Raw genomic sequence first — 144,179 nt, 5'->3', positions numbered from 1 at the left:
GCTCAGGTGAAGAGAGGCCTTTTGGGTCACACCGCATGCTCGTCTCCTTATATTTATGTGGAAATAGGATATCATGTGACACAGGTAACTTACAATGCTAATTGCTTTAAAAAATAGTATGTGGCATATTCCCCTGACTTGCCTCAGCTCTCTTTATGTGGCATTACTTTCCTTCACGCTATACATGTACTCCTGATCAGATTGATACTGCGTCATAGGCTTCATTGTTTAAGACTTTAGGGTGTTTATACACTAGAAGTTATTTTGCAGTTATATCCAGTGCTATTTTTCATCAGGAACCAGCAGGTACTCAGTTCCTGAACCTCTAATTAAATATCACATAATCAGGAACTGAAAATGTACTTTCTATAAGGTAAGTTTTATTTTAAAGTCACCCGTGTCTATGTTTCTAAATACAATAAATACTCTCTCTCTTTATTTAATTGATCTACCCCCAGACCTAGAGTTCCAGAAAACTAGTACTTAGGTTATATCTAGTGGCGGTTTTTACCTATGGGCTGCACCCCCCCCCCCCCACCCAGGAAAAATCTGCCACTGTCTCTGCTAAAGTGAAGCCAGACTGCACTGGCTTCACTGTGACTGGCAGTGACTTCCTAGTCTGACCTGCCAGGCACTCAAGGCATTCCATCGGGAGGGGTTCCCTCCCTCCGGGATGCCTCTCTCTGCATGCACTGGCCCTGTGCAGGGGACAGGGCTGCGCGTCTGCTCGGACTTCTGGGTATGGCAGCGGTGGCTGGGGGCGGCGACGGCAGCGCCAGTAGAGAGGGGGGGGGGGCGCATTGCGGCAGCCCCCCTCCTTTATAATGGTAAGAGCCACCACTGGTTATATCCATGTAAAATATTTGGCTATATCAGCAATGGCTGCATGATCAGTGGGGGGTGGGGGGCTGCTGACTCTTTAATGATGTTGTTCAGAGTGTAGGCAGTATATGGTGTTGCCACAAGCAACATAGTGTGTACCCAGCTTTACACTTATTATTCAAAACATTTCGGAACTTCTTAATCAACCAATTGATCAAAGAATTCTCATAATGCTCAAATTATTTAGTATTAAAGGTTGCAGTTATTTCAGATAATTCATTTGATTATGAGGCCTCGTTCATGCAGGGATTATTTTAAATGATTTAAATCAGGGGTAATATGTTAATTGTTTCTGGGCCCACACAAGGATGGGTGGTCACCAGTGGCGGCACTTTCGTCTGTGGAAAAGGGGGGCTGCATGGTTCCAATTCCTGCTATGGCCCTCACGTGCTTGCGTTGGTTTCCTCTGAGTACTCAGATTTCCTCTCCCGGCTACTGTATTATTTCCCATAATCCATTCTGGTCTCACTGGCCAGGCTAGACCTGACAGCCACATTCTGAGAGTATACATTTATATAACAAAGACACAATCTAGTATAATCCATTTTAAAATAAATGTATTAGATTTTAAAAGTTTCAAAGTATAATTAAACTTTTTTACTCTGCATTATAAATTAGAAAATGAGTGACCAAGACTGGGTGGCGGCTCTTTGAAGCTTGTCCTATAGAAGGACCAAGCTGATGATAGCCTTCTGACTCACAAAGAGTCATCCTTCAGCACTCAGGAGAGGAAAAAAACCCTGTGGAGGAAACCTCTAGGGACCCGTGGCTGACAAACTACCTGTCCCTCTGGGCATTAGGAGGCTATGCAGAGTTGCAATAACAAACTTAATGAAATACTGTATGAACATTGCAGATTGAAATATACGCTATACCCTAATAACTAACAGTGGCTGATGTCATTACTATCTCTCCTGTCCACGGTTCCTGATATTACCCAATTCACATTCGTCACAAAGCTGCACAACTTTTGGAAGAGGATGCTCATTCCCTTTTGAGAAGCACCCAATATTCCTGAATGGCGACGATGTCGCCATAGCTGCGATTTTCTGATAGAACCTCCAATGGTAGTACACAAGTTCAAGGTCTTTTTTTTTTTAGGTAGTCAAGCTCCAAGTCAGCAGGCACATCCAAGTGAGGCACCATGTTTGTGACAAGATACTTACCTCCTGCAGGGATCTCTCCCTAAGAAGGCTAGGTATATATGAGGAAACATCAGGTTGCAGAAGACATATCTGGAGGATGGTAATGACAGCAATGGTTATAGAGGCAACAATGGTGAGAGAGGCAACAACAGCAAAGCATTGGTATACAGAAAGCAGTAACTCTTATGACCTCACAGCACAACCTCATACATGTTCTACAGTCCTTAAAGGAGAAGCGCTCAAAATAATCTCTAGTGATTTGTGATGTTCTATTTCTTTATAACACCACTGCTTCCTATTATAAACCTATCATGTAATAGACATCTGTCCCCTTAACATTTCCATATTTGCCAATTGCATCCAGTACGCTTCTATCACCACTTTATCATTTCGTTACTCTGCTTTTTTTGTCTACATTTTTTCAAGACTGCTAGTAGGGTAGAAAATAAGCAAAAATATTGAAGTAATACCAAAAACCAGGTTCTCCTTCTAGCGCTACATTAGTATAGTACTGATGGAGACTTGCTGCTAATGGATTTCCCTTGCAGAGAGAGAGAGAGAGAGAGAGAGGGAGAGAGACACACACACACATATATACACACACGCAGTCTCTGTGCCCAGTATTGAATATCGGTCATGCTGAAGATAAAATAGGGACCTCCTCGTGCCCATTATACAGTGGAGGTGACATGTAAGTGTAGAAAAGTGGGCTATTTGCTATTCTGTGGCCACGATATGTAATCTCATAAATAAAATATTGTATGTACACCCCATAGAGTGAATTGGTCTCCAGTACATCAAGGCTTGAAGGCTCGACTTCCAACTCTGTAGGAACTTGGAAGTCTGATGTTGATGTTGATGTTCCTGTCTGTTAATGGACATGTAATGTAGTCTAAATAGCAACATAACAACTATCATGGCAAATGCCTCTAGAGCAGTCACCCATCACTAAAGAGTCTCTACCAGGAAATTACACCCACCCAAGTGTTAACCCTCTAAGAATGTCATGGTTCCAGGAAATAAAAGGCACCTGCTAAAACCAGCAGCCTATCCCTGCTGTGACCCTTGCACTATCAGAGAGGTCCCATTGAATAGCCGATAATTCAGCGCCATGATCCACCTCTAACTAGACAGTAGACCTCTGTGGAGAAGGGCGCTGCTCAATGCCACCCCTTCCTTCCTCCGCTGCTGCTGGACCCCACTGGAACCTGCTGGTCCCCACTGCCGGTCCAGATCCCCATCGCGGTCACGTGCTCAGCGCATGCACAGCAGTTTCTTTGGTACTGCACATGCACTGGCCCCAGCCTCTATGGACTGCTTCAGCAGCAGTCCATAGATGCATATTTACGGCGCCGGGTCCAGAGCATTGCACATGCGCATGGGCATCTTCAGTAATGCCCATGCGCAGAACCCATTTTTATGGGTTGCCGCAGCAGCCCATGGAGGCATCCCAGAGGGAGGGAACACCTCCCACTGTGACTCCCTTGTGTGACTGGCAGGTCGGATTTTTTATATTAAGTGAAAACTGCAGTATAATGTTTACATTTATCTATTAACCTTTAAGAACTAAAATATAAGCATTCTAACAGAACTTTGCCACAACCAATGATTTTAAAGTAAAATGCTAATTTGTGTAAAGTACTTTTGAGATCCCCCTACACACTTTCTGAAAACTGTCCTTATTCAGTGTTGTATGCAAACCCTACTTTTGCCTAATTTTAAAAACTAGTTTCAGGGAGATTATAGTTGGTAGTAGAATTTTGCACAGCTCCCCATTGAGGGGGCGTGTCATGCTCACCCAAAGAGCATGTCATGCTCACCCAAAGAGCGTGTCTAGTTCCATATATGGAGATATTGTGAAAAGAGGTTGTGAATGTGACCCCTAGCATCGTGGGTGTGTACTGATATATCTGAGGGGAATCTTTTAAAATGATTTATATCCAAAAGTAGATGAACCCCAAAGCAGTAAGTAAGAGCTACTATACTTGCTAAAGTGCTGGGAAATGGCGCTGATGATTCAATGTAAATGTATCTCTCTCATTCCCTTTTCCCCAAAAAATTTAACAGTGTTATGTGGGCTGGGTGAAATGAGGGAGATTGGTAGACTAATGAGGGAGAGAGGGAGATTGGTGCTATTTCAGGGAGTCTCCTGCAGAATGCAGGAGGGTAGGCAGCTTTGTGCAAACCCAATGTTTTGTGCACAACTTGAATGGCTGCATGCATCCTCGTATACAACATCAGATCAGAGTAGTATGCAGGAGTTGTCTATTTTTACAATACACTTCCTGCAGCATAAGATTATTTATGCACACCAGCTGCAACAACCTCCCAATTAGGAACAATGTACAGTACATGAATGTAACATTAGATTAGATTAAAATCAAACTGATTTTGTAGTGTAAATGATTGCCGCTTTAAAAAAAACCTGGAGATTTCTTACCAAATCTCTCACTTTCTGAATCTCTCATCCTATTAAATTCCCCCCAAGATATCTATTGAATGCTCAATGATCGATCAGATATTAAAAATACTTGTGATGATGACAAAAGACCACTAGGTGGCAGACCTAGATAACAATATCCAAAAGCGATTCATCTATTTTAAGAAAATCAAATTAGCTGGAGTTATAAATGATAAAATTGTTTGACAAACTTTCTGTTCAATTAGAGTATAGTAGATCTATGTTGAATCAGAGCAAATTAAATCTAAGAGCACAAAATGAAGTGATATGTTAGAGTTGTGCTCAAGAAAGGAGTACTTAGCAACATTTAGAAATGCTCTCTGAGAACAACAATAACTAAAACAAGGGCCAATTTCTACAGCAATAAGCACCTTAGAATATGCCTGATGCAGGGACTGTCCCAATATATATATAGATATATATATATATATATATATATATCTATATATAGATATATGGTGGATGGGTCCCCGGCGATCCCTAAGAGTGGCACTCTGCAGGCTATGGATGATATCCACTTTTTATAAAGTTATGAAGAAATCATACAGGGCTGTCAGGTCGACGTTTCAAAGCCGTGTCGGCTTTTTCATCAGGATGTATAATTCACAAACAGTGCATTAGGTGCTGTAAGAAAAGAACCAGAGCATAGCACTCTCCTACCTTATATCTAGTAGCTTGATTCAAAACAAACGTGTGTCAGGTCCCGTCACCGGTGCCCGCAGCGTGCACTTCCGGGACACTCGTTCACGCCCCCTGCGTCACAGGGCCATTGCTAGGGGAACCTAGACGTTCACTGCTGGGTCCGTCACCGGTGCCCGCAGAGTGTGTCTCCGGAACTCCCGCTCACGCCCCCTGCATCACTGGGCCGTTACTAGGTGAACCTGGACGCTCACTGCTGGGCTGACACGGCTCAGTTCTCTGGTGCACAAGATGACCAACAGATACAACCTGTTGGAAAATAGTGAGAATTTGTGAAATGGGGGTCGAACGTGTCGCCATCGCTGGCCAATGTGTATATGTTTGAGCAGGAGAACAATTTCTTTTTTACAGATACACACATTACCAATAAAATCATCTTGTACAAACGGTACATAGATGATCTCCCGATGCTCTGGAGGGGAACAGCTGAGGAACTGTCTATTATCATTGACAACATCAACAAAGCGGACGGTCCTATTAAACTAATATACAGCATAGACCCAAGTACCATCAACTATTTGGATGTTACTCTGACTGTGAAGAACAACAAGATACACATTACAGTGTATCACAAACAAACGGACAGAAACACCCTGCTCCAACATAGCAGCAACCGGCCCTTAAAAGAGGCTTACCGAAGTCGCAAATGATACGAATCGCCAAAATAACAAGCAACAGGTCCTCCCTTAATGCTGAACTGGACAACTTAATCAGCAAGTTTATGGAACGTGGTTACGACCCCCAAGAACTGAACAAACAAAAAGAATCATTTCTAAGAATACCTCGGGAGACCCTGTTAAGGTCTAACACCAAACAGGAGAACAACAACAAAATTCCATTCGTCACCACTTACTCCCCAGTGAGCCAAGTACTACCTCGGGCATTGCATGCTGTGTGGCCACTGGTCACTATGGATAAACAATTACCCTGCTTCAAACAGAAGACAATTATGCCAAGTTATCGACGGGGTAGAAACTTAAAAGATATGCTAATGAGGACTAATTTAACCCCTGATACAATCTTCAACATACAGAGAAAGAAGCCAGGTTGCTATAGGTGCCCGTCCTGTACTACATGTAAAACAATGACCCAGGGCAGCGAGTTCTTCAACCCCCATACCAACACAAAGTATAAAATCAAGCATGTACTGTCGTGTAAATCACAGTACATCATTTACACCATTACTTGTCCGTGTGGGAAACTTTATGTAGGTCAAACTATAAGGACCTTCCGTGAACGCATGGCCTTACATAGGTCAGCGACCAATGCATGTCTCAAAGGAGAGAAAATAGAACAACCGGTGGCCAAACACTGTAAAGCATTTGGACACACCATCAATGACCTGAAAAGCAAAATTATAGATCATGTCCCCCCCCCCTCAGCCGAGGTGGAGATCGTCAAAAACTGTTAACCCAAAGGGAATCACAATGGATTTTCACACTCAACACGCTAGCACCCTTCGGGTTGAATGGAAAAATAGCGTGGAACGCATTCATTTGAAAAATATGGACCACTGTTATAACATCCCAACAAGACTGCCAGCTTTCATGCCTTATTGTTATAATGTTATGTATACATTAGAGTACATAAGATGCTGTGATTCCTCCAAGAGATTCCCCAGATAATAGTCATCAAAATATAAAAGCAACAAAATGGGTATCCAACCTTATATCGGGATCATTTTATGTCCTTAACCCAGCACTTTACAAATTTTTCTAGCAGCTTTTCCACAGTTTTGCTGTATTTTCACAAATTCTCACTATTTTCCAACAGGTTGTATTTGTTGGTCATCTTGTGCACCAGAGAACTGAGCCGTGTCAGCCCAGCAGTGAGCGTCCAGGTTCACCTAGCAACGGCCCCTTGATGCAGGGGGGCGTGAGCGGGAGTTCCGGAGACACACTCTGCGGGCACCGGTGACGAACCCAGCAGTAAGCGTCTAGGTTCTGGAAGACATTACCATTTCTGCTGGTTAACCTGAAAAGAGAGGGACTCCCCACCACTTTGGTTAACCAGCAATTGGCTGAAAGTGCTAGTTAAAAAATAAAAGCATATCTATAATATCTATATCTATAATAAAAAAAAACGAAAACATTTAGACTTCTGTTTTATTCAGGAGTCTACAGACTGTCTGAGACATCTAAATCTTTCAGTTGGAAGGGACATTTGTCACTTTTCCCAAACACTGCAGTGATTTCAACTATATTGGCTGGTTGGAGGTGATTAATATCCCACAAATTGGTCACAATCCTTTTTTGACAATTGAGTGTGTTTATACTAAGAGCCGATTATTATTTTTTTACAATACATGGCCCAATTATAGTTCCAACTTTCAATTTACTTGTCAAGTTGCAATGATAATTGTGTAATGTGCAGCCAGCTTAAGGGCTGTGTGAGGAGGTCTGAAAATGTTTAAGAGAATGTAATGCACTTTAATACAGTGAATTGCATTAGAACATGTGTCTTTATCAGTCATCAGGGCTCCACACTGTATCTCAGTGTCCACTGATCTGTTGTGGAATTGTAGTATTTATGGATATAAGCATAGGTGGATTTAGGACTGTGGCCGCCCCCCCCCCCCCCCCATATAATTATATATTTTTTTGTCTTTTTGCCTCCCAACATATAATAGAATATGCCTCCTCAGAGTATAGAGTATAATATACCTCCCCTCCCTGTAGTTTAGAATATAATCAGCCTTCCCCATCTTTAGGGAGAATTGGCACCCCACATTGCCCCACTCCAGCTGCAATTCTCTCTGCATCTGAAGCTTCCGTTCCGCCTCCAACTGTTACGATCCGGGGAGTAACTGAGGTAACTGAACGTCTCCCAGACTGTATGGTGGTGCTGCCTCTAACCTCACTCTATTGGACCTCCCTGATAGGTAGTCGTCGACTGCGGGATGCTAGGCTGCGCCTGTAGCCGCCACGGCTAAAAAGGGCGAGTTAGGCCCGCCCAAGTTCGGGTGCAGCCAGTTGTTAGGTGGTGACAAGCCCACGACGACTGCCAAGGATAGGTGAAAGAGGACAACTAATAACCCCGACTAAAGAGGATAATGCAGAAGTACAAGTCCCTGACGTGACACAAGTATGGAAAATAATAATGAAAATACTGCGACTCCGCCGCAACCAAAACAACAGTCAAGCGACCTGTCGCAACCAAACACCAGGCGACCTAGGCGCACACAGACAAGTTGTTCCTAGCACAACTTAAAGGGGAAGAACCCCACATAAATAAACTGGAGGAATAATGCCCAATCTCCTCTTGGGCAACTGACATGCACAACAGTGCAACCTAACCGTAGCCTAAGACTACTCACGACACCAGGCATAGGATGGAAGGTAGTGGTTCCCAGATGCTTGGGAGTCAGCAGGCTCACGCAGGAAAGGTAGCAGCAGCACGTCCCAGGAAGAATCCTGCATACGGCACAGGATGACTGGACCCAGACTGCAGCAGGAAAAGAGACTTGACAGAACAAGACAATCCAGACCAGGAAATTGCAAACCAGGAAACAGGAAGCTATCACCAGCTCTGCATTGCTGGGGAGAATGCCTTAAGAAGGACTCAGGTGATTAGCACACCTGTGACATCTCCAGCCAACCTGACAGCAGGAATAATGAGCTCATTATCAATCATCCTTGTGAATAAATCAAGACTCCAGAAGATTTGAGCTGCAATTGCACAGACTGACGACCGGAGGCCACCAAAGAGTCAAATGCCAAACACAAACTAAACAGAACACAAAACAGAACACAAAACAGAACTGAACCATACTAATGGTTCCTAACAACAACAGGTGCCTCATCTAAGCACCTTCCTCATGTGCATAGGCGAATCTAGAATTATGGTAATGAGGGGTGCCAGATCTAGACATAATAGCAGGGGGACCTTTGCGCGGCATAGCCGTGCGGCAAAAAGGGTGTGTGGCCTCATGGGAAGGAGGCGTGGCATCACAAAAAGGGGTGTGGTATTACACTTTAGACCATACACAGTAATGCCCATTACACATTTTAGCAAACTCCGTAATACCCATTACACATAAAGCCACACGCTGTAATGCCAATTACACATAAGGCCACACACCATAATGCCGATTACACATTGTGTCACACATCACGATGCCCATTACATACTATATAACAAACTGTAATGCCCATTACATATTTGCCACATAAGTGCTGATTACCTACGTGCTCATTGCTAGGGGGTTCTTGCTTGATGGCACCATAGTACCCATTACACATGATGCTGCACACCATAGTACCCATTACACATGATGCCGCACACCATAGTACCCATTACACATGATGCCGCACACCATAGTACCCATTACACATGATGCCGCGCACCATAGTACCCATTACACATGATGCTGCACACATAATGTCCCTTACACATGATGCTGCACACATAATGCCACTTACACATGATGCTGCACACATAATGCCCCTTACACATGATTCTGCACACCGTAATGCCCCTTACACATTAAGCCACACATTATACACAGTGGCGGTATGCCCGCCACACAGTGGCGGTATGCCCCCGCATACCGCCACTTGTAGCGTCCCTTAAGCAATGCCCCCAAAAGTGCCACTTACTGTAAATTTTTATATGAGCCTTCACTGCTGCTGCAGGGAGAGATAGAGAGCTGTGCAGCTGCTTCTATGGGGAGAGAAGCAGAGTGCATCGCAGAGCACGCTCCCACTCTCCTCCTTGTGTCCCCTCTAGCCGAGTGGACATTTGAAATATTGTGCGTGCTGTTGTTGTGCATGACGTCGGGGGAGCATGCCGGGCGCCGGCACCACATGATTAAAGGGGGGGGGGGGGGGCGGGCTGAGGTGAAACCGGGGAGAAGAATTGGAGCGGAAGCTGCAGGGGTGACAGTCATTGACAGCTGGGCAGAGAGCAGGGGGCTGCCCGGCTGTATTCAGAACACTGCAGGTCACGGCTGTTTTAAAAAATACCCCTTTCACAACAGAAAATGCAGGGATTTACCCGTGAATATGGTCCCAGGATCTGCATTTTCTAGTGTGAGAGGGAGAGACAACCACTCCCCTCTCCCTACCCCCCTTTAACCAACCAACTATATCTTCAGAACCAACTGACCCATTTACATGAGACCAGTATCATATTGAAGAACTTTTGAGATGGCTTCGAATGATTTTTGTCCCGTGAAACTGGGCTGTTTGGTTCCAGAGAAATCTGCCCTCAAAGAACATAAACAGTCATGAAATTACATTTAAGAAATGAAAAAAAAAAAGGTTTAACCTCAATATCCCTGGAACCAATTAACCCATATGGATCCAGCCTGGTATCAGATTGAAGGCCCAGCGATTTGGGTTCCACTGAGATCAACCTCGAGCTTCAGTGATGCCGAAGGGGGAACTGGCAGCCGTTGAACTGGGTGGGGGTCGGAATTAGCGGGTCCCATGTTATCCTATAGGGAAAACGTTCCAGCTTTGTTTGGCAGTATCTCCGGTTCCCAGGGGGCTAGAGACATGGGCCTGGGCTCGTTGGAAAGCCCCATCCCTCAGCTACAAAATGGACGAATGGGTGGTCCGGTGCACCCCCGGACCACCCCCTAGATTCGCCTATGCATGTGCCTCGTGGGAAATCCGGCACTGGATAGAAGGACATAATGGGAACATTATATAGGGGAAATAGAAGGAAAATGAAGAGAGGTGTATTTCTCCTGGTAAATTACTTTAGTGTAAGGATTTATCAATAAATAAATTCATTCAATAAATAAATAAATGCTGGCTTTTATTTTATGCTCGCTGCAATAAAGTAAAAAATATGCTTTATTCTATAATAACGGTGTGGCCTCAACGGGTATCACCATTCAACATACTGGGAGTTAATAAAAAACATTACTATTAGGTAAGATATTTATAACACATTAGCCACTTACAGTTTCATACTGTAGATAGAGATGTCTTTGTAGAGATCATCTGCTATCATTTCAGCCTTTACATATTGGAAAATATCACTATGGTCTTTAAATAAGCCTACACCCTAATAACCACTGCCAGTTGTTTCCTGCTACTTTGTCAAAGTGTGGCTGTCAAGCAGAAAACAAATTCACTCAAAAGTATAGCAAGGTGCAGGGCCACCACTAGGAATTGCGGGGCCCGGCACTGACCTTCACCACCCCCAGTACCATAATGCCCCCCCCCCCTCAGTACCATTACTGTCCCAGGCCCCTCCAGAGGCCGGGGCCCGGGACAGCTGTACCCACAGCACCCCCCTCTGTTGGCGGCCCTGGCAAGGTGTTGTCTTCATGTCAGTATTCACATTAAGCATGAATGTTAATCACTATTAATTTTAAAAACATGAAATACTAATAACAGTTAATTTTTTAAACTTAGCATGGTATTGATTTTACTTAAGAAAAATGGTAATAGTAAGCTGATGTTAAAGATACACAGATAAATCCTTACAGCCAGACAGGCATTCATTCACGTGATCTTCAGCACCTCTTGTTTCAGACATTTCACATGTCTATCACCGCCCCTAGTCTGAATCATTTCATAATTTAAGATTAAAAATACAACTTTATTTCCTATGATCAATGAGTTCTGACTTTTGATCATTTTTATTTTGCTGAATACATGATAGATCTTCTGTTCTCTACTTTTCCATCCCATCCACAGCAGTTTTTTGGGTTCTCTCACCATCAAATTCAAGTTTTGAACTTAATTAAGCTTTATATTTATTAATTTATTAACAGTTTCTTATATAGCGCAGCATATTCCAATGTGCTTTACAATAGGAGACAGTGATACAACAAACTGGGTATTTGCAGACAGTCAAAGGTATGACAGCTCACAAGCTTACAACCTATATAAACATGGGGAAAGAGGAAAGGAGGAAAACCTGAACACAAGCACCTGAGTTACGTGCCCTGGACTCGTCCCATAGTAGTGTTAGGGACCTGCCTGATAGAGGTCACCTGGATGCAGTGGGCAGGCCCAAAATAATGGGCAGCATTATGCTATGAACCTCTTAAATGCAATAAAGCAATATTTTTAATAGGTTCAGCATCTGTATTTAGACTATGCACCTGCACTCTCTTCCAGCTTGCTGCATTACATGTATCAGCAGGTAGCACCTCACATTATGTTCAGGGTGTGCAATCTAGGGCCCCTCTCTCTATGTGTTATATGATAAGTAAATGCAACCTTTTCCCAAAACTTCTTTCACTCTAGAAGACTGCAAAATATTATGTAATTGTAATTAGATGCACCAGATAAGGCTATTATGTACACTGATCATCAATAGAAACCTAGCTCTGACAGTCAATTATGTCCATATTATGAGAGAGTAAGAATCTCCTGATAGGTGATAGGTGATCACTAGCTAGTGGTTATAATATAGATTAATGCTCATTGAGAACACAGGTATTTTATGGAGTGTAGATATTATATTCTGTAAATGATACACTGAAGAGTTAATAGGAAAATAAGGAAAAAAAGAAAGAAGAAAAAGGAAAAAATAAAGAGTGAAAACAGTTACCCCTGCAGACTGTATGACCTTGCTGCTTGAAATATATCAATGCCGGTTGTAGTTTTATCAAGTGAGCGAGTTGCCTCAGGTTAGTCGCAAACGATGGGGTGAATGAAAATAGGGGGTGAAATGTAATAGGATGAGAGAATCAGAAAGTGAGAGACTTGGTAGAAATTTACAGTTTTTTTTAAAGCGGCAATCATTTACACTGCAACAACACACTGGTTTTGCAGTGTAAATGATTGCCGCTTTAAAAGAAACTGGAGATTTCTTACAAAATCTCTCACTTTCTAAATCTCTCATCCTATTTCATTTCACCCAATGGGTGACATTTATTAGAGATCGATATTAGTTTTTTGGCGATTTTTATCGCAAAAACGGCCGTTTTCGCATTTTTTTCCCAAATCGACAACTTAATGAGAGGCGATTTGCGGCATAAATCGCACTTTTTGCCGCTAATTCGCACTTTCTGAAGTGGCGATTTCCAACATCGCATCCAGATGTTTTCCCATTGAAAAAGATACAAATCGCTGATTTAATGGCTAGCGAGTTTGGAAATCGCCAGCGGTACTTATGTAGTATCTGGGCTGCCGATTTTTTGATTGTATGCCTTAAGTTAAGGCATACAATCAGATGCGATGCGATGCGATATCGCATCGCATCGCATCGCATGCGACCATCGGATGCGATGACCCGATTTTTCCATAGGAATCAATGTTAAAATGGACTGAGTCCATTTTAACATGGAATTCAATGGGAAAAAGGGGTCCTTTTCATACCCCTACTATCCAAGTGGGCATGGAGTTGGATATAAACCTGTGGCGAGCGCAGCGAGCCACCGAGCCCGAAGCGTGGCGAGCGAAGCGAGCCCCGCGAGGGGACGGTATTCTGTGTCCCCTCGCGGGGCTCGCTACGCTCGCCACGCTTCGGGCTCGGTGGCTCGCTACGCTCGCCACAGGTTTATATCCAACTCCATGCCCACTTGGATAGTAGGGGTATGAAAAGGACCCCTTTTTCCCATTGAATTCCATGTTAAAATGGACTCAGTCCATTTTAACATTGATTCCTATGGAAAAATCGGGTCATCGCATCGCATCGCATCGCATCCGATGGTCGCATGCGATGCGATGCGATGTACCCGATTTAGAAATCGGCAGCTCAGATACTACATAAGTACCTCGCCAGCAAAATGCGATTTTTTCCTAAAAAAAAAATAGACCAAGTAGAGGGTGGCAATTTCAGAAAAATCGCCAGCGTTTGAACGTGGAAATGGTTAAATCTGTCACAGGTGACCCACATAGCAATTACTAAGTCCCCTACATATACCCCAACATGATTATGGACACCTGTGAGGGTGTTTGAGATGGAGATTTTGCAGAGTGGACTGGAGCTGCTAGTGTGTGAGCTGGGGCATTTGGAGGATATGCGCAGGAGGGATGATGCTGCCCACCATATCCAGGTACCCCGACCACTCCGTGCTTCTCGTCGGTACCGTGCTAGGGTGTACCTGGACTCCCTCTCAGATCAACAGGTGGTGGACATGTTTAGGTTGAACTGACAGAACCTGTGAGGTGAGAGATGATTTGGACCCTTGTGGGGGGGGGGCAACTATGCAGTGTCTGGGCTGCAGAAATTAATGTGTGCCCTCCACTTGTTTGCCACAGGCTCCACTCAGTCTGTGAGCTCATGGGCCTTGGGGGTGTCACAAGCCACTTTCTCAAATCGTTTTTCTCAGGTGTTAAATGCATTAAAGAAGCTGTGGTGGACATATATCACATTCCCACGTTGTGAGTCCGAGTGGCAGGACCTGAAGGTGGCATTCTATCGGCTCTCAGCATTTCCAAATGTGCTGGGAGCCATAGACTGCACCCACATTGGGATTCGGGCCCTGCACGTGAGGGAGCATGTCTATGTGAATCGCAGGGGCAGACATTCCCTCAATGTGCAGGTGGTCTGCGATGCCAACCTCAGAATTCTCAGTGTGGTTGCAGGCTATCCCGGGAACTGCCATGATGCCTATATCCTGCGGCACTCAGCTCTCTGGGACCATTTCCACAACCACACAATGCCAGAGGGCTGGCTACTTGGTAAGTCACTTAGCACTGTTTACATGATGTTGGCTAACCTATGTCTTGCCCTTTAAGATCCATGTGTGTAACCTTATATTAAACAGTCATTTTTGTTTTAATTGTTTATACCAGCCCTAACAATATAGTGTGACCTGCTGCTATTATGTGCAAATTACCCACATGATATGTGACCACACAAATCCCTTTACATGTTAGGTGACTCAGGATATGGGTGTCATTCGTGGCTCATGACACCTCTGCGGAACCCACAAAGCCCTGCACAGCACCGCTACAATGCTGCACATATTGCTACCCGCAATGTAGTGGAACGCACCTTTGGGGTGCTGAAAAGCCGATTTCGGTGTTTGGACAGGTCAGCAGGTACACTGCTATACCACCCTGCCAAAGTGGTTTTGGTTGTCTAGGCTTGCTGCATGATGCATAACATAGCTTTGGTTCAACCGAATTATGTAGATGTGGCCAATGCAGCAGTCGTGCAGGAAGCTCAAACTACAGATGTTGTAGTGCGAAGTACGCGGAGGGGGGATGTGGTTCGTACACAGATGATACTTCAGCATTTCACAGGTAATTGTGGTGTGTAAAATGGATAGGAAAGGGCAACCTTTACCACACATACATTGTTTACCTTAAATATTTTCTTTACCCTGTACATTGGCCAGAAGCAGACCAGCAATAATGCCCAACACCTGGAAGCTGCCACAACCCAGCATAGTTTATGGCAACATGATGACACCTGTGACACTGTAATGTAAGTAGTTATTACTTGGTGGAAATTATTGTAAATGCTAATTAACATAGGGGTAATGGATGGAGCTGACATGGATCATTGATCTGACGTGGTTGGAATTCATCAAAACAACTGGCGGCTAGCTACAGTATGCACTGGCCAATGCTGATCCCCCTCAAATGTCATTATTTACTACAATTAATATGACAATTATGCACACACAACCAAAGGACCCATCTGTGCTAAAATGACACAATTTCAAAAGACCTCAAAGTACTGTCTGTGTAAACATGTGGAAATAATGTCAACAAGGTTGCTGGCTGCAAATAATTTTTACTTGTGGAAAAATTTAGGCTTTGCCCATTGCATAGAAACATTACAGAATAACAAACACAGCATGACTGTAGAAGGATAGAACAGCACATGTTAAATGTAAATGCACACAACATTACTCATTTTTTCATTGAGCATGGGTATTAGCACCCTTAACACTAGTGCCACATCCACCCCTAGTACGGATACTACGATGTGGGGGAGTAGTGGGGGACCCACTCATGGGTGTGTAGGGACATCAACGCAGTTGTTTGCCCATTAATAGCTTGGGTCTGTTCTACCATATTAGCATTTAGTGATCGGAAATTAGTAGTTTGGCCCTGAATGGCTTGTCCAATCTCGGCTAAGCGTGTGTCTAATGTGGAGACAAGATGAATTTGTGTCCCTACATTAGCACGCACACTTTGGGAAATTCGTCTCATTTGTTGACCTATGTTACGCACATACCCCTTAATGGTTTAAATTTGGGTGGTCTGCATCTCCATAAAAGAGATTTGTTTCCCTTTAAAGATATGGATGGATTGAGCCAACTCCTCCGCATTAGTGGGGGTGTTGGTGGCTGGAATGATTGGGGGCTGCTGGCTATGTGACTGCGTATAGGGGGCCACATTGACTGGGTGTGCTTTGTGTTGTGCAGGATCCAACGATGACACCGGTTCCAGGATAATTTCACTCATGTCCTCCATTGCTTGAATGGGATCAGTGGGTTCTGGCATCGGTTGTGAAGGTCCTACAAATGAGCTAACAGTGGTAAGTATGCTATGCAGAATGCTGTTTGGTGGGTCATGGTAACTTATTTGGAATGTTGATGTTCCGGTCATGCATTGTGCACGCAGGGGGTGGTTTTTAACTTATTTCCCTGAGCAAATATTGCTGTTTTGGTTTCTGAGTCCTTTGTATGGTGTTCATGCATCCAAACAATCATCATGTGTGGTAAGGTAATTTTTTAAGGTAAACATTGTTAACTCTATCATCGGCCACTGCAATGTAATGTGATGTGACATCACATGATAGGCATAGCAGTCATATGCATGTGTTAGGCACTTTACATGGCTGACTACATATTATTTTTCCTTTGGAATTTGATTCGTGTGGAGCTGGCTGTGTTTTGTTACAGGCTACTGTGTTGGCGGCAGGCATGTGTGAAATGTGCAATATCTTTGTGTAACAGTATGATATTTTACCTGCAGTCTGGACATTGGGAACAATCGGATGCGGGTGATGGCGCACAACAGCTGGCTGGGACTCCATAGATGCTGCTGTTTGAAAGAGGAAGACATTTTGCAGTGTTAACATTGGCACCTAACTGGCACTATTAAAAAATGTGGATAATACATTGAAACCAAGCCATAGTTCTCTTGTGATATTTTGAATATTTGGACATATTTGAACTTAAGAGCTCATTTAAGTATTTGGACAGTGCAGGATCTTTGCCCTCCATTTGGTACACACAGGAAAGAGCATCTGGTTACACATGTAAAAGTGTCTGTAAATTGTTTGTTCAACTACCCTGAGGATTGATGTGGATTAACAATCATCTACACTGCAGGCCCACAGTGATAAGGACAGCACACATTAATTGGTTGTGTGGAACTACAAAACCCAGCAAAATGCCCACTCCATTAATTAGCAACCCTAGCTAGAAACATGTGGTTTTGCTGGGATATGTAGTTCCACAGACACAAATCAATTGGGCACATAAACCATTTCCCCATAATTGCATGCGCACATGACATAGCAAAATGTGTAGTTGACATGTGTGGACACTTACCAGTTGGCGGCGGAGTGGGGGGCCTTTCTGTGTTGGCAATGTGAATGCCGGGAAGCACCTCCGGTGGGATGATTCTGCGAAGCAGCCTCTCATAGGCCTTAAAGCGGACTTCCTGCCTAGGTCCACCTCCAGTGCGACAGGCCTCTTTCTTCTCCAGGGCAAGCTTGGCTTTGCTTTGAGGAGGCGCTTGATGTCATTATATCGCTTCTTGACGTTGCGCACACTCCTCTTGTGTGTGCTGACTGCATAGACCACGGAGGTTATATTGTTCCATATCCCCTTCTTCCTTGCCACACTTGTGTGGTGATGGTGAGGACCAAGCAGGCGGTCATACAGGGGCAAGAGTGCACGCACCAGGGCCATATTCTCCTCGTATGAGAACCTGCCTTTCCTCCCACTAGCTGTACGAGCTACATCATCCTTCTCCTCCACATTTTCCGGGCCGCCCTCTTCCTCCTCCTCCTGTCCTGCTTCTTCCCCCAGCACCTCCAAGTCTGCTTCATCTTCCTCCTGCAGAGGCCATATATCCTTGAAAAAGCTGCCCCTAGAGGCAGTGAAACGCGTTGGAAGCTGCTCCCTCTCACAGCCCCTCACTGCCATCGTTATTTTATATGCATCAGGATCCAACCAGCCGTCTCCAATCCCTATTGTTGGAATATCAATTGTCCGGGACATTGTCACCCTGCTTTTCCACATTCATCGTGATTCCTACCCAGGAGGAAATTTCATCTACCTCCCCCCTTCAAACGGAGAAAAACAGCTTGCTACAGCAGTCCTACATGGATACAAATCTCCCAAGGGATGCACAGTGGTAAATATACCCTCATCTTGTGTGTATTATTGAATCCAGTGGAAAAAACTTCCAACATCCCCAGTCCAAAAGGACTTTATTGTTCCATTCGGGACTATACCCAGACGGCACAAATAGGAGCGGATCCTATTTCATCTTTTTTCCAATTACATTGGCATTCATTGAGGGCCTACGAGAGGTTTTATCCCCCCATATTTATGGTACCATTTTATTGTTCTTATGTGTATATGAATTATGTTTATTATATATGTAATTAAATGTTTTTTACTTTGATTATTTCTCATTGGTAAGCGCTACTTCATTTCTCCTTTGCTTCTCTTCTTTTTTAGGGACCCACTCAGTCCCTTTAAGTAGCAGCTTTTTTTGACACCCACCCCATATACAGCGCCCTCGGACGACCCTACGGGCAGTCCTTTTTGTTTCCTCCTGCAGAGGCCAGTCCACCTCAGAATAATCTCCCTCCTGCAGCTCCTCCTCTGTGTGCCTGGCACTCTGTTCCTCCTGTGAGGGATTCAGTATTGAATCCCGGCGATCGGGATCCCGGCGTTCAGAATCCCGACGCCGGAATCCCGACAAGGGGGGGACGTGGATCGCCCCCCCTTGCGGGCTCGCCACGCAGCGGGCCCGGTGCCTCGCTAAGCTCGGCACACTAATTTATTCTCCCTCCAGGGGTGTCGTGGACACCCCAGGAGGGAGAATGTGTCGGGATTTTGGCGGTCGGGATTTCGGCGGTCGGGATTCCGGCGTCGGGATTCTGAACGCCGGGATCCCGACCGCCGGGATTTTAACTGCATCCCCCTGTGAGGACACATGGCTTGTGCCTGCTTCCTCCTCCTCCTCCACATCCACCTGCTCAGCTTCCACCATGTGGCCTCTCCCTGGCGCAGCTCTTCCTGGGAGCATGCTGCTGTCGCTGTCCTGCCTCTGACAGTACTGCCTCTCACTCCCCTACCTCTCCCAGTGGTTGGGGTATTTGGGCCCAAGCTGGCTGTCCCTCTGCCTCCTCTGCACCTTAGCACTCCTCCTCTCCTGTCCATATCAAATGCCTTACTCCCTTTCAAAGGGTAAAATGGCGCCTGCGCCCCTTTATATAGGGGGTGTGATGTGTATTGCAAGGGACTAAGGTGGGCCAATGGGTTTGCATGTTGTATGGGCTGATCAGGTGTATTGTTGTAAATCGCATTCCGGTTGGCCGCAAATATGCACATGACCTAACCCAGAAATCGCACTTTTATGGCATATTACTGCGGCTCAATTCGCACCATATCACCGTTTATCGCCATATATCGCACTTTTCGGGCGGCATTACGCCAGCCATTAAATATGCGATTTCTGACAAAAAAATGCGATTTGAAAAAACAGCGATATAGTGCGATTTGTGAAAAAAATCGCATTTTCGCAAAAACGGTAAACCCACTAAATCTCGCCCACAGTGTCTACTTTCCGTGTCACTATAGGGAATGGGCAGCGTATTTGCATAGGCAGAGTGAAACGCCTAAAGGTTACAGATGAAAGAGCACCTAATGGTGCTGTATATAAAAGATGGGATGGTGTCCTTAGTCCGCAGAGTACTATGCTGTTGTCTCCTATTTGCTATGAAGTATTGATAGGAGATGAGCAGTACCTGTCGCGAAGGTACCGTGAATGAGTAAAATACAGTGGGGCAGGTTTGTATATAGTCCTATGTGTACCGTTAGTTATGGAAAAATAAAGCCTTTGTAAAATGCCCGAAAAAAAGGAAGGTAGTACAGAGGGATACTGGTGAGAATACTGCATTACATATGAGCGGATGAAGATAATCCTCGATTCAGCTACTGCATTATATAAGATACCACAGTGGTGCTGCTTCTTATATTGCGCTGTTCGTTCCTAGGTACCAAACCGTTGCTGCCACATCATTGATGCATCTGCGGCCCAGGGGCTGGCAACTTTTAGCCTTGGAGGGCAAGTCCAGAGCACTGGCCCATAATTGTGACATCAGCTCCGGCCCCGATCCAACTGTTTCTATTGCAGCAGCAGAGTAAGGGCCTTATTCTGGTTTGGGCGGCCAAACGTACGTACGTTCTGCATCACCATATGTTTCCCGTACGCGGACGGTGAGTGGAAGTCCACCCACAAAATAACCGCATACGGACGTTCACAAAGACCGGCAAAGGGGAGTGGCATACAATTGAGCTTACGCCACCGTACACGGACGGATCTCCTCAGACACCGATAACTGGCGTACAACAGAGCGTACGCCAACGTATACGGACGGGTCTCCTCCGCTGTCACACCGACATCTTACGGCTATCTGAGCGTTAAGCCACCGTGCACGGACGGGTCTCGCCTGTTTTCAATGGAAAACCCAGCCTTTGTCACCGATCGTGAGATTGAGCGTACGTCTGTGCACGCTGACATACCCTTCACGTATATGGCCCTGCTAATCTAGCCTTTCAACTATGATTAAGACAATTAAATGAATTATTCTAATTGTTATTCAATTATTGTTTTCTATTACCTCAATTGTCTACCTTAATGAACACCCTAATAAAAATACATTTTAACCCTCCTTACATGTATATTTATTATGTTCTAATGTTGCATTTTAATCACTATCTATGTGTCCCCACATTGCTGTTACTTTTAAATAAAGTCATGGTGTTGTTTGTGTGTATGTACTAAATTATGTCCATAATTAGTTTGATCCGAATTTTTAATATGTATACCTACCCTGATGTTATGTGTGATGTTTTAATCTAACAACATTAAACATTCATGCTTTTTCACTATGTGTTATTTAACTTAAAAACACACACATTCACACATCAATTTGTTACCGCTCACCTCAAATTACAAATATAAGTTACCTTACACATCTGTATGTACCTGCCCTTACAAACCTTATAACATATTTATGATTAAAAACACAGGTAACTTCTAACTGTACATAAACTTTTATTTGTGACAAAATTTTTGAAGGGGGGGTAAAAAAAATTAAAGAAGGGCCTCCAGTCTGGAAAAAAGAATATTTAAATAAAAGAGGGTTAGGAAAATTTCCCTCGGGTGGGTGAGTGGCTGGGGGTGGGAGAGTGGCTTGGGGTGGGTGAGTGGCTGGGGGTGGAAGAGTGGCTGCTGGAAGTGGAGGGGGAGATGGTGTGGGTACCAGCAGGCCCCAAGGTGGTCTCCTCCAAATCCTCCTCCTGCAGCTGGGCCTCCTGCAGCTGGGCCTCTTGCAGCTGGGCCTCTTGCAGTTGGGCATCCTGCAGCTGGGCATCCTCTCTGGCCCTCATGCGTGCCCTTGCGCGTGCTGAAATGTTCATGTTGATGGTATAGATATTGAAGGTTGCGTTTCATGAAAAGGAGTGAAAGAAAAAATTACATTAGTCATGGTCATATAAATATAAATGATACATTTACATTTTGTTTTAAAATTTTTCATGATAATTATAAGATCTGCTACACACAAAATCAGACCTTATCCATATACACCCCTACACACACCCCTATACACCCACATACACCCACACACACCCCTATACACCCACATACACCCCTATACACCCACATACACCCACATACACCCCTATACACCCCTATACACCCACGTACACCCCTATACACCCACATACACCCCTATACACCCACATACACCCCTATACACCCCTATACACCCACATACACCCACATACTCATGCACATTTTAAAAGTAATTCCTGAAACCATTGCAAAAAACGCATACATATTTGTGAATAAATATATACTTACATCGACTAATATGCCACCGAAGTGTGCATAGAAGCACTGACTGCCGGCGGCGCAGGTCCGACCAACGCCTCTCCACCTGCCCCAGGCTTCTCTGGATGTGGGTCCTGGCGTAAATTAAGCGCCGGGCAGCGTTATACGCCCGGCGCTTCTCCATATTGGAGACATAAGGGCCCCTGGCCCCCAGGCGACGGTCCATTACATAGACCAAGGCCAGCAGTTCCTCCCTTGAAAATGGGGCAGCCCGTGTCAAAGACATATTGGCAATGTCGCAGTTATTAATTGTAGGTACATATATAACTTTTGGTGGTTGCTGATTGGTCTAAAACCTAGTTTTTTTATTGTTAACTTTATTAATCCATCTTACATTAACAATATGTATGCGAATGAAAACTTTCGCGGACCGTTCCGATATGCACACCAGAACATACATTATGCATTCAATGTAGGTAGACACGTTCTGTATATACAGTGTGCGAAAAATTATACACGCAACCATGTACTAATACATACGCTTATAACAACGCACATACAACATGTTGGTGTATGGAAAATTAATACACATAACAAATGTTAGCATTGTAACGTTGGTATGTTTTAAAATTTGGCTAAGAAAGCATACACGTACTCCAACAGAGACCACCTGAAAACACTGATCATTGGAATGACATGTGCACACATTTAACCATGTAGCACACAATGGTCAACAACCTGTGTATGTTCATATACAGGTGAATGCTCAGGTGCATTGAGACCTGCACAATTTACGCGGTAATTATCGGCGGGAATTATCGGCGGAAATTAGCTACTACATTGCAGTCAAAAATATACGCCCCTTGTTCAAGGCGGGAGTTTAGCATATAAATATCCAGTCAGATGCAGCCCATATTTGCTGCAAACATGTCAAGCTCAGATGATTCCGCAGCTGAGGACGCCCTACAGAGAGCAAGAGCTGAATCCCTGCTTGAAAGTTTGAGACAGAGGGAACAGGAGCAGAGAAGGAGGGCCCAAGAGCAAGGGGGCCCCTCACTAACAGGCACTGTTACAACTGCACCAGCTCAACAAGGGCCAATCAACCAGTCAGAACAAGAGGTTGCATCTCTGCAAACATGTGTGACCCAGCAGCTGCATGGTGAGAGAACTGGGGCCACCAAAAAACTACCTGCAACATCTAAGCCGAGTACTGAGCAGGATACCACCACCAAAAAGAGAAACCCTGCATTTCAAGAGGCAGAATTGAGAGTTTTAGTGCCCCGAGCACGAGAATGGATAGAATTAGCTCCCAGGAAGCCGGTTCCCAGTGCAAGGCTAAAGATTTGGGAGAAGATCACAGCGGAAGTGAACCAGGTGTCAAGAGTGGAAAGGGATGTGGTGTCAGTGAAGAAAAGGCAAGTGTGTTTCTCCCCCTGATAATGAAATATGTGTGTACATATGTTACATGTACGTTTTGTGAATAATAGAAAGGTGTGTTTGTAGATAGTGCTACACTTCAATGACACATGTGAACACAACCATGTCTAATAACCAACATTTATATATGAAACATGCACCATTGGTGTGATGTGAGGTTATTGGCACAGTTCTGCTCATGTGAAGTATGTGATGGGACAACAGCAAGTGTGTTTTAGAAAAAGAGTTGTAGTAACATGTTCCATATGATGCTAATGAAACAAGGATGTCCAAACTGTGCACATGTAGCTGTTGAGAAACTACACATCCCAGCATGCCCTCCCATAGTTTCATTATTCCATAATATCAACACTGGCAAGCTATGGTGGGATGTGTAGTTTCACAACAGCTGGAGGATCACACTTTGGCCATGGCTGCTGTCATTTCAGCATAGTGAGATATGTATGTGCATTTAGCAGCCTAATGAGTGATATGAGACACTGTAATGCCTCATAATGGTTACATAAATGTGTGTGTGGCAAACGTAGGCAGAAAATAAAACATATCACCCACAGTAGGAAATGTAACGTAGTAATGATGTTCAGTAGCACAGTGGTGCACATATCTCATGATGTTTTTTTTTTTATTTTGTAGGTGGACAGACTTCAAAACTATACTGAAGAGGAAGATGACTGACCGGTACAAACACAGCATGTCCACCGGGAGGGGGCCTATGCCAACCAGTTTGGAATATACCCCCCTGGAGCTGGAGACGTTGGATGTGGTTGATGTGGCCGAGGTCAGGGGGGTATCCAATATGTATAGTGAGCTCCCGGTGGAGGTCTTTGCTGCTGCTTTTGACGGTAATTTACAGTAATGCATTGTTTGTGGTAAGAGATATTGTTTGTGTATGTGATGGTGACATTGTTTAAAATTTTTCTCCTAGACCCAGCAGATACTCCTGAGGAACCGGCAGCATCTTCCCCTTCAGAGCCACAAGTGGAGCAAGTGCACCAGCCTCCACCAACACGAGCCCCCCAGCCACAGGCCACATGGGATGCCAGGTGGGTCGAGATGCTGGATAGGATCGAGCAGCAAGGGGTGGCAGCAGCAGCAGTTTGGGGAGTTCCTGGCGGATTGGAAGGACACAAACAGGCAGCAGTTTGAGGCCTTCAACTGCCAGAATGACATTCTGGCTGCTGGCATGCAAAGCATTGCACAACAACTCAGCCGCCACAATGACATTCTGGCGGAGCTGGTCACCACCGCCAGGTCCCAAAGGGACGACACCCCATCTGCTGCCCCACCCCAAGCTGCTCCACAACCTTCCACATCTGCTGACCTTCCTGTGTCCACTGGCCAAAGACGGCGCAAGGCTTCTGTCCCCAAGGCCCCTGTCCCCAGGGCCCCATCCAAGAAGGGGAAAAAAGGGCCAAAATAATGACACCTGAGTCACTTCCTCTGTGTTTGCACCCCAAATGTTTTCATTTGCACTGGGGATCCACTTTCTGAGTTCTAAATCTATCCATTCTCGTGCCAAGGGCAGTAATCTGTTTAATTTGACCTCTTGAAATGCAGGGTTTATTTTTGCTGGTGTGTATCGTGCTTAGTATTCTCCCTGGGTGTTGCAGGTCGTATTCCGGTGACCACATTTATTTCACCATTGCAGTTGCTGGGAAACACATGTTTGTAGATATACAACTTCTTGTTCTGTTAGATTGTTATTTTTGTAATTATATTATTTATGTTATTATTTATATCATTCAATTTTTTAAAAAGCTGTGATGCTTAACAGCAAATAAATTCTTATTCACAATTAAAAACCACGTGTTGTATGTGTAATTTCTTGTGTCAACCAAATAATACATTTATGTGTACTTACTGACCTTGGTCTTTTGGTGCATTTAGTGAAGTGTTGTTCAAGCTTGCCATGTATAACCCTCTCCATGGCCATGCACATGTTCATATCCACCATTTACCTGTTAATTTGTTTGTGTCAGCACATGTGCAGAGCAACTTGATAGGAGAAAGCAGTTTCTGTGTAGGTGAGTTAATTCCTACATTAGTATTTAAAAGCAGGGCCAGAACAATGATTTCATCATGGAGTGGGTGAGGTAGGCAAACAAGGGGCCAAAGTGACATTTGTGTAGGAATGCATATGTGTCCTACACAAAAAAAAAGTCAGGTCTTGGCATAGGTATGTTAAAGATGTGTGAGTCGACCAAGCATGATAAAATTGTTTGTGTGCAAACATGATAAAATATTTGTTAAAATATGAGCTATCTGTGTCATATGCAGATGTTAGGATCCTTTGTTAGAGAGATGTGATTGCAATAATGTTATTGGTGGCATCTTACATCCAGAGTGTGCTACATCCAATTCATAGCAGATATAAAAGTGGTTAAGTTATGTATTTTGGCTACAATACAAAGATTGTGTGCAAACTAGTGGCCATGGCCTTAGGACATTGCTGAAACATCATTGTAGTTTTTAGATGTGGTTTATGTATTTTTAGCATAACCCAAAAACTATGTTTGTATAAGAGTGAAAAGGTTGACACATGTCGACTTGTGCAGATTGAGTGTCCTGCTGTTTAAAGTATATTAAAACACTTACTGAATGTGTGTAAATGGTTATAAACTAACTACCTTGACATATGTAAACAGGTCTTAAAATTAATCTTAGCTAAAATGAAACCAACCTTTACATGTAGAGAAGTGTAGAAATATATGCTTCCAATGTGTTTGAGGGCTGTGTGTGGCTTGCAGGTAGTGAAATAATGGTTTGGACTTAATAGGCTGCAGCATTGTTTAATACATTCAGGTGTCTGAGTTTGAGTAGTAATTAGCGTTAATTAGCAGACCCAGGCGTCCGCTCTCATACGGTATCTGTAGGGGTGGTCTGGAGCTATCGTTGCCGTCCGCCTGTTTTATGTCCGAAATGCACGGTGCTTTCGCCGATCGAGCGGTTGTAGCACCGTACATTTTTGTGCACACCCCCGTGTACGCCCATGTTTACGCCCAGTTTCCCTCATTATTTCGGCCGCTCCCCTCAACACGCCCCTATGCTGCCCACAATGACCGTACTCTTGCGGACAGGTTTTTTCGCATGGAAAGACCTGTCCGTGAGCGTTGTGAAGTTGCCGCGCCTGCGCATTGCGGAAGGTACGCATGCGCAGAACAAAAAAAACCAGATCCGCCGGCGTACGTTCATAATGTACGAACCAGAATAACCCCCTAAGTCCTGAGCTACACACAGACTGCACACAGTAGGAAACTCATTCGGTAGTAAGTAATTGCAAATGGATTTGCAGATAACAGGTCACAGGTTTGTCGCACACTTTATCGCACATTTTACTCTGGCAGTAAACTGTAATGCCCAATACACTTTATGCCACACTCATGATGCCCATTACACATGCCACACACTGTGATGACCATTAAATGTTATGCCACACAACACAATGCCCATTACACCACACACTGTGATCCCCATTACACATTATGCACACATGTTGCCCAGTACATGTTAAGACAGACACCGTGATGACCATTACATGTTATGCCAGGGCTTAACAAATGTTTTGTTAATGTAGGAGTCAGGATAAAAGTGTAGGAGCCAGGCAAACTAAAAATAGGGACAATGCGCAGCGAAAATTTACACCGCAATACCTGTTACACGTCACACACCTCTTACACATTATGCCTTGTGCCATAATGTCCATTACATGTCATGCCACACACCGTAATGCCCATTACACATTATGCCACACACAGTAATACCCATTACATGTTATACCAAACACCATAATAACCATTACCTGTTATACCAAACAATGTAATGCCCATTACACATAATACCAAACAATGGGCCTTATTTTGGTTCACTCTTTCTGACAAATTTCTTCTTAGATGGACAAAACCATGTGCACTGCAGGTGAGGCAGATGTAACTTGTGCAGAGAGAATTAGATTTAGGTGGGGTTTTACTTCAAAGTGAGATCTATATTGCAGTGTAAAAATAAAGCAGCCAGTATTTACCCTGCACAGAAACAAAATAACTCACCCAAATCTAATTCTCTCTGCACATTTTACATCTGTCCCCCTGCAGTGCACATGGTTTTGTCCATCTAAGAAGGATTTTGTCAGAAAGAGTGAACTAAAATAAGGCCCAATGTAATGCCCATTACACATTATGCCGCACTGTAATGCCCATTGCATATAATACCACACACCATAATGCCTATTACATTTTGTGCCACATAACATAACTTACTTGCATGCTCATTGCTATGTTTCTTGTTTGATGCCAGGGGTTGCATGCTAGAATGCCTAGGGTTGAATGTTCAATGCCAGGGGTTGCATCATGGAACGCCACCAAGTCTCCTCTCCCCGTTGCTGAGCTACCTGCTCCTGGGGCCGCTTGGGTGAAAGTAAGGGCACCGAATGTCTTCTTTGACTCTGACTGTCCCCTTTCACTGAGCTGCTGCAATGCTCTGCCTCCTGGAGTCCTGAGTTGGGGCCTCAGCCTGGCCAGTCGCTGGGGCCTGCACACTGCTGGCCAGTTCACACGGTGGAGAGGGGGGTAGGTGGGACTGTCACTGCCTCCTGGAGTCCTGGGTCAGTCGCTGCGGCCTGGGCATTACCAGCCAGGGCACAAGGTGGGGGTGTGGGACTTAACTGTGCCAGTGGCACCACTAGTCTCTGTCACCCTCCACCTCCTGCCAGCAGGCGCCATGTCAGAGTGAATAATAAATGGGAAATAGGCCAGGCAGCGGGCGAGTGAAAGCAAAAGCTGGCAGGCACAGAATTCCGACACATTGTATAGACTGGACCACCAGGGCTCTTTTTAGTATTTAAGGTGGCCCGCGGCACCAATTAATAAAGCGGCCCTGGGCGCATGGCATCCTGCCCCATCCCTGCCCAGCCTTCCACTGCTGCGGCCTGGTGATTGGTAGTTGTGTTTCTCTTCTCTATTGGCTGGAGACAGTCATGTGACTGGGTATCATGTAACCGAGGATTGCATAAGGCAGGATGTAAGATTCCTTCTTCTATACTAATGGCGACCACGAAGGGACTTGGAAGAGTCCAGTATCTCATTGATTAAAATATTTATAAAGTGTAGCAAATGCTGTAAGCTGGCTACCAAATCCCCAGAATCACAGTGTGGGATATATCTATGAAGCGTTATTGCTCATCCTGTATTATGCATGACTTGGATAACTATGTTAGAGCAAATAGAATTGTTAATCCATGTTTCTATCTCATTCGAATCACTAATGGTTGTACTTAAAACCTGAATATATTATAGAAGGCTCTGCAAGGTGGGACAATTGGCTTATATTCCTAAAGAATAGAATGCATATGATTAAATGAGCCAGGATCATTTATCGCTTGGAAGTCATTTACATTTTGCCTGGATATATTTCATGGACTGTAGACATCTAGCCCCTTAAAACTATTTGCAGTTGTACACTGTGAGGTTATCAGACTCACAGTAAGACTGTAATTGTGATATTTTATTATGTATAGTGCTTAATGTACTTTTTAGTCCGTCTGTACCCTATTGTTCTCCGTATATGTCTTGATTCCCCATATCTGTGTGTATTTCCAGAACCATAGTATTAGACTGCTATCAGATGCTGTTACCCATATATGGTCTGACAGGAAATACCCAGGAAAGAAAAGTGTATAATTTCACCAAAAGGCTATGTCCACAGGGGGTGATCCAATTACCCTGCTATTTACAGGAGGGTTATAATATTCACAGGGGGTGATCAGCACATAACGCAATCAGCCTGTATTTGTTCCTTTTATTGACACTCCTTTGTGCCTTTCTGGACTCTAGTAGACACTGTGGAACCGGACACAGCAGGGGATGCAGCAGCAGATGGACAGCTGTAGATTACCTGGGGGGATATACCTGACTCTTGAATCCACCAATCCGGACCCACTGATGGTTCAAGCACCGTGGGAATTTAGGTTTTAAAATGACTTGTACACATGCCAGCTCCTTGTGTTAGTCGCAATCCTGGCTAAGAGGTCATACTCTGCCACGGGATCTTGTGGAACACATCGTCTGCCCGGGGTGGGCATCCTACTAGGCTCTGGTGTGGTGCGTCCGGTGCTGTGTGGACTTATACAGGTTTCTGCTATCACTGCTGTGTGGAAAAAGTGATAGTTTTGTGATTTGGAACTGTGATGCTAAAAGGACTTGGACTGCTACCAGGATACCGTTTATATGCTACATTTTGCCTCGTGTTCCTGTTTTTATCTACTTGTGTGTGCTGTGGAAAAATAAACCGTATTTTGGTTTCATCTGCTCTGTGTCTGAGTGATTGAGGAACCCCGTAACCTCACATACACTATATATAATTTGTCATATATTATTAGGTGCCATAATAGATATACATTATATAACATTCCAGATTCTTAGTATTAGGGACCCACCAGAAATGAGGCCACCGTGAAGCTGGTTGGTGGGCAAATATTTCTTGGCCAATTAATATACCAAGAGCCTCTATTATTGATTTAATAATATGGAGTGTGCATCTGCACCACATGTCTTTCTTTGCAGAACTACAAGTCCCAGCATGATAGCACCTCATGTAAATCGGGTGTGCATCCTAAGATCCCTCCCCCCCCCCCCATAAGCTAACATTGTGTACACCTGTACACCTGAAGGTTGGGACTCCTTCAACTTAGAGTAGCACCCCGCCCACCTGATCTGAACATTAGTTCACCAGTTAGGTCCCTGGTAGCCACAGACTGCAAACTGAGGGCACAATGAAGGTAAGACCTAAAAATTTACACTAATTGCTAGTCTTGGAGATGGATTTGGGGCGCGGCTCCCCTTGGGTTGGTGTAACCGAGTTGCTTTCGGGGTGGCACACCCTAACATTTATTTAGCACTATTTATTTTCACTAATATTATACTTCCTAGCACTACACTTTTTAACCTCTAGCTCCTGCTTCTTTCTTATTAACACACATTTATAGCTTAGTTTTTCACTTGTGTGCTGCCCTGGGGTGACTGGCTTATGCTGGCCTTTTTGGGGTTCCGCGCCCCAGATTCTTAGTATTAGGGACCCACCAGAAATGAGGCCACCGTGAAGCTGGTTGGTGGGCAAATATTTCTTGGCCAATTAATATACCAAGAGCCTCTATTATTGATTTAATAATATGGAGTGTGCATCTGCACCACATGTCTTTCTTTATATAACATTCCACTCTTCAGTATTGCACTTGCAATTATTCAATATCTATTTTAACTAAATACAATTGGCCTGATTCAGACCTGATTGCTGCTTGGCAAGCAATCAGGTAGACTCTGCCCCGCTATAGAGAAATCACGACGTGAATGGATTTGTATGGCTAGAAAAGAATTCACAATTCACAGCGGAGTGAAAATTACCAAATACTGTCGCAAGCCACTCACCATCGAATGATTTTTCTATTGGTCACCAGTCATCACAAGATAGGAGTAGCCAGGGACTTTCTTGTCAGCGGCGATAAATACAGGCATACAGTATCTGGACTGGAGCTGTCATCACACACCCTCCCCTAAAATGGTTGGGCGCGCCTGTATTTTCCTATGCACACCTAGCATTTTTCTTGGCACTCCCACTAAATTGCCGGTTACCACCCCAAACACCTACTTCCTGTCAATCACCTTGCGAATGTCAAGTAAAAGAAAAAAGTAGCAGGATTCCTTTGCTAGGAGGCATCGCGCATACACATTTTGGCCCATATGCATGAACGGTTCATTGATAATTTGCTGCTCTGTAAATTTTCTATGCAGCACTCAAGTCTGAATTTAGCCCAATATTCATCAGGAGCAGCACCAATGGCCTTCCGGCAAATGACATCATCACAGTGAAAACTGCACTGCACCATTGGACTGGACTGATAGAGCAGAGCAGGTCACTCCCAGACTGATAAAGACAGCACAGCACCACTGAACTGGGCACAGCGGAGCAGGTCATCCTCAGACCGATATGTGCCAGAGCACTGCTGCACCACTGGAATGGACTGATACAGCAGAGCCAGCCACCCCCACTGTGTTCCCAGGTGTGACCGAAGAGGATCAGCAGAGGGAGATAGGTAATGAAAACTTGGATACTTGATATAATGATAACCTGGAGATGAGACCTGATACACGGAGGGCAGAGATGAAAAGGAACTGGATTTCGGACTATTTACCGATGGCACAGAATGGAGTCGGACTATTTGCAAATGGCAGATTTGGGAACCAATGGTACACGTTAGCCACAGGCAGCAGCGGCTTCCTCATTACAGGCTGACAGGGAACACCGGTGCTCCTGTCAGCCTGCATCGCGTCTCTGGTGCCGGTTGCTCAGCAACCAGAGATGCTGAACCTCTTTCTGCCTCCGGTGGAGATCGCACCTCCGGTGCCTCACCGGCAGCATTGCCACTTCCTCCAGTGAGTTGCTAAGGCAATGGGGAACGCTGAGCTGGCGTGCCATGCATCAGTTGGGCACTTAAGCCAGGGGGCTGCAGTTCCCTCTGCTTCTGGGAACACCTTACTGCCATTTCTGAACCCCTGCCACATGCCAAGTTCCCCACTCCGGTAAACCGTAAGTGCTCCCCTTGGAGCCCAGGTTTATTGTTTGCTTATTTGGCTATTTTCAGTTTGTGGTAGCACTTAGCATTTTAGGAGTTACTGCAGATTCTGCACCAGTTGATGGCAGGCGCCCTTTGGGCCTGCCATAATGGTTAGTCTGGGAACCAATGGTACTGGCTGGTATCGAACTGGTTATTGATGGTCTATCTGGGAACCAATGGTACAGGCTGGTATTGAACTGATTATGGATGTTTGGTCTGGGAACCAATGGTACTAGCTGGAATTGGACTGGTTACCTATGGTCAGTACTCTGTCCCACAAAGTTCACCAGTATGCCGGTAAGTGGCATACGTGAGCAGCACGATTACCGTGATACCAAACAGGATTTATGCCCTGCAAAAAAACTGTAAGAGCCTTACTGGAAGGTGTGAGAGTATAATGGGTTGCAACTATATGTCTCAGACTAGAGAGAATGAAAAATATTTGGAACGCAAATCTCATTCCAACAACATTTACAACCAAACCAATATGCACAGACTATCCAGGCCTCAGCCATCAGCTTCTAGACAGTCAACCAAAATGGATGTTCTGATGGCAAACCTTGACTTACCTGAATTAAATGTGGTATTGACACCCCCCATTTCAAACATCAGTGAAATATTGAACCAACTGGGACTTCAACACTCAGATAAAGAAGTAGAAGTTATTCCTCTCTTGGTGCCAGCTACTGTATAAGATGTGAACCACACCTTCAATGCACATGGAATCCTGATTTTTCTGTGAGTTATTATAGTCTAGGTCTTCTGTTATTTCAATGTGAGTTCTGTAGTTCTTTACACTTTAATGCAGAAAGGTTGACACCAAGACAAAGTCTGAAGAAGAGGACTAAATTTCTTAGACAACATCAGGAACAGCGAGATGTCATTTAGTTGCAATTTAAGCTTTCATACCTACAGAATGTAGCCTAATCAAATAAAATTGACATATGTTGCTTTATTCCTTTAAAAAAAAAGTTGATCGTGTTCCCACTAGTTTTAGATTATTTTCTGAGGTACGGAATTTTGATTTTTTTTTATTGTTTTTCGAACCAAAACTGTCACCAGATTAATTGTTCGAAAAATCCATTATAGCCACATGGCCCTTACATGTTATATTAAGTATTATTGCCTTTGTTTAAAATTGTGATATTGCAATAGCTTTAACATCTGCAGTGTGGTCTGTGAGGTGAGCTGGCTTTTGTCACTGGAGGTAACAGGGTAATAATGGGAAGCAGTCAGTAAGTGACAGTTCAACCCTACATCTGACTTCCAACCAAGCACATAAGAAGAAAACACAATTGTAGCAATACATCCCTTTCACCTATAATGCTTCTGAAATCTAAGCTTGCCAGGTCAGAGAAGACATGAAGACACGCATTTAAAATTCAGTGTTGTGAAATTGTCACTACTAAATAATAATAAAAATAGCTGAACCTGATGAGTAAAATGCGAAGAATGGCATTAATATCAAGGAAAATACATCATAGTGGCCAAATAAACTTTTAGATTTAACTAGTGAATTTCTGGCTATATTCACTGAATTATTATACATCAGAATGAGCATTGTTATCTTTTTGGACATGACCAGCTGTTCACTGGTACCTCACATGCAGAAAATGTCATATAGCCTAGATTTTGTAAACTACTGTTTAATGTTTTTTCTCCAGCCAGATGGCTGCTATACTGTTACCGTGTGACCCTGCCATAGCGGTTACAGGCTGCATCCATCAACTTGTCCAGGAAACAGGAAGTTCCCAGAGGAAGACTCACAATTTGACTTGCATTTAAGAGGAGAAGTTAATAGCAGTACTTTTGAGCATGGAAGTTTGTACCCATACCTCCCAACATCGGGAACAGCAGATTCTGGACTTCTCAGAAAAAAAGGGTATAGCTGCTATAAAAGCGTATGGCTTTGCAGCAATGCCGCAATCTCAAGTCGTGCCTTCATTTGCCATTACTAGGGCATGGCCAGCATTCTTAGAGATGCTGGCATGTCCCCAGTCCCTGCACTTCTGTGAACAGACACTGTGCACATGCACACAGTGTCTATTTACTGCTGCTCTGCTGAGCAGAGCAGTGAGTGACAAGGTTTCCACAACTGCCTCTCCCCACTAATAGACACTGCTACCCACAGGTGGGGCATTAAAACAGTTCAGAACAATGGGACTGTCCTGAGAATATTGGTAAAGTTCTGAGGTATGCAGTTCCAGAGGAATCCATACTCACCAGACAAATGTTTTTTTTTTTCCCAGCACACCAAGGGGCATTAACAATAAGATTAGGTAATTAACAGAACTTAGGTAAGGTGTGTAGCCACGCATCGATTTTATTTTCGTTTTGATTTGCTTTTGGTTTCCCCAATTCCACCCCCTTTCGATTTTGCATTTGCTTTCCATCCGATTTCACATTCGATCTGCACTTTAGCATTCAATATCGAATTCGATGTGCATTCAAGGCACAGTGTACACATTCGATTTACTGGATCGAATTTGATATTTTCTTGCCTGCACAATCTATTTTTCTTTTCGATATAGAGAAAACAGGAGTGCGCATCGAATCAAATCGAAAGCATCTCAAAAACCATTTGATTCGATATTGCAACCTGTCGATATTGATACCTGTCAAAAGCGAAGCGTGTTTACACCCCTTTACATATATTTGCTAATATATGGTAAGCCTTCAGGCCACTTAACAACATATCTGATATTGGGAGGTCCATACACTGCATTATAACAGTGCCCACTCTGGGCCATATAATTGTCTACTATCTATCTATAGATAGATAGATAGATAGATAGATAGATAGATAGATAGATAGATAGATAGATAGATAGATAGATAGATAGATAGCATAACTCCTAGTAAGATGACTCTCAATACAGGTTGAGTTTCCCTTATCCAAAATGCTCGGGACCAGGACATTTTTGGATAACGGATTAATCCGTATTTCGGAATATTTTTATATTTCAATGATATATTTTGAAGTATCTTGCATTTGTTTTACATTTTATTTGTGCATAAAACAAGGTTTCAAAACATGAAGCAAAGTTTGTGTACTATCTCAGATACTAAATTTGAATGCCAAGCAATAATTTTCTTGTACATATATAGGACCTTATTCTAGTTCACTCCTTCTTAGATGGACAAAACCATGTGCACTGCAGGGGGCAGATGTAAAATGTGCAGAGAGAATTAGATTTGGGTGGGGTTTTACTTCAAAGTGAGATCTAAATTGCAGTGTAAAAATAAAGCAGTCAGTATTTACCCTGCACAGAAACAAAATAACTCACCCAAATCTAATTCTCTCTGCACATTTTACATCTGCCCCCCCCCCCTTCAGTGCACATGGTTGTCCATCTAAGAAGGATTTTGTCAGAAAGAGTGAACTAGAATAAGGCCCATAGTGCCAGTTACATATCATGTCCCCTGTAGTGCTGTTACAAATGTACCCAGTAAGTTTTTAGCATAAAAAAATATTTTTTTTCACTTTCTGGAATGTATGGTTTTCGGTATAATTCGGATAAGGGATATTCGGATACGGGATACTCAACCTGTATACATATTGCACTTAAGCATGTAATAAAGGTAGTCCTGATGTACTCTCTCAGGACTCAAATAAACCTTAAAATGCATGAAATGGCCTTCAATACTGATTAAAAAATAAAAAAATAAGTATCTTTACTAAAATACAGTATGTTTAATATGTATAGCAAATATAATCACCAAGAGCCTTAATCATAGCTACCAACCAACATTAATTAATTGTTACACAATAGAGATTACCAGACATTCTCAGGTTTAAAAAGCATACAAATGAGATTGTAAGTGCTGTAACCAATTCTGATAATGTACAGTATCCCTGAAAATGAAAGCTGCAAAGGTTACTGGCCTGTTTCTTTACACTTAGATCTAATATTGTGGCATTGATCATTCATTTTAAACCCTGTTTAATGTATGCATAATTCTTATTGCTTCTGATAAACATTTTTAGCTTATTTTATGCGTATGTTTTTTGGGGGGTATTTTATGATGATAAGCATTGAGTGTATGTGTGTGTGTATCTTCTTCTTGAATAGATTCAAACTTGGCAAAAACATTATCAAATTGAAGTTTAAATTATTCAATATTTATAGAGTCATGATAATAGCTGAATTCCATTATTTTAGCATAATAAAGTGGCTTTATGCAAGGCCTATATTTGCAGTTAATTAATATTGATTTAGTCTACAATTTTTATTTACTATTAAATATTTAAGGCATATGTCATCCAGATGAGCATCAGTGTTCCATTTATAATTTTTGCTGGCGTAGAGCTCAGCCAATTATGATGAGCATTATCATCATTATCATTAACCATTATGCAACATGGAAGTATGTCATATAGGTAATGTGCTAAACCCTTCATGGAGAAGGTATTCAGTCATTAAGTCAACACTATTAAGTTTGACACACATTAGGTCGACATAGGTTTTTCACATTTTGTTATGTAAATGGGCCACAGCATGCAGACACCAGGGAACCAGGATGCGTTTCCTGCTGCAGCGCCCACTGTTGGGGCCACATGAGGGCAATTAAAAAAAAAACCACTAAAATCCCCCTCTTTAAAAAATATATGTACCCGGGCCCGGGGGACCCCACATGTGGTCCACACCATGGCACTCCTTGTTAGCTATATGAGGTAATTAACAAATATAATTCCACAGATGACAGTTTCAGGCCCTCTTGAACTCTCTCCTCAAAGTTCTTTTTTACTTTCCCTTATGGGAAAAGCTTTACCATGTATTTCTTCTCTCCTCCCCAAGCCTCTCACTGTGGCCACCTCCATGGGAAAGCTGCAGCTCAAATGTCCCTCCCTGGTGTCTGCTCAGCAAAGGGCACATGTGTGGTGAGGGGGAGATCGCAGTCAGAGGAACGGCAAAGACACCTCCAACCTCCGTTTATCTGGGAAACCGTTGCAAGCTATCTTAGGGGTCAGGTGGTTGGATTGGCAGTGGATCCTCTGGTGGCTGCCTTAAAAGCAAAACAACAGACAAACAAAGCCAATGCCAACTCCTCACCATGGTCCTAGGCAACCACAGGTAGGCGGCAGTTTAAAAAAATGCCATCAAACCTGCATTGTTCCCTGATCCCCAACTTAGCCCCCCTAATGGCCACCTGAAGAAGCAAAAATAAACCCAAATAAAGGAATATTAGCCTGGCCTCTAAATGTAGGCACTGGTGTTGTCATTTGATTAGATGTCGTGGTGCCCCCTGTTGACTGCCTGGAGAAAAGAAACAAAGCAGACAAAATAAAAACATTTTTTTTTATAAAATAAACATCATGGCTGCCAAGTGAAGGCTACCGCTTGCCTGAAGAAAAAAGGAAAAAACATCAATCCTACAAAACAGGGAAAAAAGAAACAACCCCACAAAATTACCTGGGTTGTCGGATGCTGTCAGAACGGCATGTCACAATTCCTGCCATGGTGCCACCCATTGTCTGCTTGAAGGAGAAAAACCCCGGTACTTATGTAGTATCTGGGCTGCCGATTTTTTGATTGTATGCCTTAACTTAAGGCATACAATCAGTGTGATGCGATGCGATATCGCATCGCATCGCATGCGACCATATCGCATGCGATGCGATGACCCGATTTTTCCATAGGATTCAATGTTAAAATGGACTGAGTCCATTTTAACATGGAATTCAATGGGAAAAAGGGGTCCTTTTCATACCCCTACTATGCAAGTGGAGTTGGATATAAACCTGTGGCGAGCGTAGCGAGCCACCGAGCCCGAAGCGTGGCGAGCGAACCGAGCCCCGCGAGGGGAAGGTATTCTGTGTCCCCTCGCGGGGCTCGCTACGCTCGCCTCGCTTAGGGCTCGGTGGCTCTCTACGCTCGCCACAGGTTTATATCCAACTCCATGCCCACTTGGATAGTAGGGGTATGAAAAGGACCCCTTTTCCCATTGAATTCCATGTTAAAATGGACTCAGTCCATTTTAACATTGAATCCTATGAAAAAATCGGGTCCTTCGCATCGCATCGCATGCGATATGGTCGTATGCGATGCGATGGACCCGATTTCAAAATCGGCAGCCCAGATACTACATAAGTACCAAAACCCCTGTTGGGCGCATGATGGAACAATAAAAAACCCAGCAAACCCCCTCCCCCCCCCCAAAAAAAGAAAAATAGCAAAGAAAATAAAAGTACCTGTGCAGCTGCACACCCTGCGCTGTGTTTGCCCCGTTGGTCAACTGCAGAAATAAAAATGAACACACACAAAAAAAAAAAAGCATCCCCAGCATCGACTAAAAGTACCCAAGCCACTGGACGCTGGTGGAGGGGCATACCAAAATATTCCCTGTGGTGCCCCCTGTCAGATTCTTGAATGAAAAACAAAACAACAAAAATAAATCAACCTCCACCCACAAAAAGAAGAAAAGTATCCGTCCCTTCCCTACATCGCCTGCGGTCAGTCAACTGATAAATAAAATATCACAGAAATTAAACCCCAGCAAACCACCCGCCACCCCTCCCCCCCCCCCACACACACACTGTCCATAAAAGTATCAGGGTCACTAATTGCCCTCTGCTGTTGCACCAATTGATGTCTGCCTACAGAGTAAAAAATAAAAACCTGGCACCCCCAAAAAAGTATGCCTCCTAAATGGTGATCCAAGATTTCTGCTGTGATGCGCCCTGTTGGCCGCTTGAAGGGAGAAAAACCCCACAAATGGGTGATTGGTAAACAAGTTGGGGAGAGAGCTGCCACAGGGGACAGGCAGACTGGTGTGAATAACACTCTCGGGACAGCCACTGTGGTGGTGGAGGGTTTGGATTTGATCTTGCTCCCGCTCTCCCTGCAGAGGAGGGCAAGATCCACACCACAATATCCCGACCATTAATTTTGGGTAACCGGGTACCCCTTCCACCACCCTTCTACATGACTATTAAGCCTGTGGAGGTAGTGGGTCCTACCAGGGAGAGAACCGATTTGAGAGATGTATGGCACCAGTCAAACTCCTCATCTGCGACTGTCCCTGCAGTGGGTCACGTGAAGGGCTGGGTTCTTGAAGTCAGAGCTAAGTGCCGCTTGTGGCTCTCCCCCCTGCATCAGCGGGTAGTGGTTTTTCCCCGGCGGCTCCCCGTGTTCCTGCTTCCCACTTATTCTACACCTCTCATGTCTCTTCACCATTGCAGACTAGAGTTAAGCTCACAAGCTGCATGTAGTATGTCCTGTTAAAAAGAAAATAATTCCTAGAGAGCACAAAGTGTAGAAGTTGTAGCAACAGTGATTTCTTGAAGCAGAAATGACTGCAGAGATTATCTGTAAAGGAGGATGCCATGACTTGTAGGCACTTCTCATGAGAGAAGGAGGTGTAAAGGGATGTCATGTCCATAGTATACTACAGTACAGTGTCCTCCAGAAGATTGTCAAATTCCTTAGTTTTCTGAATGAATGTTGTCGTATACTTCAGGTATATCAAACATAAGTAAGTTTTATTTATATATTGCACTTTCTCCAACAGGACTCAAGGCGCTTTACTGACATTAAAATTACATACTGTAATACAAAGGGTTATCAGTACAAGAAACAAGTAACAATGGCAGTACAGACAGGGTTGCCGACCCTCCCGGAATTACTGTGAGGATCACGAAAATCGGGTCCTCCTCCCGGCCCCCCGGAAAGGTGGGCAACCCTCCCGGATTCCGGGGGACCCCCACGCCACCCCCCCCCCCCCCCCCCCCGATTGCGGCGTCTTCCCCCATAACTTTGGATTGAAATGCCTCAATCCGCGGGTCTCAGAGGGGGCGGAGCTAAAATTACGTCATTTTAGCCCTGCCCCCTCCACGGAGATCTGAGAATTGGGTTTTTTTTGCATCCTGGGGGCGGGGTTTAATGATGTAAAGCTCAAGCCCCGCCCCCCGAACTGCAGCTGGAAGAAGCACGGAGAGGATACAGAAAAGTCGGCAAGCCTGAGTACAGATATACATCACATGTACAGATATGCATTAGATGCATTCTAATAAGGGACACGGACATGGGGAACATATTTACCGGGATGTGCAGTACCCAGGCAGCCATTCAGCGGCGCCACATGGTGATTGCACAGCCAGGTAGGTAGCCAGTAACAGTACTGATTATATATATATATATATATATATATATATATATATATATATATATATATATATATATACTAGATGTACTCTAATGAGGGACACGGACATGGGGAACATATAATTACTGAGCTGTGCAGTACCCAGGCAGCCATTCAGTGGCGCCACATGGTGATTGCACCAGCCAGCACCGTACATATAGAACACATTATAACAGTACAGGGTACACAGAACTAGACATAACACAATTAAAGCACAATTCTTAGTACACAATACAGCTGAGATATAAGGAAGTGAATGAGAATAGATGCATGTATAGATTGTAGGTAAGAAAGCTGTAGTTGAAAAATGCAAGAAGAGTGCTGTGAGAACAGGAGGGAAGAGGACCCTTGTCTAAGGAGCTTGCAATCTAGAAGGAGTGGGAGACAGACAGGTGACATGAGGTGCATGATAAGGAGACCTGAAGGCAAGAAGTGAGCATGGCAGCGATAGTCAGGACATGAGGCAGCAGGTATAGAGAATGGACAAAGCAGTCCTCTCCCCCCTCCACCCTTGAACCCTAACAGCCCTGCGCTGTGGTCCATGCCACAACACCCCCTGCTAGGGGGCAGAGAGCATGCAGAGTGAATAGGTATAGCACAGGGTTGAGGAACCATGACTGTGGTACCACAGTATAGTTCAGAAAGATAGTATGAAAATAGAGAAAAGAAAAATAAATGCAGAGTTAAGGCCCATACACACTGGGTGACTTTGAGCTGAAAGCCGATCAAAACAGCCTGTTTGAGCGGCTTTCAGCTCAAAGCCGCCCAGTGTGCATGCCCCGGTGATGAGCGGTCAGCGCTGCTGCGTGCTCCCGCATCATCGCCGGGAAAACTGCTCATTTGCTGGTAATACCAGCAGATGAGCTGCTTTGCATACCTCTGCGCTATGCAAAGCCGTCCTCCCCCCTCCGTCGGCGCGGGGCAGGGGGAAAGCCCCCTCCGTGTGTATGCACAGAGCGGCTTTCCCCGCAGAGATGATTGACATCATCGCTGTCCATACACACTGGGCATAGTCGCCCAGTGTGTATGGACCTTAAGGGTAAGTAGTGTGAGAAGCAGGTGTAGAGGGACATATACAATGCACAGAGAACTGATGTGGAATCTAGCACACTGAAATGGTTACAGAGAAAATGTGAGTAGGGATATTACGGTGTGAGGCCGGTGGTGTTGCTGGATCAGGTGACTCACTGAAGAATGGTCTGTGTCGTACAGTATGTGGTTGGAGGAGTGTGTCCAGCAGTTCTGCAACCGGTTGGCATAATGAACCTCTAGCTGACAATTGCCTGCCATGTGGATTGCTGAGACATTTTTCAATTTTGGATATGGTATAGAGGCAAGCTGCGAGGGGGAATTTGGGAGACAGGACTTGATAAGTCTTTGAGCCAATGCTCAAATAATCGGGATGCGGTCATCTATTAGAATGAACTTAGGTCTACAGTCATTAGGTCGACCCCACTAGGTCGACTGGCAGGAAGGTCGACCTGACTTAAGGTCGACATGGGCCAAGGTCGACATGACTTAAGGTCGAATTTGCATAAAGGTCGACATGAGGAAGGTCGACTGGTCATAAGGTCGACATGGGTTTTTCACTGTTTTTTGAGCCGACATGTGCCGACAGGCGGTATTTCATGCCCTACCATCCACTAGGGCGTGGTGGGAGAATAAAATAGTGTGCCGAGCGCAGCGAGGCACCGTGCCCGAAGCATTGCGAGTGAAGTGAGCGATGCGAGGGTCCGATTCTCATTGCCAACTGTGTCCATGTCGACTGTGTCGACATTCGGACCAAAAAAACAGTGAAAAACCCATGTCGACCTTATGACCAGTCGACCTTCCTCATGTCGACCTTTATGCAAATTCGACCTTAAGTCATGTCGACCTTGGCCCATGTCGACCTTAAGTCAGGTCGACCTTCCTGCCAGTCGACCTAGTGGGGTCGACCTAATGACTGTAGACCTAAATGCAGTCTGACGAATGATCCCATTCCCAAATAATCAATAAATAGTTCTGGGTAGGCAGCATTGACACTGCTTAGAAAACTTAACTTTAGTTTATTTTTAGTTGCATGTAATACAACACTAGAGGGAGCTAACATAACATGCATTAACAAGGGCTACGGAAAAGAGGCCCAAAAAAACCATGAATTGAATTAATAAGAAACGTTTGCTGCATTTTCCAGTCTTTGAATAAGACATTTTAAATGCTTTTGTTAATAAGGATGTCATTTGCTTACTGCAAACTATCAAATGCATTAACTAGTAACTGCATATAATCCACTTTTTTCATATCACTTTCCATTGTATGCAAATACTGCATGTCATTATTCTGTAAAAGGTCTGGACAACCTGTGACTCTCAAAGTACAGCACACACAGCAAGCATTCTTGGACTTGTAGATTCATCACCCCTGGAGAGTAACAAGTAGCCCAGAACTGAACTCTATAGTACTCTTATTCATATGTTAAAAGCACAGCTGCAGAGTTGTGTGTGTGAATGCCGTACCGATGTTGTTGATAAATGTCAAATCTATTTAATGCCTTAAGCACAAGACACCAAACAAGACTGTACATGCTGCATATAATATTAGCATTAAGTATTTTCCCTTACATAGACAGTATTATATTCTGCTGTTTTAACATATAAAAGAACAATAAAAAAAAAATGCTGATATCTCATTATCTACATTTAAAACCAAATCTAAATACTCAAACAATTAAAAATATGCTGGTGTTACATTGGGAGTGCATTTATGGAGATACCTATATTTTTTTGTATGTTATTCCTGTTCTCCCTATTTTTTTTATTTTTTATAATGTCTAGCTATAGAACAAATTAGCAATTTCTGATAGAATCCGACATTAAATAGTAGCATAATTCCAATGGAAACTGATGGACATCCAACCAAAAACCTGACCAACACGTTATGAGGTTGTAGTTATGTGACTGTTTGAGGAAAAGAGAAGTTTGTTGTCTGTAGAATGTTCTGATGTTACAGAATGTGAAAGGTGTAAGTTGTCTTGTATCTTTTAAAAGTTTGTCCTATAAACTCACCATTGAGTATCCTTATGCTTAAACCATTAACACTTAACTTAACCTAAAATAAAGACACGGTCACAAGTGCTGGCATTTCAAATAATGAATGTCAAATTTATTATTGACAACTGACTATAAACTATAAAATGGTGGCGGCACCAAAGAACGGTCAGAGGAAATAAAAGGGGGGTAGGATCACCATAGCATTCACACACCGCTGGTAATCAACTCTCCTTGCACAACCACCCGGGCCGGTGGTGACAGGCATCTTCCATGCAAGAAGTCTGGCTCATGACAATAGATGGCGGGAGAGCGCGACCACTATCTAACATGCTATTCCATCTACATAAATGACCGTCCTTTACCGCCGCCCAAGGAGAGCAGGGAAAGTTCCTCAAAGAGGCAGATAACCCACTTCTCTAGTCCCTCCTAGCCTATCTACTCCTCCCACTGCAGCCCATTGGCTGTAACCATCACCATACTTTCAATAGCCCAATCGCTGTTGACAACTCGACAATCTACCCTACCCCACAAGCTCGTTGCTTAGGGTTCAGCCTCGACTTTGAACTGTCCTTTCTTCCCCACATTCAATCGGTCTCCAAATCATGTTTCATGCATCTAAAAAACATATCCAAAATACGACCGTATCTTACACAAAACACTACTAAATCTCTTATCCATGCACTCATTATATCCCACATTGATTATTGCAATAGTCTCCTAACTGGTCTTCCCAAGAACAGACTCTCACCACTGCAATCCATTTTAAATGCTGCTGCTAGGCAGATCTTCCATGCAAGATGCTTATCTTCTGCTGATCCGCTCTGCCAGTCCCTCCATTGGTTGCCTGTATCTTACCGTATTCAATATAAAACACTTCTACTCACAAATAAAGCTATAAACCATACTGCACCAGCTTATATCTCTTTACTTATCACAAAATATCTCCCATCTCGACCACTCCGCTCTGCACAAGATCTGTGTCTCTCTTCTGCACAGATCACTAGCTCCCATTCACTATTACAGGACTTTCATGGGGCTGCTCCCACCCTATGAAATGCCCTTTCACACACAATAAGACTCTCCACTAGCCTCCAAACTTTCAAGCGTTCCCTGAAAACTCACCTCTTCAGGCAAGCCTATCATATTTAAGTTCTACCCGCATAACCCTCTGAGGCACTTTTGTATTATATAGCTTCCCTTATGGACTTGCAACTTGGTGGGACTGCTATGCTATTACTGGTGCCTGTCCTTGTGTTTCCCTCCTATATCCCTATAGATTGTAAACTTGCAGCAGGGCTCTCCTACCTCCAAGTCTGTCTGTTGTTACCCAGTTTGTTTTATCACTGTCTACCATTGTAAAGCGCAATGGAATCTGCTGCGCTATATAAGAAACTGTAAATAAATAAATAATAAATAATAGCCCCTACACAAACTGTTAACCAAAAGTGCAGCATAAGCACCCATCAGTGGTTTATGTCACCTCTGCCTTATTCAGCCATCGTTTTTTCTTTATATACAGTGTGTTGTTGCTTACTCCAAGTTAAGTGAGTTGAGGAGAGTAAGTTATGGGCCACAGCAATGCAGGCTGTGAATGTTGGGCTATTCATGAAGACTGGAACATGGCAGGTAGCACTTTTCAACCATCAAGAATACAGCATACTATTTTGTATGATCTCCATGAAGCACCTGCTGGTAAGGGGCACCCCCTTCAAATCGAATATCATTATTGTCAATATGTTGGTTGGGAATTCCAGCTGAGCTCATAGAAGGTGTAAATGTACAGTATTGTATGAGCATAAACATTAGTTTGTCAATCCAATTACTGGTCAATATATATCATGGATGCAATATAGCAACTGCCACACTTTAAAGCAGCAATTTGCTCACAAACCCAGGAAAATGGACAAAAATATTCATGGCGGGTTGTATTAAAATCTCTCCGCATATGTACTAACAAATGCGACTTCCATCGCAATACGGTGACGGAGGTCCCCCGTGATACCGAAGGGTGCGGGGAGTCCCTGTCACCTCCCTGGGCTTCAGCTGCTTGCGTCTGTCCCCCGCGCCTCCTCCTCCCCCTGCAGCCGGAAGGACCTCCGGCTGTGACTTGTTGATAGGGGGAGGTGAAGTTTCATGGAGGACGGGACGTTGGCGTCTGCAGTCTGCGGCGGGTGACGATAGAAGCCCATAGGCTTCTATAAGGTATCTTGCCCTTACCCTGCCCTTGCCCTTACCCTGCCCGGCGAAGACGCATTGGCCGGGTCTTAGTACTTTTGAAAAAGTTTTACCACATTTTTCCCTTAGTACCTCCCGCTCTCAGTCAGATGTTTAGATAAAAAGATTCAACTACAGTACCTTGTCTGAGCAACAGTTTTTGCCCGTTTCCAGAATTTGGGTGAAAATTACTGAATTACAAATTACATTTGCTCCCACCCAGTACCAGATTTGTATTCCCTCACAGCAATTAATTAGTGACTGTTTGCTCAGTGAGGATTTATTCATAGTGAGCATTTGTGGGAGATAACTGGTCAAACAATCATGTGTCACACATATTTTCTGCCTGTGTCCCAGACAGAGGCGGCAAATTCATTCAGTTCTAAAGCATTGTGTCTTATTAGTAAGCAGTGGTTCTATACAAATGCCCACAGATATGGCATTATTTTCGAAGATTAATTATGTATGTGATTTAAGTCACAACTGCATGTAAGTCCACCTCTGAATCAAGCCCCAATAGCAGAACCAATGTGGTTTTACATGTGTCTACATAATATGCATAACTATATGTACATAGGATTAATAGTGCTAAGTTCTAACTATGCAATTGATATTGTGGCAGAGTCAGCATTCCCCCACATGGAAGTAATGTGGAGGATCCAGACCAGGTTTGGTAGCAGTAGCAGAATCCGAGGTCTAATCAGCAGAACCTGGGATTTCCAAATATAATGGTTTCCAGGGCAGAGTTGCCTTGCTCTCAATGGTAGAATATTTACGAGAGTGATAGGCCGGGGGTGTTATAGCATAGGGACCAGTAGAGCCTGTATGCTACGGCCTGTAATACTGACTGCATATGAATTTAACCTGCTATGCTGTAACCTGCTGTTGAGAATAAACAACAAAGTCAGCATCTGAGACCAATTGTTTGTGATCCTTGTAACAATTGGTGGAGAGTGCGATCATCAATCTCACTACCTCTCATAGGACACAGTGTACAGCACGAGCCGTGGTTGAGATAGCAGTGTTTAAACTGCAAGTTTTTCCTCTTTGCTGGTTATGCATTGTGCTTGCAGTCTTAAAGGCCAATCGCATTATAAGCAGACTGTCTACTATTGTATGTTAAATGGCCAGCAAAGCAGGTGGTTACCGGCTTGTCTGTTTGATAAGCCTGGCACATTATATTAAACCACCTAGCTTTGCCCTTAAAGAGGAAGTGCAGGGCAATATGGAGGAAATACTGCGAAAATTTTCTGAACTGGCAGCAGAATATGGCTGAAAGACAGCAAGCTTAAAAGCACTAAAAATGATAATTCATAATTCATAATGGACAGTAGTGACTTCATTCTAAAGCACAACTACTTTTGGTACAATTACATAGTCTTCAATCAAGAACAAGGTACAGTGATGGGTATGTCGTTTGCTGCAAGCTACGCAAACCTGTTTGTGGCTTGGTGGGAGGACAACAAGATCTGGTCTCACAATAAATACCTTGAAAAAGATCATATGCTGGAAAAGATATATCAACGACCTGTTTTTCATCTGGGGTGGAACACAAGAAGACCTCATTCATTTAACACCTACATGAACAACAACTCGCTCAACTTAGAATTCAGTACAGACTTCAGTAAAGAAATGGTCACTTTCTTAGATTTGGACATATATAGGTCGCCTCCTGACGAAGTCCTTGGTGACGAAACGCGTTGGGGTGTGGCTACCTGACGTACTGAGTCTGGTCCCAGTCCGTGTTCATCTCGTGGAGTGAGACGCTGTGCTGACATCTTGCTGCTTTCCCTGGTACTTCGCTGAAGTCGGACGGCTCTATGCGGTGAAGGTGCTCCATGATTTATGCTGATATATTCTTTCTATGATGTATGTGAGCTTTTATACATTTTTAGTAAAAGATTAATACATTATTGCTTATTATTGGTGGCTCCTTATTTCGTTTCTTCATGTTCCTATTTTGGGGTTTGGGCAAGCCCTTATTGGAGTCGAGCTGCACCTGAAAACATCATTGTGATCTGGGACAGATGATTCACATATAGGACTTTGCGCAGTGTTAAAACCTGTGTGTATATATATATATATATATATATATATATATATATATATATATATATATATATAAAAGAAAAAGAACAATGCGCTGTAATAATAAGTCCAGAAAAACCTTGCAGTGTCCAACAAATCGTCCAATCCTTCAATTAGGATAGTCTGTAAAGGCACTTAGGATATTGGTCCCAGCTGCTCCGTCTCTCATGGGGCAAATGAACCTGTATCCAGCAGGTAAGAGATTTCTAGAGAAATAAAGACGGGCGCTTCATAGTGCATAAATGTCGTTTTTTTTGAAAATTTATTCAGACATATAAAAACATGAAACATAGGAATGGGTAAACGTACCAACGGTGGCGGTTCTTAATCACCGCGGTCAAACAGCTTATGAGTGGTGCATGCAAGCACCCACAGACTGGAGCCGGTTACCTCCGTTCCCGGACATACAGCAAAACAGCAAGTGGTGGTGTTCTCCTGCGCTAGGCCACGCCTAGCGCAGGAGAACACCACCACTTGCTGTTTTGCTGTATGTCCGGGAACGGAGGTAACCGGCTCCAGTCTGTGGGTGCTTGCATGCACCACTCATAAGCTGTTTGACCGCGGTGATTAAGAACCGCCACCGTTGGTACGTTTACCCATTCCTATGTTTCATGTTTTTATATGTCTGAATAAATTTTCAAAAAAAAACGACATTTATGCACTATGAAGCGCCCGTCTTTATTTCTCTAGATATATATATATTTATATATATATATATATATATTTATAGGCGTATGGATCAGCCCGGCAGTCTGTCCTAAACTGTGCAGCTGCCTCGGTGCCCTCTCAGGAAACTGTATACTCATAATCAAAAACAAACAGAAGCACTCAGGAGGACTTGTGACAAAGTTTTTAGTGGCAAAGGAAAAACTCCAACGTTTCGGGGTTCACTTACCCCTTTATCAAGGTGCAACAGGTTGCACCTTGATAAAGGGGTTAGTGAACCCTGAAACATTGGAATTTTTCCTTTACCACTAAAAATAAATTGTCACAAGTCCCCCTGAGTGCTTCTGTTTGTTTTTGATTACGAGTATATCTAATGTTTATATATATATATATATATATATATATATATATATATATATATATATATATATATATATATATATATATATATATATTAGGGCGGAGTGAAAAAACTGAAATTGAGAAATTCAAAATCGGCTAGTGTGGAAAAGTTGTGACTTGACTTGAATAAGAAACGTGCAAAAGCATTTTGATCTGAGTCAACATCTTCTGTTCTGGCAAGAGGCCTGAAGTTTTACTTTTTTGGTGAAAATGACGAAAACTATGAAGATGCTCCGATCTAGTTAAAATTATGTCAGGATGTCTTAGAGTGGTTCATTAATATACTTTAGCATAGTAAAAGAGAGTACGAGATTGTCCTAGTGCAAAGTGAAAGACTTTGGTGGGAGAAAAAATCCCTAATAATTGACCCATTTTCATGGTCACAATTGTGAATATTGTGTGTTTTCTAATGAAAGTGTTTATAATAGAAGAAGCACAAATACTCTAAATGGAATTTCGGTGACACTGTGTGAAATATAACACTGCATAATGGCCCTTAATCAGACCTGATCGCAGTACAAATTTGTTCTCAAAATGGGCAAAACAAATGCTGCATTGCAGGTGGGGCAGATGTAACGTGCTGAGAGAGTTAAATTTGGGTGGGGTGTGTTGAAACTGAAATCTAAATTACAGTGTAAAAATAATGCAGCCGGAATTTACCTTGCACAGAAACAAAATAACTCACACAAATCTAAAGGTGGCCATACATCTACAGATCGATTGTCAGATTGGGCCGGTTGAAACAAACAGCTGGTAATATCTGAATGACAGTTTTTCAGCATTTCAAAGCAAATGGTCAACTGTCATTTGCTCTCATCTTTTACCAGGATTTTGTTCCAACCAGACAGATCGGACAATAAATCTGTAGATGTATGGCCACCTTAAATTTCTCTGCACATGTTACATCTGCCCCACCTGCAGTCCAGCATTTTTTTTGCCCATTTTGAGAACAAATTTGTACTGCGATCAGGTCTGATTAAGGGTCACTATGCAGTGTTATATTTCACACAGTGGGGGTTATTCTAGTCCATTCTTTCTGACAAAATCCTTCTTAGATGGACAAAACCATGTGCACTGCGGGTGGGGCAGATGTAACTTGTGCAGAGAGAATTAGATTTGGGTGGGGTTTTTCTTCAAAGTGAGATCTATATTGAAGTGTAAAATCATGCAGTCAGTATTTTCCCTGCACAGAAACAAAATAACTCACCCAAATCTAATTCTCTCTGCACATGTTACATCTGCCCCCCTGCAGTGCACATGGTTTTGTCCATCTAAGAAGGATTTTGTCAGAAAGAATGAACTAGAATAAACCCCAGTGTCACTGAAATACATGAAATTGGATTTATGCTGCTCTCTTTGCAGTGCATATACAAAGATAGACAATACTGTGTATATAAATAAGAAATAACTGTTGCAGTCTGTTATTGAAAAACAGAAACTGTTACAACAAGTTTTACAAGTAACAGTGTAAACTGTCTAATGTATCATTTTACATATCACTTCTGTTTATTGACAATGTATAATTTTACATATCACTTCTGTTTATTGACAGAAAAACAGTGTTGCATCCCCTATACTGGGAACATGATTGGGCTGCATTACAGCATATAATTGTGCCAAAGATAAGCCAATATATTAACTGTTAAATACATTGAAGTGTATTATGATGTAATAAATTGTAAGCTTGCAGCAGGGCCCTCCAAGTCTGTCTGTCATTACCCAGTTTGTTTTATCATTGTCTACTATTGTAAAGCGCAACGGAATCTGCTGCGCTATATAAGAAACTGTAAATAAATAAATAAACAAATACATCTAATGTTTAGGGGAAAAAAAACAAGAACATTGATTCAAAAAATAACAGGTTAATCATTCTATGAGTGGTGTCCAGTAGTACATATATGCCAATCACTGTGCTCATTTCTAGGCAGCAGGGCCGTCTTAACAGCAGTGTGGGCACCTGGGCAAAGCAATGCACTGGGGCCCTTACCCATTCTCCCCTCCTAGGGGTGGGGGGTGCTATCAGCAGCAGCTTTGATGTCCCACGGGTGGCAGGGGGTGCTCTATCTTCCATTCAACATGTAGGACCTGGAGCAGTAACTTCTGCTAATTACTCCTTTACTGCACAGGTGGTGGGAGGGAGAACACTAATGTGTGGAAGGGGGCACTGAGCTGTATAAAGGGTCCGTTGTAAATGACTTCCAGGGAGGTAGGGGGTGTTTTATACACAGGGGACGGTTGGATAATGGAGTGGGCTTAATATTCGTCATTTTCCGGTGGAAGGGCAGCTTGTTTGACTGCAGATATCGCCATTATCTGGAAATAGATTTCTTAGCCTAGTATAAAAACCTAGAGTCCCAACTTTCAGGAGGTGCTGGGAACTTGGGTATCAGAGATCAGGAGCCAGAGCAATCCATTGACAAAACTACACCAGACGTTTGGAGCTGGAGCAGGGACCGGCTGCTTGAAGGCTGATATCTCTGGTTCTGGGCATGATAGAGACAAGCTGCTAGTGTCAGAGAGAACCGGAGAAATATGACTGGAAATTGTAATTAACAGGTCGGATGTCTACTGCTGCTTTGAAGTTGGATATCTGCAGTTCCCCAGGGCCGATTTTCAAAATTCTGGTATCCCTGGAAAAAGGGGATCCTCAGCTATCAACATAGAGCCCTTATACGCCTGGGTCCCATGGGCAAGTGCCCATTAAGCCCATACAAAAAGACGGCCCTGCTAGGCAGGATTGATCAGCAATACTTATTACAGCATAATGCACTTTAATGTATTTAACTGTTAATATATTGGCTTATCTTTGGCATAATTATATGCTGTAATGCAGCTGCAGGTGGGGCAGATGTAACATGTGCAGAGGGAGTTAATGTGGCCATACATCTACAGATTTATTTTCCGATCTGTCTGTTTGGAACAAAATACTGGTAATGGATGCTTTGAAATGCTGATACTTTGCTTTGAAATGCTGGAAAACTGCCAAAAACTGTCATTCAGATATTACCAGGTATTTGTTCCAACCAGCCAGATCTGACAATCGATCTGTAGATGTATGGCCACCTTTAGATTTGTGTTGAGTTATTTTGTTTCTGTGCAGGGTAAGTACCTGCTGCATTATTTTTACACTGCAATTTAGATGTCAGTTTCAACACACCCCACCCAAATTTAACTCTCTCCGCACGTTACATCTGCCCCACCTGCAATGCAGCATTTGTTTTGCCCATTTTTAAAACAAATTTGTACTGCGATCAGGTCTGATTAAGGGCCATTATGCAGTGTTATATTTCACACAGTGTCACTGAAATTCCATTTAGAGTATTTGTGCTTCTTCTATTATAAACACGTTCAGGAGAAAACACACAATATTCACAACTGTGACCATGAAAATGGGTCAATTATTAGGGATTTTTTCTCCCGCCAGTCAGTCACTTTGCACTAGGACAAGCTCGTACTGTTTTTTACTATGCTAAAGTATATTAATGAACCACTCTAAGACATCCTGACATAATTATAACTAGATTGGAGCATCTTCATAGGTTTCGTTATTTTCACCTAAAAAGTGAAACTTTAGGCCTCTTGCCAGAACAGAAGATGTTGACTCAGATCAAAATGCTTTTGCACGTTTCTTATTCAGGTCAAGTCACAACTTTCCCACACTAGCCGATTTTGAATTTCTCAATTTCAGTTTTTTCACTCCGCCCTAATATATATATATATATATATATATATAATATATATATATATATATATATATATATATATATATATATATATATATATATATATATATATATATATATATATAAAGGATGGTAGGTCCTGCACTCCAAATGACAAGTATAGCTGGCTCCGGTGCCTTCACATGGGGGATAATACAACAAACAGGGGTGCGGCACTCGGATAATGACCACAAGTCAGGTACGTATATGACAACGTTTCAGTTTTATTTCAAAACTGTTTTCAAGTCAAGACTTGAAAACAGTTTTGAAATAAAACTGAAACTTTGTCATATACGTACCTGACTTGTGGTCATTATCCGAGTGCCGCACCCACGTTTGTTGTGTATATATATATATATATATATATATATATATATATATATGCGTTTGTAGATCCGGCACTCCTGCTTCCTGGTGCAGGTGGACTGGGTGCCTTTGCTCGATTTGAATAAGGTTGGTGGTGTGTCCTCCACAGAGTAATGCACCGCACGGCACTCCAGTAAGTGAAAAAAGGCAAATTTATTGTGCAACAGTTTCGGACCCTAACGCTCCTTCATCAGGCTTACAGCAGAATCAAAGAATAAATGACAAGGTGCCTACCTTATAGTGCAGGTGTATGAAAGACCTCCCCCTCTGCGGCTAAGATCCTGTTTGGTGCTGGGACAGACGAGACCACAAACCGCGCTATGCACGGAGCCTCACTTCCGGTTTCCCAGGCTGCTCCCTGCTACGTGTACTATTCACGTTCCCCGTTGCCATGCAAACGGGGACGCGCTGTAACCACGTTGCCTGGGTTACCAATACACAGGATCATACGGCCGGGGCTGGATATAAACAGTGCTTAGTGGTGCTGCGTGATAACAAGAATGTGACGACATACATACACTATTAAAAACACAACCAGCAGCATTTCATATTACAGCAAATATATGTCTGAATAGTATTATAAAGCTGCTGAGAAAAAATTTCTTAAACTGCGGTATTGCCAGGTCCATAAGATGGTCGTGTCGGCACTTTCACGTGTCGACCATCAGTCAATTGTTGCTCAAATAAATGGAGAAAAAATAGCATATAGTCATTTATAAACAGAGAACAAGAATACTATGTCCGGGTTTTTTTTAATTATGTGAGAGTGTTCCACATAATTCGTTCATTTAATCCATGGGGAGATGTTGTATTAAGGCGGAAGATCCACCTTGCCTCTAATCTTAAGAGGGCTTTCTGTCTGTCACCACCACGGGGCATAGGGGGGACATGATCAATGATCTGGTATTTTAAGGCTGACAGGGGGTGTCCCATTTGCTTGAAGTGGGCAGCCACAGGTTGTTCCATGGGCTTATTCTCCAGGGCGGCCTTGATGGCCGACCTGTGTTGGGCCATCCTTTCTTTGAATTCCCTAGTTGACATCCCCACATAGTGGAGTCCACATGGACAGATGATGATATATACTGTATATCTTGTGCTACATGTTAGCACATGTCTGATAGGGTATGTTGTATTATTATGTGGATGTTTAAAGGAGGTACCTTGAATCAAATATAGGCAGGTTGTGCATTTAATGCACCGATAGCAACCCTTGGCTTTGGTTCTACTTGTAGCCACTTGAACTTCATCAAAGCCGGTGATGTCTGTGTGCACTAAGATGTCACGTAGGTTGCGTCCTCTCTTATAACATGTCATGGGACGGATGTTAGTAAAGCAAGGTAGACTCTTGTCCGTTGCTAGGATGGGCCACAAGGCCCTACTTGCAATTGGGATGACACTACTGTTAATGTCATACGTAGTTGTCCAAGGGAACACCTCTCTTGTTGCTTTTTCCACTGTAGGTTTCAGTAGACTGTCTCTTCTGATTTGCATAACTCTGTGTTTAGTTGCTGTTAGCTCTTTCAACTGGTATCCTCTCTGGTGGAATTTTTCTAATACTGTATCCAGAGCTTCAGACAGTCTGCTGGGATCGCTGCATATTCTTGCTGCTCTCAGCATTTGAGAATATGCCAATCCTTTTTTAAGTGGGGGAGGGTGATGGCTGCTGGCTAAAAGCAGGGTGTTACGATCGGTGTTCTTATAATGGATCATGGTGTTAATGGTGCCCTCTTTTAGTGATACCGCCACATCCAGAAAATTGATCTCTTCCCTATGCCACGTATATGTCAATTTGATAGGTCCTGGCAGATTATTGATTCCTGTTAGTAATTTGTCCAGTTCTTCAGGTGTTCCTCGCCACACCATAAACAGGTCATCTATAAATCGACACAATAGCATTATGTTGGCTGTCGACATCGTATTTTTGAAGAAAAGTTGTTCCTGTTGTACCATATATGTGTTGGCGTATGATGGTGCCACCGCCGATCCCATGGCACAGCCCTCCAGTTGGAGGAAGATCTGTCCATCGAATCTGAAGAAGTTCTTGGTTAATACCAGCTCCAATAGACGGAGAAATAGATCTTTATTAAACTTGAATTCTTCTCCAAGGGACTCTAGGAAGAGTTGCATGGCCATTAGGCCTTGGTCATGGGGGATTGAAGTATACAATGACGTGACGTCCATGGTACACATAATGGCAGTTAGGGGTAATGTTGGTAAATTCTTCAATCGATTTAAAAAGTCTGTGGTATCCTTTAGATGAGTCTCATGTTGTATTACAAATGGTTGTATCAATTGGTCCAATAGTTGGGAGATGGGCTGGAACAAGCTGCCCCGGGCCGAAATTATTGGGCGGCCAGGTGGTAGGGTGGCATGCTTATGTATCTTTGGGACACTATACAAAATTGGCATAATCGGATGAGTGACTGTCAGAGCGTCCATTAATTTTTTGTCAACTATGTTATTTTTGACTGCATCATTCAACACGGACATGAGCTCCTTCTTGTATAAGTCTGTGGGGTCTCTGTGCAATTTTTTGTATACTTTTGTATCAGCCAGTTGGCGATTAAGTTCTGCCTTGTAGGCGCTGAGATCCTGTATGACGATCTCTTTGGTTCAAATTCGGGTGGAATGGGGACTCTGTTGCTATAAATCGGTCCATAGAGGCATTCATGAGTCTTGTGTAGGTTTTGATTGATGGGTTCTGAGAGATAGGGTCGAATGTGGAATGGCTGTGAGTTTTTTTGAAGCTGGCTACAGGTGAATTATCCTGTTGAGTGATGGTATTTTGAAAATGTTCTCTTAGCCGTAGTTAACGGCTCATTTTGTGCATGTCCATTTGCCAAGAGAAGGGGTCGTGACGGTTGGTGGGCACAAAAGAGAGCCCTTTGTCCAATATTTTTTCTTCTTCTGTTGTCAGTATTCGACTGGACAAATTGAAAACAGCTTTAGTTAACGGCCTCTTGCTTTTGAAGAGCCTTTCGGCTTGGCCGCCGCGGCGGGCTCTTTTATGCCGCGACCTCTCCTGGTGGTAACCCCTAAAGGGGGACGTTTACTGGACACGCTTTCATCCGATTCATTTGGTAGGAAATCACTGTCAGATTGGGATGTGTTAACACCCCTTGGCTGATCTGGCTTCCTAGTACGCCAGCTTCTTCGATTGAATGATCTGGTATTCCTGGGTTGGGGCTCATTCCCAGTAAGCCAGCGATACACCTGGTTTGACTCATAGTCATTTTCCACTACTGCGAGTTTGGTTTTCTTAAACCTTACCAGCTCCTTGCGGTAGGTCTCGCATTGCTGCTTGATTTTATTGGACCATATTTCGAATTCACTGGATGACAGGATCTCTCGATGCTCGGTTTGTATATTTTCAATCTTTTCTTTGGTTTTCTGGACCTCCTTGCCCGCCTCCTCCACCACAAGCAGCATCAAGTCCAGGCTGCACTTGTTGAGCACGGCCACCCAACGCCTGCAAAACTCTGGACTTGACCTGCCTATGGTGGGGACATTGCGGACTCTGAAGCCTCTTGGAATAAACTTCTTACGGTAATAGTCCGACAGTGTCTGGCCGTGGAGGTGATAATCGATCTCCCGGCGCTTTAACTTTACCAATGTGTGGTATAGATCTTCCAATTCCACCGCTGATTGTGGTTCTTCACCAAATAGAATGCGGGATGCCTCATCAGCTGAAAGGCTGAGGGTTTCACCCACTGGTGTGATGACGATACCGCTTGTTCCAGGCTGCGAGTTAGACGGCTCCATTGGTGTAAATGGGCAGTTTGGAATGCGCTGCTGCTGGATGCGGGTAGGATTCCTTGCTGAAATAGGGCTGGGTGCCTTGATCCTTAGTCCTCTTGGAAACAAGAAAACAGCTACATGGGTTTGTAGATCCGGCACTCCTGCTTCCTGGTGCAGGTGGACTGGGTGCCTTTGCTCGATTTGAATAAGGTTGGTGGTGTGTCCTCCACAGAGTAATGCACCGCACGGCACTCCAGTAAGTGAAAAAAGGCAAATTTATTGTGCAACAGTTTCGGAGCCTAACGCTCCTTCATCAGGCTTACAGCAGAATCAAAGAATAAATGACAAGGTGCCTACCTTATAGTGCAGGTGTATGAAAGACCTCCCCCTCTGCGGCTAAGATCCTGTTTGGTGCTGGGACAGACGAGACCACAAACCGCGCTATGCACGGAGCCTCACTTTCGGTTTCCCAGGCTGCTCCCTGCTACGTGTACTATTCACGTTCCCCGTTGCCATGCAAACGGGGACGAGCTGTAACCACGTTGCCTGGGTTACCAATACACAGGATCATACGGCCGGGGCTGGATATAAACAGTGCTTAGTGGTGCTGCGTGATAACAAGAATGTGACGACATACATACACTATTAAAAACACAACCAGCAGCATTTCATATTACAGCAAATATATGTCTGAATAGTATTATAAAGCTGCTGAGAAAATTTTTTTCACCTACTGGAGTGCCGTGCGGTGCATTACTCTGTGGAGGACACACCACCAACCTTATTCAAATCGAGCAAAGGCACCCAGTCCACCTGCACCAGGAAGCAGGAGTGCCGGATCTACAAACGCATGTAGCTGTTTTCTTGTTTCCAAGAGGACTAAGGATCAAGGCACCCAGCCCTATTTCAGCAAGGAATCCTACCCGCATCCAGCAGCAGCGCATTCCAAACTGCCCATTTACACCAATGGAGCCGTCTAACTCGCAGCCTGGAACAAGCGGTATCGTCATCACACCAGTGGGTGAAACCCTCAGCCTTTCAGCTGATGAGGCATCCCGCATTCTATTTGGTGAAGAACCACAATCAGCGGTGGAATTGGAAGATCTATACCACACATTGGTAAAGTTAAAGCGCCGGGAGATCGATTATCACCTCCACGGCCAGACACTGTCGGACTATTACCGTAAGAAGTTTATTCCAAGAGGCTTCAGAGTCCGCAATGTCCCCACCATAGGCAGGTCAAGTCCAGAGTTTTGCAGGCGTTGGGTGGCCGTGCTCAACAAGTGCAGCCTGGACTTGATGCTGCTTGTGGTGGAGGAGGCGGGCAAGGAGGTCCAGAAAACCAAAGAAAAGATTGAAAATATACAAACCGAGCATCGAGAGATCCTGTCATCCAGTGAATTCGAAATATGGTCCAATAAAATCAAGCAGCAATGCGAGACCTACCGCAAGGAGCTGGTAAGGTTTAAGAAAACCAAACTCGCAGTAGTGGAAAATGAATATGAGTCAAACCAGGTGTATCGCTGGCTTACTGGGAATGAGCCCCAACCCAGGAATACCAGATCATTCAATCGAAGAAGCTGGCGTACTAGGAAGCCAGATCAGCCAAGGGGTGTTAACACATCCCAATCTGACAGTGATTTCCTACCAAATGAATCGGATGAAAGCGTGTCCAGTAAACGTCCCCCTTTAGGGGTTACCACCAGGAGAGGTCGCGGCATAAAAGAGCCCGCCGCGGCGGCCAAGCCGAAAGGCTCTTCAAAAGCAAGAGGCCGTTAACTAAAGCTGTTTTCAATTTGTCCAGTCGAATACTGACAACAGAAGAAGAAAAAATATTGGATAAAGGGCTCTCTTTTGTGCCCACCAACCGTCACGACCCCTTCTCTTGGCAAATGGACATGCACAAAATGAGCCGCAAACTACGGCTAAGAGAACATTTTCAAAATACCATCCCTCAACAGGATAATTCACCTGTAGCCAGCTTCAAAAAAACTCACAGCCATTCCACATTCGACCCTATCTCTCAGAACCCATCAATCAAAACCTACACAAGACTCATGAATGCCTCTATGAACCGATTTATAGCAACAGAGTCCCCATTCCACCCGAATTTGAACCAAAGAGAAACAAAAGCATTAAAAATCTTACAGGAGGACAAAAGCATAATTATCCGCCCAGCTGACAAAGGCGGGGCGATCGTCATACAGGATCTCAGCGCCTACAAGGCAGAACTTAATCGCCAACTGGCTGATACAAAAGTATACAAAAAATTGCACAGAGACCCCACAGACTTATACAAGAAGGAGCTCATGTCCGTGTTGAATGATGCAGTCAAAAATAACATAATTGACAAAAAATGTATGGACGCTCTGACAGTCACTCATCCGATTATGCCAATTTTGTATAGTGTCCCAAAGATACATAAGCATGCCACCCTACCACCTGGCCGCCCAATAATTTCGGCCCGGGGCAGCTTGTTCCAGCCCATCTCCCAACTATTGGACCAATTGATACAACCATTTGTAATACAACATGAGACTCATCTAAAGGATACCACAGACTTTTTAAATCGATTGAAGAATTTACCAACATTACCCCTAACTGCCATTATGTGTACCATGGACGTCACATCATTGTATACTTCAATCCCCCATGACCAAGGCCTAATGGCCATGCAACTCTTCCTAGAGTCCCTTGGAGCAGAATTCAAGTTTAATAAAGATCTATTTCTCCGTCTATTGGAGCTGGTATTAACCAAGAACTTCTTCAGATTCGATGGACAGATCTTCCTCCAACTGGAGGGCTGTGCCATGGGATCGGCGGTGGCACCATCATACGCCAACACATATATGGTACAACAGGAACAACTTTTCTTCAAAAATACGATGTCGACAGCCAACATAATGCTATTGTGTCGATTTATAGATGACCTGTTCATGGTGTGGCGAGGAACACCTGAAGAACTGGACAAATTACTAACAGGAATCAATAATCTGCCAGGACCTATCAAATTGACATATACATGGCATAGGGAAGAGATCAATTTTCTGGATGTGGCGGTATCACTAAAAGAGGGCACCATTAACACCATGATCCATTATAAGAACACCGATCGTAACACCCTGCTTTTAGCCAGCAGCCATCACCCTCCCCCACTTAAAAAAGGATTGGCATATTCTCAAATGCTGAGAGCAGCAAGAATATGCAGCGATCCCAGCAGACTGTCTGAAGCTCTGGATACAGTATTAGAAAAATTCCACCAGAGAGGATACCAGTTGAAAGAGCTAACAGCAACTAAACACAGAGTTATGCAAATCAGAAGAGACAGTCTACTGAAACCTACAGTGGAAAAAGCAACAAGAGAGGTGTTCCCTTGGACAACTACGTATGACATTAACAGTAGTGTCATCCCAATTGCAAGTAGGGCCTTGTGGCCCATCCTAGCAAAGGACAAGAGTCTACCTTGCTTTACTAACATCCGTCCCATGACATGTTATAAGAGAGGACGCAACCTACGTGACATCTTAGTGCACACAGACATCACCGGCTTTGATGAAGTTCAAGTGGCTACAAGTAGAACCAAAGCCAAGGGTTGCTATCGGTGCATTAAATGCACAACCTGCCTATATTTGATTCAAGGTACCTCCTTTAAACATCCACATAATAATACAACATACCCTATCAGACATGTGCTAACATGTAGCACAAGATATACAGTATATATCATCATCTGTCCATGTGGACTCCACTATGTGGGGATGTCAACTAGGGAATTCAAAGAAAGGATGGCCCAACACAGGTCGGCCATCAAGGCCGCCCTGGAGAATAAGCCCATGGAACAACCTGTGGCTGCCCACTTCAAGCAAATGGGACACCCCCTGTCAGCCTTAAAATACCAGATCATTGATCATGTCCCCCCTATGCCCCGTGGTGGTGACAGACAGAAAGCCCTCTTAAGATTAGAGGCAAGGTGGATCTTCCGCATTAATACAACATCCCCCCATGGATTAAATGAACGAATTATGTGGAACACTCTCACATAATTAAAAAAAACCCGGACATAGTATTCTTGTTCTCTGTTTATAAATGACTATATGCTATTTTTTCTCCATTTATTTGAGCAACAATTGACTGATGGTCGACACGTGAAAGTGCCGACACGACCATCTTATGGACCTGGCAATACCGCAGTTTAAGAAATTTTTTCTCAGCAGCTTTATAATACTATTCAGACATATATTTGCTGTAATATGAAATGCTGCTGGTTGTGTTTTTAATAGTGTATGTATGTCGTCACATTCTTGTTATCACGCAGCACCACTAAGCACTGTTTATATCCAGCCCCGGCCGTATGATCCTGTGTATTGGTAACCCAGGCAACGTGGTTACAGCGCGTCCCCGTTTGCATGGCAACGGGGAACGTGAATAGTACACGTAGCAGGGAGCAGCCTGGGAAACCGGAAGTGAGGCTCCGTGCATAGCGCGGTTTGTGCTCTCGTCTGTCCCAGCACCAAACAGGATCTTAGCCGCAGAGGGGGAGGTCTTTCATACACCTGCACTATAAGGTAGGCACCTTGTCATTTATTCTTTGATTCTGCTGTAAGCCTGATGAAGGAGCGTTAGGCTCCGAAACTGTTGCACAATAAATTTGCCTTTTTTCACTTACTGGAGTGCCGTGCGGTGCATTACTCTGTGGAGGATATATATATATATATATATATATATATATATATATATATATATATATATATATATATATATATATATAGCAACAAGTCCGTTTTTTTAGGCCAGAGAGGGCACTCACCACCACAGCAGGTAAAATTGCTTTTTATTTAGAGGATGTAGACAGGCATGGTCAACGTTTCAACCCCAGAGGGCCGTTTTCAAGACAGCTACAGAGATTCAGTGTGTTACCACCACAGGTCATGCCTGACCTGTGGTGGTAACACACTGAATCTCTGTAGCTGTCTTGAAAACGGCCCTCTGGGGTTGAAACGTTGACCATGCCTGTCTACATCCTCTAAATAAAAAGCAATTTTACCTGCTGTGGTGGTGACAGGCATGGTCAACGTTTCAACCCCAGAGGGCCGTTTTCAAGACAGCTACAGAGATTCAGTGTGTTACCACCACAGGTCATGCCTGACCTGTGGTGGTAACACACTGAATCTCTGTAGCTGTCTTGAAAACGGCCCTCTGGGGTTGAAACGTTGACCATGCCTGTCTACATCCTCTAAATAAAAAGCAATTTTACCTGCTGTGGTGGTGAGTGCCCTTTTACCTGCTGTGGTGGTGAGTGCCCTCTCTGGCCTAAAAAAACGGACTTGTTGCTATATATATATATATATATATATCACACAACAAACGTGGGTGCGGCACTCGGACTCGGATACCCTCAAATTGCAACACTATGGCCCACCTATGGTAGCCTACAAGAAAGGACCCAATTTAAAAGAACTCCTTATGCGACCCACCACAAGCCCACAGGTTGACGCTAATATAACTTGGCTCCACTCAAAACGACCAGGCTGCTTTCGGTGTGCTGGCTGCACCACCTGCAACAGCCTTACCCCAGGCTCCACCTTCCCACACCCCCATACAGGCAGACCTACGAAAATAAGATACCGCCTGCACTGCCAAATGGATCACGTCGTTTACCTCCTATACTGCCCATGTGGCCTTGCCTATGTCGGCATGACGACACGTAAATTTCGAGGGAGGATGGCGAATCACCGCAACTCGATCAGAGCTGCCCTAGAAACCAAAAAAGCTGAACTTCCGGTACCCCGCCACTTCCTAGCTGCGGGACACCAAAACTCCAGCCTACGTTGCCGCATCATTGACTGGGTACCCCCACCCCCACGGGGAGGTGACCGAGGACTAGCACTGAGGAAACTGGAAAGCCGGTGGATCTACCGACTAGACACCCTTGCCCCCAAAGGACTCAATGAGAATAATCCCCTGTCTATTTTTTTTAAATGAACTTTTAAGACTTTATTGCTACCTATGCACTGTTCAGGTTCGAGCAATGCTGAAGTTGTATTATTGCTGATCAATGTGTATTCTCTCTGTGACCTTACAACATTGTATATATATATATATATATATATATATATATATATATATATATAATTCTTGACACCTCACCTTGGGCCTTATTCTGATCTGAGCTCAGTACAAATTTGTTCTTAAAATGGGCAAAACCATGTGCACTGCAGGTGGAGCAGATGTAACCTGTGCAAAGAGAATTAAATTTGGGTGGGGTGTGCTGAAACTGAAATCTAAATTGCAGTGTAAAAATAATGCAGCCAGTATTTACCCTGCACAGAAACAAAATAACTCACACAAACCTAACTCTCTCTATACATGTTACATCTGCCCCACCTGCAGTGCACATGGTTTTGCCCATTTTAAGAACAAATTTGGGTACTTATGTAGTATCTGGGCTGCCGATTTCTAAATCGGGTACATCGCATCGCATCGCATGCGACCATCGGATGCGATGCGATGACCCAATTTTTCCATAGGAATCAATGTTAAAATGGACTGAGTCCATTTTAACATGGAATTCAATGGGAAAAAGGGGTCCTTTTCATACCCCTACTATCCAAGTGGGCATGGAGTTGTATATAAACCTGTGGCGAGCGTAGCGAGCCACCGAGCCCGAAGCGTGGCGAGCATAGCGAGCCCCGCGAGGGGACACAGAATACCATTCGCTCGCCACGCTTCGGGCTCGGTGGCTCGCTACGCTCGCCACAGGTTTATATCCAACTCCATGCCCACTTGGATAGTAGGGGTATGAAAAGGACCCCTTTTTCCCATTGAATTCCATGTTAAAATGGACTCAGTCCATTTTAACATTGATTCCTATGGAAAAATCGGGTCATCGCATCCGATGGTCGCATGCGATGCGATATCGCATCTGATTGTTTGCCTTAACTTAAGGCATACAATCAAAAAATCAGCAGCCCAGATACTACATAAGTACCCAAATTTGTACTGAGCTCAGATCAGAATAAGGCCCCTTATGTGATTCTCAAAATCTGCCCGTTTTTGTGTTCTGTGTTTAGTCCTTATGTACCTCCTTTTCTTCATTTTCTTTTATCCTTGTTTTTCTATATACTCCCTTCCTTGTATCTATCGGTGCCACATATGTCTCGACGTCACTTACCTCGAGAGATCACTACAGGCCTGCTCTGGTGTCCCAATGGACACATCCCTTATAGCACTTACCCACCACTCCCCCACTGGTCCCTCTTGGTCTCCTTTACCCTCATACACCGCCCATCTTTGCTCCAATCCACTCCCCACCATCCATCCAAACCCTCTATACTATATATGTTCGGTGTTAGTTTTCCTGTAACACCACCACCACAGCGCACTCCTTGCACAACTCGGGTAATACCCGAGACCCCACACCCCACGGTGGACACATAGGATTCCCGGAGTCCACTGCCTCTTTAACACACCTCACAGTGCGTAGTGAATAACCACGCCTGGGGCTCTATTAATTCACCCCAACCACTGCCCGCAATGCACTTTCCCCATGCATCTCCCTTACCCTGGTTTATACGGTTAACCTGATCCGGCTTTATACCTCGTTTTTTCAAACGTATGCACGGTCAGATAACTACTGTTCTGTTGACGCTATCTGGCTCCAGCCCAGCTATCCCTTGTTACCATGACTACACCGTGCTTCAAACCACTTGTAACCATAGTTACGCACGGCCCCGGCGAAATCCCGGAAGCTGTGCGCTCCAGAGCTGCGTTCCAGCGCCGGCTTCCGGCCGACGCACTTCCGGTTTCACCGGAAGTACCATAGCGCTACTCAGTCCTGAGTCTGTGGCGCCTCCCAGCTCATAGCCCCTTTCATTTGGTATAGCCGGACGGGCGGGCAGTCAGATCAGCTGGCTGACCCTGTCCATACCCAGGCTGTTCCTGCGCCGCTGACTATGTGATGTTCACTTGAAAAACGTAACTATGCTTTGGTTCTCATACTTGTACATGTCTTTTTATTCAGCATAACATGTACCCACTGTATGTATCTTTTGTATATTGTAGGCTCCTTGATAAAGGTCCATGTTGAGACCGAAACGTCGGGGCTTGTATACCTTTGATTTCTTTATGCTGTGTTGACCCAGCTGGAATTAAAAACTTATCTTTTTTTAAAAATCACAAGGCTGATCTGTGATTACGGAGAGTGCTCTGCTTCCATACCTCCGGGTGTGGATACTTTTTGAATGAATGAATATATATATATATATATATGCAGCCATATTCACGACTTGTTTCATACATACATCAAAATACTGCCTCCATACACACACACAGTACATATATACAGCTATACATGGCCTCTATCAAAGAATGATGCCATGTATGCCCCCGGCAGCCACTATGAGTTCCACACCCAGGCCTCACAGATCAAACACCATCTTACCGTTGGGTGGGGGAGGAAGTGTTACTGCTCCCTGCTGCTGACTCGTCATGTGGCTGGCCGGGATGCTAGCAGGGAGGCACATCTCCCTGTTTCTTCTGCCTGATCTACACAGCGCCGCTGAGGTTAGTAAGGGGCGGAGAGGACGGCTTGTGTGATGAGAAGGGTGTGGGCGGCCCCTGCTCATGCCTTAAAGTGCGGCGCTAGACTAGTCCTCATTAACACCCCCTCCCCGCCTCCCGAAAAAACGGGGACGCGCGTCGGCATTACTTCATTTAAATGTTAATTAAACTGAAGGGGCGCCCTCCAGTGGCCGGCGCCCTAGGCAGCTGCCTAAGGCTGCCTAGTGGTAGCACCGGCCCTGGTTCTCCTACTTAATCAATATTGTCTAACATAGATTGCTTAGCATTGACTGTGCAGGCAAGGCCATTTTGACTAGATCATAGACTATCATTACTTTGACAATGGCTTAGTCAAAATCTTCAGTGCATCTAGTCAAGATTTTTGATTGCATCTTTTTCCAAATACAATATGACCTAATGATTTCATGTGTTTATTTTTTTAATTCCAATTTAAACTGAAAGACATTTCCTACAAAACTTCTGTTTGTTTCCTATCTGAAGTGGGTTGCACAATCTCAAGACATGGTAACTACTAAACGTTCTATTGAAAAAACAACAACAAAAAAAACAAGTGTTTCTCGAATTGGATTAAAATTATTGGTGCTACAGTTAAAAAATTGTATTCATTGTTTTCCAATTCACTTGTATCTGCAAGAAACCATATTTCTTGCAGATGTGCTAAAATATATAATAACCTCTTGGCCCATCTAGTCTGCACCAATTTATTTTACCTTTTGGGTAACTTCAACCCCTTTTAAACCTTATGTCTATCCCAAGCATTATTTTTAGCAGTTTCTTATACATTGCAGCACGTTCCATTGTGCTTTACAATTGGAATTAGGGATAAAACAAACTGGGTAGTTACAGACTGTCAAAATGGTCGGAAGGCCATGCTTGCAAGCTTACAATATACGGTCTTCACCTCTACCACCTTTGGCAGGAAGCTACTCATCCACCCTTTCTGTGAAGTAATGTTTCCCCAAATTTCCCCTGAACCTACCTCCTCCAGTTTCAGTGCATGTCCTCATGTTCTAGTACTTTTATTACTTTGAAGAATGTTTCCCTCGTACTTCATAAAAACTTATGCAGTTTTAGCTGCTCTTTGTACAGTCTCAGAACCAGCTTTATTGGCCAGGTGTAGTTGTTTTCAGTTAGCAATGTAAAAGCCAGAAAGGTAACAAGTAAACAAAAAGGGGGGATGGGGGGCACGTGCAGTTATAAAGATATACACCATATGGGACAGAGTGCTGGTCCTTTGCAATCTTTGCCCACTTTTAGCTGTAGTGGTGTACAGGTCCTGGTAGGAACAAAAATCTTGCAATGTCTGAAAGCAAAGGGCAGTCAAACATTTGATCCCACAACACTGGAAAATGGATAAAAATGATTGTTTGGATACATTTGTTAAATCAAATGTATCTAAATTTCTCTGAATGAGCATTTGTCAGAAAACAGGTTGATTGTTCTTTGCTTCAATAGGATAACATATTTTTGATACTATCAGACAGATTGGATAGATTAATCTTTAAGTGTGTACCCAGCTGACGAGAGTATATTATACTTGCTTAACATGTGGTTTAAAAAAAGGACAATATATTTTGTTTATTTATATACAATGAAAAACAAATCCACAAACCAGGACTAGTTAGAATATATATTTTTTTAATTTTTATAAATAACTTATCTGTTACAAAGACTATTTACCCAGCTAAATCACAAAACCATGAACTCAAGATATCCAAATTAAGTTTTATTAATAAAACAAAGTAAAAATTGATTTGTCAATCTTCACAGAAAACTGCAGATAAAGCTGAAAAATGGTCTTTTTAACAAAAAGTATTGCTTGTAAGTGCTTTGGTTCTGCTGTCTAGACCCATTACAGTCCTGGAAGGCCTAAAACATCACAAGCCTCTGCAACACGGGTTACCTAGAAATGTATTCTGCAACATGAGGAAGAGCCTTAAAAGTAAAGTTTATCACATTTTAGTTTACTGGTACAAAACCATAAAAAGAATGAATTTAAGATGTTGAATAAATACAGTGGATGACTGTAGTTATTTATCGGCTATTTTAATATAAAAAGTTTGATAGGAAATGTAGCCATTGATTCGAACTTTTCTTATCTCTATTTTTAAATAAAGCAGCAAATAAGGCACATATCTGAAATGCCAAGCAGATACTGGTATTTTAACAACGGTGAGAATTAGTTGTGAAATGCGTGATATTCCGCAAGCTTTATCCTGAAAAGTAATACAATAAATAGCCTGTGTCTTTTCTCATCAATAATTAATCATTTTCCTGGGGATGAACTAATCAGAATGACACAGCTGTATGGTAGATTGGGAACTTTTTCCTTTTTATAAATGCCAGCGATCCTCTCAAAGAGGAACATTACAGATTTCAGACCATTATAACATGGACCCATGTACATCTGACAAGTAGGGCCCTGTCCTATAAAACTTAATATAGACAGAGCAAAAGAGTCAATAATGAGATTACAGTACTTGCACATTTTACAAAGTGCACCTTTAAAAAAAATTAAATTCAAATTTCCATACTAAAAGCTGCATAACTACAGAACGCCGCCATGGGGGATTATTGCCTTCAAATAATTCATTTGGTCTAAGATGTGTAATTATTAAAAGCACTATGGCTTCACTACAAATGACTTAACACAATTGGCATATACTGCTTACAAAAGAAAAAAAACATAACATTAATGTTAGGTACAGGAGATAAAAAAAAAAAAAAAATGAATTTAGGAGAGTCACCCACTGTAAAATTCAATGTGTACAGAAAACGATTGGTATACTCTTTTAAAAAAGACATTGTGCCTTTTCACAGGACATCAGCATATACAAGAGAAAGAAGTTTTTGGGAGAGATAACTACAATATGAAAACTATGCACAATGCTTTATTCCCTCCCGCCACCCACTTAAGGCACCATTGTTTTGAGAAAAGCTTTAAAAAGGACATTGATCGTGCCAAAATTTTAAAAGAAAGGAAATAAAGAGCTAACAATAAACCCTATTACACTATACATACAGAAGTAGAGAAAATTAATAAAGGCAAAAACAATAAAAAAAAAAAAATCAAGCAGGCTTTAGAGCTATGTACAAAATAATAAAAAAAAAAAAAAAAGCTGCGGGTAATTTCACTGTATCGTACAGACAATGCATGCAGTTTTTAAAATTTTCTTGGTTAAACTTGATTGTACTGATGCTGGTTTCACAAGCCAAGGGAGGTTCTCGAGAGGCACTTAAACCATCGAACTGCAAAGTCCTTCCTCTGTTCACAGGTCACAGCAAGCTGCAGTTCCTCTCCATTTACAGTTTTGTTGGATTGTCTCATGGAGAAATAAAAAGCTGACCAAACTCTCATACTTCTCTTCTCCACTGAAAATATTCAAAACACTCCAGTAACTTTTGCAGAGATCAGCAAGAGCCCAGAACACTGGGAACAGTGAGAATTCTTCTTATAAAGGTTAATACTGTACATGGTACAGGTGGCAGTCGGGAACCAGGTGTCTCAGTTTTATACTGATCAGAGAATTTAAGAGAGGCAAAAGCCCAACTGCACACAATACAACACTGAGGTATTATTCTGTGGGATGGTGTTCACCATGAGTAAACAACCAGAAGCCACACTTTCAGACTTAATTACTCCTATCATTTAGAATTGTTGCGTTGAATCTTTTTTTTCCTCAATTTCCAATGACACAAAAGGTATAAAGATCTATTGGCTCAGTAATGCCTGGGCATGTCACACTGTTCACAACGGTTTAAGGCAGGGTGGTTTAGAAAAGTACATGCAGTGCAATTCCACTGAGACCCCTCATCTTCCTCATTGCCTGGAACATTCTTTGGTGTTTTGACAGTGGACCTTTGTTCTGTAAAGGAATAAAACATTGAAAGTTGAGAAAACAATGACAGGTTGTGGCTATTGATTTGAGTATCACAAAGCGAAAGGATGGAGCATAAACTTATTTCCAGTGTGGTGATATACAGTGTGTGTCGTCAGGCCCTGTAACCACTTTTGTGTTTAAGATTAGATTGCTAGCCACTATAACGCGATCGCAGGTAGTTATGGCACTAAATCGCCTGAAAAGAACACATCACGCATAAGAACTCCCACTGTTTTTTACCTTTCCTATTACAAAATTACGAAAACTGGTGCCCTGCGTTACCCAGCGAAAAATGCAGGTGTAAATAGAAAAATAAGCCTGTACCCAAAACTGTGATAACAATATAGAAGTATATTAGAAGGCATAAAAGAAAGATGTAAAATAAATGGATACATGTTTATCTCTGGGTCAATTAAAAGTAGAGCTGTGTGGCTTCAGTTTTACTCTGATTTACTCGGTTCTCAACTAGGGATCGTATTAGCAATCGGCTGTCACATGTTTTGAATAGCCAATACAATCCAGATTTGAGTAAAACTGAACCCGCACATCACATCTAAAAGGCATTTTTAAAAGCCTTGCAAAAATGACCGATTACTCCCACCTGCAAGCCTAAAAACCACTTGTTCCACACTATGGGCCTTATTCTAGTTCACTCTGACAAATTCCTTCTTAGATGGACAAAACCATGTGTACTGCAGGGGGGCAGCTGTAAAATGTGCAGAGAGAATTAGGTTTGGGTGAGTTATTTTGTTTCTGTGCACGGTAAATACTGACTGCTTTATTTTTACACTGCAATATAGATCTCACTTTGAAGTAAAATCCCACCCAAATCTAATTCTCTCTGCACAAGTAACATCTACCCCACCTGCAGTGCACATGGTTTTGTCCATCTGAGAAGGAATTTGCCTCTAAGAATGAACTAGAATAAGGCCCTTTGTGTCCCATTCCTATTGCTTTGCACACCAAACAGATAATAACATTTTAAAAAAAAAAGTACCAATTGATTCATTCAGTTGGGTGTCCATTGGGTTCTGAACCAAGTCCAAACATTATAACACAAAAATAAAAGGGTTTCCCCTAACTTTTTGCCTTCTGGCAGATTCAGACCTGCTCATTCGGGTCTGAATTCAGCCTCTTGTTTGATGGTGGGGGTGTGCAAACACCGGGAGCGAGCAGCTTCGGAGAGTTTTACACTCGCTGAGCCATTCGCTCAAGGAGGGGCGGGGCAGGGGAAGCCCAGCGTTTTATGGGTGTTCCCCTTCACATGCAGGCGGCTCATACCACAACGTCAGAGCTCGCCCCCTTTACGACAATCTGGGGCTGGAATAAAAGTCAGACTGACTTATGACCGAAAGGGGAGAGAAATCATTCGATGGTTTTCGTGACCATCAAAATGATTTGTCTCCCATTCGGCTGCATGCAAGAGGAACACATCCCTTCAGGGTGGCAACGTTAGGCCGGCATTTCCCGTTTGCTAGACAGCGAACATATGCAGCCTAGCAAATAGGTCTGAATCAGGCGCAATGTGTAATAAACCTAAAGCAGAATTACCGCAAGCAAGCAACTGGATAGCGGTGATATGGCGGGCCTAGAAATAAAGGCCGAACTTGTGTGTGTGTGTGTGTTGTTGGGGGTGGTTGTGGGGGAAAAGAGATGCCCTCGCTGTTAATAGGATACCCCCCTTGATATATGCTCAAATACATTTTTACGTATAGATACACTTTTTTATATGTGTCTATTGTTATTTTAGCAGTCAGTTTTTAATTAAGCTTTTGTAGACGCAAATATATTGGCTCAGCTTGCTGGCCATCTCACATGATGTTCTATATTCAGTGGTGGCCATACCTACAATCTTTCTGCCTTGTGATCACTCATGCGGCAGGCGGAAGCAGTGACCACATGTGGCACAATAGACTGACAAAATGAAGGGGGGAAAAAAAAAAAGGAGCAAGACAAAAAAAAAATTGCCTTTTTTATCTACAAAATCAATTTGAAGACTAATAGTCATGGGTGTATAAAATGTCTTTCTAAAAATAAAACTACAGTAACAGGGAAAAGGAGGAAAAAAAATATTTTGGCTCCACATATAGTTGTGTGTGCCAGAAGTCTTCCATAAGGCATTAAATGGAAAACAGTATATCAAGTATCTGGGTTTGGACTGTGCTCTGTTTTAGGACTTTGGAAACTGCAGGGAGCTAAAAACTAATGTGTGAACATTTCCTGGTGAGTGGGGCCGGGTACAGATAGAGGAAAAGTTAACTTACACAGTGACACCTGAAAATTCAACTCCTATAAGTAATGCTCAATAAACATACTGAAATCAATATTGGCAACATTACTGGAAAGCTTAAAAATATTTATTTTGATTGACAGACTAACTTCAACAACTTATATGTTGCTAATGGAATGCAATATAGGCCTGTAGTAAATTGTGGTGGTTACCACAATTCCCCTCTTTTAGCCTGACCCTTATTGCAGCCTAACAGATGCCCCCCCCCCCCCCTGCAGCCTGACCCTAACCTTCCCCACTAGTGCCTAACCCTAGCCACTGTACCCCGCCGCATAAACCTACCCCCCCCCCCCTGCAGCCTGACCCTAACCACCTTTCCCATGGCCTAACCCCAATTCTCCCCACCAATGCCTAAATTTAACCCACATTGAACAGGATGCTGGCTGTATTCTAGCATTGGTATCCTGTTTCTGGCATCAACTTATGACAGCATTTGGTATACAGCGCCGGGATCCTGCCTGCATCCTGTATATTCTATAGAATGACATTTTACACACAGGCATAAAGAAGAGGAGAATAAATGGTGGGAAATATGTGGAGGAAAACCTTGTGTTTGTTCACAACTATGGGTTGTGAAAAAAACAAGAGCAATAGTTTCTTTATAGCGTAACCTGATCTATATTAATTCTCACCGCTAATTACCCTGACTCCTGAAGTGGTTTTGTTCCATCATATTGTGATTAAGAGACAATAAGCGCGAAACTGAGCCGCATGGATCCTGGAGTGCAGAGAAGGGACATTTGACGTGACTGCAGTGAAAGTGTATGTAACTGTAATCTGTAAATCGGTAAATGAGCTGCTAACATTTCTGGGTAGCTTAGGAGAGATGATAATGTGGAACTGGTTATGTATTTTATGCCGTTACCTACACTTATTGTGTCCACTAGAGAAATCCCAAACCTTTATTCACGTGTGCTAGTTTACAGCATATACAGACAAAAGGAAAAAGCACTGTGCAAACATTTGTACTAAATCTAAGAAGGAATAAGATGTGTTCCTGGTTCTGACCAGATAATTGTGGTCTTAAAATAGGGTTTCTTTATTTACCATTCAGCCTCCGAGGCCATCTAGAGAAATATTAAAGCATTATACATATATAAAATAAATTATACACAACTGTGCTGAACTTACCAACAGATGCTGTACCTTTAGGCTTTGGCGGAACAGGGCCAAGAAATCCAATGTTATCATAAAAATTATGTATAGCACTGGGATCAAAGTGTGGCCCTAAAAAGAAAACAGATAAAAACCAATAATCAAACATATATATAGATCACTGCAATATAATTACGAACTTGAGGAAAAATTCTAATAATGTATCATTATTTAAGCTTTACAAGAAAACACTGTGGCTATCATTCTGCTTTTAAAAGTAACATGTTCATATAACAATACAAAATTGGAATAAAGAATTGCAACCTAAATGAAGCTCTATATATGAACAGAGTGTCAATACACCCATGTTACTGCCAGCATTACTGGCAGGGGCTGATAATACTGCAGCACAAACAACTGTAATGTCGTGGTATATTCAAACTAATAACATGGTGGATTTCCAACTATTCTACTGGCATTTGTGTCTTTAATTTCCAGTTTAATATTCTAACATAAAATATTAAGTGAACTAAAGTTAAAACTGCATAGGAGTTTGTTACTGGGAAAAACAAAACAACCCTAATATCTGGAGACCTAAATTGCATTTTCTACACGATTAAGATACAGGGACTTAAATGAAATGTAACCACAGTAACTCGCATGGTATATCCTAATAGAATTGGTTTGGTTTCCTCTTCCTTCAATCCCATATTTGGACAAGGTGTAGTATACTGTATAATAAAGTGAATTTATACACACATGATCATGGCATATGGGGGGGGGGGGGGGGGGGAGAAGAGAGTCCCTTAACCCTTTGAGTGTCGCGTTAAAATCAGTCAAATTAGGTGTGAAAATGGCCAGACATTTTTATTCATCATAAATTACCTGTAATGTTTACCTTATATAGAAAATATCATCTTTAACAATTTGTATTTGCATTTATATAACAAATGTCAGAGACGCTGGTATTTTTAGCAGATATTTTGCAAACCTCTCACAGAGCTGTTGGCACTCAAAGGGTTTAGGTTGAGTTTTGTGATGGGAATTTAATGCCATCATCATGCATATGGTAGTGTCAGTTACCTTTATTGATATATAACTATATAGGGGGCATAAATATTGGCACATACCAATTCAATGAGGCTGCGGATCATCGAAACTGGCCACAAATTAGACAATGTAACGTTTGTTTTTGTCAATGCAGATTTGACTTTTTTCTTTAAGTCGATTCTGCGTTGGTGAAAACAGATGCTAAATTGTTGAATTCTCTGACGTTTTCTCCGATCCGTGGACTGACCGTCTGACAGATAAAGTTTGATTTATTATCTGCGAAAAGTGACGATATTTCTAACTTTAGGATAGCCCCATAATTGGCTTGCTGTATTGATAAAAAAAAAAAATGAAGCCTGGCAGCATTATGAATTAGTTTACATTAAACTCAGTGTGGCCCTCCCCTAACCCAGATGGAACCGCTCACTGATTGGATGGGAACTTGAGAGAGTTTGTATCTCTACAGTGCTTGCCTCCAGTCTGGGGTGGGACTGGGTCATGAGAGCGTGTCTTCGTGGAGGGGGAGCCCTAAAACTATTTCTTCTGGTGAGAGATGGCCGAGAATATTTATCACAGTACCCTCTGCTGCCTGGCACCAGTGTAATCTTGTGCAAGTCAGATCATCTCCGGGGGCTTGAGGTCAGTTAGACAGTGTGTGGAAATGACGGGCGGTCAGGATAAAAGCCCTGTGCAGAACTTAACACTACCTAGCGTTCACTGTCCAACAAGATTAGAATAAAACGTGCTCCCTGATCAGAGTAGCATCAGGAAAAAAAAAAAAAAACACAGTGAGGACTGGTACTACAGCACCTCTTATGGCTGAAGATTGTCTTATAAGCGGTTATTTGGAAGGACACCTAAACGGACATGCTAGATCAGTGGTTCTCAAAAACGTGAACTTTTGGGGGTACTTAAGGACAGAGGTTGAGAACCACTGTGCTAGACTATGGACAAGGGTCTTATGCTTTTGACAGCACTATAAGAGGGTATCCTAATTCTTTGTTTTCTTTGCGGCCACACACTAAGGAGAAGATATGCAGAGACTAATGAAGTGTATGAAATGATAGGTAAGCAATGCAATATGGTAGACTTTCGATGTGTAACGACTGTTGGCATTCGCAGCCGCTATGCGAGCATTAGCAAAATGGTTGCACTGGTGAATTATTTGAGGTTGGCAGATGTTAAAGTGTACGCAGTGACCAGCAGACAAAAAACGGCCCGAGCATAAAAGTCATGGTCGGAAATGGCTATTGGATGGATTGGACAGTGGGCAGACTTGTTCAGTGCCACAAACCAAGAACCATGCATCAAATGACAGGAACTCAGGAACACAGGAATTGGACAGCAAATGATTTTAAAATCAGTCACTGTCTGACAAATGTCTGAACGTTTCAATTACAGCATGCAGATGGAAGGTATGAGGATATGGAGACAACACAAAAGCATGGATCCTTCTGAAAATGTTACAACACTACAGACTGGCAGAGGTAGCATTAGGTACAAGACAGTCATCACATTTAGGCTTCTATGGCCACTGCATGTAATAATATCACTATAGCAAATGCTAGCCACTTAGACAAACATACGAGTAATGGGGAAGTATTGTTACAAGAGCAGACAGAAAACAGGGGGCATATTATTCTTTATCTGGCACCACAAGGGATCCACTGCCCCCAATTACAGAGTACATAAATCATGGGGAATCTTTGGCCCCCAGCTGTTGTTGAACTACACATCCCAGCATGCCCTGCAAGTGTTTTAGCATGGCCTAATAGAAAAAATGTAGCTGGGCATGCTGGAGGGCCGAAGGTTCCTCATCCCTGACATAAATGAATAAGAAAAACAGACTTGGAGTTGAATACAACAGAGGACACTTACAGGGTACATAAATGTAGCTGCATCAGCAGAGGACACTGAAATAAGTATCAGCATAGCAGAAAACCATAGGCTTTGGTGCCATCAAAGATGGTTTAAGAGAAGGAAAAGCACATTGGGGAAGAGGGCCCTGCTCCTGAGGGGTGTGGATCATTAGGTCTACAGCATGTTGGTCGACAGTCAATTTTTCACAATTTTTTGACCCGAATGACGACACAGTTGACATGGACACTGAAACATAGCACCGTGTCCCCTCGCATGGCTCGCCACTATTTTATTCTCCCACCACAACCTAGTGGATGGTAGAGCGTGAAATATCGCCTGTCACCAGATGACGGCTCAAAAAAAAAAACCAGTGAAAAACCCCATGTCGACCTTTTGACCGTTGACCTTGCCCATGTCGACCTAATGACCTGTAGACCTAGACCCATGTCGACCTTTCAGCATGTCGATCTAGTGGTGTCGACCTAATGACAATGGTTCTCTGATTTAGTAGTATTTGAAAAACCCTTCCATTATATGCCACTATATGTGCAGGGAAATAAAATCTCTACTGCCAGTGGCACAACTTGGAAGTTTTGCACCCCCCTGTGCTCCGGGGACAAACAATAGAGGTCCAGTAGGGCTATTAGCATCTGTGTCTTCCAAGACAGTGGCCATTTTTGGTGGGCTGTTTTTTAGCAGATTCCATGCTGTCTAGATACTCTGCAACCCACGGCACTGGCTCCCACCATCAGTACTGAAGGAAACCAGTACTTGGGTTACAGTGGTGTTTTTACCTTCAATTACACTACTTCAGGGTAAGTCCCATTTTTGATGATCAAATAGTTGAATTTGCCTGAAATTGTAAGCTGCTAGTGAAAAAGACCAATGTGTTAGTTTTTAGTGCCGAGTTTTAAATAGGACTGTTGAGTATGTTAATATGGAGTATTTAATATAGGCGATATGAGGCTGCTCACACCATTGTCTTAATATAACAGTTACTTTGTTTTTGTGCTTGTGTTTAAAGGTTATGAATTCTGCACAACAGAATTACAGACAATAACCATATTCTCAAGAGCCCTAGACATTGTTTTAGAACATATTTCTCTTAACCCAGATGCCACTAACTCACCTCTTGCCTGAAAAAGATCTATTTCTTTGGTGAGACAGTCTATGTCAATCTGCAGCTGTCTGTTACAACTCCTTAACTGTTGCATTTCTTCCAGCTTTAAAGGAGACAAATTCAAAATGTTACACAGCAATAGTGATAGGGATAGGGCATGTTGGTAGGTTTTATGTGCCACCCATAAGGGTACTCATCTGCAGAAACTGGATCAGACTTTAAAGGATATATTACATTAAGCTCAGAAGCAGACAGTTATCTGCAGACAGTAGATTCAGCTTGCAGTCTATGTAGGTGTAAGCAGAATCGGTCTACCGTAAAAAGTGGATACATTCACAATGCCAGTTGCCAACAGCAGTTAACAGCTCCTTCATTTAATGCAACGTGTACTCTGCCTTTGTGCACTAAAGATCATAAAGCAAAAGATTTAATTTTGTCAATAAGTGAAAAAAAAATCAGTTGTAAAGTGTTTTGTGTATGTCTTTCTATAGAAATAACAAACCAACACAACACATACCTCTTCTACCACTTTCCCACTGCCTAAACGGTTTAAAAACCGGTATTTTGAAACTGTATTTAAAATGGGTCTGATCCTTCACATTGCAGTAGATTACCGTTTTAAATACCGTTTAAATACCATTCACATCAGTCAACCAGTTTAATCCCCTGAACACGTTGCAAGGCAGCCAGCCAGCCTATCACAGCTCTGTTGTCTGTTGTTTTTACTAAATACCGTTTCAAAGCCATTCTCACTGCATAAAAAACGGCTCTGAAACGTGTAGGACTCTGCTTTTTAAATGTTTTGAAATACCGGTTACCTTTAACCGGTAAATCAACTCTGGGGCTTTCCCACTGCAGCCTTAAAATAATAATAATAAAAAAAAAATGGCAATATACCATTTAACAAGTGCGGTGTGAAAGGGGTATTACATAGGTTTCCTTCACAGTGCACTTCGTGCAATAACCACTGGCTTATGTAAAAACATTTTTAACTTTTGTTAAATATTACAAATTAACTTGGATTTTAAAACAAGGAAATGAAAACTTACTGATGGAATTTGGGAAACTGAATTAGACCTATTTAGACGTCTACGAGTGAGATTATTTTCCATTTCATTGACCTCTGTTTTAAGTTTGTTCAGCTTTTTCTTTTGCACTTCAAGTTCCCGATGAAGTCGCTCCATTCTCGCTTTCTGATGTACCAGTAAAGCTGCAAAATACAGAGCATTAAATGTAGGTATAGAAAAGGAAATTTCATAAAATTTGCTATCAAAACAAACCTTTTTTTTTTTGCTATACATAAACATGCATTTGCTAAAGTGTGAGCTGTTGCCAGGCAAACTACAATGTCAGCTGAATATGCTTCAAGAACAAATATCAAATACCAATATGAACTATTATTAAATGGATTAGGGAAAGTTAAGATTTGGAAAACCAGTTCACGGTTCATTTATATGGACCGTGATTCCCTGTTTTCTTATTACAGCCTAGGTTAAATGTAAGTAGTGATTATTAGTCCAAAAATGAAAAAATAATCATGTTGACCTTTTCACGTGTCGACAATTGCTATGTCAACCTACCGCATGTCAAACTTTTGTCAAAGGCGACCTATCATTCAGATACATATTTTATCAGATTTTTATCAGGATTTTTTGCTGATGATCACTATTGCTATCTTTTAGAACTGTAACTTTTACAGTGCTCTGTGTTACAATGAAACAAATCATAAGCAACTGTGCTGCCTCTACAGGGTATCACTTTGTCAATGCCATAAAAAGAAAAAAAGTGTATTCCTTATTGATTATCCACTAATTTTACAAATAATGGTACCACTCTCAGCAAATGCTCATTCCAACAAATAAGTAAATGAGTAGATGAAGTTAGTTTTAATACCGTAAAGATGGGTACATATTACACAATGTGTCTTAATCATGGGGGGAGGTAGCAACTGTGCTAAAATATGCAACAGCAGCAAAAGGAGTCTCGGGTTACATTTCCTACCCCCCCCACCCCCCCCACCCCTTTTTCCAATTATTAACACAATTCCCAACTACACTAGGATGTAAGGTCTCCCAAGTAGTATCATTTAGCCCTGGGGTAGCCAACTCCAGTCCTCGAGAGCTACCAACAGTGCATGTTTTGCAGGTCTCCTCACAGAATCACAAGTGAAGTAATTAGCTCCACCTGTGGATCTTTTATAACATGTTAGTGAGTAATGAGTGCACCTGTGCAGCTGCTAGGTTGTCTGGAAAATGTAAACTGTTGGTAACTCTGGAGGACTGGAGTTATCTACCACTGGTCTAGCCTCTAGGTTTACACCCAACCCCCACCGGGTGCTATAACTCCCAATCAGGGCTTCTGAACATATTACACCCTTTAGTACTACGAATAATAACCGGGATTCACTTTGTTAACCGCATGATTTAATCTTTTCTCTTATACTGCCTATTTGAAAATTTTATATGGTCTTGTTTGTCCTTTATTATAATTTTGCCTGTATGGCACCATACAAGTAGTACCACAATTATGTTGTCTGTCTGAAAGATGGGTGTTGCAATGGCCATCCAGTCATATATAGGTTATTACAGAAATACAAACTGGCAAATGCTCAATCAGTTTAGTTCTATCACTCAGATACACAGGGGCTGGCTGGCAACTTTTAGCCTGGGTACAGAGCACTGGCCCATAAGTAACAGTGCATAGTTAAATTTAGGTTTTGCGGTTTAAAAATATGTATTAATAAAAAAAAATAAAAAAAACACAACAACAAGGTACTTGTTTCCTAGCACGGCGCCACCTATTTTAATCTTATGGCATCAGGTCTATGAAATCGGTGCGATGTGACTTGATTACACCCGATTTCCCATTGTACAGCCACCCTGATGGCTGATTACTAAGTTAAATGCCCCACCATTCCCGATTTTTAATTGTACACCCACCCTGATGGGCAATTACTATGTGAAATGCCCCCCCATTGATAACGCTACCCCAGTATCAACACCAACCCGAAGCGTGGCGGTACGCGTCCTCTGACCTTTTTATACCCCCACTAGCCACGCTGGCGTGGAGTTGATTTTATATAGAGCCCAAAGCGTGGCGAGCGCAGTGAGCCCCGCGAGGGGACGCGGATTACTTCACATGTATTCCGCGTGCGCTCGCCACACTATCTAAAAATAACTCCACTCCGACGTGGATAGTGGGGTATGAAAAGGTCGGAGGACGCGTACCGCTTGCCACGCTTCGGGTTGGTGTTGATAGTGGGGTGGCGTTAACAATGGGGGCCATTTCACATAATAATTACACATCAGGATGGGTGTACAATAAAAAAAAAAAAAAAAAAATCGGGTGTGTGGGTGCATTTAACATTGTTATCAGCCATCAGGGTGTCTGTACAATGTTTAATCGGGTGTAATTGCATTGCGGCGCATCGTATGCCATTGTAATGGCATACAATGCAACGCGGTTTTAAAATTGTATGTGAAGCTCTAAAAACCCGAATATCGGGTCTGATCGGGTCCCATCGCATACCTTAACTAATGGTATGCAATGGGACCCGACGGGCGCCGTGCTAGGAAACAAGTACCAAAAACAATAATAGGATAACACAGGCTGCTCCCCTGTATAATAAAAGGACCCCCACAGGCTGCTTCTCCTGTATAATAATAGGACCCCCACCGGCTGCTTCTCCTGTATAAAAAAATTACACCACAGGCTGCTCCCCTTCTATAATTGGACACAACAGGCTGCTCCCCCTGTCTTCTAACAATAACAGGACCCCACAGGCTTCTCTCCATGTATAATAACAGGACCCAACAGGCTGCTCCCCCTGTATAATAATAATCCTAACGGGACCCCCACAGGCTGCTCCCCCTGTATAATAATAATAAACCTAACGGGACCCCCACAGGCTGCTCCCCCTGTATAATAACGGGACCCCCATAGGCTGCTCCACCTGTATAATAATAACTGGACCCCCAACAGGCTGCTCCCCTGTATAATAATAACAGGACCCCCACAGGCTGCTCCCCTTGTATAATAAAAATACATCACAGGCTGCTCCCCCTTTATAATAACAGGACACAACAGGCTGCTCCTTCTGTATAATATTAATAATCATAACGGGACCCCGACAGGCTGCTCCCCTGTATAATAATAACGGGACCCCCATAGGCTGCTCCACCTGTATAATAATAACAGGACCCCCACAGGCTGCTCCCCCTGTATAATAAAAATACATCACAGGCTGCTCCCCCTTTATAATAACAGGACACAACAGGCTGCTCCCCCTGTATAATATTAATAATAAGGGGACCCCCACAGGCTGCTCCCCCTGTATAATATTAATAATAAGGGGACCCCCACAGGCTGCTCCTCCAGTATAATAATAACAACAACAGGACCCCCACAGGCTGCTCCCCCTGTATAATAATAATGGGACCCCACAGGCTGCTCCCCCTGTATAATAATAATAATGGGACCCCCACAGGCTGCTCCCCCCCCCTAATAATATTAACTGGACCCGCACAGGCTGCTCCCCCTTGTATAATAATGAACCCCACAGGCTGCTCAGCCTGTACAGTCCCTTACATTGATGCCAGACAAGTGAGGCAGCAGCAGGCTGCAGCATGAGGAAGTAGGTGGAACAAACAGAGAATCTATAGTGGCCTCCTGCACTAGACATGTCCTCAGTGCAGGAGGCCGGCGGCCATGTTTATGGAGACCAGTCGGAAACTGGTCAGCCTGGCTGCAGCAGCAGCCTCAGAACAATGGCGGCCTGCACAGAAAATGAATTGAGAGGCCCGGGGGCACATGGCACACTGCCCAGCCCGCCTCTGCAGATACATGAAAGCTAGGGATAATATTGAGAAATACTAGTTAATTATAGAACCCATATTGGGGTTCATATGGGCGTAGGGTGCAGTGCCCCTGGATTGGTGTGGCTGGATGGTTTGCAGGTGGCACACTACTACACATTCATTTAACACTTTTCCCTTACTAATGTTATCACTAGAACTATTCCTATAATATGTTAATTAAATTCATCACTTCTGTATCACTTTTGTACATAGCTCTGGCATTCTAACGCTTTCTTTTTTTCACTGGTGTGCTGCTCCGAGTTTTCTGGTATGATGCATATAAATATATTTAGTGCACTTGTTGTTTCCATGTGACCTATGATAAAGGTAAATAATGCTGTGTGCGTTACATAGGTCAGCGTGAGCTCCACCCTCCTATATTCAAGTGACCGTGTATGAAATTAAATATTTTCTTCTCTCTCAATATGCCTCATTCTACATTTGTACACTGCAACCAGTGCCTATAATTAGTAACATACAAGTTATATGCTTCCTATAATCTATGCTAGTTACTACATTTGTGCAGAAACGCCTTTGTTTGGTGCTGTAACTGGAGTCTGGTCGAAATCCAAGGAGAGAAATATTAACTCTTTGTGCATGGGATGCAGCCACTAGGCTGACTTTCATAATGTCGACTGCTGTAAAAGAGGACAACCAAATCATCCTTGTATTAACAGTTACCTGCAGTTTCAAATCCAAAAATGTACATACCCAGAAATTGATATGTTGATACGTGAAAAACACATACTCGCAGAATGTCCACAATGGGGATAGGCTGCAGGGCAGGGGTGTCAGTGATGGAAATAGGCAGCCTACTTAAGGTTAGCCCAAGTGTACTCCCAAGAATACAGCTCCTGTCACATGACTGATGGAACTGAGTCACATGCCCCCTTGGGCAGCTAAAGCCATTGGGAGCAGATAAGTCACCACAGGAAACAATATATTGGCATTGCGTTATTTCATGGAGGAGGGATGAGTGAAGGAAGGCTCCAGAGATCCATTCCTCATATTTAATAGGCATGACCCCAAGCTAGCAGCAGAACATAATTAGCATTACAGTTATGTGACAAACACAGGCTAGCAATGTAACGCTATTGGGCGAACTCTATATCGTCACATGACTGCAGCACTGGGTAGGCTGTGCCGAATGCTCACTCTGTCAGGGTGCTATCTATTTACTGCCATAAAAGTGCTGAGTGGCATCCATGCAGTGTGCCTATGACATTTATCTGGTGGACAATCAGGACACTATAAGCTGTTTTTTATGACAGTACAATGCAGCCCACTGCACCTTCCTGCTTTATGGCCAGGTTTCTTATATCCACATGAAATGAAATAAGCCACTATGTATATTTTTCAGTAAGTCATTTGATTCTTTGCATTGTTTTGAAAATAACCTATTACTTCTGTGAGTAAATGTTAATGCACCCCCAAGTTTACTTGTATTTTTAACTTAACAACCAAAATGGATTTTGGCGCTGCAGGTTTTGTGAAACCACATATCCCAGCATATCCTCCCAACCCTCAGCTGGTAGAGCATGCTGGGACTTTTAGTTTCAAAACAGCTGGAAAGCCGCTATATGTGGCAAAAGCCTATCTATTTCGGGTGCCTAAAACAACTGTGTTGCTCTGTCGGATGCCCATTAATTATGGCGGTTATTTAGAACAACGGAATTCCATCCTAGGTTTTGAAATGCTTCAAAAGCATTGGCCAATGGCTTTCATAGCCAGTGAGTGATTGAAGTACAGTATAGAGAAAAGCTTTCAACATGCTCAGTTTGTGAAAGGTGTACTGTATTTAATAAATACCGCAGTTCCTAGTATAGTCTAGATCACAGGTCCTCAGGACCCCACACAGTGCATGTTTCACAGGTCTCCACACAGAATCACAAATTAAATAATTAGCTCCACCTGTGGATCTTTTAAAATGTTTCAGTCGGTATTAAATGCACTTGTGCACCTACCGGGTGACCAGAAAAACGTGAACTGTGTGGGGTCCCGAGGACTGAGTTTGAGAACCCCTGGTCTAGATGAATGAAAGCTAGCATCTGAATGGTTGCTAAATAGCTTTAGAAAGGGGTCTACCCTTATTTTACCCACAGCAGTCAAATTTCTAAAACAGTATACAGATTCACAGATTGACAAGTATTTCTTTCATTGCAACTTGAAATGTCGGTAGAGTATCTTAAAAGGAAGAATAATACTAGTTGTTTAAATTAAATATAGTACTAAAAAAGTGCTTTGGTGGATAACCCATTCTGAAATCTTCTGTATCAACAGAGCAATTTAATAATCATCGCAGATCTAGCCTTATGGGCACTGAACTTTAATGCACAAACTATGGCGGTTATTCTGATTCACTCAGAAAGGCACAATCACTCTCTAATGGACAAAAGCATATGCACTAAAGGTGGGGCTGATGTAACATGTGCAGAGAGTTAGATTTGGATGGGGGTGTACTTCAAACTGATATCTATATTGCAGTGTAAAAATAAAGCAGCCAGTATTTACCCTGCACAGAAACAATAAAACACCCAAATCTAACTCTCTCTGCACATGTTACATCAGCCCCTCCTGCAGTGCATATGGTTCTGCCCATTAGAGAGTGATTGTGCCTAAGTGAATCAGAATAACCCCCTATATGAAACGGAAGAGTCTAGCTTCACAGGTGCACATTCTGTGAAAACTAGGGTTTAAGAACCAGTGATAGCCTCATTATCTTAAATGTCTTTTTGGTTAACAAAGAACTCTATGTAATGCAAAGGGTAGATTCAATAGTGGGATAAATGTGACCCAACTGGACAGATAAAAGCTGGTTAACCTGAAACACAACAGAAAATGAAAAGGCAAATTTCATACAGAAGTTGCTTTAGGCAAATTGGCCAATAAAACTCACTTTGTGAGTGCCGTCATTCTGAAGATCTTTTGTACATTATTCTACAGAAAAAAAAAAATAAACAAAATAAAAGTATGTTACCTTGTGTATATGCTGCATCATCTGAACCAATGCTCAATTTCCTGGAGTCATTCAATCTATCGTGTGCTAAAATAGGGTCCGTTAAACCAATACCTTCCGACTCTGCAAATGGAAGGAGATTTGTAGGCTCAAAGGTGGGGGAAACAACCCCAGGTGAAACCGAAGGCGGTTTGTTTGGGGACACTGTTATTTTAAATGTGTATTTTGTATTTGGCTGAGTCACAACAACACGAGGAGAAGTTGCGTTGTTTCCAAGTGTTCTGCTTTTGGGTGGATGATGATGAATGAAAGCAGGTCCCATGCTTACTTGCCCAGAGACATTTCTGGCTGTGGCTGCAGCACCAGAATTAGCAGAAATGAAGAGAGTAGGCTGATTCCGAAGAACCTGGTCATCACCACCAGGACCTGAAATGTAGACCTTAGGTTGGTTGCGGCTGATCATCTCATCTGTGTTTGGTGGGCCTGCAAAGTAAACAGTGGGTTGGCTCCTTGTATGATGGTTTAAAGAAGATGGGTTAGTGGAACTTCTTGAATTTGTGGAACGCAACATTGAATTACTTCTTTGTGGTGGTTCAAGTTTAATTTCAATTTGGTTTTTCCGGGGACCAGTTGAAATATTCTGAATGTTGTACAGGGTGGAGGGCTGGGTGTTACCACCTGATGAATGAAGCACTGGTGCTTGAGGCGTAGTGGGTGAACTAATGGGCATGTACACATGAGAGGTCTGGTGACCCTGCTGGTTCGATTGGGCTGAGGTATGTGACTGAGTATATGAAGAAGGCAGAGTTGTCCAGGGATTGGGCTGTGATGGCTGATAGACCTGTGTCGGAATCTGAGACATCCATCCAGGCTGTTGGGGTGTTTGCCGTGGTGTGCCACTTTGAGAAGTAATATAAGGTCTAATATAGATAGAATTTCCATGTGGACTATTAAGTACAGGCGGTGGTCCACCATGTATGTGCAAAGATGTAGGGGTATTACGATTAGACTGGATATTTGGACCCAAGGTAACCATGATCGGATTGAACCTGGGTGTTTGTAAGCCTGAAGAGCTTTTGCTGCCTAAATGAAGTCCAAACTGATGGCCTGGGTTTGAAGCATGTATTGTATTTGCAATTCCAAAGACATTAAAATTGGAAGGTACACTAGCAGGTGCAGTCTGCGGCTCTTGTTGATACAGTTCATTGGACTGCCCACCCTGAAGGTGCCCATCACTTATGCTGTGAGTTAAAGTCCTACTGCTTCCATTCATTCTACTTCCGTCCCTGCCATCATGGTATTGCGACTGCAAATCCAAATTAAGGGACGTCATGTGATTTCTTAAACCAATGGCAGATTCCTCCGAAAGAGACAAGTCACCTTCACCATACAGGTATTTTGTACTTTCTTGGGATAGGACTGCACAGCAAGCATCCAGATTGTTGTTATTCTAAAAAACAGAATTCAGGATATAGGAATGTAACATGTATTCTTTCACTGACAACTTTAAGCCTTAAAAATACTTAAGGAAGAACAGTAATGAGTGACAGGAAACTAACTGCACAAAATTGGTACACATTACATTGGGATAGATATAGATAAACATACAAGTATACAGACACACCCCTGTACACATACATGACACATTTTAATTGATTGAAAGCACTAACCTGTTGCATGCACCGTGAAACAACAACTTCAGGCACCTCAGGGAATTTCTGCCGCAGGTCATTTAAAACCTGAAAATCCACTTGCGAGCTTCCTTGGGCCATTCGTATATTGCCTGTGCAGAACTGTTCTTAATAGGACAGTTCTAGGCCTTGGTGGAACCCGACCTCATTTTGTCTTTGCTAGCATTTTCTGTAAAATAGAAAAATAAAAAAATAAATCAAATAATAAAAAAATAAATACTGTACTGTAATGCTGTGTACACACAGTACAATTTGACATTTCATTTGGACTATATAGTCAAAATGGAATAGGGATTGCATAGACATCGTATGGAAATAGAACATGGTTTTAAGCTTTCTATCCCGATTCGATGCACGCCTCCGTTCAGCTAAAATTGAAAAAGCCAAATAGACAATGCAGCAATAACTATATAGCATAATTGCCTACCTGACCCTCTCCACAAGGGAGAATATGCTCTGTTCCTGGGCTTCCCAGGTAATGTATGATTGCCATGACCAGTGGTGAGCTAGGTAATTGGTAAGAAAGGTGTTTCACCACAGGTGATGGCAATCATACATTACCAGGGAAGCCCAGGAACAGAGCATTTTCTCCCTCATGTAGAGTGTCAGGAAGGCAAGTATGCTATGTAGTACAAATCAAATGTAGATTGCATGAATTGTATGTAAATACATGTTGAGTATCCCTTATCAAAATTATTCCAAAAACCATAGTCTCCAAAACATACTTTTATTTTTTTTTGCTAAAAAGCTACTGGCTACATCGGTAACTGGAACTACTGGGGAAATATCACTGCCACTAAATATGTGCAAGAAAATTATTGCTTGGCATTCCAATTCAATGCCTGAGATTGTACACAAACTTTGTTTCATTTTTTTTTAAAACCTTGTTTCATGCACAAATAAAATAAATGTGTGTATTTCATGTGTTTTGCGTTTATGTTGTATAAGCACATCAGATACCTCATTCACATATAAAAATATTCCAAAATACAGAATAATCAGTTATCCAAAATTCTTCTGGTACCAATCATTTTGGATAAGGGATACTCAACCTGTAGTATATTTAAAAACAGGTTTAAGTGAATACTGTATAATACTGTTTCACCAGATGTCGTGTCCAGCTCTGAACTGTATTTCAATACTGCAGTAGTCTTTGTGTGAGCAACTCTTAAGTAACTCATAAAAAAATATGGGTGAGGGAATCACATCAATGTTTCTTTAAATAGTTAAGATGCCAAAAATGAAAAGGGGCATAACCAACTTACTGAGGTCAGTATAAATTCCATAGCAGTTTATTTGAACAGGCAATGGCAGAAATTTACTTCATCTGGCCAGAGAAATTCATTGATGTGATCGTCATAGGTGAGAGATGAAAAATATGACTAACGTGTTATATTGTTTTGTGACGAAGGCAATAACTTTCAGAGGGGAAGTGGGAGGAGTGCTGAAAAGGGAAGTAGGAACCCTCACGGAATGTTTGGGGGGACACCCTCTGGAAGTACTGTACAAAATTTGAAAAATTCATATCTACCTTTTGCATGCTCACCTTTATTGTGTCGCCTTTTACCTGTTGATCAATAGTGGTCAAGCGACTGTCAACCAAACAATCCACATCCAATTTCAAACATTTTTGTTGCCAGTTAGGAAAAAGTTGCCCATACAAAGACTACTGCAGTAATAAAACTTAGTTCAGAGCTTGATGCCACTCCTTCTGGAATAATATTATACATTGTTCACTTTAACCGTTTTTTCAAAATATCTACATATATGACGTTTCTGAGAAATACCCAACCGGACGTTATTTCAGCACAAAGAAGACAATGCAGCCAGCTACGTGTTTGATCCATGATCTGTACACTGTGAGTTGGGAATGTTAGGAAAGTGTCAAAGAGGTGAAGTACGGCTTGTACTTCACCTCTTTGACACTTTCCTACACCTATGCACTAGCATAGAACATAATTTAAACTAGTACCTGCCAAGGTGAACTGTTGTAACATCTGGTTTTATTATTGCTCATTTCACAAGTTTTGAAATCACCTATAAACTGATACTCCCACGCCTCAAGATCCGGAACCAAGGGGTGGAATATCATTGTTTGCATTATTGTATTTTATTGCACTATTGTAGTTCTGTCAAAATGATTTATTACTTCTGTGCCCTGTGTACTGGTCCCATCTACCACTCTTTTCCTAAATAAACATTTGTGGTGATTCAATACATGATACAAATGCAAAATAAACACAAACAAGTAGTTATTAAACACAAAAATACGACAAAACTTCTCAAATCAACATATTAGAAGCATTTAAAATTGTGCTTAGAAGTGATATTAGGTGCATATTCTGCCTGGATACTATCTTCTAAAACCTACAGGTCTTGAAAAAAAAGTAACGGATACTGGAAATACTAAGCATAACTGTAATTTTTGTGGTATTTATTCAACAAAGGGCTGGAAAAATTACTTAGAAAATCTGGTCCATGTGGACATGACAGCATGTCATATTGGTAGTCATACAATCAAGTTGCAAACCTTCAGTTTCACTGCATTCTAAAGGGGTTATATTGGATTGTAATCTGGTGACCAATGGAGTACATGGAACTTACTGTCATGACTGTGGAACCAGCTTATGTTATTCTGCTGGAAGTAATATTAGAAAATGGGAATCCAGAGGTCATGAGATGGTGAACATGGTCAGATAGTATATGGTGTTTAAACAATGGTCATTTGGTATTAAGTGACCCAAGGTGTGCAAAGAATACATTCCTCACAATATTACAGTCATTTTCACATTACTCTAATTATTCTCCTCTGATTTCTCTCAAGTTGTATTTTTTCCCTGCAGTCACAGAAACACTCAAACAACTATCTGGCACTAACAATCAATTCACTGTCATATTTTGTTTAGTTAAAAGACAAAAAAAAAAAAAAAAAAAAATCACTTACAGAAGGACAAACAAACTTCATTATTGGGTCTCGCACCCAACACAAAATATATCACTGGATATAGAATCTAGCTAAATACAGTACTAATTGCAATTATCACTTACTTGTCATCTCTGCCTTCCTTAACTATGTAGGCCTAGCTATCACACTTACTATAAAATCATTAAATTCACACTGAAAATATGCTATTTAAAGTAAAAGAACCCATACATTCAAGTTTTGCAACTACTACCAGCTCACTTCATCTTTCTCATGGCTTCACCGGTAGCCACAAGGGAACCTTTTTATGGTGGATTTAGCCAACATCATCTCTATTTTCTGGGACAAAGCTTATAAAGATCTCAGCTACCCAGCTACTAATACTAGCAGAAATAATCAGGGAGATCATGGTCATATTTGGAGAAGTATTTCTGATCTGTGTAAAGCACAAAAAAAAACATAAGACAACAGTCCCAGACAAGCTCATTACTTTTAATCTGATTAAAGTGCATATTTTTTCACTATGTAGTGATACCAGGGTTAGAAAAAGCATAAAAAACAAACAAAAATAAAAAAAACAGCTTTTTTGGTTTCAGCCATTTTTTTTTTGCATTAACATTTTAATGAAAAAAAAAAATCCTGTTTGTCCTAATACTGTGAAGCATTGCTATGTATTAGAAACCTTGATCAAATGGGTTGTAATACTTTTAAGCAATCCAAAATACCTGGAATTATTCCACATTCTTGTTGCTTGCGATATTCATCTAAGTAAGATGCAGTTAATCACACACCCTACAAAGCTATAGGGAGGTGAATCAGATCTGCTAAATCTGCCTTTGATTAATGTGCTGGTGGTGTTTTAAGCTGGGTACACACCTATACAATCATTAGCCAGCTCTCCCGATATCAGGTGAACGCCAGTTGGATTGTATAGGTGTGTATGCAGAGCTGATGCAGGAGCGTAAACCGATAAATGGCTTATAACACTCCTGCATTGGTCGGGACCTGGAGGTTGCATTTTATGTGCTGCACATTCTACCCTTCTGATCACCACAGAAAGAGCTGCTAACCCCATCCTGATGAATACATCACAGAGAGAGAACTAGAAAGAAAAGAGATAGAAATATATATATATATATATATATATATATATATATATATATATATATATATATATATATATATATATATATATATATATATATACTTTGCTGCTCTAGCCAAGCAAAAAAAAAGGGGGGGTCAGCCCAATACAATATACAACAAAAAGGAAAAGTGGTTGATTGCATTAGGGTTCGGTAGGATTTAGTTAGGTAAATTGATTGGTCAGGTGTGTACAGAAAAAAGTTTTAATCATAAGACATTCTGAATTACATGAAAAACATATACCTTGAAAAAGCTGCTGAGGGCAGCGAAACGTGTAGGTGCACTACAAGTGACCTCAGATCCTTCTTACACCAGTTGCATTTACTACTCTCCAACAAAGTGGCCTGAGTACCAGTTTTCCTAAACACCTGGATTACAATTACTCCATCCAATTGTGGATCCACACAACTCACTCTGGAAAGTTCCACCTACTGGCATCCTACTGGCATCCTGGAAAATATATGGGTGACTATTGATCTGAACGTTACTTTTCATATTTTATATTTGTAATTTTATTATCTTTTACTATATGTTTTTCATGTAATTCAGAATGTCTTATGATTAAAACTTTTTTCTGTACACAACTGACCATTTTTAAATAAAATTTATCCTAACTAAATCCTACCGAACCCTAGCGCAATCAACCACTTTTCCTTTTTAATCACAGAGAGAGAGATGGTCAGACAGGTGAGAAGGAGCAAGAGAGGAAGGGATTTGAGCAAGAGTAAAAGAGAATGTCAGGGAGAGATGTGGGAAGAGGCAAAGCAAAGTGGGGTGTCAGGCAAAGAGAGAATGAGAGTGTCATGGAGAGGGGATACGGTCATTAGGTCTACAGTAACTAGGTCGACAATTTTTAATCTGCTGTAGTCACAGCAGATTAAAAATTTGTCAAATAACACATTTGGTTTAAACCAGCAAACCTTGTTGCACACACTTTAGTGCATTCCACTACACAAATGTAGAAAAATAAAAAAATAGGTCTGCTCTAGGGTTTTACCGAAATTGTACATGGTATCAACTGCGTGGTAGCATTAAAGTCATATTTATCGAAAACAGCGACTATTATTATTGGCAATAATAATATAATCCAAATCTGTGTGAAGAAAATAAAAGCATGGGGATTTTGTTCTTTTTTTGATCAATGGTAACGTCTATACCAGGCCTGGCCAACCTGTTGCTCTCCAGCTATTGCAAAACTAAAAGTCCCAGAATGCCCTGTCAACATTTTAGCATTCCCCAATAGTAAACTTGTGGCAGGGTATGCTGGGACTTTAGTTTCGGAAAGTTGTAAAGCCACAGGTTGGCCAGGCATAATCTACACCAGTGGTCCACAACTCGTCGCTGGCGAGTTACCGTAGCTTGTCTGAGCAATCCGGCCAGCTGGACCACTGTTGTCTGCCTGCGCTCGCTTCCCCTGCACAGTCCTCGCTTCGTAGGGGAAAGGCGCTAGAGGTCATATTTGACCTCTAGCGCTTGGCAGGAAGCACAGCGCTAAGCGTTCCTAGTACCTCCTGGTAACGCTGCATCACTATGCTCCCTGTCAAATGTAATAAGTCAAATATGTCTTCTAGCATCTGTCTCCTTCGAGGCGGAGGGGTGTGGGGAAAGATGGCGGAGGTGGGCAGGCAACGAGCATTATTAACCCCTTGGCAACGGACATTAACCCCTCGGCAATGAGCATTAACCCCTCGGCAATGAGCAGGTAATTTACAATTTATTAGAAGCCTTACTGTTGGGGGCATTGTGGTATGGTATAATGTGTCTGGCATTGCGGTGTGGCATAATGCATTCCTCCCATCTGTATTGATTTTGCGGGACATCCAGTTTTTTGGGGACGGTCCTGCGGGGATTAGACACTGTGGATCTGTCTAAACAGGCAGGAAGAGGGGCAAGGTTGGGTGGTATGCATTAGGCGTGAGAGGCATAGCAATGCGTAGCATAATATGTCAGGGGCATTACAGTGTGCAGCATAGTACCATTGGCATTGTGGTGTGCGGCATCATGTGTTGGGCATTACAGTGTGCACCATATTGTGCAGGGATATTAAGTTGTGCGGCATAGTATCAGGGGCATTGTACAAATTTTAGCAGCTCTCCGGGAGGTTTTTATGTTGTATTTTTTTTTTGTCTCGAGTGGCTCACGCTCAATTAATGTTGGGGTCCACTGATCTACACAAACGCTGGCTTATGAGTAACACCCAACTATTCCTTTTACAGCCTTAAATTGGAAGATGCCATTAGAGCATTTTGCAAAATATTGAAACAAAAACAGATAAGAAATATGTACACTCCGTTTTACCAATGTTGTAACATGGTACCAGATGGCATGAGCAAATCACAGGACTTACAATGCTCAGCATCTCAACATCTAAAAGGCCCATACACACTGGGCGATTTTGAGCTGCTTTCAGCTCAAAAGCCGCCCAGTGTGTACAGACCGGCTATGAGCACTGATGCCTGCTCCCGCATCATCGCTGGTTGCCGACACTCATCTGCTGGTATTACCAGCAGATGAGTGACAGGGTGGATGGCTTTCCATAGCGTCCTCCTATGGAAAGTCGTCCACCCCTGCAAACATGGCATGGATGGGTGAAAATCGCTCTGTGTGTATGCACGGAGCGATTTTCAGCCCAGCAATTTTCCCCATCATTGCTGTGCATACATGCTGGGCAAAAACACCCAGTGTGTATGGACCTAAAGAGCAAGATACCACAAGACACCGTCAAAAAGGTCTTGTGACGTTAATGCCTTGACAAGTCAGAGCTACTTTGATGACCTGTTTCAGAGTAGGTATGGTGCGCTTTTCTTTTACTGCTTATTCCTTCATCTGTCATTTCAGAGTGTGATTTGTCAAAAAGATCCAGTTTTGACTCCTCTGTCCAAAGGACATTCTCCTAGAAGCATTGAGGGAAATTTACTAAAATGCAAGTTCTATTTCAGATTGAATGTTGCTATGGGCAACCAAAGACTATTATCTGCAAAATAACAAAGTAGATTCTGATTGGTTGCCTATAGCAACATCCCATGTGGAATCACATCTTAATAAATTTCCCCCATTGAGGCACTTAGTAGTAGTGCATTCCCATAAAAGAAGTGAGCTGATTCCGCAAGCATTGGATACAAATGATCGAGGATAATGGGAAAGAATTTCTTTGGAGGTTTGGGAAAATTTGGAGAGGTCTGTATCACATCCCCAGTGATTGCAGATACGTGCTATGACACATTTTACCCTTAATTGTGGACCCGGTTTTTCAGAAAAAGCAAGTCTCTGGGACATGGTGGAAGCAGTGTGCGGATCTCCCTGTTTGGCACTGCTGGTAGCTGAAGCAGAGAGAGAAGCGTAGCTGGGTGCTTAGGGAATATACCAGCGGCTTCTGCCCTCCATACACGATCCAAGCCATAACCTGCAGAAGGAGGTGACAGGGTAGCGCTGATGTCCCTGTGTCTCCTGTCCGGCAGCAGCCTTTCAGTAAGGAGGGGCAGACCAGCAGCTGGACATAGCGGGAGTGAGCATGGAGCAGCCAGGTTCCCACTGCCTCACGCCATCTCCCGCTGCCACGCTGGACGGGTGAGTGTCAATCATCGGCCAAATCCGTCATCCGGATTTGGCCGCTGAATTGAATAATGGATGCCGGATCCATCCCAGCAAAGGAATGTCGGAATGGATCCGGCATCAATTGAATATACTCTTATCTCGCTCTCTGGGCGGGATGTACTAAAGAAAAATGTGGTAACAAGACCATTTTCTGGGCTTTTACCACATTTTTGAATGCACTAAAAGCCCCCTCCAGCAGGGCTACGATTTGGAGGATTACATCAGCAGAAGCTGGCTTAACCCCATAGAAGCCCACATCATAGGGCAGCTCTTTTTGGGAGAGCCGCTCTTTGCATATGTCAGTACATATTCCATGAGCATCAGCATGATGGAGGCGGGATGCACCGCCAGTGCTTGGTACATGCCACCCCCTGCTCCATGTCTCTTTTCTCCCCACCTGGCACTGTCTCTTACTCTCTCTGCATGGGTTGGGATCGTTTAGTCGACCATAACTAGGTCGACAAGCATTGTGTCGACACCACTAGGTCAACATGCAGCAAGGTCGATATGGGTCTAGGTCGACAGTCAAAAGGTTTTTCACTGTTTTTTTTTACCCAAATGCCGACACAGTTGACATGGACACAGTTTGAAGTGCAATGCATCCCTTCGCACAGTGCCTCGCTGCGCATGGCACTCTATTTTATTCTCCCACCACGCCCTAGTGGATGGTAGGGCATAAAATACCACCTGTCTGCACAAAGAACAGTGACAAAACCCATGTCGACCTTTTGACTTTCGACCTAGCCCATGTCAACCTAACGCTAGTGTCGACCTAGACCCACGTCGACCCAATGCTTGTCGACCTAATGACCATATCCCCTCTCCATGACACTCTCTCATTCTCTTTCCCTGACCCCCCTCCCCCAATTCCCACATCTCTCCCTGACATTCTCTTTTAATCTTGCTCAAATCCCTTCCTCTCTTGCTCCTTCTCATCTGTCTGACAATCTCTCTCTTGCACCTCTTTCTCTCATTTCTTCTTTTTCCATGAAGCCATCTCTCACTCACCACCCTTCTCTCCCTTTTTCCCTGCTCTGGTCTTTTTCCCTGCCAGCCTCTTTGTCTCACTCCACTCTCTCTTTCTTCTGCCCCCTAAGAGGCACTGCATATACAGTAGTGTGGGGTAGCTCAAAAGCACAATATGTGACAAGACCCAGTAACAGTGGAGTATTACCCCAAATTTATAGTGAAGGATGCCTGGGACCCACACATTTTTTCCCTGCCTGGGATCACTGACCACATGATGGCAGTCGATGACCCTTCCATTTTTCATGAATAACCACCATTACTGGTCATTAATAAATGCTCAATTCCTGGCTGCATAAGATTATAAACATGGGATTTATTGATTATTGTTTTTTTACTGCAATTAACTTGTACAACGTACAGTATTGTAGAATTATGGTAAAACTGTAGTGACAAGTTACTGTAATAATGTGTGAAGTAGTTAGCTGAACTTTCATGATGTTCAGCTTCATATCTATATTTAGGCCAGGAGCAACAATTGACATTTCCTGTATAGGGCTCTCGGTGGGACTTCGCTCAGATCAACCCAGATATTCCTGGGCTATTTGTTTCACTGCACTACTAGACTGAAGATGCTCATAAGACAATTTTAGGGGCAAAATTACAAATATGATTAATAAATTATCCCTGCTTATGAAGAAAGAGCTGGTAAGCGTTCCCCATTTATTTGGAATAGTACGGAATCCCAATATTTAAAGCCGACAAGTAAAATGTATAAAGTAAAACAGAATAAAAATGATACGAATACACAAATCCTGAACGAACATATTTGACTTTGTGCTCATTACATTTGTTAGTAACGCAACTTCTGATTCATATTAATATTTTTTACATAGAACAAAAACAAACTCATACCCCATATATTTGAAGTTAAAAGAACTAGAACAGAAATCTGCAAATCAAAAAAAGTTGCCAAAAAAACAGACACCGCTTAAATAACTCTGAAACTGGCCGTGCAGTTTGAGATGTACAAGTAGTTTGGGAATAAAGCCAAGCACATAACAAATGAGCATTTCACACCAACAATATTTAGGTTACAGAAGTTACCTCAAGTGCCCTTGCAGTGTTTCAGAACTGTGCCCTCACCGCATTTTCTGTAGAAAAAACACACACACAGGAATTAAGGCTTTATCATCTACAGCACAATCTTAAGTGCAAACAATTCTATTCATCTTCGCAATTCAACAACATAAACAGTAAAGGTAGTATCTCACTGGCCTGCCGCACCCTTCACCTAGATATAGCGCTAGGGACCCCCCAATATACAGAGAAGCCTTGACGTGGCTTGGGGGCATATACACATGCGCATGTATATTTAACCAACATCTCTGAATTCTATTATCATGTAGTGTTCAAGATTGGTTATTAATACTATCCAGTGAGCTGGGGGAAACCATGAATTTTTTTTTACTTACTCAGTATTAACCCCTCCCTCATGCACCTGAGTAGTATTACTGAACTAACTGAGCATCTTAATAATAAAGATCAATATCACCATATATTTCCAACTGATTTCTTAGGTGGAGAACTCAGAGTGACTTGATACCTAAAATGATATCCACCGAACCTCACAGTTTATGTGGGCAGGTGGAAGATAAAAAACAGAATATAGTGCAAATTATCCTTTGATATGCAGAATATTTTATTTTCGGTCCGCACTTACACAGTGAAGACTTTTTAAACAGCGTAGGGTATCAGTCCCAAGGCAAAAGCAGCTCACAGTCAGGTGGGTACAGCCTATCAACGCTACTCAACGCGTTTCGGGATACCTTCTTCATACACTCCTGAAGGTATCCCAAAACGCGTTGAGTGTTTGGATGAGGACTCCGCCGGGAAGAAGTTGCTAACCAACGATCCGACTTACAAACTGTGGTCTCCATTCCCCAAGTTCCGGACGGGTATATGGACCTGCGATTGTTCTGTCTTATATCATCTGATCTGTAGCAGCTTTGCCTTGGGTTGACTCCTTATGCTTTTAAATTAGTCTACTCTGTGTAAGTGTGGACTTATATTAAATGTCTCTTTTTTTAAAAAGGTAATTTGCACTATATTGTGTCTTATTCCACCTACTCACATGGGTTGTGTGATTGGGTGGATATCATTTCAGGTACTCAAACTTGCCTGATTGAATTTCACCATCTGGCTGTTGGCCTTGATAGGCTGTACCCACCTGACTGAGCTGCTTTTGCCTTGGGACTGATACCCTACGCTGTTTAAAAAGTCTTCACTGTGCAAGTGCGGACTGAAAATAAAATATTCTGCATATCAAAGGATAATTTGCACTATATTCTGTTTTTTATCTTCCACCTGCCCACAAACTGTGAGGTTCGGTGGATATCATTTTAGGTATCAAGTCACTCTGAGTTCTCCACCTAAGAAATCAGTTGGAAATATATGGTGATATTGATCTTTATTATTAAGGTTATACATTGAGCGCTGTGTGTGAAACACCTCTTTTTGTATTTGTTGTATCTCTATTGTGGGTATATTTTGGATGTTATACCTCTTGGTGTAATCACACTAGCTGCACATTGTTTTAATTGCGCACCACTGTTGGTACTATCTATTTCTGCACTTGTTAACTGAGCATCTACCACTATCTGTATGAACATAAACAGTAAAGGTGCCCATACACAGTGCACTTTTCAGGTGTGATGCGATGCGCGCTCCTGCGCACAGCACAGAACGTCTGTGCAGCCCATGCTTTTAGTACTAGATTACATCATATCTAGTACAAAAAGCATGCTGCTGTAGCACATCGTATGCTTTTTGTACTAGATATAATGCAATGGGGCAGTACGGATGGTGTAATGGTTATCATTACTGCCTCTCAGCGCTGAGGTTATGGGTTAGATGGCTCCATGGCTCTAACTGTGCGGAGTTTGTATATTCTCTCCGTACTTGCGTGGGTTTCCTCCAGGTACTTTGGTTTCCTCCCACAATCCAAAAATATACTGGTAGGCTAATTGGTTCCCAACAAAATTAACCCTAGAATGTCTGTGTGCGTGTACATGTGGTAGGGAATATAGAGTGTAAGCTCCACTGGGATAAAGCGCTGCGGAAAATGTATGTGCTATATAAGAAACTGATAATAAATAAATAAATCTAGTACTAAAAGCACGAAGTTCATTGCACAGTGCATGGGCACCTTAACATGTGAACTATTATTCAGTCACACATGGGTAAAAAAAGCAACATATTTTATATAAAAATTATCTAGTAAACATAAGCCAATATGACGAATGGCATGTATGAAAATGCACAACATTTGCCACTTCCAAATATATCAATAAAGAAAGTAATTTAATTCAAGTGCAGCTAAATAAGAAGTACACTTCATTATATGCCATCCCCGCTATACAAAACACAAAATACTTGGCAGATCTGGAGAAATCAGGTTTGTGCTGAAACCATGCCCAGATGAAAAAGACATTTACAATATACTAGAATGGCAGCTGATGTGTTTAATTGCCTGGAAAAAGCTTAGGAGTTAATTCTCAAACAGTTTGAGTGGTTATAAGTCATTAGATTGACACAAGCATTACGTCGACAGTTAAAAGGTCAACATGAGTTTTTCACTTCTTTGTCTCGGCATGGACACTGTTAAAGTGTACGGCTGCGTACACCATGCTTCGGGAACGGTGCCTCGCTCCTATCCTATTCTCCCTCCACGCCCTAGTGGATGGTAGGGCATGAAATACCGTTTGTCAGCCGCACATGTCGGTTCAAAAAAAAAAAAAAAAAACACCTTTTGACAGGTCACCTTGCCATTGTCGACCTTCCAACCCTGTCGACATTAGCTGCATCGGTATAATGACCATACACTGTTTGAATTAATCACTCTACAGTGAGATTACTACACAGAGATGGAGGGCCGAGAACAAAATAGCAGTTCTCTTATACCCCTTTTCCACTAGCAAAAAAAATAAACCCTGGGATTTTGCGCAGGGACGCGCATCAACCCGTTTCTTTTGCTAGTGGAAACAGGCAAAATACTCTTGGGTCTATGGCAGTGGAAACTGGTAACCAGTGTAAATGCGACGCTCTGCACTGCTGCGGAGCTGTTTGGCTGTTCTGATGCTGTCTTGATAAAAGGACTGTCTGCAGTCCAAAACGTCGACTGATTCTATGTCGCATTGAAGATGTATCAATAAATTACTTTGTTGGAGCGTGCTCTTTTGGCTGCCCCAGCGTGGCCATCTTTTGGAACTGTGTATGGTACTTTAAGTGGAGCACCCCACTGTTGCTATATATCATGATTGGGAGTGCGGATTCCTAATCATGTATATGTATGTGTGTGTGTGATTATGTGTGTAGGTGTGTGTGATTATGCGTGTGTGTGGTCATGCATGCATGCATGTCTGTATGTATGTGTTGTTATTAGGTGCCCCATTAACAATTAATGGTAATTCCTATCTTTCCTTACTTCAAAAATCCATAAACATAAATCAGTTCTGGTCATAGAAGTACTTTTCTTTGGTTTATGGATGAAAACATGTAGCCGACATGTTTCGTGGTAGATGTTCACCGCGTGTAGTGGCACCCGCTACACGCGGTGAACATCTACCCGGCCAAAAGGAACGGCAGCCGCACAACTACTGTGCAAATAACATCAAGCACAGAACGCCTTAAGTCACGATCTTTTCAACAATATAAACAATGATGTGCCGGCGCTAGCTGTTTCAATAAGATATACAAGACAGTTCTAGCCCAAAAGGGTGTAGACACTATATACTAACCTATACAAGTTTTTTTACAGGTACCACTCTTTATACGATTCAGGATATATTTTTTCATACTTTAACCTTCAATTTTATTCATTTTTTTTTTTTTTTTTTAAGCGCTCTTTTCCATATACCTAAAATTTCTCTATATTGGTATCTGAATAGGTACCCTTCTCAATTGGGTTATGATGATACTATTGCGTCATTAATGCTCCGCAAAGTATGTGATCCAAAAAAACTATTTGAATACTAAAAAGAGGATGGAGCTCACTATTGATCCTCCAAAGCGTGAACAAATTGCTTGTCCTTTAGAAAGTTTAGACCGGGGCAATAAATTGACCACTCCTGGGGAATAAGTGCATGTATACTCCTCAGAGTCCAATCAGCAAGTTGCAGGGCTCTGGATTGGGTTCTATAGCTTCAAATGAGACAAAATAAAACCAGATTATTCTAATGATGCCAATAGTGATTTCTAAAATGTAAAATGTCAAAAGTGGATTCAAGTCTGGCATCTGGCTGGGCCACACAAGGACAGATGTACTGCTAAAATATGAACCATCGCACAAGTCTGGAGGTCAAGTGCGCTCTGGAGCAGGTTTTCATCCAGGATGTGTCTGTACATTGATGCATTCATCTTTCCCTCTACCCTGGCTAGTTCCTGCTCCTGAAAAACATCCCCTCCCCACAATATGAGGAAGCCTTGCTGGCGAAACTAGTCGATGTTTGTGGAGATCCCGCCAACGCCGTTTGCGCAATACGGCACTGACGGGTAAGTCTGCCGGCAGACCACCTGTACCCTGGAAACAGGTACTCGTTTACTTCAAATCACTCCAACAATCCTAAAATACTTTTTCTAACAGCTAATTAAGCTGCACCTGATTTGCATTTGCATTGGACTCTGTCTTGTGACCCCCTTATGTATATGTTTACGGGTATTAGCTGTTACATTTATATAGCGTAATACTGTAGCAAACTACTACCATACTATCCTATATAATAATTTTTATATTATTATTATAAATACTATTTGAATTGCTATTATTATTATTTATTCAAATTGCAGACCATAATAAATATCCATTTTTATTTTCACCAAACCACTGTGTACGTAATATTTTTCATATTGGAAGTATAGTGCAGGGTGTACAGATCCCCCTTGTTTCTCTATTGCTTACAACTTTGGTTATTTGTAGCGTACCCACATACCCAGCCGCTGACTACCAGTATTATTGGTCTGTGGCGCAGCCTTCTCTCCCCTCTCACCCAGATTTGCCAACCACCATGCTTCACTGTAGGGATGGTATAGGCCTGGCGATAAGCGGCACCTGGTTTCCACCAAACAGGACGCCTTGCTTTCATGCCAAAAAGTTCAATCCTTGTCTCATCAAACCAAATAATTTTATTTCTCATGGTTTGAGAGTCCTTCAGGTGCATTTTGGCAAACTCCAGATGGACTGCCATGTGCTTATTACTAAAGGAGTGGCTTCCGTCTGACCACTCTACCAATACAGGCCTGATTGGTGGACTGCTGCAGAGATGGTTGTCCTCCTGGAAGGTTCTCCTCTCTCCACAGAGGAATGCTGTAGCTCTGACAGAGTGATCAACGGGTTATTGGTAACCTCCCTGACTGGGGCCCTTCTCCCCCAATTGCTCACTGTAGATGACCAGCCAGTTGAAGGTAGAGTCCCGATTGTTCCATTTGCGGATCATGGAGGCCACTGTGCTCATTGGGACCTTCAAAGAAGCAGATATTTTTCTGTACCCTTCCCCAGATTTGTGCCTTGAGATAATCTGGTCTCAGAGGTCTACAGACAATTCCTTTGACTTCATGCTTGGTTTGTGGTCAGATGTACCTGTCTATACAAGGTCCTTCACTTGACAGTGCGTGTGCCTTTCCAAATCACATACAATAAACTGAATATACCACAGGTGTACACCAATTAAGCTGCAGGAACATCAAGGATTATTAGTGGAAACAGGATGCATCTGACCTCAATTTTGAGCTTCATGGCAAAGGTTGTGAATGCTTATGTACATGTGAGGTCTTAATTTTCTCAATAAAGTTGCAAAAATAGTCAAAAAATGTTTTTCACATGGGGTATTTTGTGTCATAGTACAGAGATAGGATGCCACCTTTGCAATACCATTCATTAATTGTATCCCTACTGGATAGTAGAAGTGTTAAGGAACAACAGAAACTTAGCCATGAAGCTAGATATCATGTAAAATAAAGTGTGTGCTAAAGAACATGGTGCGTAAAAGCCAATGTTGTGCTGATTCCATAGCTGAAGAGTTTGATGCCCATGGATGCGCAAGCTTAATTGGGCTTCCATGGTCAAGACAAATGGCAAGTTTTTGGTTGTTTTTTATGTAAAGCACAGACACTGGACTGTGGAGCATTATAAACGTGTTCTGTGAAGGGACGCATCACCCTCCTGTTTGGCAGTCAGATGGGAGAGTCTAGTTTTGGTTGATCTCAGCAGTACATTACCTGCTTCACTCCATTATGTCAATTGTACATTTTGGTGGAGGAGGGATAACGGTATGCGGCTGTTTTGCAGGGTTTTGTCTAGGCCACTTACCTCCAGTAAAGGCCACTTTTAATGCTACAGAATAAGTTAGTTTGAACAATGCCATGCTTCCAACTTTATGGTGACAGTTTGGAGAGGACGCTTTTCTATTACATCGTGACTGTGGGTCAGTGCACAAAGTGAGGACTATAAAAACATGGTTTAAGGAGTTTGGTGTGGAAGAACTTGCCTGGCTCACAGAGAGCCCTGACCTCAACCCCACTGAACACCTTAGGGATGAACAGATGTGAGCCAGGCCTTCTTTTCCAACATCAGTGCCTGACCTCATAAGCTCTACAGAATGAATAGGCACAAATTACCATAGAAACATTCCAAGAAAAGTGGAAGCGGTTTATACCTTCGAAAAGCTCTATACCTGAAGTATATGTATTTGAATACAATGCCATTATAATACCTGTTGTCTAATGGTTAGGCACCTGAATACTTTTGTCCAAAAGTGTATTTGTATTTTTGTGCGTTTATACAAACAACAACAACAACAACAACAACAACTGCGTCACTCACAGGAATTTGAAGGAAGACTTAGACGGAAACATTTAATTTGTCTATTGGTACTTTATATATCCTCTGACAGCACCTGAGCAAGTTGTACTATTAAATGTTTCATATGCAGATACAACTATAGATAAAGTACAAGGCTTGTCAATGAACAGAATAAAGTAAAACAAATATGATTTTGAAACTGAAATGGTTTTAAAATGCTTCAAATCTGCAAATAATTAAGGATTCTTTTGACTGGTGACAACCAAACGGTTGCAAACAACTTTAAGACATTGACTAGATGGCGTACATATTGTAAACTGTTCTCTGTAACACAGTAGCTCACTGTAACTGACCCTTTTGTGTTTTAAACAGGGTCAAATAGGGACAGAGAGAACAGAATTCCTTAAATACTTGTAAGAATTTTGAAGGAATGCAAAGAGAATGTTGTCTTAAATGGCAACATATACAATCTTAATCATCAATTCCAATTTGCTCTAACTATGTAGGTAGACCTATTGAGCTTTAGCAGAACGGCTTCCAAAAATCAAGGTCATCAGGAACATGCCAAAAAATGCAGTATGCTGGACAGTTCACTTGTTCAACTATACATGAACACACAAGGTAGAGCTCACTCAAATGGTGTGCAAATTATTTATTTTTTTCATTCTATCTTTCTAGTTGTGGGTAGAGTTAAATACAAGACAGAGGGGATATAGATTTTTTTTTGTGGGTTTTGCTACTGTATGAACACTGTACCTGCCAAATATAAACAGAACATTGTCCATCCTTCCTGGGTATAGGAATGAAGGTAGTATAACATTATTGAAGGGACAGTGGCTTCAGGGAGGTACAGTAGAGTAGTTTGCATAGGGCTAGCTTTTTTTATTGATCTATATGCCTAGGTCAGCAATTCCCAAACTTTTTTGAATCACAGCACCCTAGACCTGGGGTAGCCAACCCTAGTCCTCGAGAGCTACCAACAGTGCATGTTTTGCAGGTCTCCTCACAGAATCACAAGTGAGCTAATTAGCTCCATCTGTGTATCTCTAAAAAGGTGTCAGTGATTAATGAGTGCAGCTGTGCAGCAGCTAGGTTGTCTGGAAAATGTGAACTGTTGGTAGCTCTCGAGGGCTAGGGTTGGCTACCACTGCCCTAGACCATCACAAAGTTTTTCAAGGCACCCTTAGGTTACATGTATCTTATGGAGAAATTCAGAAAAAAAGGCCTAGGTGGTTCTTTAACCTACATTGAGATAGAAGCAAGGCAAGGGGTGATGCATAAGGCAGACCAGTTGACTAAACATTCATCCACTTAAGATACTGTTCTACCTGAAGTCCAGATGTGACTATGCATATTTGCAACAAATGTACTCAAAAACAATAATGCAGGAGCGCGCAGCAGCGCTCTTCGCTCATTGCTGGGGCATACACACGCAGCGGCTTTGAGCTGAAAGCTGCTCAAAACAGGCTGTTTTGAGCAGATTTCAGCTCAAAGTCGCCCAGTGTGTAAGGGCCTTTAAGATCTTCAGGCCAAGCAACATTAAGGAGGAGAGCCAAAGGGATAATGAATGAAAGACTGTCTATTTGGAAGTTGACAAAAATTACAAACCATTATTAATTGCTCAGTATCCTACAAATATCACTAGTGACCAAGGAGTGGTATTTTGTAAAAAAAAAAAAAAAAGCAATATATTCGCTGCCAGAAAAAACATGAGAATATTTTAAATAAAACAATGGTGTTAAGAATGCAATGGACTTGTGCCATTATGTATTTCAAAGGACTATATGCTGATTACCTGAAATCTAAAAAGTGGATGTGGGCTATTTAGATTTACAAGTTATTTAATAGAACAAGTGACAACTCCCTTCCCATACGCTTAGAATTTCACAGAAACCCTGCCGCCACTGGGAGCCAGGCCTTTCATGTAAATGCATACAATTTTAATATGAAGAAGACAAAACTAAGAAATAAAAAATGTTGCCTATTGTTAATGCCCCCTTTGGTGGATATCTACAAACTTTGGAGTGAGAGAACCACTTATGTGGATCCAGTTTGCATTTTTCAGGATTTAATTTGTGTTGGCAAAAATACAACTGCTTACAGAAGGCAAGTGGAAAGGTCTGAACAGTTGCAATTGGCTCAGCATTACAGAAGCTCAAACTGCAGCTAGGATAACTAACTATGATCTGCTGCATCTTAAAGGGATACTCAATGCCAAATCAACTGTATTATCCATACACAGGAGCTCTTAATGTATTCTAAATCATTTCTACAAGCTATAATTGGAGAGCTTAATTGGTTAATGCAGTGGTTCCCAAACTTTTTTGAATCACGGCACTGCGGTGACCACAGGCAGGCTGGCGGTGTAGGACAGTCCCTTTGGTGGGGGTCCGCAGGCACACCAGAGGTCTGGGCAGGTGCCTTTGAAGGAGGCCCTAACAGACAGCTGGCTACAAGGACCAGCGGCACCCAGCTCCAAAGTTTAATAAATAAATAAATATATATATATATATATATATATATATATATATATATATATATATATATATATATATATATATATATATATATATATATATATATATATAAAATAGGAGCTGACCAAAAAAAAAACCCTAAGTCAGGTTAGAAAAAAGCCTAAGGAGAAAAAGAGCAGGAGCAAGGCCCCTGCGTGTCCAGCTCCCTCAGCACAATCTTTCTAACTGGGGATTGTGGGGTATTAGAGGGGAGGAGCCAGCTTCTTAAAGTTATAGTGTGCCAGATCCCAGCAAGCCAGCTGTAAATCCCACAGTATATTGCCAGTGTCCACTGCCGGAGGAATGAGAAATAGTGATTATGTACTCGATACGACACCTAGTTAACTCCTATTGCTAGTGACAGGTTGTTAAGCATCAATGCAGTGCCTGGCTGCATACATATAAATGAGTCACGGTAGCACCAACATCATAAGTTTTCCTGCATTCAAAAAACGGGTGCGAGGCAAAACATGCAACATAAACTGATGTGTACTGAAGCTTAAGAATTGGGTACTTGTGAGTTATCCGGGCTGCCGATTTTTTCATCGCGCCCGAAAATCGGGGGCATCGCGTCGGTCGTGGCCGTTATAAGGAGCCGCGACGCGATGCCCACGATTTCCCATAGACAGTAATGTTAAAAGACGCGATGGACCCGATTTCCGACACGATTTCCCATAGACAGTAATGTTAAAAGACGCGATGGACCCGATTTCCCATAGACAGCAATGTTAAAATAAAATTACAATGTGAAATTGGCCAATATGTTTTTAAAAAAAATGTTTCATGGCCCCCCACCACCGTTAACGCCACCCCGCTATTGACGCCAACCCGAAGCGTGGCGAGCGCAGCGAGCCCGCGAGGGGCGGCGGTACGCGTCCTCCGACCTTTTCATGCCCTACTATCCACTAGGGCGTGGAGTGAGAATAGAATAGTGTGGCGGGCGCAGCGAGCCACCGAGCCCGAAGCGTGGCGAGCGCAGCGAGCCCCGCGGACACCTTCACAGGTATCCGCGTGCCCTTGCGGGCTTCACAGGTGTCCGCGTCCCCTCGCCACGCTTTGGGCTCGGTGCGCTCGCCACACTATTCTATTCTCACTCCACGCCCTAGTGGATAGTAGGGCATGAAAAGGTCGGAGGACGCGTACCGCCGCCCCTCGCGGGCTCGCTGCGCTCGCCACGCTTCAGGTTGGCGTCAATAGCGGGGTGGCGTTAACGGTGGTGGGGGGCCATGAAACATTTTTTTTTTAAAAACATATTGCCCAATTTCACATTGTAATTTTATTTTAACATTGCTGTCTATGGGAAATCGGGTCCATCGCGTCTTTTAACATTACTGTCTATGGGAAATCGTGGGCATCGCGTCGCGGCCCCTTATAACGGCCACGACCGACGCGATGCCCCCGATATCGTGTCTTTTAACATTACTGTCTATGGGAAATCGGGGGCATCGCGTCGCGGCCCCTTATAACGGCCACGACCGACGCGATGCCCCCGATTTGGAGCTAAATCGTGGGCATCGCGTCGGTCGGGTGTCCTTAAGTTAACCAAACTTAAGGACAAAATCGGCAGCCCGGATAACTCACAAGTACCAAGAATTGTTCATTACGTCCATCTTATACAACTTTCACACTTGCAAAAATATCCCGGGTTTTTGCACATGAACGCGCATCAACCCGGGATTTAGCTCAGTGTGAAAGGGACTAGGACGAATATCCCGTGTTCAGCATTCCGGGATCTCTACCCAGGGGAAACAAGGGGAAATGTGTACCCACCACATACCTCCCTTTTGCCAGTAAGATCATGGATGCCACAAAGATTGGGTGTCTGGAGTACTACAGCAGTCCTTCTCACTGCAGCACAGGGAGGAGTGTGACCACCTGACATTAAATGGGCATATGAAAACAAGAGGCAAGTGAATAACAGATTACCTGGTGGTAGCTGTAAAATTGTATGGACATCTCAAGTGTGCCACCAAGAGAGAGAACAGCTCTAGGCACACTATTGTGCCATGGCACAGCTGTCGATAACGCTGGTCTAGGATAAAACCCTGGCATCACTGTCTACTCTGTTGGCAAGGAAATCTGAGTACCTTTATCATTGGAGCCTTCAGAAAGCCACCATATTTATATCTATCTATCTCTATCTATGTGGTCTGTGAAGCAGCACTCCAGTTTAAAAGTCAGACCCAGATATAATGCCAATGGTTTAATATCTTTACTGTAATATCATCATCAGGGTGGACCCTGATGAAGATATTATTGTAAACATATTGAAACATTGGCATTATATCTGCATCTGACTGTCTTTGAAACCGGAGTGCCACCGTACAGGCTGTATGCTATTTGACTCCTGCTTGGGGACACCCAGGAAATATTATCTTATTTGGAGTGAGTGCTTGCCTCTTCTTCTACTATCTATATGTCAATTTGAGTTTGAAATTGGTCACTTAATTTGTTCATTTTAACGTCTACAAAAACTAATTGGTTGCTGGGTGTCAAGTTGGCTATTTCTTCATGTACTTGTAGCAGCTCTACCCCCACTTTTGCTACTGTCAAAAGGAATAGGACAACCACACCATTTTGCACAAAATGCAGACGTATTACACCATATGGTGAATGTTATTAACCCTAAATCCGCTAGGAATTTTTTTTAGAGCGAAAAAAATCTGATAAGAACTGGCCATGCAAGACCAAGTCTATTTCTCTACATTATGGATGAAAGACTTTTTGTAGGAGTCAACTGAAAAAAATTAACAAAAGATATTAACACAATGCGTCAATGGAGTCATTTGCAGTCTCTATAGGGAGGCTATTAAATTCAAACTGATTAAATAAATCTTTTTTGGCATCATCATCTGTGAGAGAAATTAAATAGTTTCCTGCCTCAGAGTAAATGTTAAAATCGATTGAACAGTTTTTTTGAGACATGGTCAGCAGCAAATAATACAGTACTCTATGTAGAACAAAAGACAAATCAACTGAAATGACAATCTTAGCTAAAATAAATAAAATAAAAAAATATTTATTGATTGATAAATATGTGCTTTATACACAGGAAGGCACTCTGACAGACATATTACTCAAGGGGAGATACAAGTGTGTTAATTCTCAATAATATTCATACACAGATACAGTTGTGTGTGTACACACACACACACACACACAATCTACTTAATCAGCATTTTCATTAGAATGCTGCTGCATTGAAACGTTGCCTAGAATACAGGCGTCTGCCGCTCACTTAATGGCCCATATTCAATGCGGCCTGCGAGGGGGATAAACGGAGGGGATTGCAGAAAATCAGCGTTCCTCGCTGTTTAACCCCTTCGCCGGCCGCTCACCCTACTCTATGTTCCAGGGAGATTCTCTCTGTCACAGGACAGTGAGGATTCCCCAAAACAGCGAGGCTCGCGGCTAATGCAGGGAGCCCGCTGCAATTAGCCGCCAGTCTCGTTGCTTCCGTGGCCACATACGCAGATTAACCCTCGCCCCAAAAACGGAGAGGGCTGAATACGGAGAGGGCTGAATACTGAAAGGGCGAGCTGTGACAACAAGCAGGTGGCCCTGTTCGCTGTCACAGCTCACCCCCAGCATTGAATATACCCCATTAAGCCAAGTGCTGCTACTAAAACTGCATACATTGGGATTATTTGCGCTGGGTGCATAGTTCCATCTCTTCAGAGGGCAAAGACTGCAGTATTTTTTTCAGTGGGGCAAGTGTTGGGTCTTGCGTGCTGTTGCACTCTATATTATTTTATTTATAATACAAAACAAAGGTCAGGAGGTTATGCTTTACTTACATACATCACAGTAAAAGAAACTGTAAACTATGCATGTGGCTAGCAGCTTTGCACAAACTGAAAAATGTTCAGCATAAAGACATGAAATTTTAGTTTGGCTTGCGCAGTAACTTCTTTGGTACTGTGCTTTTGCTGGCCCCTAGCCTCTATGGGCTTCTTCGGCAGCAGGCCATAGAAGCATATTCACGGTCCTGGGTCTGGTGCATTGTTAGTCACTGCCAGTCACAGTGAAGTCTCACAGACTGCATCTGGATTCACACAGTGGCAGATTTTACCTGCGGCATAGGTAAACCACCACTGGATATACACCACAGAAAAGCAAATTACCAGGTTAAAACATTTGTACCCAATCATTTTCTGTTCGACACAGGCCTTTTCTTGTGTGAAAGGGTTTGCTGTTCAACGGAGGAAAAAAGCAGGGTTGGAGGTTTGACCCTCACACACAGAAGAAATACCCGTGTTAAATCAGCAATGACCAGGTAGAAATGCTCATTTTAGTAATTTGTTTTTCTATGTGATGGAGTGGGGGAGTAGGGGGTGGTCAGATTCAGAACATAAAAATTACCCCTCATGCAAATGACTGGTAAAAGAAGGTATTTACAGACACTTCCATCTGAAAAGGGTATCAAATGGCAACAGGTTTGAGGCTAAATTGTAGTATGTGTGTGGGGGTAGGGAAGGATTTTTTTTAAAAGGTATCCCCTTGAAAGCAATGCCTTAACACTGTAGAATGTTTCTCCCATTCTACAAACAATAGCTCACATTGGAGTACCTAGGTGTAAAATAACAACCTATAATATGTTTCAAGTGGCAGCCTACAAGCTTCATCCAATCAATCAAGCAACCTCATCATGCTCTTAGCATTACAGAAACCACAACTAACATATTCAACATTAAAACTATTACAGATGCCTCATAAAAATAGCTGGAGGGATGCAGGAAAGAGGTCACTGGCTGCTCAGTTAAGTTGAAAGCCAAGTCATATGAACAAAGATTTTAAAATTCAATCTCAAAATTGAAATCATTGTCACTACTTCCTCAGGAAGCCAAATTGTTTCTGTGAGAAACCTTGGCACTTCAATAAGTAAAATCAATTTTTACTGTCTGAAATCACAGCAGTACCACTAGAAGAAGTCATGTGTAGAAGGTTGTTAGCAACCATAAACAAAGTATCGGAGGTAGTTAAAATGACAAATGGTTGATTTTTGCAACTTTTATTGTAAAAGGATAGCTAGCAAGTATATTTCAGCAAATAAAAGGTTTTGCATGTATTTCCCATCAACACACCATCACTATATACATGTGCAACATTATTTAATCCAATTTTATGCTTTACAGATAAAATTAAATTTCTTTAATGGCCAAAATTTTCAAATTTAAACACTAAATTAGGCAGTGTCTAGGTCAACACCAAGTGGTTGCCACACAAAAGACAGACCGGAGTTAAAAAAAGGAAAAGAAGAGATGTGTGTCAATTTCCACACTTGAGCACGTGGACACCCAATTAATCTAGAGAGTATCCTTGCATGGCTCACTTTGCTTTACTGTTCCCAATTGAAGAAAAAAAACTCTGCAACATTTTCCGCCATGGTGACATTTTGTCAGTGTTGACCTAGTGCATGTCGACCTTTTAGGGTCTACCCATCATGTGGAGCAGTACTACCTCTTATGTGCTGCAGGAAGAACATAACCAAGACTAGTAGTTGCATTAAAACATCATTCCTACTTCATCTTTACTAATCAGGGACTTTCCCCAAAACCATTTTCCTAAGGCTCCTGACCGACATAACTTTTATGATTGTCCCTAAGCTTACAGAATGAAGCTACTTTCTGTGCAATGTGTACGAAGATGTAATCACCGATTTCCTGGTCCATATGGGCACACCATCGGAGTTCATTTATGGCACTAAAGGGGCTCCTGTAAGAAGTGCCATGGGCACTTATTAAAAAAATGTAACCTATCTACATGGAAAAGTAGCTTTGAATAAATAAGAACTTTTTGTTTGGGTTAATGTGGCAACACATGCGACCGATCACATAAGTCTAAGTTTATAACGGTAACCAAAATATTTAAATTTTGCGCTGTATATACAAGTATGTGGTGCTTGGGAGCATTGCGCTCAGTAACACTTCTGTTAATACATATAATGTACAGCAGGCATGTCCAAACTATGGCCCTCCAGCTGTTGCGAAACTATACATCCCAGCATGACTTGCCATGCTTTTAGCATTACCTAATAGCAAAACTGTGGCAAGGCATTATGGGAGTTGTAGTTTCACAACAGCTGGAGGGCCATAGTTTGGACATGCCTGATGTACAGGAAGTAGTTAGAACGCTACACTGATTAAAGGTCTATATTTTGAAAAACAAAAACCTAATATAAACAATTCAGCAAAACTCACTACTACTTATAAATTCTGAAGGAACACAGTCAGGTAGTGTTCATGCTAGAGGCTGTTTTGGCAGAGTGTCAGGCCATACCAGATTGCGTAAAGGGCAAAATGTGCCTTGCCTCTTCAGCAGGGTGCTGCTAAAACATTAAATAAAGAGCTTGTGGGAAGGTCAGCATCTCCAAAGGAGCAGCATATTGTCGTCGTAGTGTGTATTGTGTACTTTCAATTGCATTCTCTGGTGGGCCATCAGCAACATTGTTACATCTGATGTTCTGAACGTCAGATGTGATGACCCTGCAGAAGACAGCATGTTCGTGGATGCAACCACTGAACTGTTTTAAGTGCCAGATTCAATTGTTGCTGCCCACTGGCGATATTTCATTGCTTTGACTGACGGGCTATCATTTCAGCTTTCTACCACCTGGGGTTTTTAACTGAAATGTGCTAAAAGTCACCCGTTTCATAGAAACATAGAATTTGACGGCAGATAAGAACCATTTGGCCCATCTAGTCTGCCCCTTTTTTTACCCTTCAGGTAAACTCAACCCTTTTTAATCCTTATTTCTTTGTAAGGATATTCATATGCCTATCCCAAGCATGTTTAAATTGTTCTACTGTCTTAGCCTCTACCACCTCTGATGGGAGGCTATTCCACTTATCCACTACCCTTTCTGTGAAGTAATTCTTTCTAACATTTCCCCTGAACCTCCCTCCCTCCAGTTTCAGTACATGTCCTCGTGTTTTATTACTTGTTTTCCTTTGAAGAAAATTTCCCACCTGTACTATGTTAAAACCCTTGATATATTCACCACTGAAACTGGACTATTAGCGTTGTGCCCATAAAGTTAGCTGCGCACATTGGCTAAACTCGACCATAATAACAGTTATAAATACGATCAATTAAATATTGCCACGTAATCTCCAGTCACTTTAGCCTTTAAGTGTAAAGGTGACCGATCTATCTTTATATCTCATTGTAATGTGTACCCGGCCAAACACCTTAAAAGCAGCATTAAGATTTTGAAATCTAGCATGCTTTATTTCTCACGTTATAAAGCATTGCTAGCATAAGGTATTGGTGAAGGTGTCACTACATCAGTAAACATCAGTTTTAATGACTTGGTGGGATGATTTTCTGTTAAAAAAAAAAAAAAAATGGGAACATATCCCGAAAATGACATCCACTATACAGAGACCAAAATTCACAAGGTAATATAATACACCGTTGTTTCTCTGCTAGATGAATAAAACAGAGTCCCAAGTTTTTAGAAATGTTCTTCAGATATATCCAGTACAGACCAATTGAACAATAAAAATCTTTTTGTGGCTATTGAATGAAAATCTTATTATTCATCCTTTAATATTTGAAAGTTAAAATTAGATTTATAAAATGCCTTTACTTTGAATAGAATCACAATAGTAATAATAAAAGTCCACACACAAGGCATCCGACAGTATAATTAAATAAGTGACTTTCAGGGTAGGAATTGAAGTGATACAAGGTCATTACATGCGACCCGTTTAAAAGTACACACCAGAACGATCATGATCGTGAGACAATCGTTTGATGGTGGCACGATCTGTATGGTGGACACGATATGTACTCAGCAGAAGGGATCTTTTGACAAAGCCTGACTGCAGCAGGTAGGATCTCCAAAACGACTGGTGTGGACGCGAGTCGGATTGAAATCGGATCTAAAACATGCCCAATTTCCATGCAGTCGGTCAAAATCGCATAGAAATTGACGGGATTGAGGCTAAATTGTTCTGGTGTGTAACCAGCATTAGTTTCCAGGGACCAGCTGAGTTGGTGCATACAAATTGCTAGGTGTGTGATGCAGTCAGTATCCTATTGGACTGTATTCTGACAGCTGGCATCCTGACCTTTGGACTGGCCGACATACCGTATATTGCAGATCAGTCAGCAAGTGTAACAGCAATACGCGAACAACGTCATTCACAAACATATTGCGTCGGCTGTGTAGTGGACACCCGCACACCAGCTGCAAAAGCCAGCCGGGAATGAGGTCACAAATGGGTGGGTACAGATAGATCTTTAGGTGTGTACCCAACATTAGACTTAACATCTACAGGTGTATAAGACAATTTTTTATTTTCATTTCAAATTTATCTAATTGATAACCTGCCAGACATTCAAGCTAGGTGCACACTACTGTATGTGTGTTGATAGTTTGCGCACCAGTGTTTATTTCAATAGTGAATATGTTGACCACTCTCGATCGTCAGGCAGAACGCCGACATGGTCAAAAGGCCGACATGAGTTTTTCCATGTTATGTATGTCAATGTCGACATTGGACACCGTATTTATGTACCACATCTACTCTCCATGCTTCGGGCATGTGCCTTGCTGTGCTCAGTACACTATTATACTCTCCCTCTATGCCTGTTGTGATGGTAAAGTCAGTGTAAAATATATATATATATATATATATATATATATATATATATATATATATATATATATATATATATATATATATATATATATATATATATATATATATATATATATATATATATATATATAATATATATATATATATATATATATATATATATCTCATGAAAAACTCATGTCGACCTAATGCATGTTAAAGTTTTTCATGCGTCTGCCTTTTTCCAGAAGACCAATAGTGGTTGACCTTTGGACTCTCAACCTAGACACAGTCAACCTACTGACCGCATGCCACAATATATACTAACTGTGCTGACCAATTTATGGCTTCATTAGCAAACACATCAGATTGGACCCAGATATTAGATTAGGGGGTAGATTTATTAAGCTTCATCTTAACATCAATTTGGGGCTGACAGATTCATTTTTTACATACATTTTTAAATGTTAGAACATGCGTGTTCTAGTTCTGGTAGCACAACATTAAGAATGATTTTAAAATTAATCAACATCGACTTTAGTAAATATACCCCTAGGAGCCAATGAGCAGACTTGTCTGTAAAACGCCAATTTAAAATATCCAAGCAAAAACTCCAAGTAAAACCAAAGATATTTAGAGAAATGGATCATTCATATAAAAATTATAATTGTGTGTATGCAGAAAATCGGATATTCTCTGGATTGTTTCAGCGTTCAGGTCAATATAAACTACATTATAATCTATGGAACAAAAGGCTCCTGGTGCCTCTTTTTAATCATAGGTGCTAGTCTTTACAAAGCCCCTGGGTTCAATAAGAGATTTTTCGGTACTTATATGTTAGTTGGGCGCCCACTATAGTTACTACGCTCATACCCCCACTATCCATGTCGGCATGGAGTTGATTTTATATAGTGTGGCGAGCGCAGTGAGCCACCGCAGCGAGCCCCACGAGTGGAAACGGAAAACTAAGCAAATAGCTTAGTGGGCGCCCAACTAACATATAAGTACCGATTTTTCTGCTAACAACTGAATTTAATGAATCAGAAAAAAAGTCTAATAAAAAAAAAAAAAAAACGTACATTATTTATAAATATTTGCATTATAAGCAGGAAACCCATCAGCATAGGAAGAATTGCATTATTTTTGATGGAACAACTATTTTCTCTAGACCCAAAGTATGCTGCCTTGGTGTTCTTCTTAATTACACCCTATCGATTAAATGCCTTTCTCCACCTTCCTAAGTATCAGTGGCTTCCATCATCTGAGGAAGCCGTTGATACTTAGGAAGGCGGAGAAATGCACTTCCTTTTCCCTGGAAAGGTGCTATAAAAAGGTAGTACTACCCCAAGAGAAAAAAAAAAAAAGTGAACTGGGGAGAGTGAGTCCTGCACCTAAAAGCCGATAAGAAATCCATTAACCCCTTGAGTGGTGGTTTTGCTGGGGCAGGACAAACCTACCAAGGCAGGTTTGTCCTGCCCCAGCAAAACCCACCACAGATCATTAGGAGCCCCCGCCCTTCCCCTGACCTTCGATCCAGCGTTAGTACGCTGGAGCTCCACAGCCAGCGCTGCCCCATCCGCCTGTCAATCATCACACAGGCGGCAGGCTCGGGGATGTTTCGCGACAGCTCGGGAGGACTCGGACACCTGAGTTCTCCCAAGTCCCCCCGAGTCGCCCTGAACATCCCCGAGCCTGCAGCCTACGTCACTGCTGCAATAGGACAGGTGGCTGGCGGCTAGAGGTTGAGGGAGCGGCAGGGGTTAGAAGAGCTCCGGCGTACGATCACCGGAGCACAGGTGATTGGGGGAGCTCGGGGGTGTGATGGGGCTCAAGAGGTGGTGCACACCTATTTCATATTTGTGGTATAGGGAGGGTTAGGGACACCTACCTGCCACTGGTGACACTTCACCACTTCCCATGACCCACCAATGACTTTTCATCCATCACACCACCCAAGCTGAACTACCTGTTCTTCTTCATCCGGATTCTTGCCTCATTTACTTTCACTGTTGGACATACTCACTCTCTCTCTCCCCCCCCCCCCCCCCCCCCTTTTTGCATTGATTTTTTTTTTTTTGTTCATTTGTTTATTTGTTGTTGTTGTTGTTTTTTTTTTTTGATTGCCTGTTCGCATCATTAGGTTGTTGCACATTCGGTTGCTACACACCCTGTTTGGTGCGGACACATTATATGTTCATTCTCACTGGGTTACCCATACCCGTACTGTCCATAGCGTGTATTAGTAATAAAAATCCTACTATTTTACCCACCATACCCAGACTACTGCACATCTTTTGTCTTTAGCGCAGGACTCCATAAAGTTTTTCTTTCCACATACCTTCTGGAGGGCGGCCTCCCTCCAGTTTTGGAGACCAGCAGCTTGCACATATCACATATAGAGAGCGCCATCCCTCCACCCGTATTTCCATATTTGTGGCATGCCTGGAAATTTTCCGGGACAGCCCGCTGTGGCAGCGCAGCTGTGCCTGAAAAATTTTCGGGCATACCACCCAAGGGGTTAAGGCATACAGCACTGATGCCCAGCATGTGAATGGATCACTCTAGTGACAAGACTTGGAAAAGCAGATACAGGCACCATCTAGGAGTACTTACTACTGGGGATACTACCACTAATGTCCCTCCAAACAAAAACAAGATGAACTACTGAAAATTTCTATAACATCCATTATATAGAAATTGTTGAAATACAATTCTGTAGAAAGAACATCCTCCATCGACTAATCCTAGTTACTGCCTTAGACTAAGCACAAGAGTGATGGACATGAGCTATACCAAGCCTCATACATTTTGCATTTTTATATGGGAATTAATTTGATTATTGCATACAATATGGGAGATTGTGTGCGTTTTTTATGTGGATAATTATCTTTCTCTTTTTTATTAAAAAAGCTAATTTTATTAAATAGCCGTGGTTCTATTTATCTCAGAAGCGCTTTATATTCTCACTAGCTTAGCTAGTGAAAAAAGGTACTACGAGTGGAGTGGAATTGCGAGGTTAGGAATCGGGTCCCTCCGTGTCTGGCCGCTGGCTGTGTACCGTCTCCAAGGTTCCCGCTAACAATGCAGAATTAGGGTTGCTGCTTCCTCTGCCCATGTTAGAGAGGGGCAGGTGAACGCCGATGTCTGAGGGCAAAGCGGGTAGCTCCCATTGGATTGCTGGTCGGGAAAAAGCATACAGAACTAGAACAGATGCAACGTGGTCCATCTACACATCTAAAAATTGCATTGTAAATAAAGCTGGCTACACACTACGATTTTTTTCCAATCAGCCTGCTTGGAATGAAAATCTGGTAATTTCTGGGAGCAAATGACAATTAACAGTTTGCTCCTAAACATGGAAAACAGACAAAAACAGTCAGACTCATTTGTTAAAGCCTTTTGATTTATGCCAATGCTTTTGTCCATATTCCAGCTTTTGGGAGCATAGTTCATTGTAATTTGTTCCCAGACATTACCAGATTTTCATTCCAACCAGTCATATTGGAAAGATAGGTACTCTTTACCTAGATGGGCGACCGCGATTGAAATCGCGGGCGTCGGGGGTAAAAATCGCGGTCATCGCGGGTACATAAAAATCTGCGACCCGCGATGACCGCGATTTTCCCATAGGGAACAATGTTAAAAAGGTTGATTGATCGCGATTTGCGAATGCCCGCGATTTGGCCATAGGAATCAATGTTAAATGGGCTACAGAGCCCAAATAGCCACAATTAACCCTTAAATGTCCCCCCAAATTTTTAACGCCACCCCACGATCCACGCCAACCCGAAGCGTGGCGAGCGCAGCGAGCCCGCGAGGGGCGGCGGTACGCGTCCTCCGACCTTTTCATGCCCTACTATCCACTAGGGCGTGGAGTGAGAATAGAATAGTGTGGCGAGCGCAGCGAGCCCCGCGAGGGGACGCGGATACCTTCACAGGTAGACGCGTCCCCTCGCGGGCTTCACAGGTGTCCGCGTCGCCACGGACACCTGTGAAGCCCGCGAGGGGACGCGTATAACTGTGAAGGTATCCGCGTGCGCTCGCCTCGCTACGCTCGCCACACTATTCTATTCTCACTCCACGCCCTAGTGGATAGTAGGGCATGAAAAGGTCGGAGGACGCGTACCGCCGCCGCTCGCCATGCTTCGGGTTGGCGTTAAAAATTTGGGGGGACATTTAAGGGTTAATTGTGCTTATTTGGCCTCTGTGGCCCATTTAACATTGATTCCTATGGCCAAATCGGGTCCATTGAGGCATTTAACAGTCAAATCGTGTCCATCGGGCCTTTTAACATTGATTCCTATGGCAAATCGGGAGCATCGCGTCGCGGGCATCGCGGGTACATTTATGGCCGGCCGCGACGCGACCGACACGATTTCCATGTTTAACATGGGTTTCAATGGGAAATCGCGGGCATCGCGTCGCGGCCAGACATAAATGTACCCGCGATCACCACGACGGGCGCCCATCTAAGTAAAGAGTACCGAAAGATAATCTTATAGTGTGTACCCAGTTTAAGAATAAGCAGCCAGTATTTACCCTACAATATGCATGTCCAAACTATGGCCCTCCAGCTGTTGTGAAACTACACATCCCAGCATGCCTTGCCAGTTTTAGCATTCCTATAGTTTGGACATGCCTGCCCTACACATAAATGACTCACCCAAATCCAACTATCTCTGCCCCACCTGCAGTGCAGCATGGTTTTGCCCATTTGCAAAAATTGTAGCTCTGCTAACAAATCTGAATAAGGCCCACAGTCCTGCCGTTTCCACCCAAAAAATATTTACAGGATCAGACCCTCTCACCCAAGATGCTACAAATTACCTAATCCACTCACTAGTCATCTCCAGACTGTACTACTGTAATCTCCTCCTAGCTGACTTCCCTGAGAAACACCTCTCCAGTCCAATCTATCCCCAATGCTGCTGCCTACATCAGGCATTCCCAACCACGGTCCTCAAGGCACACCAACAGTGCAGGTTTTAGTGATATCCAGGCTTCAGCACAAATGGTTCAATCAGAAACACTAAGGGGCAGATTTATTAAGCTTGGAGAAGAGATAAACTGGAGATAAAGCGGAGAAAAGGTAAAAGGAGATAAAGCACCAGCCAATCAACTCCCAACTGTCTTTTTCAAACACAGCTGATTGGCTGTGCTTTATCTCCAGTTTATCTCTTCTCCAAGCTTAATAAATCTGCCCCTAAAGTACTAATTAAGTCACCTGTGCTCAAGCCTGGATATCACTAAAACCTGCACTGTGAAGCTGTGTACACATGAGGGCGATAGGGGCTGAAATCGCTGGAAATATGGTCACTGGCGACCATATTGCCAGTGATTGGAGTGCACACCAGCGATAAATCGCCAGGTGCGCGCTCCCGTTTTTAGCCCCCTTATGATCGCTGGTCGCAGGAGCTTGCTCCTGCGACCAGCTGATTACCTCTGCTGCCCCCCCCCCCCCGGCAGAGGTTCCCTTTCATCAGCGACCATCTCTGGTCGCTGATGAAAAGGATAAACTGAGCAATATATTGCTCAGTCATATATTGCTAGCAATATTTGGCTGAGCAATATATCTCCCCCGTGTGTACGGGGCTTTAGTGTGCCTTGAGGACCATGGTTGGGAATGCCTGGCCTACATCCTACCATTCCTGACCCCAAGATTTTGGCTGTTGTGCTCCTTCTCTAGAATTTTCTACCCCTCCTGATCAGACTCTCCACACCCACCTCTTCACTACAACCATCTCTCACACTAACCTTCTGTTTATGCTCACTTCTACCCCTTCTGTGTTACTCATGTCAGCTCCTCCTCTTTAAAAAAAGAAAGCTCTCATGATTGGGAAACATTTTTAGCAAAATAAAAAGACATTTGACACTAGCAGCGTTACATGGGAGCAGACATGCCAGAAAGCGCTGTTTGGCTGCACTGTAACAAAGATGTATGAGGACACATCTGTTATATATGTGGGAGCTGTAGGACTCTCGGAACTTAAATAAACCTAACTAGAGCTCATGGCTAATCAGTGTTGTGTATTTAAAAAAAGAGGATTTTGGTACTTACCGATAAATCAATTTCTCTGAATCAGCAGGTGACACTGGAAATCACATTGGGGTTTAGAGTTGGGAATGCTGGGAGCTAGGCACTACTAATTTGATTAGGGAAGGCTGGCTCCTCCCCTCTAAGACCCATCAGCCCCCAGTTAGGAAATTGTCCTACTAGAGGAGATGGTAACAGTAACTAGTTCACTGAGATAACAAACATTCATCAAATCATACTTAAAAAACGAAAACCGAACTTGCACGAAAGAACACAAAAGGCAGGAAAAACTCCAGAGCTGGGAGGGCATCCAGTGTCACCTGCTGATTCAGAGAAATGGATTTATCGGTAAGTACCAAAATCCTATTTTCTCTTTCATGCAGCAGGTGACACTGGAAATCACATTGGGGAGGTTCCAAAGACCATGCCCCGGGTGGGAGAGCTCTGTGGATCCTGCAACACAAGATGGCCAAAAGGTCATAGAGGAAGAAGCAAAAGTATCAAATTGGTAAAAGCGAACAAAAAAAAGTGTTCACTGATGACCACGTGGCTCCTCTGAGCGGCCCAAGATGTACTCACAGATCTAGTGGAATGCGCCTTCAAGGTTGATGATGGCGTCTTCCCCTCCTGCACATACGCCTGTGCGATGGTCAGACGTATCCACCTAGCCAAAGTCTGTTTCGACGCAGGCCATCCTCTGCGGAATGCGTCATAAAGAACAAAGAGACAATGTGACTTTCTGATAGATGATGTCCTTGACACATAAATCCTGAGAGCCCGAACAACATCCAATGTAGACTGAGAAGGAGAATCACTCCGAAAAGCTGGAACCACGATGGGCTGATTCACGTGGTATTTTGACACCACCTTCGGAAGAAAAGACGGATGTGTCCACAACTCCACTCTATCCACATGGAAGATAAGATACAAGATAAGGCGCTGAGCTCAGACACTCGGCGGGCTGATGCTAAAGCCAGCAGTAGCACTGTCTTCCAAAATGAGGAACTTCAAAAGGTACCTCCTCTAGAGGCTCAAATGTCCTGGACCGGAGAAAAGATAGGACTAAGGCTAGGTCCCAAGGAGGTGTCGGCGGGACAAACGGAGGCTGAACCCGTACTACCCCCTGTAGGAAAGTCTGGATCTCTGGGATGACCGCTACCTTCCTCTGAAAAAGAATGGATAGCGCTGAGATCTGCACCTTCAGAGATCCAAACGCAGACCAGCGTCCAAGCCCCTTTGGAGGAATAACAACATCCTGGGCAACTTAAAAGTTCTGAAAGGCCATCACTGAGATCTACACCAGTCTGCATAGGCACGCCAAATGCGATGATAGTGAGCCGCCGAGGATGGTTTACGAGCCCTTAACATCGTCGGGATGACTGAACCTGGAATTCCCCTTGCTCTTAAAACTTTGGTCTCAAGAGCCACGCCGTCAAATGGAGGGACGACAACTTCTGATGGTGGAACGGACCCTGTTGTAGAAGGTCGTGTCGATGAGGAAGAGGAAAAGTTTCGTCCGCCAAAAGTTGCTGAATGTCGGAGAACCAACTTCTGCGCGGCAAAAATAGGGCAATTAGAATTGCCTGGACGGATTCTCTTTTCAACCTTTTTAGAACCTGACCCAGAAGTGGAAGAGGAGGAAACAGGTACATGAAGCTGAATGTCCACGGAATTGCTAGGGCATCGGTCTCTATGGCGTGTGGATCCCTTGTCCTTGCCACATCTCGGAAGCTGATGATTTTTTCGAGATGCCATCAGATCTACCTCGGGAGTTCCCCAGCGATCTGTGAGCTCCAGAAACACCTCGGGATGTAGTGTCCACTCTCCTGGATGGAGATCCTCTCTGCTGAGAAAGTCTGCCTCCAGGTTTTTGACTCCTGGAATGAACACGGCGGTGAGAATCACCTGCCTGCTCTCTGCCCACTGTAGAATCTTGGATACCTCTGCCATGGCCATCCTGCTTCTCGTGCCCCCCTGACGGTTCACATAGGCAACCGCTGTGGTGTCGCTTCTGGCCAGCGGGCGAGAAAACAAGATGTGCATGAAACGGCGGCAGCTAAGGGAGGAGGCTTGTAAGGGAAAATCACTTACCCCTAGGCTACTACCGCTTGAGTGGCTGGCAGTCCCTTTGCAGAGTAGGGCTGGCAGGAGCACAAACGTCTGGGCAGGCACCTTTTGGGAGGCCCTGACCAACAGCCTAGTCCATGAACCAGGGGCGCAGAAGACCCGGACCCAAGTTTTCAAATAAGCACGGAAGGGCTCTGTATTCTCTTTAAGAGATAGTATTCTGCAGAGGCAGACTTCTATAGAAAATGAACAACCTGCAGGAGCAGGTAGAAAGGTGACCAGCTCCCTGGGCACAATTTTCTAACTGGGGGCTGATGGGTCTTAGAGGGGAGGAGCCAGCCTTCCCTAATCGAATTAGTAGTGCCTAGCTCCCAGCATTCCCAACTCTAAACCGCAATGTGATTTCCAGTGTCACCTGCTGCATGATAGAGAAATGAACACATTTTTAAAAACTGGTACACCAATGTATTCACACACAGACATTGCTCCATATGTACACCCTATAGCAATGGCGATGCGCTGTCCTGCGCATCGCAAGCAGGGAAAGAAAGTGCATGCAAGGTCTATCCAACTTAGATCGCAGTGCTTTGCCTATAAGCATAGGCAAAACAATGCTCAGAACAGATCGCTCAGCACACACAGCAAGGGCATTGCTCAGCACTGGCCTTTAAGTCGCCCCGTGTGTATGGGGCTTTATCAAATCAATATAGGAGGCTTCTGCAATGACAGGTCAATACTAAGGGCAGTATTCAATGAGAATACTCGGCATGTGCAGCAAATACTGTTTAGGATTCACTGCACAGTCGCCGTGTTCCGAAGGGCTGGAGCATTCGCTGCCAGTCCTCCATGTTGCCCTATTCAATGCCGCAGAGGCTTGCTGCCCCCGACGGTGATTCATAATACCTGCGACCAGTGAACAGCATTCACTGTTCGCGGTCAGCGAATAGTGCACGTTGAATAGGGTGAATCACTTTTTCAGTAAAAAGATTCACCTTAGAGCACAAAAATAGCACACATTCGCCGTAGAACATGGCGAATCCGCCTCATTGAATACTGCCCTAAGATGATGGATCAATTAGATTTTTAGTCTGTGCTGTCTCCTAGTGTATATTCCAAATGATATTGAGAACAGCCGGTTGCATCCAACACTTCATTGAAATACACAAAAGGGCTAGAGTTAAGCAATTTGTGTGCAACCATGCAAACTAACTAAGCCTCCTTCCCAAGGTCAATAACTACTTTGTTTTCTACAATACAAAGACATATTGCAAAGAATAAATACTGTAATCACAGGTGTGCACTCTTTAGAGTACGAGATCAGGCCAATGTTTGTGTGTTGCTAGGTTGGAAATTATTTTTACATGAACAAATGTTTTATTTTTCCTTAAATCAAGGTTGGTTGGCATGGTATTTCCGAAAAGAAAACAAAAATGGATAATAGCAGTAGAACATGAAATAAAAAATGTAATCTAGCTTGATCACTACTAGCAAACTATGGGCAGGCAGCTGAAACATAAAATACTGTGAAATTTGAGGTTTAACATGTTTTAAAAACACAGATTTACCAAGATAAATTCCTGATTTACTGCTGCTTCTTTGTATTAAAAAAAATTCTTAATACCTGCAGAAGGATAACACTGAAGGTGCCCACACACTAGAAAGGAAAATAGAAAATAGATTTCAGGTAAGCGCACATTTTACCAAAGATTTATATTAAGATCCGATGTGCGTTCCTATGGATCTTTTGCTAAATCTGCAGATCAGTAAAAATCGTCCGATAGGCAAAAAAAAAAAAACGTTCTAGTGTCTGTGCACCTAGACTTTAAAGCACCGTCTGCAGTTTATAAGCCAACTGGATTCCATTGGTTTCCCCAAGTAGAATTACCTATCCACCACTGGCTGTAGATGTCTATGTGACCACATCTACCCCACCACAGAGTACAGCTCCCCCAATTGCTGCCTCCACCATTGTTCTTCCAATATGCAGAGTTCAACACAGTGTACACATTTGTTATAAAAGAGTTTGATAACATCTGGGTCATCCAACCAGTCAATGCACATCCAACCAGTCAATGCACAATCAGGGCCTGGATAATACATCTACCACAGAGTCCCATAATTTATATTCAGGGGTCACTTTAGAACAGGCATGTCCAAACGATGGCCAGCTGTTGGGAAACTACAAGTCCCATCATGCCTTGCCTCAGTTTTGCTGTTAGCAAGTAGAACTATGGCAAGGCATGATGGTATGTGTAGTTTCAGCTGGAGGGCCACAGTTTGGACATGCCTGCTTTAGAAGCTAAAAGCTTCTACATATATAATCAGTGCTCCTTCTAGGAACAGGGGTGGGCAGGGCGCCGCTGCACAAGGGTAGCATCAGGGGGGCGGACCGGGCCGATGCCACTGTTCTGGGCGGTCCCGAGCCACTGATGTCATAAAAGGGGTATGCCCGGGCCGCACCGTGAAGAAAATGGGCGGGCCCGGCCAGCCGCCCCGAAGGCTCTGCACTGGCAGGGAAGCACCGTGCATCACTATCTACTGTGGCGCCAGGCTTCCCCGGTACCATCAGAGGAGTAGGGGGCAGGCTGTTTTAGTGGGGCACTGCCAGAGGGGCACAAGGGCGCAGTGCCCCGCTAAAACAGCCTAGCAGGAACACTATATAAAAGCCCTAGTAATGCCTATTGCCAGTATCTGGAAATGGAAGCCAGAACCAGGTATCCAATGTGCATGCAGCAGCCAACTGAGTGGTCTGGCAAGCAGCAAGACTTTTCTTATAACTGTCATCAGTGTCGCTGAAAACAGCACCAGCTGGTCTGATTACTTTGATAAATAAACTTAGAAAGGTTTTTCTCTCTTTTGCAAAACTTTATTTTGGAGGCGTGTTTATAAACTGGTCCTTAACATATTTCATTATAAAAGACTATTCACATAGTGGTCTGGGTTTGAATTCCAAGAACGGGAGCAGGGGTCATTTTATTCAGTGCATTTCTGTTCTTGGGGCCTGATTCAGAACTGGTTGCTGAGCTGTATATATTCGGAGACCAGTGATCAGGTAAACGCCACTACATGCCACCCTGCCCGTCCGAAAATCCTGCCCTTATACACAGCTATGATTTTATTTGCAGCCGTGCACGTAGGGAGAAATCCATTCACCTGTGCAAGCAATGCATACGTTGCCACTGTAACAAAATATACATTGGTGGGCGGTGGTGGTAACGCATACATTGGTGGCCTGCGCCAAACAGATTGCTGTCAGAGAACCGCCTGCATTATGTATAGCCCATGTTACTATTCATTTGTATTATTTATAAACATGCTTTGATACAATCAGCAAGTGACAAAATATACTGTAAAGCCCTGTACACCTGGTGAGATATCGGCTAATGTCCAATTTTGACTAAGCAATTTTGTGAGAGATTTAGCAAGATGCACTGGAGATTGTCTAAGTAATTATAGTCTACGATCTAGTCAAAATTGCCTTGCCTGCACAGTCTATTTATGCTAAGCATTTTATGCTAGACAATTTTGACTAAGCAGGAGAAAAACTGGGAGATTTTGGCTAAAGCTGTGTACACACAGTGCAATATCGCTGGCAATATAGTTGCTGAGCAACCATATTGCCAGCGATTTGTTTGCGCTGCAGCGATAAATCGCCGGGTGCACGATCCCGTGTTCAGCCTCCTAATGGTCGCAGGAGCTGTTTCTCTCGATTTCACCGGATCGGGGAGGCTGGGGATACGGAGAGGCGTCGGGAGAAGCAGGAAGGGGAACTGGGCGAATTTAAAAGAAAAAAAAAAAAAACATACAAATGACTGGGCAGCAAATGGTTGGCTGAGAGCTCTCTCATCCAATCAGCGGCGCCCATATGGGAGGCTGCTGATTGGCTAAGAGAGCTCTCAGCCAATCAGTGGCCTCATTTATTTGTATGGGGTTTTTTTTGGGCTGCTCAACTCCCCCTGCCCGGCTCCCCCCCCCCCCCTGTCCCCGGGTGCTGCGGGAGGAGGGGGGTCCCTGCGGCTACAGATGGGGTACCTGTCAGCGGCCAGCCTGACACGGCGCTGCCACTGCTGTATCTCCCCCGCTGCTGTATCTCTTGCGGCGGATGGCGGTGTCGGCGGTCCCTCGGCGGTCAGTGTCGGCGGTCCCTCTGGCGCAGGGGAAAAGACCCTATGATTGCCGGCGCTGCTGTATCTCCCCCGGCGGCCGGTCCTTGCGGCGGATGGACAGTCAGTGTCGGCGGTCCCTCTGGCGCAGGGGAAATAGTACTATTTCCCCTGCGCCAGAGGGACCGCCGACACTGACTGTCCATCCGCCGCAAGGACCGGCCGCCGGGGGGAGATACAGCAGCGGCAGCGCCGGCAATCATAGGGTCTTTTCCCCTGCGCCAGAGGGACCGCCGAGGGACCGCCGACACTGACCGCCGACACCGTCACCGCCACGCTATTTAAAATCAATTCCATGCCAACATGGATAGTGGGGGTATGAACTATCCATGTTGGCATGGAGTTAAGTTACTTTTTTTGACATATTTCGTGGCGAGCGTAGAACCCGGAAGTAGCACGGCGCCATGAAACTACAGAAGTACCCTCACCTCTTCAGGTAAGCCTATCATATTTAAATTCTACAGTACATGCATAACCCTCTGAGGCACTTATGTATTATATAGCTTCCCTTCTGGACTTGTAACTTGGTGGGACTGCTATGCGATTACTGATGCCTGTCCCTTGCATTTCCCTCCTATATCCCTATAGATTGTAAGCTTGCAGCAGGGTTCTCCTACCTCCAAGTCTGTCTGTTACCCAGTTTGTTTTATCACTGTCTACCATTGTAAAGCTCAACGGAATCTGCTGCGCTATATAAGAAACGGTAAATAAATAAATAAATAAATAAATGACGCAACAGTGTTTAACACAGAAAGCCACTGGAGTTCACTAAAAAGTTCCTATATCTCTATATTAATTTTAAATGATTACAGACTTCCCAGATTCTGTGAAAAAAAAAAGGGAAGAGGTTTATGACAACTACAGCAACGTCTTCCAGGTTACCTAGCTGGTGCACAGCTGTAGTCATTACTAAAGGCCCCCATACACTATGCGATTTGGGCACGATTTCACTCGGATGAATCGGGCCGTGAAATCGGCCCAAATCGCACTTGCAGACACCCCGTCCGATCCGATGCGCGGTCCCGTGCGCATCGGATCGGGGTTGGGAGGTCGGACGGGCTGCACATAAGATTTTCTTATGTGCAGCCCAACCCCGGAGCCGTGCGGGGGATGACAGCGGGCTGGGGATGCCGGCTATAGAGAGCCGAGCAGGGGGAGGTTGCATAGGGAGCCGGGCAGGAGGAGGGTGACAGCGGGAGCAGCACGCCGGGCAGGGAGGATGACGCTGGCTGCCGGGCAGTGGCGGGAGCCGGGAGGAACACACTAACTTGAAAAAAAAATCCCATACAGATGACTAGCAAGCCATTGATTGGCTGAGACCTCCCATTCTGTATGGGCTTTTTTTTTTCTTTCAAGTTATCTGTGTTCCTCCCGGCTCCCGCCACTGCCCGGCAGCCAGCGGCATCCTCCCTGCCCGGCGCGCTGCTCCCGCTGTCACCCTCCTCCTGCCCGGCTCCCTATGCAGCCTCCCCCTGCTCTCTATAGCCGGCATCCCCCGCCCATTGTCATCCCCCGCACGACTCCCTCCTCCTGCAGCTCCCCGGGGACCACATATGATAAATCCATGCGATTTATCATATGCAAACCTTGGCACATCAAGTGCCTAATCGTGTGTCCCCCTCCCAGGGAGCTGCAGGGTGAAATCAGGTCCGACTTGTCCTTGGGACAAGTCGGACTAATGTATGGGGGCCTTTACTGTCACATTTTAAAACATGCTGCATTCATTCCTACTATAGATCCACAGGTTGCCTGGAAAACATGCACCGTTGGTAGATCTTGAGGACAGGTTTGTCCACCCCTGGCCTACAGTTATGGATATTCAATGGTGTTAGTAACTTAAGCCACAGAAAAGACTTATAAGAGAACATTTAAGGTTTACTGTGGTCAAATCTCAATTACTTAAGGAACCATTATATTTTATTTTGAGTCTGATATTTTATTTATTAAGTTTCTTATATAGCGCAGCATATTCCGTTACACTTTACAAAGGAGGCCGTGATACAACAAACCGGGTATTTACAGACAGTTAAAATGTAGGAGGGCCCTGCTCGCAAGCTTACAATCTATAGGGATATAGGCATTGATACATAAGGATAGATACTGTATTCTTTATTGCATCGATTCCACCAGAATACAGGTATATCAATACACAATGTAAATGGAAAAACAATACTGGGTATCCTAGCACTAAATTAGTGCTGAACCACACAGCAGCCAGTGTAATACAATGTCAGCAAGTAGAACATCCAAGCACTATTATTAATAACAAATATGACCATACAGTTGAAAAGTATATACACTGAAAGAACGTTTTCTATATATATAAAACATCCAATCTGAATGACATTTCTGCCATATTCTGTACCATGAATATGCGTCTTTGTCCAGCATGTACACACAGTACAAATAGCAGGACTAAATATCACTAAGTGCATACACACTAAGCAATTTTCACCCATCCAAGCGATTTTTGTAGGGGTGGACGGCTTTCCATAGCAGGATGCTATGGAAATCTGTCCACCCCGCTGCTCATATGCTAGTAATACTAGTGGGAGCACACATTAGCTCTCATCGTCCACCCATTTGCATTGGCGGCTGTTGAGCTGAAAGAGTAAAAGTTGTAAGCTATATTACAAAAGCTATTAATAATTTTAGCCCTTCTGAACAATATTGAAAAGTAATATCTTTCAGTGTGTACGCTCAATATCATTAACAATGTGCACTCCTGGGTGTCATTGATGTGTCCGGCAGCTCAATTTTAAATTTAATTGACCGGGTGTACGGTGTGTGGACCCAAAAAAGTCACTACACTGTATTGTTAATGATATATCTTTAGCCTGGGAGTTCAAGAGAAATTGTTGACAAAATTGTCTTGTGCGTATGGGGCTCACAATAACAAAAACCTATACTGTATTACTGATAAAAATGCCTCCAGCACATGACAGACCTGTACAGGAATAGAATAAGCAGCTGATATAGTACAAAGTCACATCCAGGTGCTGCGCACAGGATTTCTAGCTCACACAACTAAATACACAAAATGTTTGCGAGACTTGGTACATATATTCAGAAGAGGAGACGAGTTATGGCTGCATATATAGGGAACATGAGAGCCAAACCCTCAAAACGCAGCATAATGTGGGCCCAGTGTGAACTCAGGCTGCACCAGAACACAGGACACAAACACTTGGACAGACAATAAGCACATTTAGAATAAATGTAGCGCTATCTGTTATCTGTTCCACAGCACAGCCGCAGCCGCACTCCCCCCGGCACTCAGGTGAGTGTGACACGGAGACCGGACTCACAGTGACAGCAGGCCTGGAGCCGGAGCCCCCCAACCAGGCCCGGGCCCATCTCTCTGGCCACCAGGCCCCACTCTCCCGTACTCAGCCTTACCTCTCAGCCTCCGCCTCCTCCGCCGCCAGCTCTGGCTAGGGGCCGGCGTGATTGCCGCGGCTCCCCTCCGTCAGTTCCCCCGATCCAGCCAACTCTGTCCCGCAGGAGGGGGACGAGCGCCGCTTCTGTTGCCCCGGCCCGGCAGTCCCACCGTCACCTCCCCGTCTCTGCGGCAGCGGCGCCCGCCCGGCCTTACGGTCCTGCCCGGCCCAGTCCAGTGCTCCCCGCCGGCGGAACCAAGGGCCCCTGACGTCAGAGCAGGGCCCGGAACGCAGCGGTCCCTCCTCTGGCAGCAGCGCTGCTGGCTGTGGGGCGCTGACTCCTCCGCTTCCAGGCAGGAGGCGAAACCAAAATACTGGCAACAGCAATAGCAGTAGGGCGAATATGGCGGCGAGATCCCGCGAGAGGATGATGGTGGTGGCGGCGGAGTCTCACTGTGGTGGTGACGCCGCGCTGCTGGGAGACTGCGCTGCTACCGCGGCGCTCCCGCTCCCCCTCCCGTTGCGGTGCGGCCGCCGTCGTGGGGGACATGGGCACGTTGGCCTCATGCAGAGTCAGAACCGGCGGGCACAGGCGGCAGTCAGACCCATAGGAAGCCCACAGGCAGCTGAAGCGGGGCATTCGTTTCAGCTAATTACAGTGGAGTCGTTCTAATCTAAATAGCTTAATTGGCCGTATATTCACAGACTGAGGAATCTAGTGTGTGCATTCTACACATAACTACTCTGTAATTCCCCCCTGCAGGAAGCATGCATGCTGCTGTCATGTGGTACAGTACAATCATTTATGTCTAGGTTTTATTTGTGCTTTAAAAGCCATTATTTACTTTACACAGCTGAGTTTATTTGTGTGAGTGAATCTTTTGGTACTTCCTCATCTTTTTGGCCACCACCCTTGGTCTACGACAGTGATTTTCAACCTTTTTACCTTGCGGCACACTAAATAAGACTTTAAAATTGCCAAGGCACACCCTAAGATCCCCACAGGGCAAAACACATTGGCCACCATAGGCGAATCTAGAATTATGGTAATGGGTGGTCCCAGATGTAGACATAACAGCAGGGGAACCTTTGCGCGGCGTAGCCGCGCGGCAAAAAGGTGGCGTGGCCTCATAGGAAGGAGGCGTGGCATCACAAAAAAGGGTGTGGTATTACACTTTAGACCATACACAGTAATGCCCATTACACATTTTAGCAAACTCCGTAATACCCATTACACATAAAGCCACACGCCGTAATGCCAATTACACATAAGGCCACACACCATAATGCCCATTACACATTGTGCCACACATCATGATGCCCATTACATACTATATAACAAACCGTAATGCCCATTACATATTTGCCACATAAGTGCTGCTTACCTACGTGCTCATTGCTAGGTGTTCTTGCTTGATGGCACCATAGTACCCATTACACATGATGCCGCACACCATAGTACCCATTACACATGATGCCGCACACCATAGTACCCATTACACATGATGCCGCACACCATAGTACCCATTACACATGATGCCGCACACCATAGTACCCATTACACATGATGCCGCACACCATAGTACCCATTACACATGATGCCGCACATGATTAAAGGGGGGGGGGCGGGCTGAGGTGAAAGCGTTGAGAAGAATTGGAGCGGAAACTGCAGGGGTGACAGTCATTGACAGCTGGGCAGAGAGCAGGGGGCTGCCCGGCTGTATTCAGAGCACTGCAGGTCACGGCTGTTTGAAATAATACCCCTTTCACAATAGAAAATGCAGGGATTTTCCCGGGAATATGTTCCCAGGATCATGCAGGGACATTCCCAGGCTGACCCCTTATACACCAGCCTAGTCCCTGCATTTTCTGGTATGAGGGGGAGAGACAACCACTCCCCTCTTCCTACCCACCTTTAACCAACCAGCTATATCTTCGGAACCAACTGACCCATTTACATGAGACCAGTATCATATTGAAGAACTTTTGAGTTGGCTTTGAATGATTTTGGTCCCGTGAAACTGGGCTGTTTAGTTCCAGAGAAATCTGCCCTCAAAAAACATAAATAGTCATGAAATTACATTTAAGAAATGAAAAAAAAAAACGGTTTAGCCTCAATATCCCTGGAACCAATTAACCCACATGGATCCAGCCTGGTATCAGATTGAAGGCCCAGCGATTTGGGTTCGACTGAGATCAACCTCGAGCTTCAGTGATGCCGAAGGGGGAACTGACAGCCATTGAACTGGGTGGGGGTCTGAATTAGTGGGTCCCATGTTATTCTATAGGGAAAACGTTCAAGCTTTGCCTGGCCGTATCTCCGGTTCCCAGGGGGCTAGAGACACGGGGCTGGGCTCGTTGGAAAGCCCCTTCCCTCAGCTACAAAATGGGCTAATGGGTGTGTGCACCCCCGGACCACCCCCTAGATTCGCCTATGTTGGCCACCACAGGGAAAAAAAAACCTATTGGCCCCCACATTAAAAACAATCACACTGGTCCCCACAGGTAACAAAAATAAAATACATTGGCCCTTTACATGAAAAGAAGAGACCAGTAAATAACATTTGAACTGGTGGTGGCTGTAAATGGGTTTGGGCAATTCTAGATGTGGGGGCACACTTGAGAACAGCTCAAGGCACACTAGTGTGCCATGGCACACTGGTTGAAAAACACTGGTCTACGAGTTGGGATCATTTGGTCTACAGCAAGTTGGTTGACAGCCATTAGGTCGACATGGGGTTTTTCACTGTTTTTTAACCCGAATGTTGCCATGGACACAGTTTACAGTGCACCTTATCCCCTCGATTTTCTTGCGATACCTTGGGCATGGTGCCTCGCTGAGATTGGCACACTATTTTATTCTCCCACCACTCCCTAGTGCAGGGGTGGCCAACCGGTCAGAGGTAAAGAGCCGAAAAATATCTGTAGTCAAGCTAAAGAGCCAACAACATGCGCGCCTTCGACGCGCGTGCCAAAAAAGGGGCATGGTCTATTTGGACCCCTTGGGTCGGTGTGATACACATATGCCTCCAATAGTGCAGTGCCATATATACATATGCCACCAATAGTGCAAGATACACATATGCTCCCACGGTGCCAGGTATGCCCCCCACGGTGCCTCAAACTGCTATGCTCCCACAGTGCCAAAAAGCTGGTATGCCCCCACAGTGCCAAAAAGCTGATATGCCCCCCACAGTGCCTCAAACTGCTATGCCCCCACAGTGCCTCAAACTGCTATGCCCCCACATCGCCACAAACTGCTATGCCCCCACAGTGCCACGATCTGCTATGCCCCCACAGTGCCACGATCTGCTTTGCCCCCACAGTTCTAATTTCCCAGCAGCATCACTCTGCGTTGTTGCTGCTGCTGCCGGGTGGGGAGAGGACAGTCTGGCGTTTCCCTGCAGTCCTGTCATGTCACCGAGGGGAGGAGAGCGCAGCACACCGCGCGTCTCCTTCCCCCCTCACTTCCCTGTGACTGGGCCGTCCGCCAATCAAAGCTCGCGGGACAGGCTCCTGATTGGCTGCCGGCCCGCGAGCTCTGATTGGCGGATGACCCAGTCACAAGGATGCACAGTGAGGGGTAGGAGAGAAAAGCGATGCACGCTCTACTCCTCTCAGAAGGAGAAGGGATTCGAGGAACCGGCAGCGGGTGATGGGGACGGGGACAGACGGTGGGCGGCGGGCAGCAGTGGGAGCAGGAGCCGCACTTTAACAGGGGGAGAGCCGCATGCGGCTCTAGAGCCACAGGTTGGCCACCCCTGCCCTAGTGGATGGCAGGGCATGAAATACCACCCGTCTGCTCAAAAACCAGTGAAAAACCCCATGTCGACCTAATGAACTGTTGACCTACATCCATGTCGACCTAACGGTGTCTACCTAATGGCTGTCGACCAACTTGCTGTAGACCCAATGACCGTATCCCGGGTCTACACCAACATCTATTACATTTAGTAAAGTTGTGGCAAGCAGAGCGAGACACAGAGCCCGAAGTGAAGCGAGCTCGCGAAGGGACAATGGTGCTATTCTGGAAGCAGCTAACGTAACTGGTGTAAGCTGTGGCCACAAAGAAGAGGAAGTACCGAATCTTTTAAAAACCCAGGGTCCCACCCAAGGTTAGAACATAGGAAAATGCACTAATAACCAGGAAAAACAGGGTTTTTAACTGCAAAGTTTTTTTTAGTACATACCACCCATAGCATCCCTCTGACAGTAATGATGCGAAATGAAGCTCATTAGCTTCTATATGTTTTTGCTGGCATTACCCTACACGTTGGAAACCTAAGGTGAAATTTAATAGGGTGAGAAAAAACATTTTTGTAAAGCGGCATTCATTTACACTGCAAATTCAAACTGGTTTTGCAGTGTAAATGATTGTCGCTTTAAAAAAAAAAACCTGGAGATTTCTTACCAAATGTCTCACTTTCTGATTCTCTCACCCTATTACATTTCACCCCTAGAGTCTGAAGCTTAGCATACACAAGAAATGCGGTAAAACCCTAGCTCACAACAGTATTGTTTAGCTTCAGGGTGGCAGTTTAATAAACCATGAAGCAATGCTGCAAACAGTGCATAATACAAAGAAAAGAGATGCAAGATGGAATTGGCCTTGGTCCCTTACACCCACCCTTATGTTCTATATAATAAACAGGACATGCAGAGTTTAACAAACCAATAATTTCAGTGACAGGGACTGCCACACTTCTAAAATGATTGGTTTGTTTGGGCCCCCACAAAATAAGCTGGCATCAATCTCTCCCTGAAAAAATTAGCTCTATAGAGGCAAGATGTCCTCATCATATTCTGATTCCTCACCTCCATCAGTTTGTACATCCTTTTGTTCATAAAATATTAATTAGTCTCCACACTAATCCACTATTACAGACACCTCTGTTTTTTGTGGAATTTGTAATTCATTTTGAAGAACGTAGGTCCTTATTTTGGTTCACTCGTAAAGGCAAATTCCTTCTCAAATGGCCAAAACCACGTGCACTGCAGGTGGGGCAGATGTGACATGTGCAGAGAGAATTATATATGGGCGGGGTTTTACTTCAAAGTGAGATCTATATTGCAGTGTAAAAATAAAGCAGTCAGTGTTTTCCCTCCACAGAAGCAAACTAACTTAACCAAATCTAATTCTCTATACACATCTCTATGGGCCTTATTCTGATCTGAGCTCAGTACAAATTTGTTCTTAAAATGGGCAAAACCATGTGCACTGCAGGTGGGGCAGATGTAACATGTATAGAGAGAGTTAAGTTTGTGTGAGTTATTTTGTTTCTGTGCAGGGTAAATACTGGCTGCATTATTTTTACACTGCAATTTAGATTTCAGTTTCAGCACACCCCACCCAAATTTAATTCTCTTTGCACAGGTTACATCTGCTCCACCTGCAGTGCACATGGTTTTGCCCATTTTAAGAACAAATTTGTACTGAGCTCAGATCAGAATAAGGCCCTATGTTACATCTGCTCGACCTTGAGTGCACATGGTTTTATCCATTTGAGAAGGAATTTGCCTTTGAGAGTGAACCAGAATAAGGGCCATAATCTTTTCCACATTTTGGAAAAGTAATAACGTTCCCGATGTGCTAAAAATTCTTTCAGAGTACATAAGTGGGCAACTTAATTAAAGCAAAGCCAGTTTGTGCAAAAGCCTCCAAGTTGTCTTTTCTCTTTCGTCCAGTCTGGTGACACAGCTCCACAATGGGATGTAGTAGGGTCCGCCAGGAGCCAGGCACCTATGCTTCAATTCTTTGGGAGCAGGCTCCTCCCTCTGCATCCCTTAATGCTTCAGTTTCGTTTAGGTGCCCACAGGAGTGGGTGCAATGATGAGTGGCTGCGCTGCAGCCACACTTTTTTCTTTGGAATTTTTATTAGTTAGACTAGGTTTTTATTGTTTTATAACATTAGAATTAGTAGCAGGTTTTTTACCGGTGTGTAACATCTTGCTGAAGTTAATCCACGCTGAGAGCGCAACAGAAAGCTGACAGAAGCGCGTCCTGTCAGTTTTCTGTGTGCAGAGAGATGCATTCTGAGGAATGCACGCTCTGCACAGCGCTTGCCTCCGCTTAAACGGAGGTTTCTCCGGGGGACCCCATCCAGCGCCTTGCTTAGAAGGGGATCTTGGGGACGGGTCTCTCAGCGATGGCGGCCGCCATCTTTAAGAGCTTGGAAGCTGAAATCCCCTAGGGGAGTTGATGCTTTTTACAGGACGTCCAGAAATGTTTCTGGACACCTCCAAGTGGTCCCTGGAGGGGGAGAGACACATTTGGGAGAGCCTGAGAGGGAAAATTGGAGCCAAAAGATGCCAGCTACCCCCACTGGGAGGGAGTCTTGGTCTCTTCCAAACTTCACTCTGGCGCCATTTCTGTGCTTGCTGCGGAGCTGAAAGACAGAGATCCTGCTCAGAAGTCTCTCCTGATAAGCGCTTCCCCCGCTGATCGCTGGCAACAGAACACACAGATAAGTAAACTGGTGCATTGCTCTGTGACTTTGCCTGAACATTTTGCAGTGTTTTTTCTCTTGATATTAACATGGCTGACGAGTGCAGTTCTGTTGCTGGGGAGGGAGCGATTGAGATGTTTTACCATTGCAAAAGATGTAATGTAAATTTATCATGTGAACAGTTGGACCAGGGGGAATTGTGCTCTTCCTGTGAAGCTGTGCCCTGTGGGTCACGAACCCAGAGTCCTGAGGGGACCAAGCCTGCGTGGGCTGTGGCTTTGGGACGGTCTGTTAAGGCTTTAACAGAGGCTTTAAATAGGCAAAAGGGCTCTTTGGTAGGCTCTCCTGGACCTATCCCCTCATCTCAATCTTCTGGAGATTCACTTACTCCTGCACAGGGAGACCCTATCTTGCTGCAGGCTATGCAGGATACTGCACAGGGTGTGCACAAGATGTCTTCTCTCCTGAAACAATTTACAAAGGTTTCAGAGGATGTGGCTTATAGGCAAGGGTCTTCCATGGCCCCTCCATTGACTACTGACACAGATGATAGTGGGGTGGATGAGGAAGATTTGTGTTGGTCACAGGGTGAGGAAGTAGATTCTTCAGCCTCTGGCATTGAAGATTTAATCTTGGCTGTAAAGCAGGCTCTGGATTTACCTGCTGAGGAAAAGGCTGCTGCACATTGTGTGTTTAAAAGGAGCCGTAAGAATCCGGTGTCCTTCCCGTCGGATAAAGGCATGGTTGCTTTATTAGGGGAAGCTGGCAAGTACCCAGAAAAAAGACTGTTAATGTCTAGAAAATATGCAAACATGTACCCCATGCCTGAGGATCATGTTAAGGTATGGGAGAAAGTTCCTCTGGTGGATTCTTCTGTTGCCAGATTGTCTAAGGCCACTGCGCTGCCAGTGCAGGGTGGCGCTGCTTTTAAAGATCAGGTAGATAAAAAAGTTGAAGGTTGCCTGAAGGCAATTTTTGAAGCTGTTGGTTTCACTATGCTTCCCATCATTGCTTCGGCCTGGGTGGCTAAAGCCATGATTAAGTGGGCAGAGAGTTTAAGTACTCATCTCCAACATGATGCGGAGGCTTAAAAATTGAGATGTGCTGCGGAATATATATGTGAAGCTAGCGAGGAGGGCGCCAAGATGGCGTCCAGGGTATCCGTCACTTCTGTCACTGCCAGAAGGGCTCTCTGGTTAAAGGCCTGGGAGGTGGCTAGTGAATCTAAAAAGTCACTGGAAACTATCCCATTCAAAGGTGAGCTATTTGTTTGGGTCAGAATTGGACGATATCATCAAGCAGGCTACTGGGGGTAAGAGTACTTTTCTTCCCACCACTTCAAAATCCTCTGGTTCTAAATTTGGAGTCTTTAAACCGTCCTTTCGCCCCTCCTTTCGAGGGGGAGGGGCTAACAGAGGACAGTCAGGGCGTGGAAGATTCAAGGCCGGCAAAGGTAGAGTAATCAAATCAAAGTTTGGTGCCCTTACAAAGAAGCATGCAGCTAAAGGGGACGACAAGCCCTCTACATGACGGGGCGGGGACTCCCTGTTCTGGGATCAGAGTAGGGGGTCTCCTCCTGCAATTTCGGGACAGTTGGAAGGTATCCACAGCAGATCATTGGGTATTTTCCATTGTTTCAGAAGGATATCAGATAAATCTCAGCCCCCCCCCCCCCCTCTTGCACATTTCTCCCCACTCCTTTACCAAGGACCGCATCTCTCAGATCTTCTCTTCTGGGAGCTGCCTTGTCTCTCGAGAAAAAGGGGGTAGTTATACCGGTCCCTCGAGAGGAGAGAAGGAAAGGATTCTATTCGATCCTTTTCTTAGTTCCAAAACCAGACGGGTTGTTCAGGCCTATTCTAAATAAAATCTGTGAATGTTCATCTTTGGGCGGATCACTTCCTCATGGAATCCCTGAGGTCAGTGCTGTTGAGCATAGAGCCAGGGGAGTTTTTGGCATCAGTGGACATTCAGGATGCTTACCTTTATGTTCCGATCCACAAAGACTTCCAGTCCTTACTAAGGTTTGCAATAGGGAAAAACATTGGCAATTCCAAGCGCTCCCATTTGGTCTTGCCACCAAAGTGATGTCCACCATGGCTGCAGCTCTCAGACTGCAAGGAATAATTCTTATCCCTTACCTGGATGATCTGCTTTTCAAAGCGGATTCGGCAGAGAAGCTGCAGGTTCATCTGGAATTAGCAACACAGTTTTTGAGAAGCCAAGGCTGAATATTGAATTTGCCCAAGTCCCATTTGAAACCAATGCAGACTTTGAAGTTTCTGGGGGTGATCATAGACACACACCTCCACAGGGTTTTTCTCCCAGAATACAAGGCTGTGGAGATTCGGCAGATGGTGTTAGAGATCCTACAAGCACCGGGTCCATCGGTGTGGCAGGGAGTGAGGTTGCTGGGAAAGATGGTGGCAACTTTCGAAACTCTCCAGTTCGCCAGATTCCATTCGAGGAGTTTCCAATGGAACATCCTATCTTGTTGGTCAGGGAATGCCAAAACAATGAAACAGGAAGTTTTAACCTTGTCGCTGGAGTCCAGAGAGTACCTGCTTTGGTGGACGGATGTGGAGAATTTGCAGCTGGGGAGATCTCTCAGGTCCTGGGATTGGCTGGTCATCACGACCGACGCCAGTCTGAGGGGCTGGGGGGCGGTAGTTCTTCATCTAAGGCTTCAGGGCCTTTGGACAAGGGAAGAATCCAAACTGCTAATCAACATTCTGGAACTTCGGGCAGTGTTGAACGCATTGTTACAGGCGGAGGATTTCCTAAAAAGGTCTCCTCTGAGGATACAGTCGGACAATGCCACCACAGTGGCTTATCTGAACCATCAAGGCGGGACACGCAGCAGGATGGCAATGATGGAAGTTTCCAAGATTTTCAGTTGGGCAGAGACCAACGTTCCTGCTTTGTCGTCGATATTTATTCCAGGCGTCAGGAATGTGGAAGCAGACTTCCTCAGCAGGGAGTCGCTTCTGGAGGGGGAATGGACCCTTCACCAAAAAGTGTTTCAGGAGATTGTGGACCAGACATAGACCTCATGGCGACGAGAAAGAACTGTCAGGTTCTGCTCGCGAGTGAGGGATCCTGCAGCTTGGGCAGTAGATGCCATGACAGTGCCGTGGAATTTCCAGATGGTCTACATCAGGCTTTCCCAACCACGGTCCTCAAGGCACACCAACAGTGCAGGTTTTGTAGATATCCAGGCTTGAGCACAGGTGACTTAATTAGTACCTGAGTGATTCTGATTAAACCATCTCTGCTGAAGCCTGGATATCACTAAAACCTGCACTGTTGGTGTGCCTTGAGGACCGTGGTTGGGAATGCCTGGTCTACATATTCCCTCCATTCCCCATGTTGCCGAGAGTATTGCAGAAAATAAAGAGTCAGGGAGTACGGGCAATTTTAATTGCACCGGATTGGCCCAGGAGGTCATGGTACTCCGATGTACTGAGGTTGTCGACGGATTCCTGGAAGCTTCCTCCTCGTCAGGACTTGTTAGGTCAAGGACCGTTTCTTCACAGGGACCCAGGTTGTCTCAATTTGACGGCGTGGCTTATGAAACCTCCTTATTGAAGAAAAAGGGGTTTTCGGATGAGGTTATCCAGACCATGCGGAGGGCCCGTAAGCCGGTGTCTGCGGCCAATTACCATCGGGTCTGGAAGATATATATTAGATGGTGTGAGAGACAGAAGCTTCACACATCCAGATTCAAATTGTCTAGGCTTTTGAATTTTCTGCAGGATGGTTTTTCAACGGGACCAAGGGCCTTATTCTGGTTGGAGCGGCCGGGCCGTACGCGTACGTCCCGTGATTTTTTATGATCTGCGCATGCGTACATTCGCTAATGCGCAGGCGCGAACACTCCACAACACTTACGGACGGGTGTCAACGTGCGATAAAACCTATACGCGAGTGTACGGGCATTGGGGGCGGCATAGGGGCGTGAAGAGGGGAGCGGCCGAAATAATGAGGGAAAATGGGCGTAAATATGGGCGTACACGGGGGTGTGCACCAAAAATGAGCGGTGCTACTACCGCACGATCGACTAAGGCACCGTTTATTTTGGACACAAAACAGGCGGCCGCCAACCGCCAGCTCAAACCACCCCTACAGATACCGCATGCCAGCGTGCGCCTGGGTTTGCTAATTAACGCTGATTACTACTCAAACACATACACCTGAATGTAATAACCAATGCTGCAGTCTATTAAGTCCAAACCATGATTTCACTACCTGCAAGCCATACACAGCACTCAAACACATTGGAAGCTTATCTTTCTATACTTCTCGACATTTAAAGGTTTGTTTAATTTAAGGTAAGAATCTTTTTAAGACCTGCTTATATATGCTAAGGTAGCTATTTGCTAAACAGTTAGACACATTCACTACGTGCTTTCATAGACTTTACACAGTAGCACACTCAATCTACACATGTCGACATGTGTCAACGTGTTCACTCTAATACAAACATAGCTTTTGTATTTATGATACAATAACATAAACCACATCTAACACCTACAAAGGATGTTTCAGCAATGTTTTAAGCCCATGCCCACTATTTTGCACACAATCTTTGTATAGTACCCAAAATACAGAACTGTACCACTATCTGATCTGCTATGAATTGGATTTGACTACACTCTGGATGTAAGATGCCACCAATCACATTATTGCACTCACATCTCTCTAACAAAGGATTCCTACATCTGCTTATGACACTGTAAAATCATATATATTTAAAAACTTATACATGTTTCTTCACAAGCAATGTTATGATGTTTGGCCGATTCACACATCTTTTTTTAGGGAGGACACATGCATTCCTACACAAATGTACCTTTTGACCCTTGTTTGTCTGCCTCACCCACTCCATGAGGAAAGCATTGTTCTGGACCTGCTTTTACCTACTACTGTAGGAGCTACCTCACCTGCACACAAACTGCTTTCTCACCTATTAAGTTGCTCTGCACATGTGCTGACACAAACTAATTAGCAGGGAAAAGTTGGATAGGAACATGGGAATGACCATGGAGAGGGTTACACATGGGAAACTTCGACCACACTTCAACAAATGTTCAAAAATACCCTGGTCAGTAAGTACACATAAATCTAGTATTTGTTTCACACAAGAAATTACACATACAACAATTTTGTTTTAATTGGTAAAATAAATGTATTTGCTGTTCAGCATCACAGCTTAGTAGACACTTTCATGTCATAAATCAAATAAACAAATAAAATAGACACAAAAATAAAAATAACAGCCAGAACAAGAGGTTGCATATCTCCAAACATGTGTTACCCTGCAAATGCAATGGTGAAAGAAATGGGGACACCAGAATACGTACTGCAACAACCAGGGTGAATACTAAGCAAGATACACACCACCAAAAATTTATCCTGCATTTGTAGAGGTCAAAATAAGAACTTTAATGCCCATGGCACGAAAATGGATAGATGGCCAACTCAGGAAGTGGATGTCCAGTGCAATTGAAACATTTGGGGTCCAACCACAGAGGAAGTGAACCAGGTCTCATTATTTGGGCCCTTTTCTCCCCCTTTTAGATGGGGCCTTGGGGACAGGGGCCTTTGGGTCAGATGGCTTGCGGCGTCTTCCCCTAGTGGACACAGGAGGGTCAGCAGAGGTGGAAGGTTGGGGAGCAGCTTGGGGTGGGCCAGCAGATGGGGGATTGTCCCTTAGGGACCTGGCGGTGGGCAGCAGCTCCGCAAGAATGACATTCAGGCGGCTGAGGTGTTGGCCAATGTTTTGCATGCCAGCCGCCAGAGTGTCATTAATGCGGTTCAAGGCCTCACACTGCTGCCTGTTTGTGGCCTTCCAATCCTCCAAAAATTCCCCAATCTGCTGCTGACGGAGCGCAGCATCCACCCCTTGCTGCTCGATCCTCTCCAGCATCACCATCATGCTCTCATCCCATGTCTCCTGTGGCTGGGGCTGGGGGTGTCTTCTTGGTGGAGGCTGGACCACTTGCTCCACCTGTGGCTCTGCAGAGGAAGATGCTGCCGGTACATCCTGGGTTTCTGCTTCTGCTAGGATAATAATTGAAAACAATGTCACCATCACATACGCACTAAAAAATCTCTTTCAAAATACAATGCATTACTGTGACTTACCATCAAAAGCAGCATCAAAGACCTCCGCCGGGAGCTCACTGTCCATATTGGAGATCCCCCTGACCTCGGCCACATCAATGACGTCCAAGGCGTCCTGCTCCAGGGGGGTATACTCCAAATGATCGGGCATAGTACCTCTCCCAGTGGACATGCTGTGGTTGTACCGGTCAGTCATCTTCCTCTTCAGTGTACTTTTGAAGTCGGTCCACCTACAAGTTTAAAAATACAAATATCACCATGAGATATGTGCACCACTGTGCTAGTGAACATCATGACTACGTTACATTTCCTAGTGTGGGTGATCTTATGTTTTTTAGCCATATGTGTCCCACACACACATTAATGTCTCCATTAGGAGGCATTTCAGTGTCTCATCTCATTCATTAGGCCACTAAATGCACATACATAGATCACTATGCAGAAATGACATCATCCCTGGCCAAATTAGGCACCTCCACCTGTTGTGAAACTACACATTCCACCATAGCTTGACAGTGTGGTTATTATGGAGTCATTTAACTATGGGATGGCATACTGGGATGTGTAGTTTCTCACCAGCTACATGTGCACAGTTTGCTCATTCTTGTTTCAGTTGCATCATATGGAACATGTAAAGGTGGCCATACACGTTACAATTATTGTATACAATATTGCATCTCATAGCATATCGGTTTTGCGATGAGATCAGATTAGATGAGATCTAGTACTAAAAGTATGTGCTGCACATACTTTTTGTACTCATCGCTAAACCGATATGCTATGAGATGCGATATTGTATACAATATTGTATACAATAATTGTAACGTGTATGGGCACCTTTACAACAACTCTTTCCAAAACACACTTTCTCTTGTCCCATCACATACTTCACATACTTCACATGAGCAGAACTGTGCCCATAACCTCACATCACACCAATGGTGCATGTTTCATATATCAATGTGGGTTATTAGACATGGTTGTGTTCACATGTGACATTGAAGTGTAGCACTATCTACAAACACACTTTTCTATTATTCTCAAAACATACATGTAACATATGTACACACATATGACATTATCAGGGGGACAAACACACTTGCCTTTTCTTCACCGATAGCCAATCTCTGACCACTGGTGACACCTGGTTCACTTCCTCTGTTATCTTGTCCCAAAGGTTTCTCCTTGCACTGGCACCCGGCTTCCTGATTGGCAATTCTATCCATTCACGTGCTCTGGGCACTAAAATTCTTAATTCTGCCTCTACAAATGCAGGGTTTCTCTTTTTGGAGGTGGTATCCTGCTCAGTCCTCACCCTAGATGTTGCAGCTCGTTTTCTGGTGGCCCCAGTTCTCTCACCATGCACCTGCTGGGTCACACCTGTTTGGAGAGATGCAACCTCTTGTTCTGGCTGGTTGCTTGGCCCTTGTGGAGCTGGTGGAGGTTGAACAGGGCCTGTTAGTGAGGGGCCCGCTTGGTCTGGCAGGCTACCTCTCTCTTGAGCCCTCCTTCTCCGCTCCTGTTCCCTCTTCTGTAACGCTTCAAGCAGGGATTCTGCTTGTGCTCTCTGCAGAGCGTCCTCAGCTGCGGAATCGTCTGAGTTAGACATGTTTGCAGCAATTGTGGCCTGCATCTGACTGAATATTTATATGGTAATCTCCCGCCATGAACAAGGGGGCGTATATTTTTCCCCGCAATGTACTTGCTAATTTACGCCGATATTTCCCGCCGATAATTGCCGCTTAAATTACGCAGGTCTCCACGCACCTGATCAATCACCTGTATATGCACATACACAGGTTGTGGAGCATTGTGTGCTACATCGTGAAATGTGTGCACCTGTCATTCCAATGATGAGTGTTGTCAGCTGGTATCTGTTGGAGTTCGTGTATGCTTTGTGAGTCACATTTCAAAACATCACGTTATAATGCTTTCCTTACATATGTCATGAGTCTGAAATTGTCATACACCAACATGTTGTATTGGGCCCCTTTTAGCAGCGTATTTATTAGTAGACGCTTGCGTGTATTCTTTTTCGCACACTGTATATACAGTTCCTCTCTATACATTGAATGCATGCTGTTGGTTATGGTGTGTATATCGGAACGGTCCGCGTAAGTTTCTATTCGCATCCAGTTTGTTCATGTAAGGATTAATAAAGTTAATACTAAACAAACAATTTTTTACACCAATCAGCAAGCACCAAAAGTTATATATGTACCTGCAATTAATAACTGCGCCATTGGCACTATGACTTCAACCAGGGCTAGGGCGTTTTCTACCCAGGAGCTATTGGCCTTGGTTGAGGTCATGGACCGCCGCCTGGGGCCCAGGGGCCCTTATGTGTCCAACATGGACAAGCGGCGGGCGTATAATGCTGCCCGCCGCCTAATATACACCCGGACCGGCGCACAGAGAGACCTGGCCCAACTTGAGCGG

At 43.5% G+C, this 144,179-nt stretch overlaps 1 protein-coding gene across 2 annotated transcripts; it reads right to left on the bottom strand.

Annotated features, from left to right (window-relative positions):
- Positions 1–66,845: 66,845 nt before the first annotated feature.
- TAB2 (TGF-beta activated kinase 1 (MAP3K7) binding protein 2) lies at positions 66,846–129,700 on the bottom strand. Of its 2 annotated transcripts, XM_083176519.1 has the most exons (8): positions 129,188–129,700; positions 95,670–95,716; positions 85,913–86,102; positions 84,264–85,692; positions 77,480–77,640; positions 76,440–76,533; positions 72,437–72,532; positions 66,846–69,000 (listed from the first exon to the last, which is right to left on the bottom strand). In XM_083176519.1, exons 3-8 carry the CDS (start codon positions 86,012–86,014, stop codon positions 68,855–68,857), a joined length of 2,028 nt encoding a protein of 675 aa, XP_083032645.1. In that variant the 5' UTR covers positions 86,015–86,102; positions 95,670–95,716; positions 129,188–129,700; the 3' UTR covers positions 66,846–68,854. The 2 variants fall into 2 exon arrangements, with proteins under 2 accessions (XP_083032645.1, XP_083032647.1); XM_083176521.1 differs by lacking the exon at positions 95,670–95,716.
- Between the last annotated feature and the right edge of the window lie 14,479 nt (positions 129,701–144,179).

The sequence above is a fragment of the Crinia signifera genome, chromosome 3 (genome assembly GCF_055691185.1).
Source record: "Crinia signifera chromosome 3, ASM5569118v1, whole genome shotgun sequence".
In the NCBI taxonomy this organism is placed as follows: Eukaryota; Metazoa; Chordata; class Amphibia; order Anura; family Myobatrachidae; genus Crinia; species Crinia signifera.
Note: the sequence above shows the minus strand (reverse complement) of the source record. Positions and strands in the feature narration are given on the sequence as shown.

Excerpts from the sequence above, each read along its gene's own strand:
- TAB2 (XM_083176519.1), bottom strand. The coding sequence starts at position 86,014 with ATGGCCCAAGGAAGCTCGCAAGTGGATTTTCAGGTTTTAAATGACCTG. Across the intron at positions 77,641-84,263 it reads TGATGCAGCATATACACAAG|CTTTACTGGTACATCAGAAA; the intron begins GTAACATACTTT and ends TGTATTTTGCAG. Across the intron at positions 72,533-76,439 it reads AGATCTTTTTCAGGCAAGAG|GGCCACACTTTGATCCCAGT; the intron begins GTGAGTTAGTGG and ends TTTTCTTTTTAG.